Raw genomic sequence first — 143608 nt, forward strand, 5'->3', positions numbered from 1 at the left:
TTTGAAAAACCCTGGCCTAACACCTGTACCCTTACAAAGAAAAATATCCTTTAATAATGAAACTAACAGATACTTTCCCAGGAGTGAATTTTGATGAATGAAAGCTGTATGCTAAGGATAGCATAGCAGAGTATCTTAGTTCATTCTAGCTGCTGTAACAAAATGTCATAAATTGTGTGACTTATAAACAAGAGAAATTTATTTGTTATAATTCTGGAGGCTGAAAACTTCAAGAGTAAGACCCCAGAAGATTCAGTGTATTATGAGGGCACATTTTCTGGTTCATGGTTGGCAACTTTTCATTGTGTCCTTACACAGTGGAAGGAACTAGCTAGGTCTCTGTATTCTCTTTTTATAAGAGCATTAATGTAATTCATGAAGGCCCCACCCTCATGATGTAATCACTCACAGAATCTTCACATACTGATACCATCAATTCTTATCACATATTTTGTTTTTAGTTTTGTTTCTCTCATAGCTGTTCTTTTCTTTCTAGTTTTAGGTCAAGGAAAAATACATGAGAAAAAATAGTTTTAAATGAGACACATCATTTAAGATTACAGTAGGAAATAAATACTGATATGGTTTGGCTGTGTCCCCACCCGAATCTCATCTTGAATTCCCATGTGTTGTGGGAAGGACCAGATGGGAGGTGATTAAATCATGGAAGCTGTTCTTTTCCATGCTGTTCTCATGATAATGAATGAATCTCACAAAATCCAATGGTTTTAAAAGGGGGAGTTGCCCCATACAAGCTCTCTCTTTGCCTGCCACCATCCATGTAAGATGTAACTTACTCCACCTTGCCTTCTGCCATGATTGTGAGGCCTCCCCAGCCATGTGAAACTGTAAATCCATTAAACCTCTTTTTTTTCCCAGTCTCAGGTGTGTCTTTTTCAGCAGTGTGAAAACGGACTAATACAGATGCTGAGAAGCAGTGGGCTAATTGCAGGAGGTTCATGATGTTTGAATGAATGTTATTGACTGGTCACATAATGAGCAATACTTGGGTGGAAGCACAGACTATTCAACCACAGTTATAGAAGAGAAGACAGAGTAAAAACATGATGATGCAAGTCAGTGTGCAGAGTTGGAGGTGCAAAGATAACATCATTTCTTAGGATTGCTCAGATTTTCTTGGGAAAAGTAGAGATAAAATCAGCAAAGAGTTAAGATGAGGGAGAGTTAGTCTAGACCTTTGAGATGGGATGAAATGGGCAAATAGTTTTCTTGGAAGTAGAAGAATGAGTGGACACTGCCTTTACCTCTGTAACTGTGGTTACGTAGTTCATGCCCTTACTCAAGTCTTGCCCATCCTGTGACCAATGGATACCATCCACTCTGACATCAAGAATCAAACTAGACCATTGCTCCTCAGCATGTTCAATGTCTTCTTCTCTACTGGGTAATGGTTTTGCTAGACAATCCTGAGGACCACTTAAGATTTATGATCATAAATTTAAAATGAGAGCAATAATTGGATGTTTTTATCTAACCACATTCAGCTAGTTGGGGGCAAGTAGCTAGTGGATAGAAATTTGGATTTAAAGAGGTCAGTCTTTTGCTGAATGAGTACAATTGAAGGAGAGAAAAGCAAGGGAGTTAGATGCTCCTGTACTTCCAATTCTCGTAGCTAATCATCACCAATCCTTCCTGCTACCCTGGCAACCCACTGCTTGTATGCATGCACAGACACACACACACACACACACACATCAGATAAACATAGCATTTACATGTCATATGAATATTCATAAGTTTGCTGCATACTCAAGTATACTATGTACAAGCATCTTTAAGTTTTTAAACCATGTTAAGTTGAACTCACAAAGGAGACAATACAGCATATGTTGACAAATCAAAGTAGCTTTTGATCAGCTCATGGAAACCTTAGATACTAGGTAACATATGAATTCAAGCATCCAAACATGACGCCTTGTGAATAATTTCTGATGCAAAAATTATAACAAAACCCTGCTACTATTAAGAATTGAAACATTAGTCAACCCAATTTAATGTGAGGTTAAGAAATATATAAATAAGTATGTTTTGATGGAAGAATATAAACTATAAATTTTAGAAGCTGATACACCATGTGTGGTGTAAACACAATTTGAGCACTGCACATAGTTGCTAATGCTACAATATTATTCCCAAATTCTGATTAGTTTTTCACTTAGTTAAATCATTCATGATCATTATGTTTTACTTAATTTATTTGAGAAAAAAGAAAGATGTGATGTGAATATTTTAGCATTACTAGGAAAAACAAAGTAACAATTTAGTCTTTCAAGTGCCTGTTTATTGGTACTAACTTACACAAGTAGGAAAATCAAAGAATAACATCTGTTGAAACATCTCCCAATTTATATTTCCTCTTTGTGAAGTTGCTTCCCCACTCCATACACCCTGCCTGTGATCTGGATATCAAGAAAAAGAGAGAATACAACTAAGAAAGGACATATTGACTTAAGGCAACTGCTGGCACACAAGAAGAGAATAGAGAGGTACCCCTTGAGGTCCCAAGAAGAAAAGATGATGGTGAAAGAGGTCGACCCATGTTCTCATTTTTCCTTTCTGGAAAAACCCTAATGGGCATGGTGAATCTTGAGAACAGGAGACAGGGAGAGAGGATAGTGACACATTTTATCCAGGATACCCTGGGAAGGCTGTAAGTCTCTAGAGCAGGAGTCATCCAATGTCTATGAAGGGTCAGATAATAAGTTTAGGCTTTGTGGCCCAGGTGGTCTCTGTCACAACTACTCAAACTTTGTCCTCCTAGCACAAAAGCAGCCATAGATAACATATAAATGAATGTGTGGCTGCGTTCAAATACAATACTTTTTCACATCAGGTGGCAGGCAGATTTGGTCTCTAGGCTGTAGTTTGCATACCCATGTTCTAACAGAAGACTTGTATGTGGCCACGTTCAACATGACATGTCAGGAATCATACAGGGTTGGCAGCAGGAAATGGTTAGAGAGATAGCCTAAGGTTGCCCTCTCCTCTGGCTCCCTTCCAATTGTGGGGACCCTAAAGAGGTTTAAATAGTTTTCTTAAACCCTCCTAAAGAGATACAGTGGACCTTTGGAAGAATATAGGATTGGGATAAAGAGAATGCTCTGAGTACCTATTTTCTTATTGATGGCAAAAGGTGGTGTCCGTATATTTCAATAGTAGATGTCAGCACAATGCCCAAGCATCCATTGACCCAGCACAGCAATCACTAGTTCAAAGTATCTATATAACTAGTCACCCCAACAGCAGAGGTCAAAGAAAATCACTGGATTCCACAGAACTTGTATCCTGATACCACTATGGAGACATGTAAACCCCATATCATATTACCAGAAGGCATGTTGGCAAACAGCTGAGGATGACAGAAAAAACATTTGAGAAATTAAGTCATCCCAAAAAGAATTAAGTTTCCAAGTTAACTGGAATAAAAGGACTTAAATTGCTGGATTTGAAGAATTTGCTGTATTGCAAATGAACATAGTGAGGTGTGGATGGGAGGACATGGGGACTCTGTTCCATCCTACAATGTCAAGGCATTGAAAAGATCATATAAATTATAGAACGTAAAGAAACCTTTTTATTTGAATAGATAAGTATCAAAAATAAATATTTAACCCTACTACACATGATTTCACATAGAATATTTCTTGTTTCTAGAAAACTAATTTTGTGAAGAAAAGATGTTAGGTTCAGTGGCTATACTGACAATTGTGTACCCTTCCTATATATCAAGATAGAAAAAAAATCCCAATGCAATTTTCACCTTTAAGTCAAAGATTGTTACATGGCTTGAATTCTAATGGGAAGAGAAAAATCAAACAAATAGTATGGTCCCACAGAAAAAAAAAATTTTTTAATTATACTTTAAATTCTAGGGTACATGTGCACAATATGCAGATTTGTTACATAAGCATACATGTGCCATGTTGGTTTGCTGCACCCATCAACTCATCATTTACATTAGGTATTTCTCCTAATGCTACCCCTCCACCAGCCCCCCACCCCCCAGACAGCCCTGGTGTGTGATGTTCCCTGCCCTGTGTCCATATGTTCTCATTGTTCAACTCCCACCTATGAGTGAGAGCATGCAGTGTTTGGTTTTCTGTCCTTGTGATAGTTTGCTTAGAATGATGGTTTCCAGCTTCATCCACGTCCCTGCAAAGGACATGAACTTTCCTTTTTTATGGCTGCATAATATTTCATGGTGTATAAGTGCCACATTTTCTTAATCCAGTCTATCACTGATGGACATTTGGGTTGGTTCCAAGTCTTTGCTATTGTGAATAGTGCCACAATAAACATATGTGTGCATGTGTCTTTATCATAGAATGCTTTATAATCCTTTGGGTATATCCCAGTAATGGGATTGCTGGGCCAAATGGTATTTCTAGTTCTAGATCCTTGAGGAATTGCCACACTGTCTTCCACAATGGTTGAACTAATTTACACTCCCACCAACAGTGTAAAAGTGTTCCTATTTCTCCACATCCTCTCTAGCACCTGTTGTATCCTGACTTTTTAATGATCGCCATTCTAACTGGCGTGAGATGATATCTCACTGTGGTTTTGATTTGCATTTATCTGATGACCAGTGATGATGAGCATTTTTGTATGTCTGTTGGCTGCATAAATGTCTTCCTTTGAAATGTGTCTGTTCATATTCTTTGCCCCCTTTTTGATGGGGTTGTTTGTTTTCTTTTCTTGTAAATTTGTTAAGTTCTCCATAGATTCTGGATATTAGCCTTTTGTCGGATTGGTAGATTGCAAAAATTTTCTCCCATTCTGTAGGTTGCCTGTTCACTCTGATGATAGTTTCATTTGCTGTGCAGAAGCTCTTTAGTTTAAGTAGATCCCATTTGTCAATTTTGGCTTTTGTTGCCATTGTTTTTGGTGTTTTACTCAGAAGTCTTTGCCCATGCCTATGTCCTGAATGGTATTGCTTTGCTTTTCTTCTAGGGTTTTTATGGTGTTAGGTCTTACATTTAAGTCTTTAATCCATCTTGAGTTAATTTTTGTATACAGTGTAAGGAAGGGATCCAGTTTCATCTTTCTACATATGGCTAGCCAGTTTTCCCAACACTATTCATTAAAGAGGGAATCCTTTCTCCATTGCTTGTTTCTGTCAGGTTTGCAAAATATCAGATGGTTGTAGATACGTGGTGTTATTTCTGAAGCCTCTCTTCCGTTCCATTAGTCTATATATCTTTTTTGGTACCAGTATCATGGTGTTTTGGTTACTGTAGCCTTGTAGTATAGTTGGAAGTCAGCTAGCGTGATGCCTCCAGCTTTGTTCTTTTTGCTTAGGATGCTCTTGGCTATGCAGGTTTTTTGTTTTTTTGTTTTTTTGTTTTTTTGCTCCATATGAACTTTAAAGTAGTTTTTTCCAATTCTGTAGAGAAACTCAGTGGTAGCTTAATGGGGGTAGCATTGAATCTATAAATTACTTTGGGCAGTATGGCCATTTTCATGATAATCATTCTCTTATCCATGAGCATGGAATGTTCTTCCATTTGTTTATGTCCTCTTTTATTTCATTGAGCAGGGGTTTGTAGTTCTCCTTGAAGAGGTCCTTCACATCCCTTGTAAGTTGGATTCCTAGGTGTTTTATTCTCTTTGTAGTAATTGTGAATGGGAGTTCACTCATGATTTGCCTCTCTGTTTGTCTACTATTGGTGTATAGGAATGCTTGTGATTTTTGCACACTGATTTTGTATCCTGAGACTTTGCTGAAGTTTCTTATCTGCTTAAGGAGATTTTGGGCTGAGATGATAGGGTTTTCTAAATATACAATCATGTCATCTGCAAACAGAGACAATTTGACTTCCTGTCTTCCTACTTGAATATGCTTTATTTCTTTCTCCTGCTTGATTGCCCTTGCCAGAACTTCCAACACTATGTTGAATAGGAGTGGTGAGAGAGGGCATCTTTGTCTTGTGCTGGTTTTCAAAGGGAATGCTTCCAGTTTTTGCCCATTCAATATGATATTGGCTGTGAGTTTGTCATAAACAGCTCTTATTATTTTGACTCTTTATCCTATTTGCCAGTCTGTGTCTTTTAATTGGGGCATTTAGCCCATTTACATTTAAGTTTAATGTTGTTATGTGTGAATTTGATCCTGACATTATGATGCTAGCTGGTTATTTTGCCCATTAGTTGATGCAGTTTCTTCATAATGTCAATGATCTTTACATTTTGGTAAGTTTTTGCAGTGGCTAATACCGGTTGTTCCTTTCCATGTTTAGTGCTTCCTTCAGGAGCTCTTGTAAGGCAGGCCTGGTGGTGACAAAATCTCTCAGCATTTGCTTGTCTGTAAAGGATTTTATTTCTCCTTCACTTATGAAGCTTAGTTTGGCTGGATATGAGATTCTGGGTTGAAAATTCTTTAAGAATGTTGAATATTGGCCCCTACTCTCTTCTGGCTTGTAGGGTTTCTGCAGAGAGATCTGCTGTTAGTCTGATGGGCTTCCCTTTGTGGGTAACCCGACCTTTCTCTGTGGCTGCCCTTAACATTTTTTCCTTTATTTTAACCTTGGTGAATCTGAAAATTATGTGTCTTGGGGTTGCTCTTCTCGAGGAGTATCTTTGTGGTGTTCTCTGTATTTCCTGAATTTGAATGTTGGCCTGCCTTGCTAGGTTAGGGAAGTTCTCCTGGATGATATCCTGCAGAGTGTTTTCTAACTTGGTTCCATTGTCCGTGTCACTTTGCGGTACATCAATCAAATGTAGATTTGTTATTTTCACATAATCCCATATTTCTCAGAGCCTTTGTTCATTTCTTTTCACTCTTTTGTTCTCTAATCTGTCTTGTCACTTTATTTTATTAATTTGGATATCAATCATTGATATCCTTTCTTCCACTTGATCGAATTGGCTATTAAAGCTTGTGCATGTGTCTCGAAGTTCTTGTGCCATGGTTTTCAGCTCCATCAGGTGATTTAAGGTCTTCTCTACACTGTTTATTCTAGTTGGCCATTCATCTAACCTTTTTTCAAGGTTTTAGCTTCCTTTGATGGGTTAGAACATGCTCCTTTAGCTTGGAGAAGTTTGTTATTACCGACCTTCTGAAGCCTACTTTTGTCAACTTGTCAATCTCATTCTCCATCCAGTTTTGTTCCCTTGCTGGTGAGGAGCTGCAATCCTTTGGAGGAGAAGAGGTGCTCTGTTTTTTGGAATTTTCGGCTTTTCTGCTCTGGTTTCTCCCCATCTTTGTGGTTTTATCTACCTTTGGTCTTTGATGTTGGTGACTTACAGATGGGGTTTTGGTGTGGATATCTTTTTTGTTGATGTTGATGTCCTGCTTCAGCTCGCCCTCTGTGGGCTGCACCCACTGTTCAACCAGTACCAATGAGATGAACCAGGTACCTCAGTTGGAAATACAGAAATCACCCGTCTTCTGCATCGATCACGCTGGGAGCTGCAGACCAGAGCTGTTCCTATTCAGCCATCTTCGAAGCGACTAGAAAAATGTGCTAAAAATTCAAATACCTGGTTTCCTTCTGTTTGTTAGTTTTCCTTCTAACAGTCAGACCCCTCAGGTGCAGGTCTGTTGGAGTTTGTTGTAGGTCCACTCCAGACCCCGTCTGCCTGGGTATATCACCAGAGGAGTCTGCAGAACAGCAAATATTGCTGCCTGATCCTTCCTCTGGAAGCTTCATCCCAGAGGGGCACCCACCTGTTTGAGATGTCTGTCGGCCCCTACTTGGAGGTATTTCCTAGTCAGGCTACCCAGGGGTCAGTCATCCACCTGAGGAGGCAGTCTATCCATTTTCGGAGCTCGAACGCCATGCTGAGAGAACCACTGCTCTCTTCAGCGCTGTCAGACAGGGATGTTTAAGTCTGCAGAAGCTGTCTGCTGCCTTTTGTTCTACTATGCCCTGATCCCAGAGGTGGAATCTATAGAGGCAGTAGGCCTTGCTGAGCTGCCGTGGACTCCACTCAGTTCGTGCTTCCAGACCTCTTTGTTTACACTGTGAGCTACTCAAGCCTCAGCAATGGCAGACACCCCTCCCCCTGTCCAGCTGCAGTGTCACAGGTGGATCTCAGACTGCTGCGCTAGCAGTGAGCAAGGCTGCGTGGGTGTGGGACCTGCTGAGCCAGGCACGAGAGGGGATCCCTTGGTCTGCCAGTTGCTAATACAGTGGGAATAGTGCAGTATTTGGTCAGGAGTGTATCATTTCTCCAGATACAGTTTGTCATTCCTTCTCTTGGCTAGGAAAGGGAAATCCCCCGACCCCTTGCGCTTCCTGAGTGAGGCGACACCCTGTCCTGCTTCAGCTCGCCCTCTGTGGGCTGCACCCACTGTTCAACCAGGACCAGTGAGATGAACCAGGTACCTCAGTTGGAAATGCAGAAATCACCCGTCTTCTGCATTGATCACGCTGGTAGCTGCAGACCAGAGCTGTTCCTATTCAGCCATCTTGGAAGCGACTAGAAAAATGTTCTAAAAATTCAAACAGCTGGTTTTACTTGTAAGGTTAGAAATTTGCTTTACTTTACCTTAATATTAGTTTGTCTACTTCCAAATTTCAAATGATGAAATGCCAACTTGTGAATACTACTAATGACTAAACAGTTTTTAAGTATATGACTTTAATCCAAACAGTGATAAACAGAGAGAAATTTTGACTTGGTAACAGTAGCTTTTCCATCCTAGGTAGACTTGGTCTGCCTTTAGATTAAGAAACCCTGAAGACTATCCCATGTCATCTTTGTATCACAGTGGTGGTGGCTGGGAACAAAACACAGAGTTGATCCATGTTATTCTAAAGGCAACTTTCCTCTAGCTGTTTATTGTAGTCACATGCTAGTTTCTAAAATAGTATAACCAAAGACAGAAATTGAGCTCCATTTTCCCAGATGACTCTTCCAAAACATCAGTGACAGGTAAGTACAAGAGTCTGGCATTATGGCAGTAGTTTAGAATTAAAATTTTGGTTTTTTTTTTCATTAGTTCTAAAGCATTTCTATTAGGATACTTCTTTAAAGCCTCAGTCAATGAGGTGAAAAGCCTTTCCAGAAACCCCATGACTATTATTATGTTACTACAATAAAGCTTTTGCAAAGGCCCCTGCAATTTTTTTACATTAATAGACGCCTCATTCTTGAAAACAGAGATTCTCACTCAGAATATTGTGAAAAATGGAAAGAACAGATCCTCAAAGTTACATGTAACTAACAGTATGTGAAAAAGCAGGGTTGAATGTTCAAAACAAAGTGGTAAGTCAGATATTAAGAAGTAATACCATATTCAATTATAAAAATCTATATTTTTCCTGATAATTTCTCTCTAATTGAAGGGTAAGTAAGAGGTATACAAGCATCCAGGTTCTGATCTATGGATACTTTCAACATATTCATTAAATCTTACCACTGAATGAAGAATAACGACCGTATTTAAGAATTCCTTTTAATTAATGATATAGTTAATTAAAAATAAAAGAGCACTCTTGAGACCTCTATTTCCTAATATTTATTCCTTTTAACTATCTAATTCCACACAGTAAAATGTGTCTAATCATGAGGAAAAAAGATCAATCATCAAAACTTTCTTTTTAAGTTTTGAACTTGGAATTTTCAAGCAACATTTTTTGTGAGATAAATAAAAACAAGTCAATGTACTTATACTTGTTAGAGTTTATCCTTTTCTACTATCAAGGAGATAAGTAGATCTGTAATATTTCGCTTCTAAGAGAGTTTTTCAAGGAAGGAAAACAAAATATTCTTGAAGTTAAGACTTTTTTCTGATTTTTGAGAAACATTAGTTTAATGAAGAGAATATTTTAAGTGTGATTAGTGGGGACAGAAAGAACCAAAGTTTTTAGAGGATTATGACCCTTGATACTGGGAAATAGGCAATTGGGAAGTAAATCAAAAGAAAAGGAGAAAAATCTAATGCAGTCATTTTTTTTCTGAGACAGCAACCTTGCAGAGTTTCTCTAGGGATGTTTCACAATTTCCCAGCTCTTCATATTTGCCAGTGGCAATAAAAGCCGAAAGAATGGATTGAGAGGGTGAGGAAGGAGTCAATCGTAGATTAGAGGAAGGTGAAGAGATGTCTAGTAGAGAAAGTAGCATTCACATTTCTATGATGAATTCCCTGCAGGGGCAATGCTGGCCTAGATGTCTTTGATACCAATATAACCTAATTTCTAAGTTATTTTATGAAGAGTAGTAAAAGTTACAAAATATAATATATTAGAGTATGAAATATTCTAATATACCCTTGCCTACTTCATAGTGGGCACTTAATGAATCAATAAAGATTAGGTATGTTATGAACCTGTTTTGTGCCTGAAACCAGTTCAATTGTCAATTGGTGTATTTCATTTTGTTGTTTCTTTTCATTTAGTTACCAGAAAATCAAAAATATCTTTTTAAAAATCTGGATTATTTCTATTGTTTTCTACTTATTCAGGGTTTCCATTAATATACAGTAAATTTTATGATGTATGCTATTAATTATAAGTATTGAAACTCACTTCCTGGGCTATCTTTATTCTTTGCTCTCAGATTGACTGCAGGAGTAACATTGTCTGTAGATGTTTTGGGGTAGTTGTCTCTGAGATGGTCATGATCCTGTTGGTTAAAAATCTTTGAAAAAGGTTAATTAGGCAGGGTGAAAACATTAGTGCTAGGCATATTATTAGGAGATGGCCCAGTGAAAGTTAAATATTTTTTGTAAAATATATTTTGTAAAAGTTACAAAATATAAAATATAGTGATTGCAATTGATGTATTTCATTTTGTTGTTTCTTTTTATTTAGTTACCAGAAAAAGAAAGTCAAAAATTTTTTTTTAAATCTAGATTATTTCTATTGTTTTCTACTTATTCAGGGTTTCCATTAGTATACAGTAAATTTTATGATGTATGCTATTAATTATAAGTATTGTAGCTCAATTCCTGGACTATCTTTAGTTACAGTTGTTAAGAACAATTATTTACTAGACCCAAAATTGCTCAAAGACATCTTTTCTGTGTGTTGTGTGGAGGGAAGAGGGAGTGGAATCTTGATGTTATTGTACCTATACAGCCTTAAAGTATATTCTTTCATTCATTTTATAGTACTAAGTTTAGATAACAAATAGCAATTTAACCTTCTCCAATCTCTATTTCTTCATCTGTTAAAACCACCCGGAACAGTTATGCAGACTAAAGAAGTTAGTATATGTGAAGACACTTGAACCGGTTTCAGGCACAAAACAGGTTCCTAATATAGCTAATCTTTATTGATTCATTAAGTGCCCACTATGAAGTAGGCAAGGATATACTGGAATATTTCATACTTTAAATTTCTGAGGCACATTCATGACTAGGTCAGTAGCAGAACCCGAAGCATGACCCAGTAACCTTGTTACATACTAGTATTCTGTCCCTAACAATGGTTTGTGAGAAGTCCTTTATGTACTTCCTACCTAGGCTATCGGGAGCCTTTCTACCAGAAACTCATAACTATTACAGCACTGACTAGTCAGCAATACCAGCATCATCTGCAGCACATGAAGATTCTTGCTGGGCTAGAGGTCTGTATAAGGCACCCTGGCTCTAGTTCCACCATGTTTCTCTTCCCTGACCCATGGTGCTTCACTATCATTCCAGTCATGACTTTGCTTTTCCGCATAGGAAACAGGAGCCTCATAATAAATATGCCATAGAACAAAATGACTGAAAGATAATATCCTGCTATAGGAACTAGGGGGATCGGTAACCCATTTGCTAGATTTGTGTGACAATGAGTGTAATTTTTGTGATTTATTTAAGGCAAGAATGTCCACATCTTCTTTAAAAGATTAGGCAACACAATAAAATAAATGTATGTGTTATGCTAGCATCATAAGGACATCTTGACATTTCATTTTATGACAAGTGTTTTACAAGTTTCTCTCTAATGTTTTCAGAAATCAGTAGTTAAGTATATAAAATTATGATTCTATATCTCTGGAAAAAAATCACAGAAACCTTTCTTTAGGTGATTAACTTCAATATTTTCAAAGTTCACAGATCTTAAATGTTAGCTTAAATTTTAAGCCATCAACCTTCTGACACTTCCAGCTTGCCCTATACATGACACAAGCATACTCCCACAATCAGAGACTCAGGGACTTTCCTCATGGGATGAACTGAAGGGATATGGTTGGGCATTGACAGTATCTTGGTAGAGTAAGGAATGCTTGTAAGAGTTAAAGAAAGAGAAAAGAAACATGAAAAGAACCTTTAACAGTCAAAGACAAGTTTATTTTGGAGAATAAATCTGAGAGAGTCTTCTGGCTGATTTCGATCAGGAGCATTCTCTCTTACAGATTAAAGGTATTTAAGGGTTTAGAGGGTGGGAACTTACTGCAGGCTCGGAATGTTTCTGTGTGAAGGAGAGTTTGATTGTGGGGTTGGAATGTCTCTGGTCAGAGGGGAGGTTATCTCAGGATTGGCATGTTTCTGGTCAGAGGGAGGTTTATCTCAGGGTTGGAATGTTTCTGGCCATGCTGACATTAGCCATTAGGCTGTTTTGGGGCTGGATTTAGACGGTTTTTAATCGAGGGGGAACTTAAAGTGACGGTGTTTGCCCAAGATGGTGATGCTCCTGCTCTGTCAATCCACACCCTATAGTTATAAAAGGACAAGGGGCAGTGTGTTCTTTCTGGCTACTTCCTGCTGAGGTGGGGATGGAGAACTCTTTGGTCTCAGATTGACTGTAGGAGTAACATTGCCTGTAGATGTTTTTGGGTAGTTGTCTGTGAAATGATCATGATCCTGTCGGTTAAAAATCTTTGAAAAAGGTTAATTAGGCAGGGTGAAAACATTAGTGCTAGGCATATTATTAGGAGATGACCCAGGAATGGGATGACCCATGATATGATTTTGTTCCCAAACCAAGAATCTATTTGGTTGTTTTGGTATTCTTTTAGCATTTTAGCCCTTTCTTTAAGTTTTTCAGCAGCATTTCTTAGTTGGTCCAATTGGATGAGATAGAAGCAACATTCATGGCAATGTTCCTGCTCTGTCAGTGCTAATGAGTCAAAAACATTTAAGATTGTTTCAATCTGTGTGACTGAGAGGCAAGTAATGGAATAAGTAAAGTCAAAAAGAACAGCAGTGTTTGGACTCTAAATCTAGTCTTGGTAGCACTGGGCAAGTGAGGCTATTGGGACAATCAGAAACATGTGTCTGAAACCTGAGAACTGATGTGGGTAATACACAGCATGAACAAGGCTGAGGTTGGTAACAGTAGAAAAATTGACATCTAGGAGGCAAGAAGGAAAAAGACCCCCTAAAAAATAAGCATAAAGATTGAAAGAGAGCCAGATTTTAGTGGCATTGAACTAATAGCATTATGCTAATTTTGTAACATAGAATTTTTATCCAAGTTAATTTTCTTTGAATATTATTAGGTTGGGGCAAAGTAGTTGCGGCTTTTGCCATTGAAAGTAATAGCAAAAGCCACAATTACATTTGGACCGATAATAATTCAGAGATGTACCAAAGTTTATGGAATATTAAATTTTAGGATATTAAGTTGCACCTATTGCTGATTTAAGAATGGCAATAAGATGAAATATACAGATTAATATTTACTAAAATAGACACTGTTTCCTGAGATTCAGTTTTCTAATACTGCTCAATATTTTTCCACTTTCAGAAATATTATCCTCAGGACAGCCATAGAACAAATGTCAAAAACTTACAACTAGATTTTAACTCGATTTTATTTTAGTTAAACAAGGTTTTAGCCACTCGGAATTAACTAAATTCAAACCTGGTTTTAACACCACCTTAAAAGCATTATTTTAAATCACTTGAAATTAACTACAAAGAGAGAATTTTGTATAAATGCCTGCATAAAAAGGAAACAAGGCCTCAAACAACCTAAATGTTTACCTTAAGGCACTAGAAGAAAAAACTAAGCCCAAAGTTAGCAGAGGGAAAGAAATAATAAATGTTAGAGCACAAATTAATCAAATAGAGAATAAAAAAAGAATAATCAATAAAACTGAATATATTTTTTAAAAAGATAAATAAAATTGACATAACTTTAGTTAGACTAAGAAAGAGGACTCAAATTCATAGAATCAGATATAAACGAGGCAACATTACAACAGATGCCTAAGAAATATGAAGAATCATAAGAGATCATTATTAACAAACACATGCCAACAAATTAGATAAGCTGGAAGAAACAGGTAAATTCATAGAAACACACAACCTACCAAAGCTGAATCCAGAAGAAAAATAAAGCTTGAACAGACCAATAACAAAGAAGAAGACTGAATTAGTAATTAAAAATCTTCCAAAAAAGAAAAGCATAGGGCCAGATGGCTTCACAGCTATATTCTATCAAACATTCAAAGAAAAATTAGTACTAACCCTTCTTAAATTCTTTCAGAAAATAAAAAAAGGAACACTTCAAAACTTACTTTATGAGCTTATCCACTACAACCAAGTCGGCTTCATCCCTGGGATACAAAGCTGGTTCAACATATACAAATCAATAAATGTAATTCATCACATAAGCAGAACTAATGACAAAAACCACATGATTATCTGACTAAATGAAGAAAAGGCCTTTGATAAAACTCAACATCACATCATGTTAAAAATTCTCAATAAACTAGGTATTGATGGAGCATATCTCAAAATAATAAGAGCCATTTATGACCAACCCACTGCCAATATCATACTGCATGGGCAAAAGCTGGAAGCATTCCCTTTGAAAACTGGCATAAGACAAGGATGCCCTCTCTCACCATTCCTATTCAACATAGTATTGGAAGTTCTGGCCAGGGCAATCAGGCAAGAGAAAGAAATAAAGGGTATTCAAATAGGAAGAGAGAAAGTCAAATTGTCTCTGTTTGCATACAACATGATTCTATATTTAGAATATCACATCATCTCAGCCCAAAATCTCCTTAAGCTGATAAGCAACTTCAGCAAACTTTCAGGATACAAAATCAATGTGTAAAAATCGAAAGCATTCCTATACACCAACAATAGAAAAGCAGAGAGCCAAATCACAAATGAACTCCCGTTCACAATCGCTACAAAGAGGATAAAATACCTAGGAATACAGCTAGCAAGGGATGTGAAGGACCTCTTCAAGGAGAACTACAAACCACTGCTCAAGGAAATAAGACAGGATACAAACAAATGGAAATATGTTCCATGCTTGCGGATAGGAGGAATCAATATCGTGAAAATGGCCATACTGCCCAAAGCAATTTACAGATTCAATGCTCTTCCCATCAAACTACCACTGATATTCTTCACAGAATTAGAAATAACTACTTTAAAATACGGAACCCAAAAAGAGCCTGAATAGCCATGACAATCCTAAGCAAAAAGAACAAAGCTGGAGACATCATGCTACCCAACTTCAAACTATACTACATGGCTACAGTAACCAAAACAGCATGATACTGGTACCAAAACAGACAGATACACTAATAGAACAGAATAGAGATCTCAGAAATAAGACCATGCATCTACAACCATCTGATCTTTGACAAATCTGACCAAAACAACCAATGGGGAAAGGATTCCCTATTTAATAAATCATGCTGGGAAAACTGGCTAGCCATATGCAGAAAATTGAAACTGGACCCCTTCGTTATACTTTATACAAAAATTAACTCAAGATGGATTAAAGACTTAAATGTAAAACCCAAAACTATGCAAACCCTAGAAGAAAATCTAGGCAATACTATTAAGGATATAGGCACAGGAAAAGATTTCATGATAAAAACACCAAAAGCAACTGCAACAAAAGCAAAAATTGACAAATGGGACCTAACTAAAAAGCTTCTGCACAGCAAAAGAAACTATTATCAGGGTGAACAGAAAACCTACGAATTTGAGAACATTTTTGCAATCTATCCATCTGACAAAGGTCTAATATCCAAGATCTGCAAAAAAACTTAAATATACAAGAAAAAAACATCAAAAAGTGGGCAAAGGACACGAACAGACACTTCTCAAAAGAAGACATTCATGTGGCCAACAAATATATGAAAAAAAGCTCAACATCATTGATCATTAGAGAAATGCAAACCAAAACCATGGTTAGATACCATCTCACACCAGTCAGAATGGCGATTATTAAAAAGTCAAGAAACAACAGGTGCTGGTGAGATTGTGGAGAAATAGGAACACTTTTACACTGTTGGTGGAAATGTAAATTAGTTCATCCTTTGTGGAAGACAGTGTGGCAATTCCTCAAGGACCTAGAACCAGAAATACCACTCGAGCCAGCAATCCCATTACTGGGTATATACCCAAAGGAATATACATCATCCTATTATGAAGATACATGCACGTGTATGTTCACTGCAGCACTATACACAATGGCAAAGACATGGAATCAACCCAAATGCCCATCAATGATAAACTGGACAAAGAAAATGTGGTATATATACACCATGGAATACTATGCAGCCATAAAAAGGAAAAGGATTATGCCCTTTACATGGACGCAGATACAGCTGGAAGCTGTAATTCTCAGCAAACTAACTCAGGAAAAGAAAACCAAACACTGCATGTTCTCACTCATAAGTAGGAGCTGAACAATGAGAACACGTGAACACAGAGAAGAGAACAACACATACCGGGGCCTGTCCGGAGGGTGGGAGAAGGGAGAGCATCAGGATAAATAGCTAATGCATGTGGGGCTTAATAGCTAGGTGATGGGTTGATAGGTGCAGCAAACTGCCATGGCATACATTTACCTATGTAACAAACCTGCACATCCTGCACATGTATCCCAGAACTTAAAATAAAATAATTTTTTTAAAAAAACTTTTTTTGTGAAGCTAGCATCATCTTTATACCAAAACTAGAAAAAGACAACACAAGTAAATAAAGCTAAAGGCCAATATCCCTGATAAACATAGATGCAAAAGTTCTTAAAATACTAACAAGTCAAATTCAATGGCACATTAAAAGGATCATAACCATGACCAAGTGGTATCTATTCCTGGGATACAAGTATGGTTCAACACACACAAATCCATCAAGTGATACATTACACTAACAAAACAAAATGGGGAAAAATCACCTCAATAAATGAAGAAAAAGCATTTGAAAATTTCAATACTCATTCATGATTAAAACCCTTAACAAAATAAACACAGAAATAACTTACCTTAACACAACAAAGGCCATATATAAAAAGTACTGCTAGTATAATCAATGGGGAAAAACGGAAAGCTTCTGTCTCAGATTCGATACTAGACAAGTATGCCCACTCTCACCACTTCTGCTCAGCATAGTACTGGAAGTCCTAAGCAGAGCAATTAGACAGAAAAAAAAAGAAACAAAAGTTATCTAACTCAGAAAAGAAGAAATAAAATTAACTCAGAAATAAATCAGAAATTAACTCAGAAATAACTCAGAAATAACTCAGAAATAAAATTAACTCAGAAAAGAAGAAATAAAATTATCTTTGTTTGCAGTTGACATAATAATATATGCAGAAAACCTTAAAGACTAAACAGAAATTTTATTAGAACTAAGGAAAATTCAGTAAAGTTCCAGGATACAAAATCAGGATACAAAAATCAGTAGCATTTCTTTTTCTTTTTGAAACAGTCTCACTCTGTCACCCAAGCTGGAGTACAGTGGTTCAGTGGCACGATTATGGCTCACTGCAACCTCTGCCTCCTGGGTTCTAGCAATTCTCCTGCCTCAGCCCCCCCAAGTAGCTAGGATTACAAGCGTGTGCCAACATGCTCAAGTAATTTTTGTAATTTTGGTAGAGATGGGGTTTCACCATATTAGCCAGCCTGGTCTCGAACTCCTGGGCTCAAGTGATCCACCCACCTTGACCTCCCAAAGTGCTGAGATTACAGGTGTGAGCCACCATGCCCAGCCAATCAATAGCATTTCTATACAATAATAACAAACTACAGAAATTAAGAAAATAATTCATTATAGCAACACAAATAATAAAATAGGAATAAACTTAACAAAAGAGGTTAAATACTTATACAATGAAAATTATAAATTTCATTACTGAAGGATATTAAAGAAGACACAGATGAATAGAAAGGCATCCATTGTTCATGGATTAGAATTAGTATTGTCAAAATTTCCACACTACCGAAAGTGGTCTACAGATTCAATGCACTCCCCATCAATATCACAATGCCATTTTCTACAGAAATAGAAAAAAATATTAAATTCACAGGAAATCTATAGAGACTTGAATAATGAAAGCAGTCCTGAGTAAGGAAAACAAACCTGGAGGCATCACACTTTTTGACTTCAAAATATGTTACAAAGCTACAGTAAAGTAATCAAAACACCATGGTGATGGCATAAAAACAGACACATAGACCAACGGAAGAGAATAGAAAGCTGAGAAATAAATCCACTTAGTTACAGTCAATTGATCTTTGACAAGGATGCCAAGAACACACAAGGGGAAAAGAATAGTCTCTTCAATAAATAGTGTTTGGAAAATTAGACAGCCATATGCAAAATGAAATTAGACCTTTATCCCAGACAATATACAAAAATGTATTCAAAATGTATTAAAGGCTTAAAAGGAAGACTGGAAGCCATAAAACTATTAGAAGAAATTATGGGAGAAAAATTTCTCGACACTGGTTTGGGCAACGATTTTTAAAATATAACACCAAAAGTATGAACATCTAATGCAAAAATAGACAAATGGGATTGCATCAAACTAAAAAGCTTCTGCAGAGCAAAGGAAACAATTAACAAAACTAAAGGCAGCCTATGAATGGGAGAAAATATTTGCAAGTCTTACCTCTGATAAGAGTTTAATATCCAAAATATATAAAGAGGGCTGTGCACAGTGGCTCACGCTTGTAAATCCAGCACTTTAAGAGGCCTAGGCAGTTGGATCACTTGAGGCCAGGAGTCCGAGACCAGCCTGGCCAACATGATGAAATCCCGACTCTACTAAAAAGACAAAAATTAGCCAGGTGTGCTGGTACACACCTGTAATCCCAGCTACTCGGGAGGGTGAGGCACGAGAATTGCTTGAACCCAGGAAGCCGGGGTTGCAGTGAGACAAGATTGCACCACTGCACTCCAGCCTAGGTAATAAAGCAAGACTCTGTCTCAAAAATACAAACATATGTTTTATTAAAATATACATATATGTATACGTTTTTATTAAAATATACATATATACATATATGTATGTGTGTATGTGCGTGTGTGTGTGTATATATATATATGTAAATGGATCTCACAAAGCTCAGTAGCAAGAAAACAAACATCTAATCTTAAAATGGGCAAAGAACTGGAATAGACACTTCTCCAAAGACATACCACTGGCCAACAGATTTTTGAAAAGGGGCTAATCATCACCAATTATCAGGGAAATGCACATCAAATGGAAGTGAGATATCATCTCACACCTGTTAAAATGACTATTATCAAAAGGAAAAGAAAAGATGTGCTCCAGTGATGTGGAGAAAAGGGAACCCTTGTACACCGTTGATGGAAATGTAAACTGGTACAGTCATTATAAAAAAACAGTACAAAGGTTCCGCAAAAAATTTAAAAGTACAACTACCTTATAACCCAGGAATCCTACTTCTGGGTATAAATACAAGGAAAATGAAATCAACATCTTTAAGAGATATCTTCACTCCGTGTTCATTGCGGCATTATTCGCAATAACCAGGATATGCAATCAACCTAAGTGTCCATCCATGAATGAATGGATAAAGAAAGTGTGGTATATATACACAATGGAACCTTATACAGTCTTTAAAAGGAAAAAATCCTGACATTTGTTACAATATGGATGAATCCAGAAGCCATTGTGCTAGGTGAAATAAACCAGACAGTAAAAGACAAATATTGCATGATCTCACTTATATGTGGATTCTGAAACAACCAAACTCACAGAAATAGAAAGTAGAACGGTGATTTCCAGGGACTGGTAGTGGAAGGGAAAAATGAGGAAATGTGAATGATAGGTCTGAACTTTCAGTTATGCAAGTCTCAGTTATGCAAGTTCTGGAGACCTTACATATAGCAATGTGAATATTGTTAACAGTACTGTATTGTACACTTAAAATTTGCTAAGAGAGTAGACCTTAAATGTGTCATTACACACACACGCACACAAACTCACACACACAAATCAATGATTAGGAAATTTTTAAAATTAAACACAGCATATTTTGTGAAAAGCTAGTTTATAATCCTAGCTGTTGTATTCATTATTACATGCCCGTAATATAGTCATTTGGTCCAAACAACTTTTGCCTTTGTTTAATAAGAAAGTTGTTTCCATTTTTTCCTAATTCAGAAAGAACTTAAAATGGCGCTGCCACTGCAAAGTTAGCCATTGTTGGGATTGCAAATGTTGCTCTCCTAATCAATACCGTACTTCAGGTCCAGGTGCCTAGCAGTTTTGTGACTAGAGAAAATAAAAGGCAATAAAAGCATGCCAGAAATGTGCTAGCAGGAAGAAAGAGGAAAAAGACAATGAGGTCCTTTTTGAGAGATTCTTCAGGCTTATTATCTCTCATTGCAGTATCTTAGCAGCATAAAGAACTGGTTTTCTTTTTTTGTTTAACGTTAAAACTTCTAATATCCAGATATCAAATGAACTCCGTGATAATTTTAGTAGATTAGTTCTCATTTTTTCAGCCTTTTAGCTTAAGCCCGCTTATCAGTAATGGAAAAATGATGATTACTTTCTTCAGAGTGTTTTGTGGTAACTTATCCACAGATATTAGGTTAACAAAGCCATGTGGAGCACATAGTTCTTAAAGCCCATATTGAGCCAAAATTTATCTCACATTAAAAAATCACAGAACTTGCCTTTCTGACCAATTCCTGATTATTTTCATGCCACAAGCTGACAATATTTAGTTTTCTGTCAAATAAATTTAAGGTCGTGCTTCTGACCATAAAGTATTCTGTCTCCACATATTTTTATTACTTTGTTTAAAAATGTTTACTGCCATAGGAGTTTGTGTGTATGTACAAAAGCTAGAATTTATAATATTTAATCAATTACAAAGCAGATTTACTTTCAAAAACTTTTGCATAGATGCTAGAAATGACTAAATGCATGTCTATAAAAGACTGAAAAAAAACTTGGCAATGAGACAAAAGACTTTTTGCATTCCCTTGATTGCCTAAATTCTTCACTTTGGAGCTGATTATTCTGGCATCATGTAGAGTGTAGACAGAATATTAGTATTCTGTCTATTCTAAATTTCCAGACAAATCACAGTTCTCACAAATTGGCACTTGGACAATGTCTTCAAACTCCATGTTTCACTTTGAGATCCATCCATTTTTGGGCAATCTCATCTTACGTACACAGGAGAAGTAGAGTGAAAGAGGATATCCTACGAAAGGTGTCGCAAAGCTTCAGCAATCATAACTGAAGGAACATTCTAGATATTGCACTAAAAAATTCACTAAACCCTTGTAAGTCATTTTTCCCTTTAAAATAATCACTTCTGCTCTAAGAATCAAGAGGTTATTTAACTTTTAGTCTTTATCAAAAAATATTCAAAGTTTGAAATGTCAAATAGTTCTGAAAGCGTAACAAAAACAAGTTTTCACGTATCCCTACCTCTTCACCTCACCCATACACAATCACCATCCTACTTACCATAGGCAACCATTTTCATGTTTATTGCCTATTTCATGTTATTTATTTACTTCTCTATTACTAAATAATATATTTGTTGTCAGATCTTTGTTCATCAATTCTAGCTATCATCCTTTTGCTTCCCATTATAGTAAGTGAAAATATCAGGTGCCTTACGATCTAACTTGCCCTCCACTCATCTACCCACCATAATATAATTTTTGCCTAATCTCTATTTATTCATGTATTGTTTGTATTACCACATATTTCTTCACCAAATAAGTATATTACAATTATGTGTCTTTCCTGTCAACCCTTGTGTAGTGTTTGCCTGGCAATTTTTTTTACTTGCATGTTACTTATTTTTGAACCACGGGCAGTTTTTCCTGAAACAGGACCATTTTCCCATAATGAGCTAAAAGCGCTTCTTGGGAAAATGTAATTAAAATAAAATCTCGTCCCCGTCCAGAAAACTTCTTCACAAAGGTAAAAGAGAAATAAAGCAATTTTATTATCTAATAAGCATTAAAACCAGAATGTGATGTGCATCATAGCATAATCCACTAAAGAGATTGCAAGAGCAGAAAGGTTTATCGCACTGTTATACAGCCAAATAGATATAACTCACATGCATATTCTCTGAATAAACAATAACTAGTTCCCCAGTAAGAGGACCTATCAGCACCATCTGTCATACGTAGAATTAAGATTTGTAAATTTACTTAGTAACTGAATTGGCTTTATCCAAAGGAAAAATAAACTTCTCATATCTTTATAACAGGAGGTAGTTTGAGACCAAGGACCTGACTACCTTAGGTTCCTTCCCTTCTATACAACCTAGGAGATAGGGGCTTTATCTTCCTTGATGATTACATTTCAAAGAGATGGTTCCCAGGTTTTGAAGAAAAAGACATTCCTGGGTCATTAAGTGGGCAAAAGGCTCTTTTAGCTTTTGAAAAGATTTACATACATTTCAAAGATACAGAAATAAGTTACAATTACAGGTTTTCTAAAATAAATGCTCTAAGCAAAGGGAGGGGAGAGAGGTCTCTTACCTTATTTTCAACAGGGAGAATTAAACCTTTTATTTTTAATTTGCATTTGCCTTTACACATTCCATCGTGTAGTAGCAAACTCACAAAAGCCCTGTGGAATATTTAAAAATTTTTAGAAAAGCAAAGCAATACTTCATATCTGTTGAACTTTGTACAAACTGCTAGATTGAGGAATTCAGAGTCTTAACATTTAATTGTACTGTATTCCTTAGGTGACGTTGTATCTTTGCAAAGTTGGGTCTTCAACAATCGCTATGATAAAAAGAAATTACTTGTGAAAATCAATGTGAGATATAAAAGGAGGAAGTCGGTATCCAATCCAGTTTCGAGGTTTAAGTTGTGCAGTCTCCGGAAGGTACACACATTAGTAATTGTGATTATTTAAGAATGAAATAAAAATATATTAATTAATATACTTTATGAGTATTGTTTTCGTATAACTATCTAATTTTAGGAAATAAATATTTACTAATTTTTGGACCTATTTAGTTAATAAAAAAAAAATGTTAGCCATTTCTTAGGGTCTAGGTACTCCAGGAAAAAAAATTACGGAAACATTAAGTTTGCTGTGAACAGAGAAAATGTGGTAACCCCTGGACTAGTATCTAATCTATGCAAAACTGCTGTACTAATTTATAGGGTTACAGTAAACTCACCTCGGTGTGTACGCCTTTTCTTCATTTTTTTTTCTTTGAGACGTAGTCTCCTCTTTCACCCAGGCTGGAATGCAATGGCATGATCTCGGCTCACTGCAACCTCCGTTCCCGGGTTCAAGCAAGTCTCTTGCCTCAGCCTCCCGAGTAGCTGGGATTACAGGCACCCGCCATCATGCCCGGCTAATTTTTGTATTTTTGCAGAGACAGGGTTTCGCCACGTTGGCAGGGTTGCTCTTCAGCTCCCGACCTCGGCCTACCAAAGTGCTGGGATTACAGGCGTGAGCCGCCGCGCCCGGCCCTTTTCTTCACATTAATGGCAGAAAGATATTTGCTCTCTCCTATCCTCTGAGAGTTAAGGTTATATTCATTAGAACGGGAAAAATTTGAAGTCAATCTTTTTACCTAGGAGGAAAAAAACACAAATCCAAGATGGCGCCTAACTTATGCTTTGTTTACCCTCCCCACCCCCAGCAGGGGTCCGCTGCGCTATTGTCATAGGAATAACAAGGCTTATTATTCACATTTATATGTGCATGAGAGTGAATTTATGAAAAAATAACTTTCCACCAAAATAGAAACATCCGTCCAACAGAGCACCAGACCACCTGGGCCTATTAATTCACTGAAAATTGGGAAAATGCTCTCAAAACACATCCCTTCATAAACCAAATAGTTATTAATGTATAAGTACAGCAGTTTTGTGACTGGTGAGGAGGATATGACATTGGAAAAGTCCAATCTTCCGCTAGATAAGTATAGCCCATTGCATTTCCATTCTTGGTGATTTTATGTATACACATTGTGTATCTGCAATGTAGCTAATTATCCAACCCATAAAGGGAAATAGATAAGGAAAGAAACAAGGAAAAGAAAAAAGAAGTTGGCCAGGCGCGGTGGCTCACGCCTGTAATCCCAGCACTTTGGGAGGCCGAGGTGGGCGGATCACAAGGTCAGGAGATCGAGATCATCTGGCTAACACAGTGAAACCCCGTCTCTACTAAAAATACAAAAATTAGCCGGGCGTGGCAGCATGCGCCTATAGTCCCAGCTGCTGGGGAGGCTGAGGCAGGAGAATGGCGTGAACCCAGGAGGCGGAGCTTGCAGTGAGCCGAGATTGCGCCACTGCACTCCAGCCTGGGCGACAGAGCGAGACTCCGTCTCAAAAAAAAAAAAAAAAAAAGAAGTTAACCTGTATGCCATCAACTATTGTATGACTCTGTGTTCTTTTATAAATACTAGATTCATGAACCATTGCCAGAGAAGGTCATTCACTTTAACTGGAATAAAACACAATAGCAAAGTAATTTTCTTAATCTCCTGTATGAGTTTCCTTTCGTGCATCACATTTCCATCCCTCGTTTCTTTTGTCTCATTTCATGTCTTCCATTATAGTGGTTTTAATATGCTTACTCCCCAATCTCTTATTGGCCCACATTCAAACCATTTACTGTAGGTAATTAGCTTTAGTGTGTCTGAGCCTGTGTTATCTCAGCCTGCTCTGTTCACAGCAGTCTTTTATGAGTACCCTTCTTACTCAGAATTCGAAGCAGAAAAATAGGATCAATGTCTGTTGAGGACACTGTGGCTTAGTTTTGCAGTTTCTAGCAACTAATTGGTCTGTTATACTCATTTGATTAAAACCACAAATCCATTGACAGATATGCTGTTTAATGAAAAGATAATAGGCTAAGCCTGACTGAAATTTCAGAAGGGCTTCTATGTTAGTGAGTCCCAGAATCCAAAATCAAATACCTAGAAACCACAGGATAAGCTACACAACACGTGCTTAGAGAAACTTTAGACAAATTGAAACCAAGTGAAAGAATTTGCATCCCCCTTACTCTCTTAACAGCTTTCACATTTCCCTCAGTTTGACTAAACTTTAGACTTGCTTTTTCCTGATTCTAGGCACCTGACATCTCTTTTCCTAGAGCACTTACTCTGAAAAACTTGTAATTCATTCTTTCCCTGCCCCTGCGAGATGTAAATACTTTTAAAGGTCTCTTGCTGATTTTACAATTCAGAAATGTCTTTCTCAAATAGCTAGGGGCCATCCCGTGAAAATTCAATCATCAAGGAAGGTAGTACCCCTATTTCCCAGTTTTTGCAAGAGAATAGGAGCCTAACTTCAGTGGGCTCCTCGCTCTAAGTTGTAAAACTACCTCCTGTCTTGAATATAAAAAAAAATTAAAAAGTTTACTTTTTCTTGGATTAAAGCCAGCTGGCAAACACAGATGGCCTATGATCTTTCTCTTACTCCACCTCCTAAACACTCTACCTGCTTTTGTTTGAGCAGAGTTGAGTTCTGGTCTTCCTCTTCTATTGCAAATAACCTTGAATAAAGTCTTCCTTGTCTATTTAACTTTGCCTGATGCGGTTTTTGCTTTGACACCCCAAGGCTGGACAAAATTATAAAAATTTTTAAAACTACAAGTTTTACTTTATAGCTTTTTCTGGGACTGGTTCTGGGCTATCAGCCAGGTATTGTAAAGCTGGAAAATAAGAATTCAAAAAGAGCAAGCATTTCCATTTCCAGTTTACATCAGAAAGTGATTCATATTGAAGATTATTAAATTGTCATATATTCGTGAGAGAAATAATGCTTGAAAATAAAATTAAACCAAGAAATTAAATTAAATATTTTGTCACTCTTGATTTTTCTCTAATTATTTCTTGAGAATATATATATAGGTAATACAGGAAAATGTTTAGTCTATGTCTACATACGGCATTCCATTTATTCTGCTTTTACATAGTAAAATCCAATATCTATTCAATGAAGAAATTTTAAATAATGTTTATATATTATCCTTTCTTTGAAATTATAGTCACTACATGCAATATTTGATGCTAGTTTATAGTTCACTGTTGACATAGGGATTGCTGATGGGTTTAGAATGCAAAGGCAACAGGTAAGGTACTGCCATTACTCAAAAAGAAGAAAGCAAGCAAGGTAGAATGGTGGGAAGGGAAGTTAGATGTTGAGTTCAGTTGCTGACAAATTGAGTTTATGATGCTTATGATTTACCCCAAAAGAGATGTCTGCTATGAGCAAAGACATGAGAAGACAGATTAGGCTTGGAATAGGGCATTTGGTAAGCATGAGGGGAGGGGGAGAATATTCTACAGAAGAGAGAACTTGAAGTCTTCAGATGGAAAAAGATGAAAGAGAGAAGAGATTAATATATTCTAGAGAGCAGAGAGAATCTAACTGAGCAAGGTCACAAAGAAGATCATCAGGAAGATTCATAATAGAATGAAAGGACTAGGTTAGTAGATGACCCTGAAAAAGAAGGGGCCTCTTTGCCACTGAGATGAGATGAAATAATAGATATACGTTAATTTGTAAATGGGAGGTAAAGTGGTGTAAATGAAAGCTGAGAATGATCCTATTTAATAATCTGTCTTTTCTCTCTGAAGTAAGAAGTAATACCATCCATGGCAAATAATATTAGGATGCAAAGCACAATAGAAGCTTCTAGATGTCTGCTCCATTATGGAGACAGCTCTAACTAAACCAGTTTCGGCATAGGGCTGTGCAAGTCATTTGTGATCAGGCATTGCTTTGTAACATTATGTCAGTTCATCACTTTCTAAATCACTAACACAGCTGTCACTGTCCTGCATAAAAATCTCAGAGTTGGTGAGTCACTTTCATCACGTGTTGTGGTGACAATTTGAACACTCTCTATTGTATGCTTTTACTGCTTTATTGACTGTATGTAAGCACTGGCTGGCAGGGGTGGAGTATACTTCTGTATAACTGGTGTTAAGCTTGACTCTCTAAACACCTCCTCAATAAGATACCTTGTGAAAAATTGAATTGTTTTAATAAAATTGACTAATTCCACATCTGCAGACATATCTTCCTTACTGTGCTTCACTTTATCATGCTTTGCAAGTTTTGCAGTTTTTACAGATTGAAGGTTTGTGGCAAACCTGTGTTGAACAACTCTATCAGTGCCATTTTTCCAACAACATAGGTTCCCTTTGTGTCTCTGTGTCACATTTTGGTAATTCTCACAATATTTCAAAATTCTTCATTATTATCTGTTCTGGTGATCTGTCGTCAGTGCTCTTTGACATGACTGTTAAAATTTCTTCTGCAGTTTCCTCACCTCTCTTAGCTTTCAAAAAATTAAAGAGAGTTCGAGCCTTGCCCTGGGTTAGGCTTTGGCTTAAGGGAATGTTGTGGCTGGTTCCATCTTCTATCTAGAACACTCAAACTGTCTCTATATCATTAATAAGGCTGTTTTGCTTTCTTATCATTTGTGTGTTCACTGTAGTAGCACTTTTAATTTCTTTCAAAAGCTAATTCTTTTTGCATTGACAACTTGGCTGTTTGGTGCGGGAGGCTTAGCTTTCAGCCTATCTTCACTTTTTGACATGCCTTCTTCACTAAGCTCAAACATTTCTAGCTCTTGATTTAAAGTGAGAGATGTGTGACTCTTCTTTTCACTTGAACACATAGAGGCCATTGTAGGGTTATTAACTGGCCTATTTTCAATATTATTGTGTCTCAGGGAATAGAGAGACCCGAGGACAGGGAGATAGATGGGGGAACGCCCTGTCATGGAGCAGTCAGAACACACACAGTATTTGTTTATTGTTTGCCATCTTAGAGTTGTATGTTTCACATAAGGCAAAACAGCCTTATTAATGATATGGAGAAAGTTTGAGTGTGAAGGCTAAGAGAGGTGAGGAAACTGCAGAAGAAATGTTTGAAGGTCTTTGCCTAAACCAATGTCTAGAAGGTAACAGATATTGGTTATTGAGGTTTAAAGAAATAAGCCATCTTCTACATAGAAGTGCAATATGAAGCAGCAAATGCATAGAAGCTGCAGCAGGCTACTCAGAAGATCTAGCTTAGATCATTGATGAAGGTGCCTAAACTAAACAACAGATTTTCTTTTCTTTTTTTTAACATCTAATAATTCATTTTTTTTATTTCAATAGGTTTTTTGGAATCAAGTGGTGTTTGGTTACATGAATAAGTTCCTTAGTAGTGATTTTGGAGATTTGGGTACATCCATCACCTGAGCAAACTACACTGTACCCAATGTGTAGTCTTTCATCCCTCACCCCTCTCCCACCCTTTCCCCCAGGTCTGCAAAGTCCATTGTATCATTCTTATGCCTTTGCGTCCTTATAGCTTAGTTCCCACCTATGAGTAAGAACATATAGTGTTTGGTTTTTCCATTCCTGAGTTACTTCACTTAGAACAATTGTCTCCTATTCCATTCAGGTTGCTGCAAATGCCATTATTTTGTTCCTTGTTATGGCTAAGTAGTATTCCATGGTATGTATATACCACAATTTCCTTATCCACTCATTGATTGATGGCATTTGGGCTGGTTTCACAATTTTGCAACTGAGAACTGTGCTGCTATAAACATGCATGTACAACTATCTTTTTTGTACAATGACTTCTTTTCCTCTGGATAGATATCCAGTAATGGGATTGCTGGATCAAATAGTAGTTCTAATTTTGTTCTTTAATAAATATCTACACAGTTTTCCATAGTGGTTGTACTAGTTTACCTTCCCACCAGCAGTGTAAAAGTGATCCCTTTTCACAATATCTATGCCAACATCTATTTTTTTTTATTTTTTGATTATGGCAATTCTCACCAGAGTAAGGTGAGTGTTATTTGCATTTCCCTGATTATGAATGATGTTGAGCATTTTTTCATATGCTTATTGGCCATTTGTATATCTTCTTTTGAGAATTGTCTATTCATGTCCTTAGCCCACTTTTTAATGTATTGTTTGTTTTTCTTGCTGATTTGTTTGAGTTATTTGCAGCTTCTGGATATTATTCATTTGTCAAATGTATAGATGGCAAAAATTTTTCCCACTCTCTGGGTTGTCTGTTTCCTCTGCTGATTGTTTCTCTTGGTGTGCAGAAGCTTTTTAGTTTACTTAAATCCCATTTATTTATCTTTGTTATTGTTGCATTTGCTTTTGGGTTCTTGGCCATAAGGTCTTTGCCTAAGCCAATGTCTAGAAGGGTTTTTCCAATGTTATCTTCCAGAATTTTTATAGTTTCAGGTCTTAGATTTGAGTCCCTGATCCATTTGAGATGATTTTTTTAGAGAGATGAGTATCCAGTTTCAGTCTTCTACACGTGGCTTGCCAATTATCTCAACACCATTTGTTAGATAGGTTGTTCTTTCCCCACTTTGTGTTCCTGTTTGCTTTGTTGAAGATCAGTTGGCTGTAAGTATTTGGCTTTCTGGGTTCTCTGTTCTGTTTCATTGGTCTATGTGTCTATTTTTATATCAGTACCATGTTGTTTTGGTGACTATGGCCTTACAGTATAATTTGAAATCAGGTAATGGGATTCCTCCAGATTTGTTATTTTTGCTTAGTCTTGTTTTGGCTATGCAGGCTCTTTTTTGGTTCCATATGAATTTTAGGATTGTGTTTTCTAGTTATGTGAAGAATAATGGTGGTATTTTAATGGAAATTGCATTGGATTTGTAGATTGCTTTTGGCACTATGGTCATTTTCACAATATTGATTCTACCCATCCATGAGCATAGGATGTGTCTCCATTTGTTAGTGTCGTACAGGACTTCTTTCAGCAGTGTTTTGTAGTTTTCCTTGGAGAGGTCTTTCACCTCCTTTGTTAGGTACACTCCTAAGTATTTTGGAGGTTTTTTTTTTTTACAGCTATTGCAAAAGGGGTTGAGTTCTTAATTTGATTCTCAGCTTGATTGCTATTGATATATAGCTGAGCTACTGATTTGTGAATATTTATTTTGTATCCTGAAAATTTGCTGTATTAATTTATCAGTTCTAGGAGCTTTATGGAGTAGTCTTTAGGATTTTCTATGCATACAATTGTGTCATCAGCAAACAATAATAGTTTGACTTCCTCTTTACCAATTTTTATGCCCTTTATTTCTTTCTCTTGCCTGATTGCTCTGGCTAGGATTTTCAGTACTATATTGAATAGAAGTGGTGAGAGTGGGCATCCTCATCGTGTTCCAGTTCTCAGGGGGAATGCTTTCAACTTTCCCCTATTCAATATAATGTTGGCTGTGGGTTTGTCATAGCTGGCTTTTATTACATTAAGATAAACAACAGATTTTCAATGTAGACAAAACAGCCTTCTATTGAAAAAGATGTCATCTAATACTGTACTAGCTATAAAGAAGTCAATGCCTACCTTCAAAATTTCAAAGGGAAGCCTGACTCTCTTGTTAGAGGTAGCCAGCATCTTTAAATTGAAGCCAATGCTCATTTACCTTTCTGATTTTTCATAAAGAATTTCATAATTTCATGAATTTCATAATTCTTTAGGGTCCTAAAGAAGTATGCTACATCTACTCTGCTTGTGCTCTACAAATGGCACAACAAAGCCTGGATGACAACACATAAACAGAAAAAGCTCTTGGTTTACTGAATATTTTAAGTCCATTGTTGAGACCTACTGTTCAGATAGTTTCCTTTCAAAATGTTACTGCTCATTGACAATGCACCGAGTCACCCAAGGGCTCTAATGGAGTCACCCTCATGAATGATTTTGAGACGTTCAAGATTTCAGTGAAGGAAGTAACTATAGATGTGGTAGAAACAGCAAAAGAATTAGAATTAGAAATGGAGCCTGAAGATGTGACTGAATTTCTATAATCTCATGATTAAACTTGAAGGAATAGGAGCTGCTTCTTATGCACAAGCAAAGAAAGTGATTTCTTGAGATGGGTCTACTCCTGGTGAAGATGCTTTCAACATTGTTGAGATAACAAAGGATTTAGAATATTTCATAAATGTAGTTGGTAAAATAGCAGCAGCAGGGAGTCAGAGGATTGACTCTAATTTTGAAAGTAGTTCTACCATATGTCAAATGCTTATCAAACAGCATCACATGCTGCAGAGAACCCTTTCCTGAAACAGTCAATCATTGTAGCAAACTTGATTGTTGTCTTGTTTTATGAAACTGTCACAGCAACCCCCGCCTTCAGCAACCAACCACCACCTTAATTATTCAGCAGCCATCAACACTGAGGCAAGAACCTTGACTATCAAAAAGATTACAACTCCCTGAGGGCTCAGATGATTCTTAATATTATTTTAACAATAAACTATTTTTAATTAAGTTTACCCACTTTTAGAAATAATACTGCATATTTAGTAGACTACAGTGTAGTGTAAACATTAACTTTTATAGGCACTGGGAAACCAGAAACACTTGTGTGCCTTACTTTATCACAATATTTGCTTTGTTGCAGTGATCTGGAACCAGACCCACAGTATCTCTGAGGTATGCCTGTATTTACAGAAACCCATGGGCCTCTGAGAATAAATATTGACAGAGTACCTCTCTTTTTCTATCTCCCATTGCTCAATCATTTTTGGAGCTCACAATAGTTCTTTGCATTAAGTAAAGGGTCAATAAATGTTTCTGGAAGATGACTGTATTGTCTTTGACTTTTTGTTTAAATCTTGTATTGCTTTACTTTTAAACTTTTCATATATTTATGCTTTATTTCACCAGTTAGATTTTAAGTTTTTGAGGAGAGTAACTCTAGTTACAACATTCCATATTAAAGCCTGAATTGACTTAAAAAGAAAACTTTGGAAGAGGCATTTTGTAAGAAAATCACATTACATAATTCATCCCATGGCTAGCCAAAAATAGTTTGAGAATTATAAGCACAACTGAAATATTTTTAATCGAAATTATATAATAAGTATAAGAACATATCAATTTTTTCAGATTTGATTTTTAAATTTTATTTTGAAGCAGTCTTGCTGATATTCATGGGAGAAGATGCTAGTACTAATAGTAGAACATGTTAATATTTTTAGTATATACAGAATTCATGCTCATCAGTGAGAAGACAATCTTGTAAAAATTTTGAAGTTTTTTATTTTTTAGTACATTTTTCCAAATTCTTTTTATGGATGACAATATAAATAGCTATTCAGTATCTTAAAATAAACTATAGAATAGTACAAAAATTTGCTTTTGGTCAATATCTACAGTGAAACTTGTGAAATGAGAAACATGTGCTATTCTATTTCCAACCTAGAAAGGAAGTGAAAATAGTAAAAACTGCATCCACAAAGTAATTCTCATTCGTTACTAGTTTTTCTTTTAACTGGAAATCTTTTCCAATGATCTGCAATGAGAAAAGAATTCTTGCAAAATTAGCAGGAGTATGGGAACAAAGAAAATGAACAAATGTTAATGCAAATGCAATTTTTACTCCATCAAGAACAGAAAAAAAGTTTAGCAAACAAAGCACCTTATTGTCTTAGTATTATAAAAGCAACACCACCACCTTCTGGTAAAAATAGAAATTGCAATCCCAGAAAGACAAAGGACATTTGACACATCTTTTTCTTTTTTTCTTTTTTCTTTTTTTATTTGTTGATGGTCCAAAACTTAGTGAACATTTTCTTTTCTTGAGAATATCACATTTTTATGTCTAGGGCCTCAAATTTGTTCAATTGCTTTATTAAATATGATTTTTAGGATTAAAAGAGATACTGCATAATACCGATGACTAAAAGTTGTGGGTTGTGTTCCTTTTAATCTATAAAGTGAACTTCAGCATATACTAGTGAAAAGCGAAAGCCTGAACTTTGGAGCCACAGATACCTGGATTCAAATTCTATCTCTGATTCTACCTTTGTGGCCTTGACAAATTAATTTTCCTGGGTTTCAGTTGTTTCACTTGCAAAACAATAGTGGTGTCGTGAGCATAAAATGCGTGATACATCTAGTACATTTTGTCACACCGAGTAGATAAGCAATAACTGATAACTACTTTATTTTCATTAGAATTACCTGATTTCTGCTATACTTTTTTTGAAAGTGTTTTCATGGATAATGTTATTCAACATGGTTTTACTGCTTTTAATTAATTTTCAGACCTTCAAATCACCTGTCAAAGATACCTGGCAGCTGGGCGTGGTGGAGCATACCTGTAGTCCTAGCTATTGGTGAGGCAGAGGCAGGTGGATTGCTTGAGCCCAGGAGTTCTAGTCTGCAGTGGACGATGAGGGTGCCACTGCACTCCAGACTGGTGTCAAAGTGAGACCATTTCTCAACAAATAAATAAAGACACATGGTAATTATCAATACATTATTTACTTATATAAAAGGAAAGCCAATAATAGATTTATTTGATCTTACCAGGCCCCAAACAGGATGTATATAGGACAAGGAAAAGAGAGGGAAGAAGGAAAAAATTTGAACATATCTGATATTGTGATTTATGTTCCCTTTCCTTGGGTAAGCTTTGCTGACAACAGTCAGAGACCAGTCAAAATATTGTGTCATTGTGCAGCCAGATAGATCAGTTGTTTCCATATTACTAGCAAAGTATGTCCTAGGATGTCTTTTTTTATGTCTGAGTAGAGTGTCTTTAGCACCTGTACCTAGTTATGCCAAATCTGCCCCATTTTCCTTATCAGAATTTCTCATATTACTACCACCGTATGTTGCCTGTACTCTGCCAAACTACTTCTGGATCTATTCATGAAATATCCAGTAGTGTCATGTTCATACTATTACTGAAGTAGCTCACCAATGCAGAGAAAGAAGGAATTTACCAAGCGGTGTTCTCTAATTTGTTGTTGTGGTTACTTCTGAAAGGAAGAGCCATGGGCAAAATTTAAAAACAAAGAAATTTCTCTTTACTGTTTCCCAATTTTCGGACACCCTTTCGTCCCCAATTAACCTCATCCATCTCAAAGAGCACATGCTTCCATATTTTCAGATGAAGCCCGAGTAATGTCTTAACCTCAAAATTACCCCATTATTTTTCATGTCTCTTTTATTTTCAAAACTAAATGTTTATTCTCTGAAACTAAAGTTAGAAATAAGAAATCATCATTAAATCACTGACAACAAAAAGTGAGTCATGTCTGCCTCCTGCACTGCATCTTCTTCAATGCGATAGTTTATATTCAGCAGTTTGCAATCCTAACTTAACTTTAGAATCACCTGGGAAACTTTTAACAAATTAATTTCATTTGTCCTGGATGGAGCTTGAGCATTGTTAATTTTAAATATTCCACGAGTGACTTCAATTGTAGCCATTGTTGCCAATCCTCAACCCAAACCCTAGTTAATAAATTTCACGAGGTAAGGAATAAGTTTTTTCATAGGTTTGGAAGAGAGAATTGTACTAAAATTATGTTTATTTTCTCTGTATAAGAAAAGCAAGAATACAAAGATAGTAAAGTAACTGGAAGAGGTGGGGCTGATAGGATTCAATCTATAAAGGGCCTTATTTTTATCCCATTGCTATCTTCAGGTGTATTTTGTAGGATCTACCTTCCCCACTCCCTTGACAACAATCTAAAATTTCATAGCTATATGGCAATTTTAGGCATTAGAAAAGTCTCATTTCTCTTATAACCCCAAATTAGAACTCACTCATGAAAAAGGTACCAATAAGGGAAGAGAGGGTAGTTCTTCATTAGTCTGTTTTGTTTTCTGTGCTCTTAGCATCAGGAAAAGGATGAAAGAAATACAGGAAGAGGGACAAAATCCTTACCTGACCAAGGCCTACACCGTCTTCTCTTGGCAGACACTGGCTGACTTCCATGCGCTCCGTTATGGCATGGCTTCGAAGACTGCTTCATTTATGAGGTGCAATATTAGGTCCATGTTTACCTCTGACCTGATCAATTCCCAGAAAGATTGACGCTCTTACAGAACTATCCTCCTTTGTTCCTTAATTTAGTAGAAAGGACCTCACAGCAAAGAGCACCTGAGGCAGAGTTCCATCAAGTATAGTAATGCCTCATGGCATCTTATTGCGTGGGAAATTCTCATCCTCAGATGTTAGGAATGCAGCTATTCCTGTAAGACTCCCTCTCTTTGCAGTAGGGGCCCTAGGCTTAAGACAGTAACCCATTTCAAAGTTCCTTTACACTTCAACATATTGGGAATGAGATGCAGTCCATTCTGATTGGACTGCAATTCAACAAGCATCCAACTAGAAATATCTTATCAGCCTCCTCTCTTATACCTTCATCACTAGGGCTTTCTCGTTCAACTTGGTGGAACCCATCAACAGCTGTTTTGTTGTTGTTGTTGTTGTTGTTGTTTGTTTTTTCTTAAATAGCTTATTTTTTAAAATATCATTGTTTCTAATATTACGTTCTAAAATTTTCAAATCGGTGTTATTAGGGAAAAAATACATTATCACAAAATGCACCATTTTTAAGTACACAGTTCAATGATTTAAAAAAAGACACTAACATTGCCATCACTGTTGTGCCCTTCTCCAATAAAGCATTAGCCATATCGCCAGAGAGCGCTAGTTTTGTTTTTGTTTGTTTGTTTGTTTGTTTGTTTAATAAAGAATAGTTTTTGTTTGGAAAGCAACATCTGCCTGCTTACATGTGCTCACTACTGCTGGATTACCAGTATCTCTAACCTCTTCAACAAACAGAATCTATTCCATCTTTTCATGCGTTTATTTGCCATATGTGTATCTTTTTTGGAGAAATGTCAATTCGGATGCTTTGCCCGTGTATTCATTGGCCCATTTTCTTTTTATTGTTGAGTTGTAACAGTTCTTTATATATTCTGGATGCAAATGAGTCCCTTATCACATATATAATTTGAAAATATTTTCTCCTGCTTTTGGGTTACCTTTTTATTTTTTATGGTATTGTTTACAGCATAAAGTGTTTGATGTTAAGTCATATGTTTCAATTTTTTCATGTTGTCACTGTGTTTCTGGTGTCGTATCTGAGAAACCATTGTCTAACCCAAGATCATCAAGATTTACCTTTTTTTTCCTTCTAAATGTTTTAGAAGAAATATTCACAAACTTTAGCCCTTACATTTAAACTTATGGTCTATTTTGAATTTAGTTTTATATAGACGTGAGGTAGGGGTTTAACTTCGTTTTTTTGCATATGGATAAATTATCATTTAAATCAGTTAAGATAAATATGAGAAAATATGTTTATATAGTCTTTCATATTCACCCATGTACTTACCTTTTCTAGTGCTCTTTATTTGTTCATGTGAATTAGTTACAATCTAGTGTCATTTCTTTTCAGCCTTTTCAGTACGTCATTTCATTTCTTTCAGAACTTACTTGAGTGTTTCTTGTAAGGCAGGTTTGATAGGAGGAAATTCTTTCAGTCTTAGTTTATCTAGGAATGTCATTTCACCATCACTTTTGAAGCATATAGTTGCTAAATATATATTTTATATTCGTTTTTTTCTTTCAATACTTTGATTCTGTCATTCCCCCCTACCTTGTAGCCTCGATTATTTTTGGAAAAAAGTCAGACATTAGTTGCATTGTTTTCCTCCTGTCCATGTTGACCGGGTTTCCATTTGCTGTTTTCAAAATGTTCTCTTTCAATAGTTTCAATAAGATGTGTGTAGCTATGAATCTCTTTGTGTTCACCCTTCTTTGGACTTTGATAATGTTCTTGGCTATGTAATTTAAATTGTTCAGCAAATTGGGAAGTTTTTAGCCATTACCTCTTAAAATATTTTTTGTCCCTTTATTTCCTTCTATGATTCCTATTACCTTATATATTGGTATGTGTGATGGTTTCCCATGGTTGCCGAGGCTGTTATTTTTACTTATTCTTCTTATTTTCTAGTCCTCAGATAGAATAATTGGGAGATCTTCAAGGTTGCTGATTATTTCATCTGACATTTCTAATCTGATGTTGTTTCCCCAGTGAATTTCTCATTCATTACAGTTATCATACTTTTCAATTCCAAAATTCCCCTTTCTTTTCTATAACTACTCCTTATTAATATTCTCTTTGAGGTATTTTTATCATAATTTCATATAACTCTTTAAACGTGGTTTCTTCAGTTATTTGGGCATATTTGTAATAGTTGTATTGAAGTCATTGCATGCTAAGGCTAATATCTGCTCCCCTTCAACACAGGTTTCATTGACTATTTTTCCTGAGTATCGGTGATGATTTCCTGCTTTAGACGCTTTGCAATTTTTTGTTGAACTCCAGATACTGAAGAAAATATACTATAGCAATCTTTGAATTCATTTTCCCTGCTGGGTGTGTCCAGAGATCCCTTCTTGCTAGTCTGCTAGCACTGCATGTTTCAACCAGCATCTCAACCTCACACTAGCTGCAACACTGGCCACTGAGATTGCCAGTGACTGAGAAAATGCCTATGGGCCTCGAGTTTCACTGTATTCCACTCCAAATCAAGTCAGCCTCCTCTATCTGCAAAACTGCTGGTTTTCACAGTCTGACACCCTTATAGTACTACCACGATGATGAAGCTGGTGAAGGAACAAGAGCATCCCCAGGCTAAAATACATCAGAGACTCCTATCTTTTTTCTTTCTTTTTTTTTTTTTTCGCCTCAAGACAGGGTCTCACTCTGTCATCCAGGCTAGAGTGCAGTGGTGATCACAGCTCACTGCAGCCTGGACTACCCAGGCTCAAGTGATCCTTCTACCTCAGCCTCCCAAGTAGCTGGGACCACAGACGTGGGCGATATCCCCGGCTAATTTTTCATATTATTTGCAGAGACAAGGTCTCCCTATGTTGCCCAGGCTGGTCTCAGACTCTAAGGCTCAAGTGATCCTCCCGTCTCGGCCACCCAAACTAGTGGGATTACAGACATGAGCTGCCATACAAGGTCCGCTTTTCTTATACAAGATTTAGTAGGGTTTTTTTTGGTGAATAAATATTTCCCAGTCTGTCATATGCCTGTGTTTGATTCCCAGGGACCTGAAGTGATTGTTTTTGATAATTTTGTATAGTTTTGTTGTATTGCTGCATTTTTGGAGAGGATTTGATGAACCCCTCATTCCATCATTCCAGTAGATCAGGTTTTTACAGTGTATGTGCAGAAATACTGAAACTAATTTATGTGTTTATAAGGTGTATTAGACAGAATTCTAAAGATGCTTCTTCCCCAATATTCCACACCCTGGGCTACTCAAAGAAGCTCTTAACTGGATACTGTGGTCAAGAAACTTTGTAAATGTAATTAAGATGATGGATCTTAAAGTAGAGAGTTTATCCTGAATTGTCCAGGTCGGCCCAATCTAATTACTTGAGCTCTTAAAAGCAGGTAATTTTATCCAGCTAGGGTCATAAAGAAGCAGCAAAAGAGAGAGCAGGAAAGATGAGACAGAGGGGAAGTCACAGAGATTCAAATCTTGAGAAGGAGTCCACACGTCATTGCTGGTTTTGAAGATGGAGGAAGTGGGGGGAGGTGCATAAAACAGGAAATGTGGATGTTCTCTAGGGCCCAAGAACAACCTCCAGACATTGTTGTAAAAAAAACAGGGACCTTAGTCCTACATTGCTATGTGTATTAGTCTGTTTTCACACTGCTATAAAGCACTACCTGAGACTGAGTAATTTATGAAGAAAAAAGCTTTAATTGACACACAGTTCAACAGGCTTAACAGAAACCGTGACTAGGAAGTCTCAGAAAACTTACAGTCATGGCAGAAGGTGAAGGGAGCATGTTTTACCAGGGTGGAGCAGAAGGGTGGAAGGAAGTGCTAAACACTTTTAAACTACCAGATCTCATGATAACTCACTTATAAGACAGCACTAGGGGGATGATGCTAAACCGTTAGAAACTGCTTCCATGAGCCAGTCACCTCCCATCAAGCCCCTCCTTCAACATGTGGGGATTACAATTTGACATGAGATTTCAGTGGGGACGCAGCCAAACCATATCATCATGCAACTGAATTTGCCCAACAACCTGAATGAGCTTGGGAGTTAATTCATCCCCAGAGCCTCCAGAAATGAATACAGCCTTGGACAACAACTTGATTTCAACTTGTGAAACCTGGAACAGAGAACTACCTGAACCACACTATTCCTGGGCTTCTCAACTACAAAACTGAGAGATAAATGGATATTATTTTATGACACAAAATTTGTAGTAATCTTTCATGTCAGCAATAGAAACTAATTATCTAGTATTGGACAAATAATGTGTTGTGGATAACAAAAGCCAGTTTTCTCACTCTTTAAGAAAGTATTTACAAATGAGGAAAAGGAAGATTAACATGAACTCTATGGTGTTGGATTGCAATTGGAGGTATCCATATTCATACACACATAAATTAACATAGAAATAGATGTTATGTATGTTAACATGCACATCTTGGTTTTCAATTGTTTGATCCTTAAATAATGGAAAGTATAAGAAGAGCCTGGAGTATCTTGTGGTGCTAAAAAGTAAGGATGTCCTCAAATAATGATGTAAAGATTTCCAAAAAACACAGGAGCCAACATAATGTGGCTCCAATGTCTACATAAAAACCATTTGACAAAAAAAAAAACTAGTGGATAATAACCTAGTCAATTAATGTATATTTGTTCAAATAATAGAGTAACTTTAAATAAACAGAGAGAAAGGGACAGTTCTTTCTTAGATTACAATACCAATTAATACATGTTACAGAAGTGATGAATACAGAAAATCACTATTAGCAAAAACCATATTAAGCATGCAAGAATCAAAAATGGATGCTAAAATTAGTGGATGAAAGTTTGCTGAGAAACAGGATATTTGGATGGTCTCAAAGTATCCCTTCAAGAGCTAGTTATTAATAACACAGGAGAAAATAAAATTAGAGTGGTCATTGCTGGCAGATACATACCTTAACCAAGTGATCAAAGTTCTGTCATATTTAGACAACATGTACTCGCTAATATGTGCGCTGAGGAGAGTATATCATTTTTGCCAAAAAATATGTATAATGTTAATATAATCATGAGAAAACATCAGACTCATCCAAATTGATAGATATTCCACAAAATAATTGGCCAATCCTTTTCAAAATTGTCAAGGTAATATATGGTAGACAGCCCCCAATATCACCCCAATGATAGTCACAATATGCATGCCTCTTGGTACTACCTTTTGTCTTTTCTTCCCACTCTATACCAGGCATGGTAGGCAGATTTGTAAAGATGTCTTCTCCTCCCTGGCTTATTCAACCAAATATGAATCAAGGTGTTCTAGTTTACTGCAAAGTTCTTTTAAATCCTTTTAAGGACTTTGCAGCTGGAATTAAGATTACTAAGGTCATCTGTATGACCAGTAGACTGTGGTAGAAGAGATGGTATGTCACTTCTAAAATCAAATCATATAAGACACTGTGATTTCAGTTTTGGTTGCTCTCACTCTCTTTTGTGTCATTCACCCTGGGAGCAGTCAGCTGCCATGTCACAAGACCTGTGAAGAGGCTCACATGTTGAGGAATGAAGTTCTTTTTCAAACAAACATGTGAGCACACTTTCTTACAAGCACATTACTCAATCCCAGAGAACCCTTCAGATGATTACAGCCCCAGCCAATATCTTTATTGAGACCTCTTGAGAAACTTCAAACCAGAGCCACCCAGCACAGCTGCTCCTGAAATCCTGACACACAAAAATGGTAGGATAATAAATGTTTCCTGTTTTAAGCCACTGAAGTTTAGAGTTATTTGACACATAGACATAGAGAGGAAATATATCATGAAGAAAAAAGACTGGGTAACCATTCCAGATTGGAAAAGATTAAGAAGCAGTAATAAATAAATTTAACATGGGATCCTTGACTGGGTTCAGATCAGATAAAGACCACTGAAGCAGGAAATTACCCTGATCCCTTTGCAGGGGGGAACTGGAGTGTGGACACTGGAGCTAGCTGGTTGCTTTGGTGCCGGCAGGGGTAAACTCCACTCACTAGAACCTGTTATGCTCAGCCCCTTGTGGAAGAGAGCACATAAGTGAGTGGATGCAGGAGCCAGGGTGAGTGCTTTGGGGCACCAACAGGAAACACCGTGCAGGCCCCATGGAAGCATCTAATGGGGAGTACCCACGACCCCCGAAGCCCCAGGGGCATGCTTTACAGCGTTCTTTTAGCTTTGCTGTCTGCTGACGGCTTAAGTGTGAAACAGCTCAGTAGGCGCTCTGCCTTTTGGCGTGAGGCAGTTGCTCTCCACCAGTGAGGGCAGAGGGTCAGAGTGCTGGCCTTTAGCATTCGCACCCGTGGCACCTGAGTTGTTGTTCAACATCCAGGAAAAATCAGGTTGCATGAAAAAATTGAAGGGTGGTGAATGTGAAGGACTTTACTGCCTATGAAAGTGGCTCTCAGCCGCAAGGGGAGCTGGAAAAGGGATGGAGCAGGAAGGTGATCTTTTCCTGAGGTCCAGTGGCCTGGACTTCTTCTCTCCATCCCCAAACCAGTTTCCAATGTCCAGCTGCTTTTCATCTTCTCCTCACCTGCTCTGCTGGCAGAGCCTGGGATGGCACAGGATGGGGGACGGAGTGGGCCCTGGGATGGCACAGGATGGGGGGCGGAGTGGGCCATGGGTGGTTTTGGAAAAGGCAACATTTGAGCAGGAAAACAGGAATGCGTGTTCTCACTTTGGGCTGTAGTTCCAGGCTTGAGGGTGGGGCCTTTACCAGGACTCGCTCTCTTCTGCCCAGAATTTCCCAGCCTCCTGTCCTTGTCACCACTAGTGTTATGATTGGCAAAATTATAATAAAATCTGTAGATTAGTTAATAGTATCATGCCAATGCTAGTTTCTTTGTAATTGTTTCTAGTTTTAGGTAATTGTTCTATGGATTTTTAAAATATTAACACTAGAGAAAGCGTATAGAGGAATTTTATGTGTACTATTTTACAAAGTCTAAAAGCACTACAAAATAAAATTTTAAATGGAAAGTCAGAAGCATTAAATTTGAAAAGAAAAAATGATCAATTCTTGATAATTTTTATAAGCTAAATTAATTTTAGCTGAAGCACTAGAATGTTATAATCCAATTTACCCATTGAGTTTTTCAAAGTGGATTATCTTTCATCTATTTTTGATTACTCTTATGTGCTGTAAAAGTTAGTGTTTATTGGACTTTACTGAATAAAAAGCTGAAGGAGCCTGGGGGAAAAGAACATTACATTTCAAATTAACATCTAATATTATTTCCTTAAAATATTTAACTATTACAATAAACTGAGATAAATTAAATACATCCCACACTTTTTTATCAGATATTTTACAAATAAACCATCTGTAAAATGTATCCTACTTATATAAATCTTATATATTAATCTGTCATATATAGAAACTTGTGTAACAGAATTTCCCTAATATATATTTCATAATACATGTGGTTTGTATTGAATTAAAAACATCTGTTGAGATATGAGAAATCACTGGATTAAATTATTAATACATTCACCACGTTCAAAAGCATACTAATTTCCCTTTCCCATCCATAAAATATGCTTATGTTCACAGAGATAAGGCAAGTTTCAAACCTGTGTCATTTAATAAGCTGAAACATGACAATTTTGTATAAACATTCTGATTTAATAAATGGTATGAATATAGATTTTGCATACTTTACAATAAAGAAAATTTTGAAAGAAAATGGATCTAAAACTTTGTTTCCCTCCAATTTACATAGCAAAGTCAACTGCATACAGTTCTTTCCATGTGTAAGTTTTACATTTGTATTTTCTACAATTAAGTAAATCTAAATGTTAAATTTTAACACATATATCCAATTATGTACAAAATTACAATGTCAATTTATAAGTCAAGCTTACTTAACAATCATAAATTACAAAAAACACACTATGAATAATTTTGTTCTAGAAGTATCACATCAACTCATATGATCTAGGTGAACCCAAAAGTAAAAAATAATGATTATAAATTATGGTAGTGTCTGTAAAACCCTGTTATAAAGGAGGTATTCTTTTAAAATATGTACCTTATATATAAAAGCTCCTGACTCCTTTTAAGGACCAAAATTATTTTCAGTCTAACCATTTTCATTAAAGCGCTTATTTAAAAAGTATCACCTTATGAAACTGAGTATATAAAATACAATGCAGCCCTTGATAACTAAGAATCTTCATAAATGCCAATTATTTAGTGACCTGTTTATCAAACTATTTCTATGGATGGGGTGATTTTTTTTCTTCCTCTAAATTAAGTGGCCCTAGACTAATATATTTGTTTAGTTATTCTGTTTTCTTCCTTACTGCCATTTCACATCTCCATCAGTGAGTTCCTCAGGATTTGCCTTTATGTTACAACTATGAAAGTCTTCAATCCAATTCCCTGCTTCCACTCAAAGGACACAGAAAGCCTAAACTTTCCTTTTTTCTGGGCTCCAATAGGAAGCAGCATTTACAACGTGTCTGGCTTGGTGGGAGGAAGATTGTCAATTGAGGTATCATGTGTGTTCACCTGCCTCTCTTGCCCTATTTCTTTGGTTGCTATAAATTTCCTGCTTCTCAAATATCTGGATTTTTGGCTACCTATTTGGCTTCCGTCTTTGGTGTTTATATCTGTCTGGTTTTAGCAGGTCTCTCTGATTCCTGACCCACAGCTCCTCTCCTTCTCTAATATTCAAGTGTGCTGCTTCCCTAACTCCTCATTCCCTCTCCTTGAATTTCACTTTACAATTGCACTAGGTTCTATCATCGTTGGCCATAGATTACCACAAAACATAATTTCTTAAATTCTGCAAATTTCTAATGTTTCTAATCTTGGTTTCCTACAAGATCTAACACTAAGCTTGTGTTATGCTGATTACAGTGTATATAAAACAATGCTTGTGGAAAATTAACCTAGGAGAAAGCTTATAGGGGAAACCTGATGATGAATTTTATTAAATTAATAACCCTTATAAAAATTTCAAATGTAATACTATCTGGATTTGAACTTCAATACTTTTCTTAAGTAAAATTCTTAACCATGGTAGAAGTTATGTTGGTTGATGTTCACTCATCTATACCCTCCATATTCTCAGCAAAGTTGGCATAAATCTGACCTGAATAAATAGGGTTATAACATTATCAGGCTTGTAAAATACTTTATCAAATCAATGCATCAGTTAAAGCAGGGGTCCCCAGCCCTGGGCTGTGTGTGGCCTGTTAGGAATCGGGCCACACAGTTGGTGAGCTGAGAGGCAGGTGAGTGAGCATTTCTGCCTGAGCTCCACATCTTGTCAGATCAGTAGTAGCATTAGATTCTCATAGGAGTGCACACCCCATTGGGAACTGCACATGCAAGGGATCTAGGTTGCACTCTCCTTACGAGAATCTAACTAATGCCTGATGGTCTGAGGTGGAGCAGTTTCATCTCAAAACCATACCTTCTTCCCCCATGGAAAAATTGTCTTCCACAAAAATGGTCCCTGATGCAAAAAAGGTTGGGGACTGCTGAGTTAAAGGGTAGGGTTTAATATTTTAATTAAACAATAATAATAGATGACTACACTATGCAAGGCACTGTTTAAGGTACTATGAGTAATGTGTTAAGTGGTTGGCTTTTCAAATAAGAAAAATTAAAGGTATATAAGTATTGATCAATAGTTTCATGTTTAGTTGGCATTTTTCTTTACTGACTGGTACTTTCCTCTGAAATATATGTAATTGAATAATATTATCACAGAATCATAAATGTGTTAAAAATTGTAATATCAACAAATTACCTCCTGGAATTCTTGAGTTAAAGTGAAAATATGTGTATACAATGCTGATGTTTCTGTATTCACTATATACTAAGACACAAGGATGATAACATATTCTAATAGTTCAATAATTTGCTTGGAGAAAGGCCAGGCTAGTATACATAAATTTAAAACAAATTACATGTTAACCTGGTTTTAAATTCATAGGCTTTCAATAATAATTCCCGGAAATCATCACACAACTTTGATTAGTTTAAATTTTTATACCATAAATGTTCTAAGCTCAAAATATTGGCAATGAAAATTAAAATTAAACAAGTTGTAATGGGGATAGAAACATCATTTTTTTAAAATGTAAATTTTTCTAATTGTGGGCCTTTTTTCTTGTTATTGCTTGAGGATTTCATACCTAGACAATGGGAATGGGAAATAAGTGTGTATGTGTGCGCGCATGTGTGTGTGTGTGTGTTCGTGTGTGTGTGTGTGCTCGTGTGTGTGTGTGCTGTGTTTTGAGGCTTTACGTGGGCTTTGAAGGCACAGGTCTGTTTCTTGCATAAAACAAAAACTACATATGTAAAAAAATACATTTGATTATAAAAACATCAATTTTGTAAATATGATTGTCCATATTGGATAGATAATGCTGCCATGGCAATGTGTGTTCTTAAAAATCGAGGTAAATTTTCCAGGTGTAAAACAGTCCTCTCTTTTCCCATTTCACCCTTCTTTTACTATTTTGTTGAGATCCTGTTCTGCTAAAACATTAGTCACAACTGCATTCTCTTTATGAAATGACACATCTGTGGCTGATGGAGGTGGTTTATACAAAAAGATTGCAAATCCATTGAAGAACACGGTGATAACTTTACAAGTAACACCTAAGTGAAAAAAAAATTAATCATGTGTTTTTGTTTTTAATTATGATAAAAATTATCACTGAGAAAAATCTTCATGAATGGAACATTTTTAAAGAGAATAATTACATAACCATTATAGTTCTATGTTTAAAATTTTTGAAACATTAAGGGGAAAGAAAAAACATTTGTATACAATTCAAGTCACTAGTACTTATTTTCTTTCTAAGCTGTAATAGAGTACAATAATTAACTTATTCTTGGTTATGCTTGTGCATTCTTGTAAAATAAGTGTTGTATAGAACTAAATAGGAATTGGGCCACCATCTAGATTTGTTAACACAAGCCCATAATCCCAGTACTTTGGGAAGCTGAGAGAGGTGGATGTCTTGAGTCCAAGAGTTCGAGACCAGGCTGGGCACCATAGGAAACCCTGTCTCTACCAAAAAAAAGTGCAAAATATATTCAGATATGATGGATGGTACAGCCTGCAGTCCCAGCTACTTGGGATGCTGACGTGAGAGGATCGCTTGACCCCTAGAGGTGGAGGTTGCAGTGAGCTGAGATCACTGCACTCCAGCCTGGGTGACAGACAGAAACCCTGTCTCAAAAATAAATAAATAAATTTGTTAACACAATATCATATCTATAAAAAATTGCAAGCAACCAAAAGTCAATAATGAGGGAAAGTAGTTTGTAACATTCTTGAACCTGAATAAATTGAAGAACATTCCCTTCCAGGACAGAAAATAATTCTAAAAATTAAAAAGGTTTTGGAGTTCTTAAAGCCTCTGTGGGAGGATATGAGGATATCACACTCAATACTTAACCAAATCTACTCTTCTTATCAGCTAAAAATATGAAACATTAAGATTCACTTCACAAACTTTGATTTATTTCCAAGTAAATCTGATTTTAAGTTCAGTTATATGAAGAGAAACTAGTTCCAACCACAGTATAAGCATTTAATAATTGCCAGCCTAATAAATTCAACGTGGTCTCACAGTATAGTTCTTGCAGTAGCTGGTTTCTTTTTGTTGATTATTAATATTTTGTTTAAAAACATGTATTTGAAAAACAGGAATGCTCATTCATCTAGGCATTACTAGATTATAGAATGATTAGTTACATAGGTACAACTTACAACTTTTTTAATTTGTTTCATTCTGAAAATTTTAAGGTTTTATATATTTTGTGGGGGGATTCCCATTCATCATTGACTAGGAAAATGAATGATTTGTTCTATCTATATCTTTGACCAAAAAGTACAAACAGAATGAATTAAATAAATTTTAAACATAAAAACATTGTATGTAGGCATGATTGTGGTAAAAATATATAATTTAAAAAATTGAATAAAAAATGGTTTTTAACAACAGGTAAAGTAATGGGATGATTAATTTTGCCTATACTTGTCAATACTTACTCCCCAAGTGCTATAAGAATTTATAAATTATTTCTTCAGCAAATATTCTATTACTCTATCTCTATCAACTCAGAAAGCATACTCTGGATTTACATGCATGTAAGAGTAATAATAAGCCTATCTTGATCAACCTGTGTCAAAATAATCACAATGAAAATCACACATTATATTAGATACGTATGTATACATACATTCAGGATTTCTCTAAGCTATTTTAGTTTCTTAGGTTATTTAAATTTTAAATTTTTAAATTTCAACTTTTATTTTACTAGTGTAAACTAGATACATTGTTTTACTTCATCTTAATCTTGCCTTAAATTTCATTCATTGCTTAACCAAGACATTACAAACTGCAAAAGGCAAAAAGAATTAAACATCACAGCTAACCTTCTAAACTATAAAAATGTTCCTTACAATGTGCCTTGGAGACAAAGGATACTTCCCTGCCTGAGCCGTATGTGTTTGCAACACCTAGATACCTAGACGACAATCATTCCAGGGAGTTTCTCAGAATTCTCTTTTAGCTTTCGAGTATACTTTCCAAAAATGTTTGAGATAAGTTATTAAAAGAAAAGTATATACTGTATGATGTAATGAAAGCTAGAATTTTATTTTCTTGTATTTAGTACTGAGCCTTGCAAACTCCATCTGTTCAAAGCCTTTCATAACATGCTGTGATAAATGTTCTCTGCTTCAGGAAGACTACTGGATGGTTCAACAATATGGACTGAACATTTCAAAATACCTGTGACCCTAAGTAACCAACAATGAGATTTTTTTTTTTTACATCCTTAGTTTACTCTAAAATTATCAAGAAGTCACCACTTACTTATGGCTACTAGCATATGGGCCATCTTGATGTTATCATAAATCCAGCAAGCTCCTTTAATTCCACAATCATTTACATCCCAAAGAATACATGTGCTGTCTATTGTGAAACCAAATATAATTGGTCCAGGTATTGTTCCTAAAAGAATTATGGGTGAAATATACAACAGTAAAGATTACAGTTTAGAATTACAGATCTTTTCATACATGATCATACATATATTTTATAGAAATAAAAATAAGTATTCATCTGTCCACATGCAAATTAATTCATGTACAAGTCAAAGGAATATAAAGCACAGATACAATATTCTAAAATAATTATATGTAATTACTATGTATTTCTAATCAATTCAAAAAAGTATTTCAATAGAAATATCCAATATATAGGGCTAAAAGTTAATATTTTAATTCACCACTTTTCTAATATAATGAATAAACATGCCTTTGAAATTAGCTATTATACTTGTTAAAAATCAAAATAAATTATTCATGATGCACAAATAAATCTGCTGAACTATAGTATATGTTGTATCTATGTGGGTATGCATGTGTATATAAACTAACATGGGCCTCTGTATGTATTAGTGTATGTATATACAAATATATAGTCTTATAATACCATATCTAGGAATATCACTATCTTATATACCCGCCACCATTTCCAAGAGGCCATGAGGTACTCAACTTCCATATAGTTAAGAAACTTCCAGTTATTTGAGGTTGTAATTTTTAGACAAAGATTTCAGCTACATCCAGTCTGTTCTTTCATGACCTGTGGCATGATACAAGTCAGAGTACTAGACTCAGAGTTAGGAATCATTTTCCTAGTTTCATTTCTATCACTAGTTGTGTAACTATGGGCAAAACCCTGCACTTCTCAGGGACTTAATTTACTCATCTGAAAAAACTGGCAAGTTGGACGAGGTGATCTCTAATGCCCCAACTTTTTGTTTTTGCTTTAATAAATAATCTTAATATTATGTTTACTATGTCTGTCTTTCTTGTAATTTGTCCTGTATCTGGAACTTTATAAAATTCTCTGGTACAAATTCTTTCTTCCAATAATTCTTAACTAGTCACAATATCCATACCACAGTTGCTGTTGAAACATTTTAACATCATTTTTAATTGCTAGTGTAACACAATAGTGTCACAAATAGAGACAAACGCAGAGAGAAAAGAAATTATGTGTTGATGATCATATTTTATATTTGAAATAGACATGATACACCTTTTAAGATTTTATTAGCAACAGAGTTGGAACAGGTAACCAGTCAGGTAGGTTAAAAGTATGCAATATGTAAATAATCCTATATCTGAAACATTGGAAAATGGCTTCCTTCAACAAGAATGATGTAGTCTTCCACTATAATTTTTTTTGCCACAGGCCATAAATTAAAAAATAAATAACACTAATGAACCAAAATAGCCAACAGTTAGCAATGAATAAAGAAAAATGGCATACCTAATAATCGAAGGACCATAAATTGTATTCCCAAGGCTAGGGACCGTTGTCTGTGATTAACACACCTGGAAATATTAAATATATATGAGACCAAAAAAGGTGGTATAGTATATTCACTCTTTGAGCAAGTTCACATTTATAAGAGTTTAGCATTCCTATATTAAAGTAAATGTTGTAAACACAAAATAATGCATTTGTAAGAGCTTATAAATGGTTTAATCTTCCTAGGATTATAAAAGAAGAAAAATGTTATCTGACCTAAAATATTGCAAATAACACCAAAGAGTCACTAGTCTTTATTAATTTTAATAAATGTAAAGAGAAAGGGTATTCATTAACAAGACATATTTTCCATAAAAGTCATCAATAAATTATGTATAGAAGGAGTGTACCTCAATATAATAGAGCCCAAATATAACAAATCCACAGCTAACATCATACTCAATGGTGAATACCTGAAAGCCTTTCCTCTAAGATGAAGAACAGGACAAGGATGCCCACTCTCATGAATTCTATTTGGCATAATACTAAAAGTCCTATCCAGAGTAAGTAGGCAAGAAAAATAAAAGGTATCCAAATTGGAAAGTAAAAGGTAAGATTATCTCTCTGAAGATGACATGGTCATATATGTAGAAAACACTAAAGATCCTGCCAAAAAAGCACTACAACTAGCAGATGAATTTAGTAAAGTTTTAGCATACAAAATCATAATACAAAAATCAGCTGCACTTCTATACACCAACAATGAACAAAAGAAATCAAGTAAACAACAAAATTTACAATAGCATTGAAAAAAAAATACTTAGGAATAAAGTTAACCAAAGAGGTAAAATACTTGTACACTGAAAGCTACAAAACACTGATGAAAGAAATTGAAGAAGCCACAAAGAAATGGAAAGATATCCCTTGTTTATGAATTGGAGGAATAAATATTTTAAAATATTTATCCTACATCAAGTGATCTACAGAATTCAGTGTAATTTCCATCAAAATTCCAAGAGCATCTGTCACAGAAATTGAAAAAACAATCCTAAAATTCATATGGAATGACAAAAAATCCAGAATAGCTAAAATAGCCAGAGGGTGGAACAAGATGATAGACTGAAAAGCTCCAAGTTAATAATTATCTACACAGAAAAAAAAACACAACACTTTAACAAGAATCAAAAGTCAGGTGAGCACTTATAATACCTGGTTTGAACTTTATATTCCTGAAAGAGGCACTGAAGAGATTAAAAAAAAAACAGTCCTGAATCTCAGACACCACACCTCCCCAACCCAGGCAGTGGCAGTGTAATACAGAGAGAATCTCTGGGGGTGGGGACGGAGAATATAGCAATTGTGAGGCAATAAAATCACTGCTGTCCTGTTAGAGCAGAAACGAAAACCAGACCAACTTACCTGACACCTGCCCACAGAGGGAGTATTTAAACCAGCCCTGGCCAGAGTTTAATCTCCTATGCAGCAGTCCAAACTTGAGTGCTTACAAAACAACTCACCACGAAGGGCTACAGCACTGTGTCTCCAAGTTAACTTCAAAGGCAGTCTAGGCCATAGGGACCACAACTCTTGGGCAAGTCTTAGTGCTGAATTAGGCTCAAAGACAGTGGACTGGAGGCACACGTGACACACTGAGACAACAGCTGGGACAGACAATGGAGTCCTGGTATTACTCCTCCACTAATCCCAGGCTGCACAGCTCCAGGTTCCAAAAGAACCCCTTCCTGCCACTTGAGGAGAAGAGAGGGAAGAGTGGGGAGGATTTTATCTTGCATCTAGGATACCAACTCAGCTACAGGAGGACAGAGCACCAGTCAGAGTTGTAAGGCCCTCCCATTTCAGGCCTTAGGTCCCAGACAACATTTCTAGACACACTTTGGGCCAGAAGGGAGCTCGCTGCCTTGAAGGAAATACACCAGTCCTGACAGCGTTCATATCCTTTTAAGTGAAGAGCCCTTGGGCCTAAATAACAAGCACCAATACCCAGGTACTACATTGAGGGCGTTGGGTGAGAACTCTGAGACTTGCTGGCTTCCGATAAGACTCAGCACATTACCAGCTTGGTGGCTACAGGGCAAAACTCGTTCTGCTTCAGAAAAGCAGAGGGAAAAGTAAAGGGGACTTTGTCTTACACTTTAGGTACCATCACTGCCACAGAGGGGTAGAGCACCAAGCAGGTTATTGGAGTCCCCAATTCCAGAACTTGACTCTTTGACATTTCCGGACCTGTCCTGGGCCAGCAGGGAGCTCTCTGCCCTGAAGGGTGAGTCCCAGGCCAGGCAGCATTCACAACAAGCTGACTTAAAGAGGCAGTGGGCCGTAAAGGAACATTGGTGGTAGTCTGGCAGTACTCCTCGTGGCCTGGGTTGGAGGTGCCTATGGGGTGAAGCTTCTCTGCCTTTGAAACGGGAAAGAAGAGTGGAAAGGACTACACTGTGTGGTTTCCATGCCAGCTTAGCCGCAATACAATAGACCAGGTAGACTTCTAAGGTTTTTGACTCTAGTCCCTGACTTCTGGGTGGCACTTCTAGACCCACCAGTGCCTGTAGGACCTCCCCACCCAAGGGAAGGACACAAGCATGGCTGGCTTTCCCACTTGCTGATTGTAGGGCCCCAAGTCCTTAAGCAAACAGAACTAGTAACCAGGGAGTAGTTACAAAAGGCCTTGGAAAAGACCCGAAACTGTGCTGGCTTCAGGTATGACCCAGTGCAATCACAGTGGTGGTGGCCACAGAGGTGTTTGCATCACTCCACCTTCAGCTTTAGGTGGCTCAGAACAAAGAGAGAGAGACTGCAAAAACCACAGCATTACTGGCCTTCAGGTGCGCCTTAAAGCAGATACAACTAAAATTAGAATACCCAAGTCCTTTCAAATATGTGGAAAGCCATCCCAAGAAGGATGGCTACAAATAAACCCAGACAATGAAGACTATAATAAATACTTAACTCTTAAATACCCAGATGCTGAAGAACATCTACTAGTATCAACACCATCTAGGAAAACATGAACTCACCAAACGAGCTCATGGCACCAGAGACCAATCTGAGAAACAGAAATATGTGATGTTTCAGACAGAGAATTTAAAATAGCTGTGCTGAGGAAACTCAGATAAATTCAAAAAACACAGAGAAGGAATTCAGAATTCTATCAGATATATTTTACAAAAAGACTGAAATAATATTGGCCAGGCATGGTGGTTCACACCTGCAATTCCCAGCACTTCGAGAGGCTGAGGCAGATGTATCACTTGAGGTCGGGAGTTTGAGACTCAGCCTGGCCAACATAGTGAAACCCTGTCTCTACTAAAAATACAAAAATTAGCTGGGCATGGTGGTGCATGTCTGTCATCCCAGCTACTCGGGAGGCTGAGGCAGGAGAATCACTTGAACTTGGGAGGCAGAGGTTGCAGTGAGCCAAGATCACGGCCACTGCTCTCCAGCCTGGGCAACAGAGCGAGACTCCATCTCAAAACAAAAAAAGAATCAAGTGGAAATTCTGGAGCTGAAAAATGCAATTGGCGTATTGAATAATGCATCAGAGTCCTTTAGTAGCAGAACTGATAAAACAGAATAAAGAATTAGTGAGACTGAAAACAAGCTTTTTGAAAATATACAGTCATAGGAGACAAAAGAAAAAAGAATAAAAAACAATGAAGCATGCCTACAGCATCTAGAAAATAGCCTCAAAACGGAAAATCTAAGAGTTATTGGTCATAAAGAATAGGTAGAGAAAAAGATGGGTAAGAAAGTCTATTCAAAAAGATAATAACAGAGAACTTCCCAAACCTAGAGAAAGATATCAATATCCAAGTACGTGAAGGTTATAGAAGACTAAGCAGATTTAACCCAAAGAAGACTACCTCAAGGCATTTAATAATCAAACTCTCAAACATCAAGGATAAAGAAAAGATCATAAAAGTAGCAAGAGAAAAGAAACAAATAACATACAGTGGAGCCTCAATACATCTGGCAGCAGACTTTTCAGTGGAAACCTCACAGGCCAGGAGAGAGTGGCAAGACATATTTAAAGTGCTGAAGGAACAAAACTCTTACCTTAGAATAGTATATCTGGTTAAAATATCCTTCAAACATGAAGGAGAAGTAAAGACTTTCCCAAACAAAAGCTGAGGGATTTCCTCAATGCCAGGCCTGTCCTATAAGAAATGCTAAAGGGTGTACTTCAATCAGAAAAAGAACATTAATGAGCAGTGAGTAATCACCTGAAGGTACAAAACTCACTGGTAATGATAAGTACAAAGAAAAACACAGACTATTCTAACACTGGAACTGTGGTGTGTAAACTACCCTTATCCTACATAGAAAGGTTAAATGATGAACCAATAAAAATTAGTAACTATAACAACTTTTCAAGACATAGTACAATAAGATATACATAGAAACAACAAAAGGATAAAAAGCCAGGGGACAAAGTTAAGGTGTAGAGTTTTTATTAGTTTTCTTTTTACTTGTTTGTTTTATCAATAACACTGAATCTAAAAGGACTAAACTCTCTAATCAGAAAACACAGCCTGGTTGAATGGATGATAAAACAAGATCCATTGACCTGTTGCCAACAAGCAAGACACTTCACCTATAAAGACACACATAGACTGAAAATAAAGAAATGGAAAAACACATTCCATGCCAATGGAAATTGAAAGAGAATAGGAGTCATTATACCTAGAAAAAATAGATTTCAAGACAAAAGCTATAAGAAGAGACAAAGAAAGTCACTATATAATGATAAAGGGGTGAATTCAGCAAGAGGATATAACAATTTTAAATATATATGTAGCCAACACTGAATCACCCAGATATACAAAGCAAATATTAGTAGAGCTAAAGAGAGAGACAGGCCCTGATACAATAATAGCTGGAGACTTCAACACCCCATGCTTTGCATTGGACAGATCTTCCAGATAGAATATCAAGAAAGAAACATCAGACTTAATCTGTACTATAAACCAAATGGATCTAATAGATATTTACAGAACACTGCATCCAATAGCTGCAGAATACACACTCTTTTCGTCAGCACATGGATCATTCTCAATGACTGACCATATGTTAGGTTACAAAACGAGTCTTAAAACATTCAAAGTAACTGAAATAATATCAGTCATCTTCCCTGACCACAATGGACTAAAACAAGAAATTAATAAGAGGAATTTTGGAAACTATACAAATATATAGAAATTAAACAATATACTCCTGAGTGACTAGTGGGTCAATAAAGAAATTAAGACTATTGAAAAATTTATTGAAACAAATGATAATGAAAACAACATGCCAAAATCTATGGGATATAGCAAAAGAAGTACTAATAGGGAAGTTTATAGCTATACATCAAAAAAAAAGGAAAAATTTCAAATAAATAATCTAATGATACATCTTAGAGAATTAGAAAAACAAGAAGAAACCAAACCTAAAATTAGTAGAATAAAGGAAATAATGATCTGAGGAGAAATAAATGAAACTGAAATGAAGAAAACAATACCAATGATCAATGAAAAATTAAACAAAGTTGACAAACCTTTAGCCTGACTAAGAAAAAAAGGAGAAGATGCAAAGTAATAAAATCAGAAATAAAAAAAGACACATTACAAGTGATACTGTAGAAATTCAAAGGATCATGGAGTGGCTACTATGAGCAACAATATGCCAATAATTGGAAAATCTAGAAGAAATGGACAAATTCCTAGATACATACAACCTACCAAGATGGAATCAAGAAAAATCCAAAGCCTGAACAGACCAATAGCAAGTAGCAAGATTGAAGCTGTAAGGAAATGTCTCCCAGTAAAGAAAAGCCCAGGACCTAATGGCTTCAGTGCAGAAAAGCCAAAGCTACTCTAAGCAAAAAGAACAAAACTGCACATGTACCCCTGAGCTTAAAATAAAAATTAAATAAACAGTAAAAAAACAAAATGTAGTGAGTAAATATTAACGAACAAAAAAAGAAAAAAGCTATAATTCTTTAGGAAAGATATACAAAGACTGATGACTCTATGGAAGGACAGGTATGAAATGTACAGGTATGAAATGTGTTTGTGCAGTGGGATACAAGGAGGAAGAGCAACTGGAAACATAAAACACAGGTGAACAACACAGGTAATAGCCAGTTTCTTACTAATTAGCACTGCTTAAGGAAGATTTAATGTCACAGTGCCTAATGCATAAGGTAGAATGCATGCCATTCTGATTCTGGCATATTGGAATGCATTTTATTTCTATGATACTCAAAACTGAACGTTTCTCCAGCTCACACCTGAAGCTTCATGAAAGAAGCAGAGAAAACACCAAGCACAAGCCAGGCAGGCAATGTGAAGACACTTTCACCTGCATATCATTTAAATCTCCTACATCTGGGGTTCTACAGAGGAGCTTATCCAATGCCACAGAACTAATGATCTTGTAAGGGCTGATTGGTATTGAACCAATGGTCAACATGAACCCCAAATGAACCCCGAGTCCATTTGTTTTCCATCAACATGTTGCCTTAGGGAATGAAAATTTCTCAACGTGCTACATACCTTAGGATAGACACAGTTATAGGAGTACCGGCCATAAAGGTAAAAATAATTACAATAAAGAAAATGCAAAGGAATATGGGCAGTTTCGCACAATGAGTTTCACATTTTCCAGCTTTAGCTTCAAAACCAAAAGTTTCTGCAGTGGATGTTATTTCTGTTTTCCTTTCAATACAGGAACAGTTGTAATATACCTAAAAATATTAGACATAAAAACAATGAAAGTGATCATTTAGAAAATAAATTATTGTAAATTAGGTATTCTCTAGACATGGCAAACACTCTCATACTGTCTTAATGCATATACAACAAATTATGCTGAGAGAATATTTAACCCTTAAGAAATTAAGCAAGTGGAAACAAACCATATTTATGATGTGGGATTATCTGTATTTGACTTTTGTGGCCATTACTTCAGTTTGTAACCTGCTACAGTAATTATTGACTTACAAAACAATTTAATGGGAATATAAGTTACATGACCTTGCACATTCTACACTTCTTTCAACAGTAATTATTTCTTAAAGTCATTTTACATCTCAACTCCATCCTTCCATAACCTTTATCCTTACTATAAATCTTTTTTAGACATTAAGGCCTCAACGAATCAGAGCAGAGCCAGAGAAATCAAAGAGAAGCAGTGCTTTCATTGTTCCAAAGGCCAGAAACTTTTTTTTTTTTTTTTTTTTTTTTTTTGGTGCTAAAGCCATTCTAAGACCACTGGTACCAATTCAGGAAAACCAAATATGCAGATGACACCTCCAAAATTGACTATTACATATTCAGCAATCAGATATATCAAATAATGAGGTAATTCAGCGTTTAAAAATTTTAAGGAGAGAAACTGATAACAGTATTTTCTATCCTAATGAAACTTTACCACTCTCATTTGCCTGCAATATAGCAGTTAGTCAAGGTCAGATTTTGTAGTTTGGGTCACTGGTGTGAAATATAAGATTAAAACTGTATTGCTGTGAACAAATGTATATGGGTGCTTATTAAAAGTATTATAAATGTATATTGCCTATCTGAAATATTTCATAAGAAAATATTGTGGATCAATTGATTATTTCATGGACTGATTGGACATAAAAAAGTCAGGACAAATAGAAAATTTGCAAGTCAAAATCATTTGCTCTTCCTAAAAAATTCTAGAAGACAACTTGCTGTGTAAGATAGTAATTATCTTAGCATTTAGTGAAAAATATAAATATTAAATTAACCATATCGAAATAACAAAAACTATTTTAAGTATGCTCTGGGTATTAGATTTTCTGTGTTGTTCCCTTGTGCAGGATGGTATTTGTGTCTATATATATTTACTTATGTGACTAAAACCCTTCCTAATAACTCCTTGTCATAATCTGCTTCTAATCAAAGTTAGTCAATAGCATTTATTGGTCATATATACAGAAAAAAATTCAAATATTCAAACTTGTCATATAACTCTTACACATCTTATTCATTGTTTTCTTTTATACCACAGTATATATTTCCCTTAGATCCTTTTAAAGTTATCACATTATCTACCAATGCATAATATACTGTGTACTACTCATAATCTGAATATTATTTATTTCCAAGGCTCTTAAGTTTAGCTAAGATGAAATATTTAGTTTCTAAAATATAGTACAGTAAAATTGTACTGAGTTCTTTTAAACTATTTAACTGTACAAAAAAGAAATAACATTTAGGCACACTGATTAGTATTGAGATCCAGAATTAAATATGAATTTGTATTTAAAAATAAATTGATTTGAATATTTTAAATGTATTCATGGTACATCAAATAAAACAAATACTAAGTTTCTATTATATAAACTGTACCTAGTGAAAATAGGAAAACTCTCTTGCCTTCAAAGATCTTAAATAGTTAAGGAAAAATAAAATTGACCCTTGAACAACACAGGTTTGAACTGCACTGCTCCACTTACATGCGGATTTTTTTTTTCAGCTAAACATGGATCAAAAATACAGTATTCGCAGGATGCAAAACCCATATATACTGAGGTGCTGACTTAAAGCGAGTTCTTCAAGGCCATCGGCGGGACTTAAGTATGGCATATTTGGGTATATGCAGGGGTCCTGGAACCCATCCCCCATGTATTGTGAGGGATGACTATAAAACAATTTGAAAAGGTAAAAGATATTTCATAACTGCAACAAAGTGATGTTACTAAAATGTTTGTAACTTCCAAATTGATTTTTCAACAATAACTGCAAGAGGCATGAAGGAAAAAGAATCTATTTCAGCTGGAGACATCATGGGCTGCTTAACGGAGGCAGTGGAGCAGGAAGGCAAGAATAGGCATTGCATAACCCCATTAGAGAAGTCAAGATAATCCACAAACATATTGCCTCATTAAGGGAAAAGTAGGAGACATAAGCTACCTTTGGCTTCCTGTGTGCAACTCGGTTTGAACAGCCTGCAAAGCAGGGAGAAAAATATTGGACTCCATCTCCACAGACAGGATAATAATATGATCGCGAACAGTTACAATTGGCATTACAAGGGGCTATCAAGTTTCCCAATTCTCCAGTCCTGTAAATAAGAAATGAAAGAAGGGTAAATGATCTGTCATAACTTTTAACTAACAATTTCGAAGCACTGTTATATCTTACCATTAGGTCATTTATTCACTCACTCAACACATAATTACTAAACAAATAAAACGTCTTCCTTTGCACATAAAGTTTAACTTCTTGTCGGAGAGAGGCAATAAAAACAATAGTCATATAGTATAGTATCTGTCAGTAATTTAAAATAAAAGGCAGAATAAGTGAAGAAGACAAGAGTTTCCCATCTGGCACCAGGTAATTCTCTTGTGGGGTTGGTTCTATGGACTGTAGAATGTTTAGCAGCTTCTCTGACTTCCACCAGATACCAGTAGCACTCTCCTTCATTACAGCAACCAAAATATCTCCATACAGTGCCAAATATGTCCAGGATGCAGACAATATTTTAAACTTGGAAGGATGAACAAAATCATGCTGTTGAACATAATCATCTCATCAATGGGAAAACTGAGGTCCAGGGAGATTAAGTTACTTTTCTTTCCTTACCAAATATAATTTTCCCAGTCCCCAGGCTCAGTGTCATTTCAAGCTGCCTCTTAGAGAAAACATCTTCCCTAATATAAAGGGTTACACTAATCAAAAATGCATCCCTTATACCTCATTTATTTATTCATTCAACTGCTAGACCCTATGCTGGGTAACGGGAATACAAAGCCGAATAAGACAGTCTCTGCCCTCAAGGATTTCACAGTTTAGAAGTAGAGAGGGACTTAGATAATTATTCAGTAATATGCTAAGTGTGGTTACAGATATCAGCAAAGTGCCTTTTAGAAGCACCAAGGAAGGACACCTAACACAAGTCAAAGTTTAGAGAAAAGGGGCTGGAGGAGCTACTGCCTGAGATGCGATTTAAAAAATGAGTAAGAGGCTGGTACGGTGGCTCACACCTGTAATCCCAGCACTTTGGGATGCCAAAGCGGGTGGATCACTTGAGGTCAGGAATTCGAGACCAGCCTGGCCAACATGATGAAACTCATCTCTACTAAAAATACAAAAATTAGCTGGGCATGGTGGCAGGCACCTGTAGTCCCAGTTCTCGGGAGGCTGAGGCAGGAGAATCTCTTGAACCCATGAGGCAGACGTTTCAGTGAGCCAAGATTGCGCCATTGCACTCCAGCCTGGGCAACAGAGTGAGACTCCATAAAAAAAAAAATCGTAAAAAATATATAAAGAATGAGTACAAGTAAGCCAGTCAAATGGGGAAGGGGAAACGTACTTCAGAGAAAGCTGGTACAAAGGCATAGAGTAGAGAAACAGCATCCTCTGTGGAGAAATATGAATGATGTCTGAGGCACAGAGTGATGGGAAATGTAGCTGGAGAGGAGTAAAGGACCAGTTTAATTGAGAGCCACAAGGGCCTGACAAAAGGTAATCGTTAAGGTATTTTTAGACTGGAAAGTGACACTGTCAAAAGTTCGTTTTAAAGAAGTAATTCTAGGAGTTGTACAGAGTATGAATTTGAAGAAAGGGGACCAGTTACAATACCCTAGACAGTAGGTGATGACAATATAAAGGAGAGCTAAGATAGAACATATGATGATAGGAAGCAGATTAAAGAAAACTTTTGGATGTAGAATCAGTAAGATTTGGTGATGGATTGGTTGAAGATGACTCTTCCTGTTAATAATGGAAGAGGCTACTCAAGAGGCTTAGGCAGAAAAATCACTTGAGCCCAGGAGTTTGAGGCTGCAGTGAGTTATGATTGTGCCACCGCACTCTAGCCTGGGCAACAGAGTGAGATCCCATTTCCAAAAAAAAAAAAGAATGGAAGAGTCAAAGGTGACTCCTAATATCTAACCTGGTGTTTAGGTACAGGAGAACAATGATGAGTATGGTATTGTACGTAATAAGATTAAGAGTATCTCCGATTTGGTGGAGAAGAAATCTTGAATGGAGCTAGATTTCTTAATAACCATTTGGACATAGATGTAGCTGAAACCATGAACATTTATAAGATCAGTCATATAGTGTATGGAATGAGAAGAGTACTGAAGTCTTGGGAGTCCACTTATTTAATAAAGACACAATGAACACCAATTATGTGCTAGACTACTCAAGGTGGTAGAATTATATTTAAAAGAAAGAAGGAGCTAGAGTTAGAACTAGAAATGACAGATTGAGGGAGAGAGAGAAATGGATAGAACGAACGGAATGAGGGAGTGAAGGAGAAAAGGAGAAAGAGGGAGGGAGAGGGAAGAAGGAAGGGAGAAAAGCGAGAAGGAAGGGAAACGGGGAAAGAAGGAAGGGAAGAAGGGAGGAAGGGAAGGGAAAGAGATAAGGAAAGAGAAAGAAGGAAAAGGAAGGGAAGAAGGGAGGGAGGAAGAGAGGCAAACCTCTGCCACCATGAAGCTAACTTCCTTGCATCAGGGGTCAAACACAGTAAATGAGTGATTTCTGTAAGTATTAGAAGATAATCGACACTGTGTTGGAAAATGATGACATACAAAGTAGGCGGAGAATAAGAAAGTCATGAAGAAAACAAATTAAAGAGAAAAAAACGACTAAATCAGTAGGGAGTCTGAAGGAAAGAGTGATCAAGATAGTAATCTGCCACTCTGCCTGCAGTCTCATCTTATTCAAATCTATTCCACAGATGCTGCCAGATTTATCTTTATCAAGTATGATGATATATCAACGGTTGATCACATTCACAAAAGCCATCACCAGAGTGTCTGCTCACAGAGCTCATAACATAGATGCAGAAATAAGACAACCAGAGAAAAACCATCCCTGCAACTCTAGAAATAGCCTTTACACAGCAATTTTTAAAGTTCCCAATATATAATTCTCATGTTATTGATAAATAATTACTGAGATCATACAAAGTATAAGATAGCATGATGCAAATTATAGTAGAAACAAAGAAATATAGCTTATATTCCTTAATATCAAGGGGTGGTCACATTAGTCTACATATTTTACAAAGGTTTACTTCTTGAGGTAACTAGAAAACTATTAGTAGAAAAACAGCAGATGCTTGTGAAGTTTATTAAATTTTCTTAGTGTATACATATTTAAAAATATTAAAATATCCTATTTTGAAATGTTTAATAGATTTAAAATATAATAAAATAAATGTGCATATATAAACATCTTTATGTTTGCCACAAGTAGAATTCAAACATTAATTTCTTAAATACAAAGTATTATTCTATAATTATGCCTCTATAACAGGCTAAAATTTCCCTAAAACTATTGCAAAATATTGATATGCCTCTTTAAGATGCTATTTCATATAATCAATAAAATTCTAGCTAAAGGTCAGATACAGAAAAAAATACTGTGTGTATACACTATGGTATTTCTATATTCTATGAGGTTTTAAGTATTAAGTAAAACATGAATCATTATTACCACCACTGATCACCAAAATAAGACTCAAAGTTCCTATAGATTGTCAAGGCAACAAAAGAGCAGTGGGGAACAGTGGGAAAATAAACAGTATTCATGCAATCGAATTTAGTATTGTGCCCAATTAAAGATTTAATAATAAATTACTTTAAAATATTATTGAAAAATATCCTGACCATTATCTCAAGCAAATTAACACAGGCACAGAAAACCAAATACCACATGCTCTCACTTAAAAGTGGGAGCTAATCACTGAGTTATGGAATAAAGATGGCAACAATAGACACTGCAGATACAAGAGGGAGAAGAGAAGAAGGGGGGCAAGTGTTGAAAAACTATTAGCCAGGCACAGTGGCTCGCACCTGTAATCCCAGCACTTTGGGAGGCCGAGGCGGGTGGATCACCTGAGGTCAGGAGTTCAAGATCAGCCTGGTCAACATGGTGAAACCCTGTCTCTACTAAAAATACAAAATTTAGCTGGGTGTGATGGCACGCCTATAATCCCAGCTACTCGGGAGGCTGAGGCAGGAGAATCGCTTGAACCCAGGAGGCAGAGGTTGCAGTGAGCTGAGATCGTGCCACTACACTCCAGCCTGGGCGACCAAAGGAGACTCTCTCTCAAAAAAAAAAAAGAAAAGAAAAACTATTCAGTACTATGCTTGGTACCTGGGTAACAGAATCAATCGTACCCCAAACCTCAGCATCATAGAATATACCCAGGTAACAAATCTGCACATGTACCCCCTGAATCTAAAAGTTGAAATTATTTATATGTATATATCCCCTGATCTTACATTTTTTGGAAATGCTGTTATATTAAACAGGGACTTTCAAAGAACATATCAATGAACCTAATTCATTAATTCATGGATGCAAAATCTCTTTTTACCCATCTGTGCTTACCATGGCAAAAGCCAAAGATTCTTTGCACCCTTCTACTAGAAACCCTACATCCTCAGAACCTCTTCTGTCTCTCACTCCCTGAAAAGGTATTTCTTGAGCTTCTTAGTCTGTTCTTTCCATAGACAGGCTTACCTAGCTTTACTTTACTTTGTTTTATTGTACTTTGCAAATCTTGTGTTTTTTACAAACTGAAGGTTAGTGGCAACCTAGTGATAGTGATAGTATTCAGTAAGTCTATCAAGTGCCATTTTTCCCAGAGTACATGATCAGTTTAGGTCTATTTCATATTTTGGTAACCTTGCAAAATTTCAAACTTTTTCATTACCATTTCTGTTATGGTGATCAGTGATTTTTGATGTACTATAATAATTGTTTCAGGACACCATGAACCATGCCCCTTTAAGAAGCAAAATTTAATCAATGAATGATGTGTGTGTTCTGACTGCTCATTATTGTCTTATTTTAAGAAGCTGCCACAACTACCCCAACCTTTGGCAACCACCACCCTGGTCAGTCAGCAGCCATCAACACTGAGGCAAGACTCTCTACCAGCAAAAAAATTACAACTTGCTGAAGGCTCAGATGATTGTCAGCATGTTTCAGCAATAAATAATTTTTAAATTAAGGTATATACATTGTACATTGCTTTTCTAGAAATAAGGTTATTGTATATGTAATAGACTACAGTATAGGGTAAATATAACCTTTATATGCACTGGAAAACCAAAATATCCACTTGAGTTGCTTACTGCAATATATGCTTTATTTTGGTGGTCTGGAAGCAAACCCACAATATCCTCAACATATGCCTGTACCTTTTCTTTTATACGTGTTTCTTAGATGAGACTAGTTTGACTGACCTGTTTGTAATATACACATTTTAATACTCAGTGTATAGAAGCTAAAACTAAGAATTTGGGGCCATGAGAAAAAAATGATCTGAAAATGTCACACCTACTTTGTGACATTAAATTCTGTCCCTATTTCTATTTATATCTATATACACACACATACATAAATATGAGTAAAAACATATACCTTTAGTGATATTTATGTGTATTCACTTTCAGTTTTTCTCATCACTAAGAAACATGTATGTGTATTAAACACTATATCCCAGATCTTAATATATCTTAATGGCCAACCCCTACGTGAACCTCAGAATTACCCCATCACACATGCCTTCCTTTCTGATTACACACCTGGACAGCACACCTGGTAGTAACTATTATTTAAGGTAGACAATATTAAATGGATTCACATGTACTTTGTTACTCAAGGTGATAAACTATGTGTTAAACTATCCAGAACTTCCTTTTTTTTCTAAAAGGAATATACAAAAAATGTTTACTGGGATAAGTTTGGGTGAAGTTTATAGGGGTGAAAGTCAGGTCTACACAACTTTACCTACCTTTCAACATTCCAAAATATATTTCCACTATTTCTAGACACATAATCTAAGTTCCATTCAACCTGGTCTCTGAAACTAGCTTTCACATTTTATAGCATTTATAACCTTGGTTTAGCATATTCCCTCTCCCTTTCTCTCTTCTCAAATCTTTATTTCTCAAAACTCTTTGTATCCTTGAAGGATTTTTAAACCCCATTTCACTATTATGCTATGAAGCCCTTCTGGATTCTAATCAAATAAAATTGAAAAGCTCACCTTCTTTTCAATTCCATAGCAATTTTTTTTATCTCCCATTACCTAATGGACTCTTTGTTCACTGTTTTCTTTTGCAATCTCTCCTTTAGAACAGGTATTTTGCCAAGAAGATCTGCCAGAGGACGCATTCAACAAATGTTGAACAAATGTAATGGAGCTTGGCCGGGCGCGGTGGCTCACACCTGTAATCCCAGCACTTTGGGTGGCCGAGCCAGGCAGATCACTTGAGGTCAGAAGTTTGAGACCAACCTGGCCAACAGGGCGAAACCCCATGTCTACTGAAAATACAAAAATTAGCTGGTCATGGTGGCATGCGCCTGTAGTCCCAGCTACTCCAGAGGCTGAGACAAGAATCATTTGAATTCAGGAGGCAGATGTTGCCGTGAGCCAAGATTGTGCCACTGCACTCCAGCCTGGGTGACAGAGCAAGACTCTCTGTCTAAAAAAAACAAAAAAAGAAAAAAATGTGATGGAGCTTAACTAAACACTGCTTTAGAACACTCAGCATTAATGTAAAAGAATCACAGATATATTAGCAGCAACTACAAATCATGATGATTGTCATTGGCAAACTTTTCTGAACAAAGTAGATTATATTTATATCATCTATATGTCATATTATACAAAATTATGGAGTCCTTGACCTAACGTACCACCTTCCTTGACAGCCTCAAACACATGTAATGAAACAATTAAAGCAGCACTGTGAGGTATAAAATGCACTGCTGTGCAACACCCTCCTGCCTGACCACCTACTTATGGCTTAAAATTTCAAAGCAAAACAAAAAAGGAAAACAAAGAAATATAAATGGTCAAATCAGTTATAGCTAGAAACATGTCTACAGGTGAGAACAAGTTATTTATTTATTTACAATAAACATAAACTTCTAAGTAGATACAATAATGATAAGTATAGCAAGGACTAGCTTTATTCTAATTTCTCTTCTTGTCTGTTTGCAACCAACCTAATAAGATAATTTTTATCATAATTATGGAGTTATTTCCATTTCTAAAAATTTAAATCAATAAAAGCATATAATGTGAAATTCTCCCTAGGATGTGAATCGCTTAGAGGCAAAAATCCTACAGTATTAATCTTTGTATCACTGAGGAAGTATAGTGCCCAGTATATGAAAGTTGCTCCTTAAATGTTCTTTGTATAAATATCCCCAACTTTTAAGAAGACATCAATTATCTAAACTAAAAACAAAACCACATGTTCTTACATAGAAAAAAAGGTCTTCCAAATTTTTAAAAAGCCAATTTCTCACCATTTAAGAAAACATATGCTTGGAAATGCTTAGTCTATTATTCTGGTATTAATATCAAAAAGCACTGAAATGTATTTACCCATTATATGATTCAGATACACCAGCAAACGGCTCATTTTCACATTTGGCATAAATAAATACAAAACTCAGTGTAAGTGCAACTCCAGATGTGAACAGTGCAAACTTCATTGTGTTTTTACATGTCATTTTGAATTTTGAAACAAGGAAGCCACCTAAAATTTGACCGAGAGCAGCTCCAGGAATTAAAACAGCCCCTAATAAGAAAAAAGAATGTAGATTGTGAGAAACCATACACATATACTCACTCATACTGACAACTGGAAAACATCAAAAACAAGTGTCAATATGGTTTTAACTTATATTTATTCACCTGATATAGAAATACATGTACAAATGACTTAAAGGTCCATCAAGTAGGGAATTAGTCAAATTAACGTATTGAACATTAAGATTAATACATACTCTCTTTAGGAATTTTAGCCTTTGTCTTTCTCTAGTTCATACAAAAGATTGCCTAATGTCAGAAAATCAGAAATGTTTACCAAAATTAAGTTTAAATGTCTTTTTTTTTTTTTTTTAAAGACAAGATCTCATTCTGTCACCCAGGCTGGAGTACAATGGCGCAATCTCGGCTCGCTGCAGTCTCCACCTCCCAGGTTCAAGTGATTCTCCCACCTCAGCCTCTGAAGGACCTGGGACTACAGGTGCGTGCCACTGTGCTCGGCTAATTTTTATGTGTTTTGGTACAGACAGGGTTTCACCATGTTGGCTGGGCTGGTTTTAGTTTAAATTTCAAGGAGGGCTACCTCAAATTATACACTATCCTCATAAAAATTTAATATAGTAAAGTAAAATTTTTAGGTTAAGATAAAGAAAATGTTTTACCTCCAAGAGTAGCTGCGAAGCTGGATGTCAATCCGAATTGATTTTCTATAAATTTAGGTAAAAATGTAGCAAATCCAGTAGTAATTAAGGCTTCTGAAGAAGTTGATAGAACTAAACACATAAAGACAGCATTCTTCATCAAATTCTAAAGAAAAAAATACAGTTCCTCAAATGAATAGCTATGATTGTATTGCAAAGTACAGAATTAGAAGGTTAGCATGATGAATTAACAAAATTTTACAATCATCTGTAAAATTTCAGCATTTCCTCCAAAACAAAAATATAACTATGGATAATTAATAGAATTACACATACATGATGAGAAAATTTATATGTGGAAAACCTAGAAAATTGATAGATAATTCCTCAACATGGTGGTTATGCATTTATTGCATTCCAAGGGCTACGGAAAGAAGGTAAAAGCCTTCTTGGAAAAGTTCCCTTCCCCAGTGTTACTGTAAATCTCCACACCATAAATCTACCACCTATTTGATATTTTATTGTGTTCTGAATTCCTATGTACAGTAAAGAAAGAGTTTGAGACTATGAGCACAGATGAGAATGGTCTCTAAGTATCAAATTCATAGTATGGTTCCATGATTACACTCAGCAATTAAGAACTTTAGAAACACAGTTAAGCAACTTTAAATAGGTGTCTATATGGCTAGACCTCTCATAATCTTATTTATTGACAGAGGGGAGTATGGAGGTTAATTGTGTTAATACATTTAACCACAAAATGAAAACCAAATTATAGTTCTCAAATATTAAATGCCAAAAAATTTTTCATAAAACCAAGCAAAACACAAACACACACACACACCACACACACACAGAGTCACAAAGGAGCAAGATGGGAGCTTTAGAAGTCAGAGCCACATAGACTGACAAAAGGAGGAAAAAGTACCTAAAAACATGCAATAATTTAAAATAATTAATAATAATAAAAATAGCAATATTTTTAAAAATTGTCTTCAGATTGAAAATAATCAAATCTTGAGAAGAATTAATGAAAAAAGACATATACTTCAGCAAAACTGAGTAAATTTCCTGTAATCAAAGATAAATGAAAAAACTTACCAACATAAAGATGAAAAGAATAACTCAGAATCACACTAACATAAAACTTCTCAAATACAACACAATTAAGTAGAAAAGAGCAAACAATATCCACAGACTACTGGGATTAAAGAGGAATGATCCAAAAGTATTCACCTAGTAAAATATATTATTCAGACATTCAAGGATATCTAGGTGGTATCCTATCTAAGGAAAACCAACAAGAAAATGTTGAATTCATGGAGATTGAAATCAGAATAGAGAGATATCTCTAAGCAGGAGGACACAAGGACAAAAAAAAGTAATGGTCAGTAATGACTCTATATGGTAATGTAAATTAAAATTTATAAGATAAACTAAACAGGAATAATGAAATAGAACAGAATTACTGTAAGAGAAAATAACAGTAGTTGCAATTAAAGCATGAACAATATCAGCAAAACACAAGAATGTGCATGTATGGTGTGGAGAGTTGAAAGATGGGCTGAGTGGAGAAGTAAAAACATTTTAAGGCTTTTATTTGACAAGAAACCAAAAACAATGAAAAGCAAACAATTTCACATCTTGAAAAGGTAAAATTATAAAGTCCTTTATGAATAAAACTTTTATAACACTAAATAGAAAGAATACTTTTCTGTTGAGTACAACTTAATGGACCATAACACTTTTGTTCTTTAGCCTCGAATTCAAAGGAAGTTACCACTAACCACCTCTTTCACAAAAGAAAAATATTGTTTCAGAATTCTCAAATATATTTACAATTCAGTGATAATTGACTAATCAATTTCATAAGGAAAATGTCATGGAATAATGGGCTATTAGTGTTAACAAGGAACCACTGAATATGATATTGCCAATAAGACAACTCATGCTCTTTCAACCATTCTACCCTGCAATAGTTTTCATTTACTCAAAAGACAATAAAACTGAATCCAAAGAGTTGTTTATAAGAGCTCAAATTGTAGTAAACAAGCAAACAAAATGGTACTACGAAAAGATGGCGTGTGTGTGTGCATGTGTGGGTATGTGTTGGTGTGTGTGGGTTTATGTGGGTGTTTATATGTATGTATACATGTGTGGTTGTATTTGTACATATATATGTGTGTATATATAATATATAAACACATCTACACATATGTACATGTGAGGTGTGTGTGTGTATATGTGTGTGTGTATGAGACTGAGAGAGAGAGACAGAGAAGAATTTTATTTTACCTTTAGAGCAGCTGGAAAATCTTTAATACTTTTTCCAAATTTCACATCTGCATTACTATTACTCTGATGAGCCTGGGAAGTTTTTCCAGCTTGAATTTCTGCTGTACCTAAAAAAAAAAATATACATATACATATTTTATATATATATAATATATATAATATATATAATGTGTATATATAAACACATTATATATTATATATAATGTATATATAATGTATATATGTATTATATATATTATATATATAATATATATATAAAATATATATTATATATATATTATATATATATAAAATATATTTTATATATATATTATATATATTGTATATATATATAATATACATATAATATATATAATATACATATATAATATTTTATACATATAATATATATATATTTTATATATATTTTATATATATATTTTATATATATAATATATATATTTTATATATATAATATATATTATATATATAATATATATATAAAATATATTATATATAATATATATAATATATATTTTATATATATACAATATATATATTTTATATATATACAATATATATATTTTATATATATACAATATATATATTTTATATATATACAATATATATATATTTTATATATATACAATATATATATATTTTATATATATACAATATATATATATTTTATATATATACAATATATATATATTTTATATATATACAATATATATATATTTTATATATATAAAATATATATATATTTTATATATATATAATATATAGTAAGTAAACATGCTCTATCATTTTATTCTTCATGTAAAAAAAGTGCTTACTTTTTAACTGACACATACTTCCACTAGTATATAAATTCTATAAGAGGCTAGTTCTTCTGTTAATAAAATTGTTCAAATATGTAAATATCTATGTCTGTAATCAGGATGCCCCAAGAACCAGTATTCATTATTACTAGCTAAGGAAGTTCCAACCAGTCTAAACATTAAAATGAGACAATTTTGCTCCAATCACACATCTATGCTTTTCATTTAAAATCTCTTAACATTTTTTTCTTCCTTTCAAATGGTTCTCTTTTTGATCTTTTATATTAAAGTACTTTTGTGGCTTTTTTCCTCTGCTCTCTTAATCCTAACATGCTTGACAAATGAAATATTTGCCATCTTATTACCATGTCCCTTTGATTTTTAATAATGGTACTGCCAACAAATTTGAGAAAACAGTCAACATATGGAACTATAAATGAATGGCTCAGGGTAGAAAGAAATTAATGCGTCTACCTACTCACAGTCTGTCAGATTTTCTCTTGCCCATTTCCAAAAGTTAATAATCTATCCTGCTGCAAATAACAATGTAAACAACTAAATACCTTCAACCTAAAGAAAAATACTTCTACAGATATGTATTTTAACTACATGATTATACAGAAGCAAGAGCTCATAGAGAAAAATGAATATTCTTTCTTATTAACCTTTTCTTTTTATATAGAATGTTTAGTATTCAAGTCAGATGTGGTGGCTCATGCCTGTAATCACAGCACTTTGAGAGGCTGAGGCAGACAGATCACCTGAGGTCAGGAGTTCGAGACCAGCCTGGCCGACATGGCAAAACCCCATCTCTAATAAAAATACAAAATTAGCCGAGAGTGGTGGCACATGCCTGTAGTCCCAGCTACTCAGGAGGCTAAGTCAGGAGAATTGCTTGAACTCGGGAGGCAGAGGTTGCAGTGAGCGGAGATCGTGCCACTGCACTCCAGTCTGGGCAACAGAGGGAGACTCTGTCTCAAAAAACATAAAAGAAAGAAAGAAAATAATGTTTAATATTCACATACAGTAAAAAAAAAAAAAAAGTACGCTACAGAATGACTTCAGTGATAACTGAAAAAAAAAGTACTTGCACTTTTAACTACAAATAATTAACATGAATGATTTAAGACAGATTGAAATTAATGACTAACTGAATACAAACTAACAGTTTAAAAGATGTTGTACCTTGCATACACATAAAGCAGAATTGCAGATAAAACATAAGAAACAAATTTATTAAGTACTAAAGAGGTAAATATTCATAGTTTTATTATTAATTGGAAATTGAAAAAAACATGAATATTAAGATTGTTACCCAATATTTTCTAGAATGAAGAATATTCAAAAGTTTACATAGGCAGACAGTTGAGATTCTATAAAAGAAACAGGGTGAATCTATAGTTCTTATTAATCATATAGAAAATAACAACTGGCCTACAATTAAAATAAACCTCTCTGGTTTTAAAGAAAGCATGTTTACCTGGTAAATGTTTTGGAAAGCAAGAAAAAGGTATTATTAAAGACCAAGCAAAGATCCATGATAGAAGAAACCCAATCCACCAAGCTCCCAACCATCGCGGATCATCCTCAGTGACATCAGTGCTATATGATAGAAAAACAAGAGGTAAAAGTCAACTCTACCTTATTAATTAAAACTCAGTTAGGATAATCATATACTTTATACTTCAAGTGCATATAGTAGATTATGATTATAATATCCAACAGTTTAATGGTGCCATTGCAAAGAATCAGAAAACAGGTAGCAGACATAATTGAGAGTTATAAGAATAATGGTTTACAAAATGTTTAAAAATGGCAAATATGACACAAAAGTTTAAAATATCTAATAGTAAATATGACAAATATTTGAAAAGATATGTAGAATTTCTCAACATTCTTTTAACTTTGGCTGAATTTTCTTCTCTACTGTATTAAATTAAATATATATCACAGCAAATCACTGATCTGTGTTAAAAGTCCAGAGTGTGCTTCAATTAGAGCATTTCTTTAATGTAAAATTATTCTTAAAGCGACTATTTATTTGTCTATTTATTTCTTTGAAACAGGGTCTCAGTCTGTCACCCAGGCTGGAGTGGAATTGCATGATCATAGTTCACTGCAGCCTTGAACCCCTCGGTTCAAGTGATTCTCCCATTTTAGCCTCCCAAGTAGCTGGGACTTCAGGCACAAGCCACTCCTGGCCTCAAGTGATCCTTACACTTTGATATCCCAAAGTGCTAGGATTACAGGTATGAGCCACTGTGCGGAGCCAGGAGTCTCATATTTTAATACACTTTGGCCCTTTCCGAAAATACACTACTCCTACAACTCCTGTAATTTTCCACTGAAATTAAAATGTCCTTTCTTAAATCTCTGGGTCACTAATTCAAGAGTTCTTCTGCATGCCTTTTTATAGGCTGTGAAAGATTAACCTAGGACTAACAGTTTAGAGAACAAATCACATACCTATGACCACATTTTTGTATTCACTGCTCATGGTCATGTAGAGGATTGTGCAGTTATTATTCCCAGTGGCAAAATGAAAAAAAATATGACCTCAGTAAAGGCACAAATTTCTCCAATCAGGAAATGGAGAAGGTAACTAACTCACTGTTGAATTTTGGAGTCAAAGAGATCTACTTTAATTCATGTCTTAGCCACTTACCAACCTGTGCGTATCAACTACTTTGCAGAATACTTGAGAGGATTAAATAAGATAGCACATAAAATAAGTTAACACTCAAAACATATGGTGTCTGGTATGTAGTATAGGACAAATAAATATTATTTATTACTATCTTTCATTGTCATCATTGTTAAAATGGCATAATTGTGATCTCTGACATCATCAGAGTTACTATGGAACATTTTCTGAGAATCATAGACTCTTGAGACTCTTCAGACTATCTAGCCCCAACTAAATCTATGGAAAATACTGCTAATTTTTATTGAATTCTTATTTTTGAACAATGCATGGGGTCCTACATACTTATTTTTAAAAATTTCACCAGATGACTTTATTAAATATTGTTATTTATGAAAATATGTTATTATAATAAAAGATGTTATAGCACTGACCCAAAAGGTAATGCAGCCAAATAAGATATTATATAAGAATTCTTTGTATTCAATTTTGTTTCCTGAATAATTCCTCATGCTATACTGAGGGAAGTACTGTGAAAATGTTCTGTCTATGATGCTGGCATAATTAAAATAAAATGACTTTAAATAAAAGAAAAATAGATACTGCCTTGCCTTTCTCCCATAGCAACATCAATGTATATGGTTAGCAGTTGTCCTCCCAATACATAGCCAATAGCAGGGCCTAAGATTGACATAGCATAACCAGTTCCTAGAAGAAGAACAGAGACATTGAATACAGTCATATGTACAACTTCACTTTGCATATCTAACAGTGAAAACAAATGTTTTACTACAGAAAAATCTAAACAATTAAACATATCAAAATCACGCATATTTTCTCTAAAACAATACCATTTGAATTGATAGTCAAGTCAAAAATCCTAAAACACATAACTCAATGTAAAAGCTATTTGTAGTAATACTTAGAACAAAACCAAAAATTATAAATCCATGGAAAGTGTTGTTAACTGGCAGTAGAGGTAGTATATCTACCATTTATCCTTTACTGATAGTGATCATAGTTACACTTTACAACATCATGAAGAAAACAATGCGAGCAATGTGAAACAAGAAGCCTTTTCTACTCTGCACAACTCAGACAGAATTTTGTATTTTGCACTACAGCAGCTGACTTCAAATCTGGATGTGCTGATCAGTCTGTTTCTTAAAAGTAAGCCATTAGATTTCTTGCTCTTAGGGTAGGGACTCTCCCTATTTTTACTTGCAGTAGAATTAAATTGAGCTTATTTCTGTCTGTGAGATATTTAAAATGTTGCCATATATAACTCTGAATTTTCATAAAACAAAAGTTATTTGACCACTCATGTCTTTTTATTGTTGTTGTTGTTGTTGCTGTTTATTTAAGCTCCCAAGTATTTTGGGGAGTCAGTTGAATATAGTTTCACTTTTTTTCCCTTTTTTTAGTTGACACATAACCATTGTACAGATTTAGAGCGTACACGGTTATGTGTCAATACATCTGTACAATGTGTAATGATCAAATCATAGTAATTAGCACACCCATCACCTCATACATTTATGACTTGTTTATGTTGGGAACATTCAACATCCCCTCTTCTAGCTTTTTGAACATACACAATGAGTAATGGTTAACTATATTCAATCTACAGTGCTATATAGAACACCAGAATTTATTTCTCCTAACTGTAGTTTTCTATCCATTAACAAATCTCTCCATATCCTCCCCTTCCCATATCTTCCCCAGCCTTTAATAACCGTAATTCTATTCTCGAATTCTATGAGCTGATATTTTTTCTTTTCAGCTCCCACATACCAGTAAGAACATGCAATATTTATCTTCTGTGCCTGACTTATTTCATTTAACAGGATGTCCTCTAGGCTCACCCATGTTACTATGAATGACAGGATTCTTTTTTTTTATGGCTGAATAGTATCCTGTTGTATATGCATTTCGCATTTTCTTTATTCATCTGTTGACGAATATTTAGCTTGATTCCATCTCTTAGCTATTGTGGGAAGCGCTACAATAACATGGGGACACATGGTGGTCATCTGTATATCTTATCTTGAAAAATGGCTATATAGATTCTTTGCTTATTTTATAATTAGATTATTTGGACTTTTTGCTGTTGAGTTGTTAAAGTTCTTTATATATTCTGGAAATTAGTCCTTTGTTGGATGAACAGTCTGCAAATAATTCCTCCTGTTTTGTAGGTTGTCTCTACAATCTGATGATTGTTTCGTGTGCTGTGCAGCAACTTTTTAGCTTGATATAGCCCCATTTGTCTAATTTTGTTTTCGTTGCCTATGCTTTTGCAGTCTTAGCCATATAATCTTTGCCTGGACCAATGTACTAAAGTGTTTCCCCTATGTTTTCCTCTGGTAATTTTATAGTTTTGAGTCTTACATTTAAGTCTCTAATCCATTTTGAGTTGATTTTTGTATATGGTGTGAGATAGGGGTCTAGTTGTATTCTTCTGCATATCAATATCCAGTTATTACAGCACCATTTGTTAAAGAGTCCCCAGTGTATATCCTTGGTATCTTTAGCAAAAATCAGTTGGCCATAAATACATAGATTTATTTCTGAGTTCTCTATTCTGTTCCATTGGTCAATGTGTCTGTTTTGATACCAACACCATCCGTTTTTGATTACTAAAGCTTTGTTGTATAATTTGAAATCAGATAGTGTGATGCTTTCGGTTTTGTTCTTTGTGCTCAGGATTGTTTTGGCTATTTGGCATCTTTTCTAGTTCCATATGAATTTTAGGACTGTTTTTCCATGTCTGTGAAAAGTGACATTGGAATTTTGATAGGGATTGCATTGAATCTGTACATTGCTTTGGGTAGTATAGACAGTCATTTCAACAATATTCACTCTTTGAATCCATGAGCATGGGATGCCTTTCCATTTTTTTTCTGTTTTCAGTTTCTGTCATCAGTGTTTTGTAGTTTTCCTTTAAAGATTCTCGCCTCCTGGGTTAAATTTGTTCCTATGTATTTCTTTGTAACCATTATAAATGATATTACTTTCTTGATATATTTTTCAACTAGTTCATCATTGGTGTAAAGAAATACTGCTGATTTTTTAAATGTGACTTTGTACCCTGAAACTTCACTGAATTTATTTAATAGTTCTAAGAGTTTTTTGGTGGAGTCTTTAGATATTTTTATGTAAGACTATGTCACCTGTAGAGAGAGACAATTTGGCTTCCTCTTCTCCAATTTTGATGTCCCTTATTTCTTTCTCTTGCCTAAGTGCTCTGAATAGGACTTCCAGTACCATGTTGAATAAGAGTGATGAAAGTGGGCCTTCAGCCAGGCCTGGTGTCTCACACCTGTAATCCTAGCACTTTGGGAGGCTGAGGCGGGTGGATTATCTGAGGTCAGGAGTTCAAGACCAGTATGGCCAACGTGGTGAAACCCTGTCTCTACTAAAAATACAAAAATTAGCCAGGTGTGGTGGCAGGTGCCTGTAATCCCAGCTACTTGGGAGGCTGAGGCAGGAGAATCATTTAAACCCAGGAGGCAGAGGTTGCAATGAGCAGAGATCGCACCACTGCACTCCAGCCTGGGCGACAAGAGTGAGACTCCATCTCAAAAAAAAAAAAAAGAAAAGAAAAGAAAAGAAAAAAAACAGAAAGTGGGCTTTCTTGTGCTTCAGTTCTTAGAGGAAAGGCTTTCAGCTTTTTCTCATTCAGTATAACGTTAGCCGTGGGTTTGCCGTATACGGCCTTTACTGTGTTGATGTACGTTCCTTTTATACCTAATTTCTTAGAAGTTTTTATCATGAAGGGATATTGAGTTTCATCAAATACATTTCTACATCTACAGAGATGATCATGTGATATTTGTCCTTCATTCTGTTTATGTGATGTATCATATTTATTGATTTCCATATGACAAACTAATTCTTGCATCACTGAGATCAATTCCACTTGAACATGGTGTATTATTTTTTGATGTGCCATTGAATTCGGCTAGCTATACTTTTGTTGAGGAATTTGTATCTATGTTCATTAGGGATATTGGCTTGTAGCTCCTCTTTACATTCTGTTTTTCTCTGGTTTTGGCATCAGGGTAATACTGGTCTCAGAATAAGTTAGGAAGAATTCTCTCCTCTTCAACTATCTGGAATAGTTTGAAAAGAACTGGTGCTAAATTCTTCTTTACAAGTTTTATAGACTTCAGCAGTGAAGCCATCCAGCCCTGGGCTTTTGTTTCATAGGAGACTTTTTATTATTGATTCAATCTCATTACATGTTATTTGTCTGACCAAGTTTTCTATTTCTTCCTGGTTCAATCTTGGTAGGTTGTATGTGCCTAGGAATTTATCCATTTTCTCCAGGTTTTTCAATTTGTTGGATGTATTTGTTAGTAAGACTAACAATCCTTTGTTCTTCTGTGGTATCAGCTGTGATGCCTTCTATTTTGTTTCTGATTTCACTTATTTAGGTCTTCTCTCTTTTTTTAAGTCTAGCAAATGGCTTTATCTTTTCCAAAAAAACAATTTTCATTTCATTGATCTTCTGTAGTTTTTTTTTTTAACTCTTGTTTAGTTCTGTTATAGTCTTTATTATTTCTTTCCTTCTACTAATTTTGGGTTTGTTTGTTCTTGCTTTTCCATTTCCTTGAGGTACATCATTAGGTGGTTTATTTGAAATCTATTTTTATGATGTAGGTGTTTATTGGTATAAAATTCCCTGTTAGCATTGCTTTTGCTGTACCTCATAAGATTTGGTTTATTGTATTTCTATTTTCATGTAATTCCTTCTTAATTTCTTCATTGGCATATTGGTTGCTCAGGAGCATGATGATTAATTTTCATCTATTTGTACAGTTCTGAAAGTTCCTCATTATTGATTTCTAGTTTTATTTCACTGTAGTCAGAGAATATACCTGATATATTATTAATATTTAAAAGTTTTTTGAGACTTACTTTGTGGCTTCATATAGTCTACCCTGGAGAATGTTCCATGTGCTGAAAAGAAGAACATGTATCCTATAGCTGCTGGATAAAATGTTCCATATATACCTGTTAGGTCAATTTGGTCTATACTGAAGTTTAAGTGCAATATTATTCACTGATTTTCTGCCTAGATGATCTTCCCAGTGCTGGAAGTGGGGCATTAAAGTTCCCAACTGTTATTATATTGGGGTCCATTTCTTTAACTCTAATAATATTTGATTTATATATGTGCATGCTCGGGTGTTGGGTGCATATTCGATTATAATTGCTATATCTTCTTAGTGAATTTATTTTTGTATTCTTGGTGAATTTATAATTATAAAATGATATTCTTTGTCTCTTTCTTGTATTTTTTGACTTAGACTATTTTGTCTAATTTAAATATAGCTACTGCCACATGCTTTTGGTTTACAATTACAAGTAAATATCTTTTTTATCCCTGCACTTTCAGTCTAAGTGTGTCTTTACAGTTGAAATGAGTTTCTTCTAGGCAGCATATGGTTAGATATACTTTCTTAATCCATTCAGCCTATCTATATTTTTAATTAGGGTATTTAAACTATTTACATTCAAGGTTGTTATCATTGATAATTGTTTTCTGATTGTTTTATATATCCTTTGTTCATTTCTTCCTCTCTCGTTCATCTTAGTAGTTTGGCAGTTTTCTGTAGTGATAACATTTGATTCCTTTCTTTTTCTTAAGTATCTTCTCTGCCATTGAGTTTTATGCTTTCACTTGTGTTCAGGGTGGTAATTATTGTCCTTTTGCTTCCAGATGTAGGACTCCTTTAAGCATTTTTTGTAGGGCTGGTCTAGTGATGATGCACTCCCTCAGTTTTTGCTTGCCTGGGAAATACTTTATTTCACCTTTATTTCTGAAGAATAGCTTTGCTGGATATAGTATTCTTGACAGACAGCTGTGTCCCTCCCACCCCCAGACCCCTGCCTTTGAGCATTCTTAAATATATCATCCAATTCTCTCCTGACCTGTAAGGTTTCTGCTGAGAAATCTTTCTAATGGGAATTCCTCCATATGTGACTTGATGCTCTTCTTTTGTTATTTTTAGAATTATCTTTGTCTTTGATTTTTGCCAGTTTGAATATAATACACCTTGAAGAGGACCCTTTTGGGTTGAATCTATTTGGGAATCACTGAGCTTCCTGTATCTGGATGTCTAATTTCTCACCCACAATTTGAGATGTTTTCAGCATTATTTCATTATATGGATTTTCTATACCTTTTCCCATTTCTTCTCCTTCTGAAATTCCTAAAATTCAAATATTTGTATACTTAATAGTGCCCATATGTCACATAAGCTTTCTTTATTTTTTTTTCATTTTGTTTGCTGTGTTGTTTGACTGGGTTACTTCAAAAGACCGCTCTTCGCGGTCAGAAATTCTTTCTGTTTGATCTAGTCGATTGTTAAAGCTCTTAACTGTAATTTTTCATTCAACTACACTTGTAATTTCATTCATTTAATTCATCAGTTGCATGATTTCTATTTGGTTATTTTTAATGACATCTATCTCTCTTGAATTTCTCATTCAGATCATGAATTGATTCCCTGATTTCCTTGTGTTGTTTATCTGAGTTCCCTTGATATCGTACTGAGTTTCTTTAAGACCATTAGCTCAAATTCCTTTTTAGGCATTTCACAGATTTTTATTTTATTTTGGTTCTGTTACTGTATAATTATTGTATTTCTTTCAAAGTGCCATGTTTCCTTGCTTTTTCATGTTTTTGCTTTTGCTTGTTACTATATTGATACCTGCACAGCTGGAGTAACAGTCACTTTTCCAATTTTACTGAGTAGTTTTCACAGGATAAGACATGTTCCTATAGATATATCTATGGTGTTGGTTGGGTAGGTACCCTTTGGGTTTGATTCTGGGTGGGCGCAGCAGTGTACTCTCCATTTGAATACTCTGGCTGTAATCAAAGCCAATGGTATCTGTGAGATCCTCAGTGGCTTAGGCTACACTGAACATACTGTCTTCCAAATGCTGTGGTAATGAATCTCCTATGTTAGATTAACAGACTGATAAAGAGAAAACTCATATGCAAATAAAGTATTCAATAATTAGATGTAGGGCTGTGCATTGTCTAGTTAGCTTTACCTTGCAGGAACATAAGAGAAGGAATTTAAGAGAAACTTATGCTACCAGGAATTAGATCACAAAGGAGAAACAATGGTTTCTTTTGTGGACTGTAAGTCAATATAGGATGTCATAAATCACACAGAATGGCAGAGCTCAATCTCTACACCTTGTAGAGATTTGCCTCTATGTTACTTGTGAAAGTTACCCTAAGATTCAAGCAATCTAAAGAGAATGCTGCTTAAATGGCTATTCCTGTCCTGCAAAGCTGGCATGCCTAGAGCAAGAAATACAGCAGAGGATCAACAAAAATCATTATAATTTATATTTACTGACATTATACGGCAGGAAATAAAACAAAAGTAATACTGCATTTATTTATTGGGAAAACCTATGGCATTACAACTAACTTTTTAGTAAGCCTATGTTATACTTTACTTCTAAAGTGAACAAATAATAAGATAAAGTGATACTGAGACAGTTTAGAGAGTAAACTTACCTATATAGAGAGAAGACTTGTGTGTGGGCACAGAATCATCAAGAAAGGCTGTTCCCAGAGTATAAAGAGGAGTTCCTCCTGCCCCCAGCAATAGTTGTCCCAAGATGAAGACATACAAGTAGTTAGAAAGTGAAGAAGTTGAAGATGTACAACTGGTGCTATTCCTTGTTGTTACACAAGTGTCTTTGTGGAAAAAAAAAATTTGTGAATTTATAGAAATTCAGCTAATAATTTAAATTTCTATCATATAAATTACACTTGCCTAATATAATATAACCTTATTTATTTCTTCCAATCATTTTACTTTGATTTAAACTATTTAAAAATACATCAAAAGAAAAATACACTTTCTTACCCCAGCCTGCCCTCACTTTATGAAGGTAACCCCTATTCACCTCTGTCACTTAGATGGGGGTAACCACTGTCAACAGTTCTTTTCAGTTTTTCAGACATTTACTCACACATTTACGTGTTGTATACCCCATTTAATTTTTTTACACAATTACAGTCATAATAAAACATACTGTCTTTATATTCAACAATGTCCAGTTTTCACTTATTATGTCCCGGACGTCTCTGATATTAGCACTTAAAGCTATATTTAAATTTATTTATTGTCACTGTCATAATATTCTACAGCATAAATGTCCTGTAATTTTATTGCCTAGTCCAGCACATGTATTTAATAATAAATATTATTAATATTATATTGTATTATACATAGGTTTAGATCATTTTCTTATTTCCATCAGAATGTTATGATGTACATATTTTTTTAAGTTTACCCTGGCACATTTTGGGCAAGCCTATCTATAGGACAGGTTACAAAGAGTGAAACTGCTAGGTCAAAGTGAATAAATATTTATATTTTGATACTGCCAAACCACTTTATCAAAAAGTCATACAAATATGCAATCCCACCAACAATTCATTAACACTTCACATAATAAAACTTAAATGACTACCAATCTCATTGGTTAAAAAAATATATATAATTTTTTAATTTCATTTTTAAAATCAGTGACATTAAGCATTTTTCCATACATTTATTGTCACTTGCATTTTTTTCTGTGAACTAATTTTTCAATTAGTTCAATTTTCCTAGGTTCTGAGTTTGGTACATGACTGTTCCTTATTCCATAATTACACAAACAATAGTTTTATCTTACCATTTTTACTACTTTATTTAGATATAAGATAGGTGGATAAACATATACACACAGAATGGATCACATGGCTGTGTCTATGTAATATGGGTGTATATGTTGCAAAAAAGGCCTCAGAAGAAAAGTAGGTCAGAGGTCATCTTCTGCAACTCGGGTAAATACATTAAGCCAATTAGCTCAGCCCAGGTGATTGCAATAAGCCAATTAGATCAGCTCTGGTGAATATAATCAGTCAATTAGCTAACTTGAGAAAGCAGAGGCATCCAGGCAGGCCCCAAGTAGAAAATGTGAACAATACAGGCATACATTGAGAAAGGAAGCAGGGCTGTGAAGTGCTAAGTTAATTCATATGTAATATCTTTTAGTGGGAGAAGACAGAGATCCAGCATTCAATTGCATTAACCAAAAAGCACATCTTTTACTAACTTGACTATCTGGGGTTTATTTATGGCGGCTTGATCTTGTGTCACTAATCTGTGCAATCCCACTCCAGCACAAATCTCTTGTTATTACTTCAGCTTTCTAAGGTTTAAAGGCAGCAATATGTCAACCCAGCTATAACCCATTTTACAGTGCTTCATGAAAAGCTCTATTTAATTGATCCATTTTCATAATACAGATGGTCCTGTATTATGAAATCTAATACAAACATCCCACAAAAAGCTGACAAGGAATAATTCACCTCATTCAAAGTTGAATAATAATCAAAAAAGAAAAACAAATGGCTAGTAAGGGAGAACAGTCTCCAGAAAAATACTGTCATTAATGTAGATTTTAAAATTACTATATTGCCATACTTAAAAAAGGAATGGAAACAATTGCCTCTTAAAATCCAGAGCTCAAAACAGGGATTTAATAAGCTCATAGAAAAGTGTTGAGGCAGGGCGTGATGGCTTACACCTGTAATTCCAGTACTTTGGAAGGACAAGGTGGGTGGATCACTTGAGGTCAGGAGTTTGAGACTAGCATTGCCAACATAGTAAAACCCCGTCTCTACTGAAAATACAAAAATTAGCCAAGTGTGGTGGCACACCCCTGTAATCCCAGCTACTCGGGAGGCTGAGGGCAGGAGAACTGCTGGAACCCGGGAGGAGGAAGTTGCAGTGAGCCACTGCACTCCAGCCTGGGCAGAAAAGCAAGACTTCATCTCCAAAAAAAAAAAAAAAAAAAGAAAGAAAGAAATGCAGTGAAATAGAGAAAGAAAAGAAAAAAACACAAACATGGGCTAAAATAACTCAGTATCATGTTTTGTTCTATAAAACATAAAAGAACAAAACTATCAGAAATGGAGGTCACCCTGGAATGGTCAAAAAAGAATAGAGACTGTGAGAATTATGACAGAGAGAATAGACTTGAGAAATATGAACAAAATTAAATAAAGGAAAAATAAGACACCAAGATTTAAAAGGTTACAGAGAAAATTACAGATACAGAATTCAGACAAAGGCAATCAAACATACATATAATCAACCAAAATAGAAAAATAAATATGTTTAAAGGTAAAATTAAGGAAAATTTTCTATAATTAAAATTGATTTATGATTTAAAAAGATATGGAGAATCCCAGGAAAATCTGATGCAGGACTTTCAACACCAAAATATTCCCTTGTAAAGTCTGTGAATTTTAAAGATGAAAAGACTTTTTTGAACAGCTAGACAAGAAGATAAAGTCACTTATGCAGAAGGAAATAAAAAACATAAGCTTACATTCAGACTTCCCTAAAGCAACTTTAATCCCATAGAGGCAGTAAAGGGATGCCAAAAAAGTAACCAGTGCAAGATAATGTGACCCTCATATTTTATGCTTAGCCAAATTGTCATTCAAATATAAAGACAAAGAAAAATATTTAAACCTATATTATTTAAACCTATTAAATCTCATAAAATGAACTTGCCCTGAAAAACACTACTAAAGGGTACATTTTAGCCTATAGAGAAATACTTCATTCAGAGATGCCATGTGTACCTTAAGATAATCAGAAGCAAATTGTACTTTTATAATACAGTTTATAAAATAGCTAGATTTACCTATTCAATGAATTTTGTGAGATTATTAGTTGAGGAAACCATTTGAACCTAGAATTTCAACTTCTAATGAAAAATCAAACAATTTCTGACCAAATACAGTTAGCCCTCCATATCCACAGGTTCCATATCTGTGGATTCAACCAACCACAGATCAAAAATATTCAGGGAAGAAAAATAACAATACATCAATAAAAGAAATATAAATAAAAATATACTATAATTATTTACATAGCATTTACACTACATTAGCTGTTATTTGTAATCTAGAGATGATTTAAAGTTTATAGGAGGATGTAGGTAGATTGTATACAAATAACACACCATTTTATAGAAGGGACTTGAGCATGCAGATTTTGTTATCCATGGGGGTCCTGGAACCAATCCCCCGTGGATACTGTAATTTCAACATTAATTAAAAGGCATGTGATTTGACGATACACCACAAGTGGAAGCTCCTATGTTGTTTATAAATTTAGAGGAACATTGTCAATAAAATTAAGGATTAGAACTGTACCTAATGAACAAAGAAGTGGCCAGTCTTACCCACTAATATTGGCAGGTCTGTGACAAAAAGACAAAAGGAAATCCACATACCATATGTCAAAACATTCAGAAGATAAATACCAAGCTCAGCCAAATGCTGAACCCCAATCAAAGACCCACAGCCTGCTGCTCTCCAAGCATTTGCCCTAAGGACCTAGAGGCTAAAGGTACCTCTTTTCCCCTGGGCCTATCCTGCTGCCAGGGGTAGGGCAGAACGGACTCTGCTGTGATGTGATTCCACTTCCCCAGCCACACATTTGATAAGATTCCCAGGAGATGTGTATCTATGCACCCTGGAGAGGGGAGTAAAGAAGCTTAGTTTTGAGGGAACCCAGTCTCCCCAGTTACCTGCATCAGGTGCTTTGACATGGCTAACTTTAAACAAACACAGTCTCTGTTTCTCCTTTCCCAGGGGGTAGCTGTACTTTTCTTCCCTCAGCCTCACTCCTCATCTCCTAACCTCCTAACCACTGCCCTGAGGAAGGAGAAAGAGCTGCTGCTTTTGTTTATAGTTGACCACCCCGAGTCTAAACAGCATCTTCTGGCCTGGGGAATTTAGCTCAATCCTACATTCCTCTCCTGTCATCTCTGGTACCACATCTCTGGTTACCACGGCATTTACAGAAAGATGTCATAAGAAAAAAAAGGCAGCATAATTTTATTAAAATTAAGATTAGGGCACTGACCACAAAAATATTTTCATGGAGCAAATGAGAAATGTGAACACACAGTTCATCACGAGATGAGGCAATGATTTATATAAATAAATGAAGTAAAAGAAAAGAAATGATGAAGGAAAGAAAGAGGAGATCAAATCCTGACAGAAAAAAGTAAAAGGGAAAAACTAAAACCCCATAGAAAAGAAGATACAACGGAAAGGGGCACATGGGTAAACTGACTGAGAAAACATAGCTATGGGCATATAGAGTACAAATGAGGAAAGTGAGCAAAATTCATGATAAAAAAGAAGAAATGTTAACATAAGGAGGCCAAATAAGATCATATATACACATAGTTGAAGTAGTTGATGTACCTAAGAAAGAAAACTAAAATCATAGAACAAAATACTTAAATATATAATTTAAAGAAATATCACTATACTGTAAAAGTATGTATGTAAATCTCTATAGGTCAACCTGCATAATTGGAGGCCGGGAAACTATGACATGAATGGTCATCACCAGGACATAGTTTAGAGTAGACTTTGAAGAGAGACTCCAAGTCACAAATACACTTGGACTATTGAGAATCTTCTTTGTAGAGAACACCAGCAGTATACTGTATATCACATGTCACAAGCACTTCTAAATAATTTCAGAATGCACAGGCAAACAAAGGCTTTGTGTGCTTCGTAAATCTTCTTGGTTCTCGCATAACAAGTGGAATAATCACTTATTTATATGTAACATGATAAAGAATATTAACTCTAAAAATCATCTATCGTATATTCAAGTTAGTTTTTTTCTTCATTAATGTCTAACATCTCCCAGAACTAGCGCTCTATAAATCACTTTTGAAAAAGACTGGTTAGAAGTATAACAAAAGTGTCAAAAGAAACAAAACAGTCCTAGGTCATTAAAAATATTTAAATTTAGCCCTTATACAAACAGACTTAAATCCTAGAAGGTTACAGTGGCACACAGCCACTCCAAACCACACCAGTGGGGAGGACACCAGGAAAATGCACACTTGGGACCTCTTTCTTCCCAACATGCAAACTCCTGTTAGCTAACCCAACTACAATCCAGGGTAGAGAAAAGTGCCAGATTGACATAGTCTGTTGGATTTTTCTACTAAAGCACAAAGCAAAAGTCATAAATAGTCAATATTGGCCCTGGAAGGACACAGAATATCCAACACAGCTCCCCCTCCTTCTTTAGCATCCACTTTTACCTTCGTCTGAATTTAAAAATCTGTATGTCTCCCACATAAGAAACCCACAAAAAGCTTTCTGCAAAATATCATCATGAGATAACATGCATTCAGTTATTCTCCCACCTGAAAGCAATACTGAAGTGTTAGCCCCAGCGGTGGTCTGCATCAAAGGTGGCAGACGAAAACAAGAGCAGGGCGACAATTAACCAGCTCCATAGTTCTCTTTCTATAGTTGGTCAGAGAGCCTGACTGACAAGCATAGCTTCCTTCTATCATGCAGTTCTTGTTCCCTTTACCATTGCCTATACCTTAACTAGTCAGGTATTTTACCGTCTTTTACAAGTCTCCAGCTGTTCTTTCCCTATTGAGTTACTGAAGTTTTCTTTTAACAAGTACTATTGGGTATAGGAGTGTTAAAAGGCACCTAAGTGAATCTTGCAGTCCAAAAATATACTGTTCCTTGCAACTGGAAAGGAACAACTCAATTTTCCCTTGGTAACTAGGATCCATTAGCTCTGTCAATTTAGTGAACTCTCCCTGTTGAATATTTACTATGAAGAGATCAAAAAGGATTAGCGAACAGTTATTGTTAAGCTTTGGATTTAAGGGAATAATGACGGTGTGCCTTGATGGAAACTTAAATCCCTTGGGTACTAGAATTCAACAAGGCAGGGTGTAAGAATTCCATTAAGTGGATTATTAGCTATAGTAGTGAGAGGCACCAATCCATTGCCACTCCTTAGTTCCCTAGACAGTACCCAACGAACATAGTGGTGAGTTTCCTGGGTTTTATTTTTGCTTAATCTATACCAGATTTGCAGCTGAATAAGTTAGCAACCCACAAATGCCAAAGGCTGCATACAAAACAAAAAAAAAAAGAGGCACAAGGAAATTATCATCATTCTAGCCAAAAGATCAAGAAAGAAGCAGCTTGGCAAGGCAGAAAAATCATACAGTAACCATGCTACTCTAGTCAAATACCACAGAGAAAAACTGCAATCTCACCCACACTCACCCCTGCAATATATGGTGTAACAAGGTGCCCCATCCCCCTTCCAGGGTGGTGTCAGAGAAGGATGAGAAGGGATCCGGGACTTCTACCTCCATCAAGAGGTAATGATCCTCACCCCTCGTGCCAGTGAAATCTACACTGGTAGCCTGGGTTTCCAGCTCTATGTAGCAACAGAAGCACCCCCACTCCCTCTCTGCTAGTACAAGAGGAAGCCTAGTGAAGAGTCAGAACTTACACTGTAGTCTAGTTGGAATTAGGCCATACTTCTTCTCTGTGGTGTCAGTAGAAGAGTAGCAAGTCACTCCTACCATTCCCAGAGAGAATGATATCAGTGGAGTTCTAGTGGAGACCCAGGACTGCCACCACCACCCAACAGTAACAAGGAGCCTGTCTTCCTACTAGGTGTCAATTGAGGCCAAGAGGTGAACTTAGACTTCGATGCCACTCGGCAAATAAGGCATCACCCACCCCCACCTCAAAGCCATCAGAGCAGCGTCAAGTAGTTAAGACAGAAGATTTAAATAAGAACCAGAGTCTAATAATATAATACAAAGACTATACTTATATACATGTAATGCAATATCTAGAAAAAAACACTCAAAAAGCTATACAAAGAAATATACTCAAAACACGATAGATAAATCCAAATGGAATTCTAAAAATGTTCAAGCAACTCACATTCAGGAAAGCAAGAAGCAGATAATAGAGAAACAAAAAACAAACAACAAACACAAAACAAAATATTAAAAGTACAGGTTTAAACTTTAACATAGTAGTATTTACATTACATGTAAATGGTCTGAATATTACAATTAAAGGATATTGACATAGTGAATAAAAAAAACAACCCAACTATGCCATCTACAAGAAATTCACTTCAAATGCAGTAAGTGGGCAGGCTGAAATTTAAAGATTGGGGGAAAAAACATATCATCCAAGCATTAATCAAAATAATGTAGGAGTAGCCATATTAATATCAGTTGAAACTGACTTTAGAGCAAAAAAATTTACTTGACACAGAGAGACATTACATAATGAAAAAATAGTCAATTTACCAAGAAGAGTAACATGTTTTCACCATCATAGAGCTGTAAAACATGAAGCAGAAATTTATAGAATGAAAGGAGGAACAGACAAACCCACAATTACAATAAAAGATTTCAAAACCCCTCTCCGAGCAACTGATAGAACAGAAAATTAGCAAGGATATAAACTAACTTATCAACCACATCTACCAACAGGATCTAACCAACATTTTTTAAGCACTCTGCCAAACAATAGCAAAATACATTTTCTTTTCAAATGCCCACAGAACATATGCCAAGGCAGATCACATCCTGCGCCATAGAGTAAACCTTAATAAATTTTTAAAAATTCAAATCCTACATAGTATGTTTTCTGACTACAATGGAATCTAATGAAACATCATTAACAAAATGATAACAAAAATATCTCCAAATATTGGAAACTAAACAACATGCTCTCACACTTTCAAATAATCTATGGGTCAAAAAGGAAGTCTCTAAGGAAATAAAAAAATTCACTGAATTAAGTAAAAATGAAAACACAATATATAACAATAGTGAAATACAACTCAAGCAGTACTGAAAGAAAATTTTATAGCACTAAAATGCATACATTAGAAAAAATAAAAATAAAATCAATAAGCTTCCATGTCAGCCACCTAGAGAAAAATAATAATAAAATAAATTTAAAATAAGTAGAAGAAAATAAAGAGCAGAAATCATTAAATTGGAAAATAGAAAACTATAGAGAAAAATCAATGAAACTAAAAGTTCATTTTCTGAAAAGATGAATTTAATTGGCTACATCTAGCAAGACTGACAAAGAATAAGAAAAAGTAGACAAATACTATCAATACCAGGAATCAAGCAAAGGATTTCACAACAGATCCAGCAGACAAAGAAAATATAATAAATAAATACTAGGAACAGTTAGCTTTATATACATAAATTTGACAACTTAGACAAAATGGGTCAATTCCATAAAAAGCATAAATTATATCTACTCACCCAAAATGAAGTATAAGGTTGGTGCAGAAGTAACTGCAGTTTTTGCCATTAAAAGTAATGACAAAAATCACAATTACTCTTGCACCAACCTAATAGATTTGAATTACTATTAAAGATAACTATTAGAGTATTAACTTTTTTAATTAAGAAACTCCCCAAACAGAAATCTATAGGCTCAAATAGTTTCACTTGCAGAATTCTAACAAACATATAAAGAAAAATTAAAATCAATTTCAGAAAATAGTAGAGGAGGAACATTTCTCAATTTATTGTATGAAGTTTATAATCCCCTAAAATCCACAAAAACTACAAAGCCAAATAGAGACAGTACATAAAAGAAAATAAAAACTAATATCCCTTATGAATATAGACACAAAAATGCTTAACAAGATAGTACCAAACAGAATTCACAAATATATCCAAAGAATTGTACACCATTGCCAGCTGAGGTTTATTCTGGGATGCAAGGCTGGCATCAAAAAAATCAAAAAATGTTAACTACTGTATCAACAGATTGAAGAAGAAAAAAATTGCATGATCATGATCACATGATCAGAAATCACATGAACAATTGATGCAGAACAAGTGTTTGGCAACATTCAACAGTGATTCCTGATAAAAATTCTCAGAAAAAGAGGAATAGAGTAGAACTTTCCCAACTTGATAAAGAGTATTTATAAAAACATGCAGCAGTAGTGAAAGACTGAAAGCTTTTTTGCCTAATATAGGGAAGAAGGTAAGAACAATCACTCTCACCATTTTTACTCAAAATAGTACTGGAAGTTCTAACCAGTGCAATAAGGCAAAAAAAAAAAAAAAAAAAAAAAAAAAGAAAGAAAATTAGTGCCATACAGAAGGTACAGGAAGTAATAAAACTGTTCCTATGTGCAGAAAACATGACTGTCTACATAGAAAACACCAAGGAATCCACAAAATAATATCAAGAACCAATTAATTCAGTAACATTGCAGAATACACAATAAAACATACAAAAATCTACCGTATTTCCATATACTGGCAATGAACATATGGAAACTGAAATTTAAAATACGGTACTATTTACAATCATTCAAAAAAAAGCAAAAAGAAATACTTAGATGTTAATCTAACAAAATATATATACATAACTTGCATGATAAAAATATAAAATACTGATGAAAAAAATTAAAGAAAATCTAAATAAATGGAGTATAAATACATATATATTCATGGATTGGAAGATCCAACATAGTAACTATATCAGTTTAATCCCAATTAATATCCCAATTAATATACAGGTTGTATTAGTTCATTTTCACACTGCTATAAAGATACTACCTGAAACTGGGTAATTTATAAAGAAAAAAATTTAGGCCTCAGGAAACTTACAATCACGGCTGAAGGGGAAGCAGGTACATCTTATATGGTCGCAGGCGAGAGAGCATGTGAAGGAAGAACTGTCAAACACTTATAAAACCATCAGCTGTCATGAGAACTCACTCACTATCAGGAGAACAGCATGGGGGAAACCACCCCCATGATCAAATAACCTCCCACCAGGTCCCTCCCTTGACATGTGGGGATTATGGGGATTAGAATTTGAGATGAGATTTGAGTGGGGACACAAAACCAAACCATATCAAGGTTTAATACAATTCCTCTCAAAATCCTATTAAGATATTTTGTAGATATAGACAAGATTATTCTAAAATTTATATAGAAATAAAAAGGAATGAGGCAAACCAATATAGAAAAATAACAATGAAGTGAGAGCAATGTCTACAGTATTTCAAGACTTATATAAGTATAATAGTCAAGAATGTGATATTGGTGAAGAGATACATATATCAATGGAGCAGAGTAGAGATCCCAGAAATATAGCTATACAAATATGCCCAACTGATTTTTGAAAAGCTACAAAAGTAATTCAATGGTTGAAGGACAGACTTTTCAAATGGAGCTAGAGCAAATGGACACTTATAAACAAAAATCAAACTTTAAACCTCACATCTTTTATACAAATTAACTCAAAATATATCACAGACTTAAATATAAAATAGAAAACTATAAAACTTTTTTTAAAAATAGAAGAAAATCTTAGGGATCAGAGCTAGGCAAAGGGTTTTTAGTCTTCACAATAAAATCATAATCTATAAAAGGAAAAAACTGATAAATTCGACTTCATTTAAATTGAAAATTTTCACTCTCTGAAAGACCCTGTTAAGAGGATGAAAAGACATGCTACAGACTGGATGAAAATATTTGCAAACTAGCTTGTGACAAGACCTAGTACTCGGAAAACATAAATGTCTCTCAAAACTCAACAGTAAAGAAACAAATATCCAAGGACATGAAAAGACATTTCACCAAAGATGATATGCAGATAGCAAATTCACACAAGCAAAGATGCTCAATGTTATCAGCCATTAAAGAAATACAAATTAAAACACAACGAGATTTCACTGTACACCTAGTAGAATGGCTACACCAAATGCTGGCAAGGATTCAAATAAACTGAGTCACTCATACATTGCTGATGGGAATATAAAGTGATACAGTGAATCTGGAAAACAGTTTGGCAGTTTCTCAAAAAACTAAACATCGAATTTTCATATGACCCAGCAGTTTTACTCCTGGGCATCTATTCCAGAAAAATGAAAACTATGTTCACACAAAAATCTGCACACTAATGTTTGTAGCTTTATTTGTAATAACCAAAATCTGGGAACAAACCAGATGTTCTTTAATAGGCAAATGGTTAAACAAACTATGGTACATCCATACCATGGATTACTAATCAGCAGTAGAAAGAACAGAACAACTGATATGTACAACAACATGATGAGTATTCAGAAAATTACTCAGACTAAAAAAAGTCAATTCCAAAATATTATATACTGTATAATTATTGAAATATAGTAAAACCTTTAAACATAGAAATGTTCATCATGAGCTAATTTATAATAAAAAACTTTTTATATGTAAAAATTCAGTTCTATGAGAATGTTTAAAATGTAAAACAGAATGCTATGCAAGAAAATGCTCACAGGTTGCAACATATTTTATTAACTGTATTAAAAATAGGCACAGAAAAACAGCAAGACAATTCCGAAGCTGTTTTCCTTGAGAAAAGAAAAACAGTGAATTGAGTTTTTTCCTCTTTCCACTTCTTAGTATTACCCAAATTGTCTGCATGACCCATAGAACCTCTCTAACCAGAAAAATTAAATGTATTAATAAAAAATATAACAAAGGAGGGTTGGTTAAATAAGTCATTTATAAAATGAAATAATAGAAAAGCAAAAAGATTCTGCAGCTCCATCTTTACTAATATAAAATGTGTCCAACACATCTTCCAAGTAAAAAGAAGTCAACATTCATAGATTAAAAATCTTGTTTCCTTCAAACAAGGATTTTGAATGTGTTTGTGCGAATGTGATGTAAAGATGTGTGAATGTTAATAAAATTATGTGAGTGTGAATGTGTGCATGAATGTGTGTTAATGACTGTGTAGTGTAGTTTATGTGTGACAATATATGTATGAATGCGTATATACATTTTTAAAAGACTGAACAGTGTTAACGGTGAATAACCAAGGTGTGTTACCATGAAAACTCTTTCTTTCTTTCTTTATTCCATTTTTGTTTGTGTGTTCCTATTTTCTGAACATTTTACAAAGTACATATCATGTTCAAAGTCAAAAAATTCAAGATATTTGCAAATGGCAACTTGGCTATTTAAAAGGCAATATTTTAATGTGTTATTCTAAGTGGACCCAATTAAGCTGAGCTACACCAAATGAATTATTTTCTTATCTCATAACAATATGATCTTAGAAATATATCTAATTAAAACCCTTTCTAATGTACTAGTTCAAAAGTGTTTGGTCAGACTTTGGGGATATGTCAACACCAAGTGACATCCACAAAAAAAAAAAAGACTTTATTATTGATTGCTACTAGTTAATGAGCACTCACCACACACCAGGCACTGCCTTATCACCACATATGTATACTCTTCTATGTGGTATTGATTATTATCAACATAATTTATAGTCAAAGAAACTTATCTCCAGGATCACTATAGTTCTATCACAGTGTGTGAGCAAAAACTTAAACTCACTTATTTCTGACTCTCATATCTCTGCTAAAGTGCTGAATACTTTCATTAAATAGGATGAACTAATAGCATTAAAATGAAACAGAAAAAATATATTAAAACACACATTGGCAAATTTGTGCGTTTTTAAGAACAGTGACTAAGAAAATAGTTTCCTCATTTATTTCCTGCCACAAACCACCAACCTTTCTAAGGAAGCTACAAAAAAAAAAAAAAAAAAAAAAGACATTGCTTAATCATTACCTTCCACACAATATATCTGGTTAGACACAACTACGCCTATGGCCACTTCAATGCCCTATCAGAGCATTTCATTTTATATATTAAGATTTTTAAAAGTCCATGAAAAGAGAATTGCTAACATTTTAACATTAAGAGCCTAATGCCTTGTCCTTCCACAGAAGACAGTAAGAGTAGGTAATGGCAGATAAAGGCAATTTGGGATTCTCTGTCCACATTTTCCATAAACTTGGGCTAAAAAAATGGAACATTAAAAGAGAATTTTCTTAGAAGCACTGAAGTGAAATCAACATCTTAGCAAGTCATTAAGACAAAAACCAAAAGTAGAATATCAAAGCATTCTGCAACTATTTCTGAATATGCTTCTCATTTTAGCTTCCTTTTCACACTGCAAATTTTTCAGATCTCAAATCTTACTCAAAAAGATTACAGAAAATAATTTTTGCCTCTAACAACATAATTTGTCCTAATTCGGTCGCCAGAAAAAAAAATGATGAAGAAGAGAGAGAAAGAGAAAATTCTCTTTAAATGTTACACTATTTTTTTTAGCCCAAGTTTATGGAAAATGTGGACAGAGAATCCCAAATTGCCTTTATCTGCCATTACCTACTCTTACTGTCTTCTGTGGAAGGACAAGGCATTAGGCTCTTAATATACCTCATCAAAGGACTCCATTCATTAATATATGTGACAACTCAACAAATAGTTCTTAAGGACCTAGTCTGTATCACATGCTGTTCTAGGTGCTGATCATAATAAAGTTTCTAAACTCAACAAGGGCTTTCAAATTCACATAGTTAAACCTAAAGCAGATAGAGCAGATTTTACCAAAGTGTGTTCACTGCCTCACTTACCTAGAGGAAGACAAAGTAAGGGGCGAAAGCAGGATGAAGGGGACAAGTATAACAACGGAGCCTCTTCATCAACTCTATATATCACACCCCTAACTAAAGATTCACAGAATGCATTTGCTTTATAGTGCTGCAATAAAGACAACTGCTTAGCGTTCTTCCTTTTTTTTTCCAAACTCATTCAACCATTGAACACATTTTTAACATATTCCTAATACCTCTAGAAACTGTTCTCTGCAGATAGTACTTTCAGAAATGTTTGGACATGTTTTTCTCTTGCTAAAGGCCATGGATTTTTTAAACCTCTACCTACCAGCAAACTATAGCTTGTAATGAGAATGAGTTTGTGCTAAAATTTCATTGACACATTTTTTTTCCTACTTATTTTTCTCTGTAAGTTTCCTCTATTTCAGAAGTTTGGTCATTTGCATTTCAACAAAACTGGCTGCATTAGAGCACCTAGCATTTCATGATGATTGTGAAACTCCTATTTTAAAGGAAGACATAAAGCAATAATCTGGAAAGGAAAAGAAACCTTTCTACATCCACAGTTAGAAGCTTTACAAAGTAATCAGACACTAAAATGGACATGTATGTCCTAAATTAGACTAAGATAACCTGGGTAATTTTTTAAAAATATTGATTGAGTCCTACTCCAAACTTACTGAATCAGGATCTCCAAGAGGCAGTATTAAACAGGAATAGCAACCATCCAGGATAATTCATATATATACATATACACACACACACACACACACACATATATACACACATATATATACACACACACACATATATATATATATTTTTTTTGTTTGTTAATTTGTTTTTGAGACGAAGTCTCACACTGTTGCCCAGGCTGGAGTGCAGTGTCCCAATCTCAGCTCACTGCAACCTCCACCTCCTGGGTTCAAGTGATTCTCCTGCCTCAGCCTCCCAAGTATCTGGGATTACAGGTGCCTGCCACCATGCCCAGCTAATTTTTGTGTTTTTAGTAGGGACAGGGTTTCACCATGTTGGCCAGGCTGGTCTCAAACTCCTGGCCTCAAGTAATCCACCCACCTCAGCCTCCCAAAGTGCTGGGATTACAGGTGTGAGCCATTGAGCCTGGCTCAGGGTAATTCATATTATCTAGGAAGTATGAGAAAGACTGAAAAGCCTCTGATATAAAAAATTGTGATAGTTTTATCTAGAGCATTAACTATTGCTAAAAGGTAGCTCTAGGCCTTTTACTGTATGTATTAAATTTAAAATTGAATCATTTGTTTTATTACACCATTATAACTTCTAATCTAAAAAAATCACCTCTTCTCATTACTCCTTTATTCATTTCAGTTACAAAGAAGTAAAATTTAAGAAAAATAAGTGACTTCCATAAAGTAAAAAATAATATCAAAAAAGGAAAAACACTCAGAGGCCAAGCAAAATTAAAGCTTCCTGTATTGAATTTGTGCTTGAAAACCTCTAAAATTCTTTGCCCTAGGTCTTCTCAAATCTAGGCAAGCATTCCATTAAAGAAAAAAGTATTCTAAGAAAAAAAGATAAAATAGTAACCAGAAGTAAAGTCCACTTTGAGTCCTACTGTAATCATTTTCCTAGCACAGCTTTTGTAAGTAGTTACCAAGCATAACCAAAGTCCTTTGATGAAGCATTCTCTCTGAAATGCCAATTAAAAAAAAATTAGAAATTTAGTGCTACAGCTAATGTGAATTTTTATCATTTAAGGTTTCTTTGAGGGAAAGGGGATGGAAAAGAGAAACAAAGATATAGTGCAACGTAGGAAAAATTATCTAATTATTGGTCAATAAATAAAAAGAGCTTTACTAGGCTAAGTAACTACTTTTCTACAATTCCTCAGTATTTAATAATGCCTCTCTCCCAAAGTCTCAAAGAAACATAAAGATTATTTTGCATGGTAACATTAAAATAACACTCATCTAAAAGAAATTAAGATTGCTTAGATGAAAAAAAGTTACGTGGTAAAGATTTACTTATCGCATTTTAAATATTTTAAAGTCACACTGCAATATGTTGTGTCATATTAATATTATGTTGAAGTAAGTCAAAATGAATGTCAAATATGACTTATTTAAAAGTGTTTTGACACTATTCTATGTTTGGGTTAACTTGTACAAAAAATTAGCCCTTAATAGCATGTATTTGTTCCTCTTAATTTTAATACTACCTCTTTTTTTAGTCCAATAACAACCACAACTTCCCTTTGATCATCTCCATTCAAAGTTAATCACCTCTAATGCTTATGTCTTTCTAAAAGCTTCCCTTAAAAAAACACTTTCTCTCCAACCTACTTAAATTTATTGTTTACAACACAATAGAAAGTCCAAGCTGTTTCAAAATATATCTTCTTAACTTTTGTTCTTAACATTCTTTTGTGTTATTCTCACACCTGTAGAAATCACACATGCTTATCATATTTTATGTTTTTTTCTACTTACTAGCTAGGTTACTTTAGTCTCCTCTTACAGAGATTATCCCATCCAAAGTGAGCCCTGATTCTGATTTCCCTTAAGACCAACAGAAAAAGCACAGAAGGGTATGTTAATTTCCTCACTGTCCATTTTAAATTAAATTACATGTATAATTTCAATTAATAAAATCATTTATTAATATTATGCTCTATGTTATGTTAAGTTACTTAAGAAGATTACACATCCCCTTGCCTCTAATTAATTTACATGAAGCTTTCAACTAATCTGTTTTCCTTTTGCAGTTTCCTTTTCCTAAGTTTTCTTCTCTACTCTCCCTAAAGTTTGACAAATAATTCAGATTTTTCGTTACAGATTCCCATACTTGCAAAAGTAGATTAATACAGACCACTGTACCTGACTACTAGAAATTGGGGAAGAAATGCTTGAAATTCATAAAAAATATTAAAATCATTCAATATAGTTAATAACTTAGTATGAGTAATAAGCATATACTTTTGAAAAACAATAAACAAACCATAAAAATTAGGATTAGTTTTAGTTGTTGTTAACCATCTGTGAAATCAATTCACCTCTTGCCTTAAGGCTTACACTATAAAAAGAAGAGGTTTTTTCACTTCTTTTTTTTTTTTTTTTTTTTTGAGATGGAGTCTCTGCTCTGTCACCCAGGCTGGAGTGCAATGGTACGGTTTCAGCTCACTGCAACCTCGGCCTCCCTGCTTCAAGCATTTCTCCTGCCTCAGGCTCCCAAGTAGCTGGGACTACAGGCATATGCCACCACACATGGCTAATTTTTTTTTTTTTTTTTGTATTTTTAGTAGAGATGGGGTTTCACTGTGTTGGCCAGGCTGGTTTCAAACTCCTGACCTTGTGATCCGCCCACCTTGGCCTCCAAAAGTGCCAAGATTACAGGCATGAGTCATTGCGCCCGGCTGGGTTTTATCATTTCTAACATCCCTTCCGTTTCTAAATGTCTGAATTCCTTCAAATGTGTAATGCAATTTCAATCCTGAATTTTGTGTCTGTCATATTATAAACACCTACACATACCACAATGACACTTCTGTTAAGAAAAATCACAGGGGAAAAAAATGCAAAAATTCAACACAACAGTGATGCATTTTCATTCACCAACAATGGGAGAGTAACTAATATATCCCTTCCTGAAAGTCAGTGTGACATTATCTATCAAAAACTAGAATGAGGAAGGCCTTCAAATCCAGTATTTGCACTTCTAGGAATCAAACAAAGTGAATGGCTTGCACATTTATATAAACACGTATTTTGGGGATATACACTGCAACACTGGATATATAATATGCAGTTCATACTAAAAAACTCCAAACCCGAATTCTTAATTTCATTCTAATTCTGTTCTAACTAGTCTTCCACCTTCTAGTAAAAACGGCCCTAGCTGATCAAGCCAAATACCAAGGACTCCTTCACTCCTCCTTCACAATATATCCAACAGAGTCCTATTTCTTTTTCCTATAAAACACACTGAGAATCATTCATCTTCTGGATCTCTGCTGCTACCACCCCAGTCTCAGCCACATTTATCTCCCACCTGGACTACAATAAAAATTTCCAGAGTGATTGGCTCCCATTTACTCTTGTCTCTTAAACTCCAGTAAGATCATGCACTTCCCTGTATAAAACTCTTCCACAACTTTGCATTGCATTTCAAGCACAATCTAAATGCCTCCCTAGTGTCTACCTGCCTCTCCAAAACAGCCTCCCTTGCTTTGACAATGCTGACCAAAATGGACAATTCCTAAAACCCACCAAGCCCTCCTCTGCTCCAAAGCCCTTAACCATATTTTTCTCCAGCCTGGAAATTATCTTTCAAGGTTAGCTCTTCACTATCCAGATATTATCACTGTAGCCTTTCCTGGTAAACATACTTAACCTTTAACACAGTATTACTTCATTCTATTTGTCTCTTTACCCACTCACCTCAATTTTCAATTATCTTGTTCATTTGTTTATTAATTGCATATTTCTTCCCACTAGTACGTAAAATCCAGATGGCATGGAACTGTTTTACTGGTGTTATCTCAACACCATGTGTAGTCCATATCAATAAACATATATTGTATGAATGGCAGAATAACAGGAGGGCAAGCTGAGTTTTTGCTTTCATCTGCCACATTTAAGCTATTATTTAAATTATGAGTCAATTTACAGTAAAAATCTTAGATCAGCCAATTCCTCTATCTAACCTATTTCAATAATCTACTAAAATAATGAAAAATGTTAATTAGATCAATGAGAACTTGGTGAAAACCTGCACAGTACACTACTAAAAGTTTATGATCTGGCTTCAGCAATCTTAGCTTCACCTCTGGTCACACACAAACACCTTAATTTGTGGCAATTTTCCTTTAGGAAAATAAGTGCTTCACAATGGCTATAACTCCAGGTATAAATGGCAAGAGAGGAAGCTGAGAAGATCATGGAAGACAGATCAGGCTTTGTACTGGAAGAAGTATTTACGTTTCAGTTTAGAGAGTCATAGATTTTTGAGCAAGGTTTGTTTACTTAAGAACAAGAAAGGCATCTGAGCAACTGAAAGGTTGAGGGCCCAGAAACAGCACAAAGATTACCACCTAAATGCTATGACCAAATAACTATCATAGAATCAGTATTATGTTTTCTTGTGTGGCAGATTAAAATTTAGATATTCCCTTACGATTTAGATTTGAATAGTGTTATACTAAAGCCTACGCTGCAATATGTGGCTTGTTCCTAAAACTACTCCCAGTGAAATTATGTCAAGTTGCCTTGTGCAGTCTTGTCCAGTCTCAGATAATGTGCTAGAATCTATGTAAGTGCTCTTTCTGCTGATAACTTATTCTCCTTATCTTATTCATTCCAAACTCTACCACATTTTAAAAATACTCTCCATTCATCCGCTTACATATTCTATTTTTACTTCTAAAATGAAGCCTACTTACCTAATAAGTGAACTTCTAAAACCATGCTGTGTAATATATAATTTGTTATTGAGAATATTTTCCTGTTTGTTATCATTCTAGAATTGGAAAATTGATCTTGGGAAAGATTAATACTTTAATATTGTCTTAGTCCATTCGCATTGCTAAAAAGGAACACCTGAGGTATTTATATAGAAAAGAAATTGATTTGGCTCACAGTTCTACTGTATAAGAACATACTGCCAGCACCTGCTTCTAGTGAGGGCCTCTAGCTGCTTCCACTCAGGGCAGAAGGCAAAGGGCAGCTAGCCAGAGATCACAGAGATCACATGGGGAGAGAGGAAGCAAGAGAGCTACAGGGGAGGGGCCAGAATCTTTTTTTGTTTGTAGAAAGTCTCACTATATTGCCCAGGCTGGTCTCTAACTCCTGAGCTCAAGGGATTCTTCTGCCTCAGCCTTCCAAAATGCTGTGATTTTAGGCGTGAGCCTCCACGCCTAGCTCAAACTCTCTTTAACAAACAGTTTTGTTGGGAACAAACAGAACTCACTGACCCCATTCCCAGGGCATTAATGTATTCATGAATGATCCATCTCCATGACCCAAACACCTCCCTCCAATATGAGGTTCAGCAGGACAAACATCCACACTATAGCAAATACTAATTTTCAATATTAACAAACAAAGCTAACAATCTTAACTTTTTAAAAATAATTCCTATAGCATAACAGGCTCTAATTATCCTTTGTCTTTTATTTGCAGGGGTTAAGTAAGTGAATAAAGCCTCTGAATTTATAACCATCTGATTTTATTTCTAATTATTTCAATATTTGCTATTAGAAGTCCCAGGAAGGACATTAAAATGTTAAGGTCTACTTTCATTTGTCCACCGTTCTGGCTCTACTGTATTTGTTTTTTTATTAAAAATGTCATTGGGAAAAAATATGTATACAATTAAATTTCCTTTCTGAGCCTTTGAATAATATATTTCTCCAACTAACGAGAGCAACTGTAGGTTGCTCTGAAGTTCTGTATTTCTTATCTAGGTCCAAAAGTAGAGCTAGTTTCATTTCTTAGGAAAAGTTCCACTTTTCTAAATGTCACCTCTCTTTGTCTCAAACCAGGAATCAACATGTCCAGGGTGCAGAGCTGTAAACACAGCAAATAAAAGTACAAAGGGAAAAACTAAAGATCTCAGAACTCCAATGAGGTCACAACCTGCAAAGGAAAACAAGTCATCTCTTTTTGAGGAGGACTGTGTATAATATGGGGAATAAGAATCAGAGGCTTAAAAACTTGGAGAACCACTGAAACGATGAATAATGTACAGTCTCTCTAATCTCCTATCTCATACAGTTCACACAATGAACAAACCAGTGAGGTGTGGAAGAGATGTTAACCCTTACCATACTGTATAAGTGAATTGCAATATAAAGTTAATGACCTAGTTTTATCCACTTCTTCAGATTAAAACAAACATAAACACAATAGAAACTTACCTTCAAAAAGAGACCCCAATTTATATTCTCCACTGAAAAACTGTGGCAACGAGAATACAAGTGCTCCCAGTCCAATCATAAAGGCTGCAAATGCAAGCCATCTCGGCTTATGTCCTCTTTCACCAAAGAATGATACAAATAAAGACAACAAACAGAATGAAATATCGTAGCTTGATGAAATCAGGCCAGTCAGGGAACTCTTCATTTCATAACGCTTCTCAACAGTGGAAATGCTAATATTTACTAGGCCATTAACTACAATACCTAAAAAACAGAAAAGTTGATGTACATCATTAAAATTTTACCATACGATTAAGATTATTAACACAATGAAGTAGAGTTTGATTATTCGTTTCTTTTTTTTTTTAAATGTACCAGTTTTCAAAGCCTCAAAGTTTCAAAGTTAGGCAACCTAAACATATTTCCTTGAAAATCAGTTTGCTTTTTATTTTTGTTTATTTATTTTTTATTTTTATTTTTTTGAGATTGAGTTTCACTTTCATTGCCCAGGCTGGACTGCAATGGCGCGATCTCGGCTCACCGCCACCTCCACCTTCAGGGTTCAAGTGATTCTCCTGCCTCAGGCTCTGGAGTAGATGGGATTACAGGCACGCACCACCACACCTGGCTAATTTTTTGTATCTTGTTAGTAGAGACGGGGTTTCACCATGTTGGCCAGGCTGGCCTTGAAATCCTGACCTCAGGTGATCCACCCGCCTCGGACTTCCAAAGTGCTGGGATTACAGGTGTGAGCCAACGTGCCTGGCCCAGTTTGCTTTTTAAATTGTACACTTGTGAATTTTCAGGTGTCCAACAAGACTGATGCTTGCTACGTACTAAATTATAGTTAACTAGCCTTAATTCATTTTTCTTTAAATGATGAAGTCAAACTGGTAAAGTCCCATGAAGCCAGTTTGATAGAGTTTCCAAGTATTAATATATCATACTACCATGGACCTCACTCAGAAGACTACAAAAGGCACAAGAGACCCCATAGGCCACTACAGTTAGGCTCAATTGCTTCCCAAATTATTCAATCCTTAAACATATTTATCTACGACAAGAGATAACTTTGACTATTACTTTGTCTCTTCCCTCCTCTCCCCAACTCCAAAAAAAGAGATAACCTTGATTTAGTCTTAGGAAGAAGAAACTGAGCTCTCAAACCCCTATATTTTTCTAACATTCTTACAGATATTAAAGTTACCATGTAAAGGATTCTAGAGCAAAAGTAAACATAAGTCTTTCAACCACTTGCATTCTAAATTGTATGCAAAGTAAAAGAAAAAAACATACATTTATTATAACTATAGTGAAGGAATAGAAGGTAAACAAGGTAAGACTGAAAATCTGAAAGTTTTGACTTACTTAAAAATGTCCTGTCCAGATATAGATTAAATTTACAGGAGTTTTAAACATAACTATAAATTGAAAATTTTAAAAATCTGATTGAATTAACTAGAGATTCCTTTTACTTAGGTATGATAAATTGTTTTCATTCATTAACAGTCCAGATATAGATTAAACTTACAGGAGTTTAAACATTACTATAAATTGAAAATAAAAAACATCTGATTGAATTAACTAGGTATCCTTTTTACTTAGGTATGATAAATTGTTTTCATTCAATACCAGAATGACTATATACATACAAGTCATGATCTCCACAAATCTCTTTAAATTTTGATTAAGACCATAGCTGAAAATATATTTCAAAAAAAATAAATTCTACAAATTTAATAAGTTTCAAAACTCATGACATATTTTTTACTTTTATACCAGTTTCATAAGACTATAAGCCAATTTACAATTCTTAGGATTTCAAAATAAAGTACCTAAAGTATCTTAGGATGACATTTTTATACATTATCTAATAATACAAAATTTTCCGCATCCAATAAAATCAACTTCCCTATCACTTGCCATACTGATTAAAAATTAGTTAATAGAAAGTATTGTCTTTATGGTAAAACTTCTCTTAGAAAAAAAAATTTGTAAACTCCTCAGGAAGGATAGCACATTAATCCAATGACTCTTAAAGTGAATTCTATGCTATACAAGTTCCAAGAACACTACTTAAAAAAACAAAAACAAAAAAATCAGGAAACGCTCCTTACTACATCTCTCTGTTGTAAACGAATGACAATAGGAAGCACATTAGAAAATTAAGTACTTAGAGAATCCCTGTTTGTCTTTGAGAAATGCTGGGTTAAATAAACCCATTCGACAAATTTTGTTTTTCTTTCCAATTAAATGTATATTTAAATATACCATGGAAAGGATCTTAAGGATCATGTTTGAGAAACATGGCAATAAAGTTTTCAGGCATTCAAACTTAAACTGAAACGTAAACTAATAATTTATTGGGTCACACTTTTTATTATTATACTTTTTTTTGAGACCTTGCCTCGCTCTGTCACCAGGCTGGAGTGCAGTGGCGCCATCTCGGCTCACTGCAACCTCCACCTCCCGGGTTCGAGCCATTCTCGTGCCTCAGCCTCCCGAATAGCTGGGACTACAGGCGTGTGCCACCGCACCCGGCTAATTTTTGCGGTGTTTTGTTTTGTTTTGAGACAGAGTTTCGCTCTGTTGCCTAGGCTGGAGTGCAATGACACGATCTCGGTCCACTTCAAACTCCGCCTCCTGGGTTCAAGTGTTTTTCCCACCTCAGCCCTCCAAGTAGCTGGGATTGCAGGCATGCGCCACAATGCCCAACTAGTTTTTGTATTTTTGGTAGAGACGGGGTTTCACCGTGTTGGCCAGGCTGGTCTCGAACTCCTGACTTCAGTTGATCTGCCTGCCTCAGCCTCCCAAAGTGCTGCAATTACAGACGTGAGCCACGGCGCCCGGCCATAATTTTTTGTATTTTTAGTAGAGACGGGGTTTCACCATGTTGGCCAGGCTGGTATCCAAGTTCTGACCTCAAGTGACCCGCCCGCCTCGGCCTCCCAAAGTGCTGGGATTACAGGCGTGAGCCAGGATGCCCAGCCTATTGGGTCACTTTTATCTCAGATTAAGCTTCTTAAATTGGGGACCTCTGGGTAGATGCTGCTCCAGACTAAACCTGAAAAATTTTCTAGGAGTGACAATTATATTTGATAACAATTTTAGGCAATATTTTATATTAAATATAAAATGTTATATTCTGGAATAATATAGAAATTTCAGAGGAATTTTAAGATAATACACAAGATAAGACATTTTTTACTTGTGTCCAACTTTTTTATCTTCGCATTCCTTTGACACTGAGATGCTTCACAATTACCAATTTTGTAAAACTATGATCAAGACATTAATGGAGGGGAACTTTGGTAGGGACAAGAAAAGTGGACAGGGAAATAATTCTTCAACACAAATCTACCTTCAGTAGAAGAGCTGCAGCGGACTTGCAATCAATAAATGGTTACTTAGCATCTAATGCGCAAAGCAAGGGGCCCTGGGTTCCTTGAAGAGGAAGAATAAGAACAAAAAGTATACTTAGGCTTTGACTTAGTTTTCTATTAACTTAAAAAATGAGCTGTTTCCAACCCTCTAAAATCTGTATTTCTAAGGTTTATTTCTTCCAATTAATCCTTGACTGATTATACAGAAAATATTCTCGGACTATGACTCAAGTGACCAAAAAATATCTACATGCCAGTTCAGCTAAGCTTCGGCATGTCCTTCTTGACTCCTCTCCACCTCTTCTCCACCCTTCCTCAAAGTCAACTCAGGTTAACTTCCTATTTTCCTTCAACCTCTGTATTGAACACACCAGAAGCAGCTTTAACCTTCCCTGTGCCTTCTTTCAAGGGAGCTGTTCTCCCTCCAGGATATCACTCCTCCAAACTGAGCTTAGATTGCAAACCCCTGAGGGTATAAATCTGAACTGAATCTGTAACTCCCAAGAGAACCTAAAAGAGATCCTAGAACAAAACAGATGCTAGATAACTAATGTAACACAATGAAGATTAAGGCTCAACAACGTCGGGAGCCTTTGCTAATTTACTCACTGGGCTCCTCTGGTGCCCACATACTCTCAAACTAAATACACTCACAGAACATGAATGTCTGTATCTAATTTATACGATAGATTTTACATAGCTTTCTTCCTTGTAAGGCATCCCACTCCCACCTGCAAACGTATTACTCCTTCCCCTGAGGCAATGAAACAAATGTAAAAGTAAAATACCTTTAAAGAGGGCCTAGGTAAATTTTTGTCTTTATAATGTAAAATAAACTCCCCAGGGTATACCTTTCCCAAAGGAAGGTTCTTGTAACCTTCCCTGCAAGTCTTGAATCCGCTAAACTGAGGTAAAACACAAAAGAGAAAAAGGCTTGTATTGCAAGTTTGAACTGTAGTGATAAAGGAGAAGCTGAACTTTGGAAGGCTGGCTGGGGCCGGTAGGTTGACCTTGGTGAGAGCGCAAGCAAGTTCCAAACCCGGGGCCACCTTGCAGGGCGCGTCCACGGTCCCACGGACCCCGCGCACCTGCCCTCTCCCCCGGCTGGCTCGCCGTGCCCAACTCGCTCTCCACTGGCCCGAGCCTCGAGCGGGCGCTGGACTTTACCTTGTGTGACGGCCAAGAGGCAGTAGTGAAGCAGAAAGCCTCCAGGTGTGTTGCAGCGCTGGAGACATTGAGGATGGAAGTTCCTCCAGCCGTAAGGCCCCTCCTCAAACTCGGACAGCGACAGTGACCGGAGCTTCTCTTCGGAGACATTGGGAGAGGCTGAAGGCAGAGATGGCTCTGGTGACTTCTGGGGCTCCTGGGGCTTCTGAAGCTCCTGTGGCTGAGAATTCTCTCTCTGGGGGTCAGAGGACAAGGCAGAGACTTCGATATGGGAGGGTGACGCAGACAAGCGGCGCAGGATGTCTGGGCTGGAGGGGACGAAAGCCAAGTTCTCAATACCTTTGGCGCTCTTCATGTCTGGATGGGTTCTCCCGACTCTGGTGCTTCAGAGCAGCAGAGCCAGGTCCCTCTCTGGCTCCTCCCACAGGCAGGTGACAGCGCCCCCGTGCGGGAAGCTTCCCGCCTCCTGGCCCTCCAGCCTCCAGCGCACTCTCCGCCACCGCCTGAACCTTCCTACTCCAGCTCGCAGCTGTCTGGAGCGCAGAGCGCTGAGCGGGGGCGTTAGCGCCCCAGCCTGTGGCTTTGGCGCTCAGCTGTGCCTCACCCGTCGCCTCAGGGACCAACCGGAAGGCGCGGCGTGGGCGTGCCACCCGGCGGCAGCCGAGTAGAGGGGGCGAGAGTTCTCACCCCACAGCCTTCGACCGGAGTCCGCCTCCGCCCGAGCCCCTGCGGTTCCGACCTGAGCCTTCAGCCCGCAGCGCGCCTCCCTTGAGCCCAAGCACTGGGAACACACAGAAACTGTGGGAGTCTCTGGCCATAAGCTCCCCTTGGGTGCTGACATGAAACCTGTAAACAGTTGCATCAGGAGATTGTTCAAGAAACTATCTTGCGTTTTTCTTCCTTTGCTGCTTACCAAACCAGGCTAGGCTTGGACTCCAAGAATCAAGACGTCAGAGGTATACTTTGGTTCATGAGCATCTTGATAAGACTTTTGCCTGTCATCCTGTTACTGGTAGAAGGTGTCCAGGTTCTTGGCATCTTGAAGAAAGAATTGAAGAAAACGCACAAAGCAAGGAAGGAATGAAGGGGTTTATTGAAAATGAAAGTACACTCCACAGTGTGGGAACGGGCGAGCATAGGGGCTCAAGGGCCCGGTTACAGAATTTTGGGGAGTTTAAATACCCCCTAGAGGATTCCATTGGTTACTTTGGGTATGCCCTATGTAAAGGGAGAAGATGAAGTAAAGTTACAAAGTCGTTTATGGCCTACGCCCTATGGAGAGGATATTTCCTGTTACAGCTGAAGTGTGAATAGGCCTTATGTTTCCTGCCTCCAGACCCTATTTTCCTGCCTCAATCCTCCTTAGAAAAAGAAATCCACCCCACCCCACCCCCATCACCACCAGGATGAACATCACAGCATAACCACCGCTTTGCTTTTCCTTCTCCGAAACTGAAGGACCAGTAATTGTCTCTCTGCTGTATATTGCATATGTAAGATATACAGTGATGACAATCATGTAAATAATTTCTACCGGGCCAGGCGCGGTGGCTCACGCCTGTAATCCTAGCACTTTGGGAGGCTGAGGCGGGTGGATCACCTGAGGTCAGGAGTTCAAGATTAGCCTGGCCAACATGGTGAAACACTGTCTCTACTAAAAATACAAAAATTAGCCAGGTGTGGTGGTGCAGGCCTGTAATCCCAGCTACTTGGGAGGCTGAGGCAGGAGAATCACTTGAACTCGGGAGGTGGAGGGTACAGTGAACCGAGATTGTGCCACTTCACTCCAGTCTGGGCGAAAGAGTGAAACTCTGTCTCTTAATAATAATAATAATAATAATAATAATACATTTCTACCTGTGGAATAAACAAGAAAAACACTTCGAAGAGCTTAACACCATTGTGTCATGGTAGGTACAATTTAGTCATTCATTCTTTCACTTAACACAGACACAAACAATTCTTGTGTCCTAGGTGCCAAACATTGTTCTAAGTTCTAGGGGTACACAAGTGAACAAAGACTGGCAAATACCCCTACTCTTATGGTGCTTATGTTTTAATAGGAAACAGACAGTAATGATAGTACATGGCACATAATATGATAAATACTATTTTGTGAAACTTTTGTTTCAATTATATATGCTGTGTCTACTGGGTTGAGAGACAGATATAAAATATGTATCTTACTTTGGACAGAGGTACATTCTGTTACCTGTTTCCTCACAATCGAGAAAACTCTAGACTGGCCAGCCGGGCATGGAGGTGCAGGCCTGTAATCCCAGCACTTTGGGAGGCCAAGGTGGGTGCCTTGAGTCCAGGAGTTTGAGACCAGCCTGGGCAACACGACAAAACCCTGTCTCTACCAAAAATGCAAAACTTAGCCTGGCATGGTGGTGCACGCCTGTAGTTCCAGATACTTGGGAGGCTGAGGTGGGAGGGTCGCTTACAACCTGGGAGGGTGAGGTTGCAATGAGTACTCCAGCTGTGCCATAGAGCCAGACCTTGTCTCAAAAAAATAAGAATTAAAAATAAAAATAAATTCTAGATTGGCCTAAAACATGGGGAAAGATAAGAAGTAGGAGCTAACATTTAAAATGTCTGCTATATGCCCCATTATTAAAATCTTTACAAAAGCAGCTGCACTGTTATATATAGTTTACATATTGAGGAAACCATATCCCATAAAGAATTAGTAACTGTCCCAAAGTCACATAGCTAATAAGTGAACTGCCACTTAAGGATCTGAACTCGGCTCTCTTAGCCAGAAGTCTTCCCTAAACTTTGCATTTTCTGTCTTTTAATAACTACAGTGTATCTCCATCAGGTTAAATTATTGCATAGCAATTTTAAGAGATCAAAATTCAAAATTCTGTGATATTTGTGAGGCTTAGAAGATTAATGCTGCTCTGAAAACCTAGATTTGGAGGTATTCAAATTAAGCATGGTATGTAATCTTCCTGGGCTTGCTTTCTACAAAAATGGACTCAAAGTAGGTAACTATTTTGATCACCATTTTATCTATAGAATACGAAGTAATTTACACAACCAGAAAATTTTGTTTTGATGAGATGTGATTACATACAATCATGGCTTAAGACTATTTTGCAGCTGTGACTTAATAAATCCATGCTATACTATCAAAATCAGAGTAGCGTAATCATCGTGCACTTAAATTCATACTAAGGAGAAATCTCCACTCTCACAGTGTTAGAGAGAGAATTTTGGTTAAAGATTAGCAAAATTACTATTGCTTCATCTTAAATACATCTTGCTCTTACTGAAAGTTTCAATGTCCTGTTCCCTTACATTCTTTATGCTGCAGTGATGGAAGGGGCTCACGTTTGCAACAAAAAACAAAAAAACAAAAATAGAAAAGAAAACTTGTTAGTTTTCATCCCTGATAATTCTATGGAAAAACGTCCATTTTAAAATTAATTGTTTGGTCAATCTAGGTTAAATCTGCCTCTAATGAACACAGTCAAAATATACCATCTTAAATTTCAGAAGGTAATTGATAGTTTACTCTTCTTATAGTACATTTTATTTGCTGTGTTTTTAAAGGGTGGAGAATGGGAGAAAGAGAATGTCCAAAATTTATGGTAAGCCTCCCACACTGTAAACAGAAGCAGTCCCTGCCTCTGGATATCATTCTCTGGGATGTGCAGTAGGTCTTTCCTTTCAGGAATTGGATGAAACAAGGTGAAGTGGCTTAATGACAGAAGTTATCAAGATTGTCCTACTAACTCCCCTTGCTCTGATTCCATGCTTAAGAGCGATCTTATGATTTGGGCCTTCCATGTGGATATGTATACTGGATGAAAATGTATTGATATGCCTATCTTGAGTACTTTATCATTTTCCCCTCTGTGTTGTTAATGCTTTATTAGTTCCCTTCTGGTTTTAGACTAAATGTGAACCCTTTAGCAGTATAACAATATGAGCTCATAGAATATTAAAATTAGAGGGATCTTGACAGTGGCTGATTACAAACATGGTCAAATGTGAATATCGTTGAGGTTAATTACAAATCCTAGTATTAACGGTTTATTAATATCACAGCATCTTATATTAACTGAATAAAAGCAACCAGACAATCTAAGTGACCATCTTAGTATTATTGATTTATCTTTTCAGTTTTAAATGTTTCACAAAACATATAGTTAAAAATAATAAGTTAAATCTAAGAAAAAAATTAACACTGAACTGTATTGTTTTTAATACTGTTTTAAATTGTAATTACACATAAATATATAATCATATTGAGAAGAAATGCAACCGTACTTTTTCTTTTCATCTTATTCATCATAAATCATTAAGAAATACATACATAAGCCAGGCACGGTGGCCCACGCCTGTAATCCCAGCATTTTGGGAGGCCAAGGCAGGAGGATTGCCTGAGCTCAGGAGTTCGAGACCAGCCGGGGCAACACAGTGAAAACCCATATCTACTAAAATACAAGAAATTAGTGGTGGCATGTGCCTGTAGTCCCAGCTACTCAGGAGGCTGAAGTAGCAGAATTGCTAGAACCTGGGAGAGGGAGGTTGCAGTGAGCCAAGATCACGCCACTGCACCACTGCACTCCAGCCTGGGTGACACAACAAGACTTGATCGCTAAAAAAAAAAAAGAAAGAAAGAAAAAGAAATACATACATAAACATGGCTGATAATAATTATTTGAAACAAAAACATGTCAACATTTAAAACAGTAATCCTATAAGAAAGCAAACAAAGTAGATAGTAAAACACTAGTGTAAAAATTACAGAAGGCCCAGAAGACTCTCCGAGTTGAGGAGACAGAGCTGAAAGTCCAACAACACTAAGACAACTGGAATTTGCAAAGCAGAGTACCAAAAAGGAGAAAGCTGTATAGAGGGATGTGCAGTGTCCCCTCCTGTATTCAGCAGATATGGATAGCGTGTGGGTGTGAAGAAACTGTTCTAGTCCAAGGAAAGAATCATCTTAAGGGATTAGAGGAATAGTGGCTAGTGCTTGCTCACACAGGGCCTTAGGAAGGTGGAATAAAGAAGTTTTCAGACATTGAAAAAAAAACTGAAATAACCAAAAGCACCTACAACCAAGAAATGTTAAAAAGAAGTCCTTCAGACAGAAGGAAAATGATACCAGGTAGAAATATTTTTCTATATGAAGGAATGAAGAGCACCAGAAATGAGGAGATGGAGCTTAAGATGCATAGATAAATATGTGAGATTTTTTTTCTTATTATTTCCATCTCTTTAAAAGATAATTCACTGTTTAAAAATAATAATAAACTATTACAGGGTTTATAAGATATGTAAAGGTAAAATGTGTGACAACGATAGTGCAAAGGCCAGGAAAAGAGAAATAGAAGTATGCTATTGTAAATGTCTTTTACAGAAAGTCATATATGTGTCTCAGAAGTGAAGTTATGTAATATCAAAGGTAGAATATGATAATGATTGATACTATAAGCCTTAGAGCAACCTCTAAAATGGCTACAATAAAAAACAGTCAGAAAAGGAGATAAAGTGGAGTCATGGAAAATATTCAGGTAATCCAAAAGAAGGCAGCGAAAGAGGACAAAGGAAACAAAAACTGTATTGGAAAAAAAAGAAAATCAGCAAGACAATAAGTTGGGCCTAACCATATTAATAATCACACTAAATGTAAACAGTGTAAACATTTTATTTAAACAGAAAGGATTGCCAGATCTGATATAACGTGCAAGAACCAGTTAAATACTACCAATAAGAAACACATTTTAGGCCAGGCACAGTGGCTCACACTTGCAATTCCAGCACTTTGGGAGGCCGAGGCGGGTGGATTGCTTGAGGTCAGGAGTTTGAGACCAGCCTGGCCAACATGGTGAAACCTTGTCTCTACTAAAAATACAAAAATTAGCCAGGGTGGTGGCACATGCCCGTAATCCCAGGTGCTCAGGAGTCTGAGGCAGGAAAATTGCATGAACCCCGGAGGCTGAGGTTGCAATGAGCCAAAATGGCACCACTGCACTCCAGCTGGATGACAGAGCAAGACTCCATTACAAAACAACAACAACAACAACAACAACACATTTTACATATAAAGGCTAATAGACTAAAAGTAAAAGAAAGTGGGAAATCATGCTTACACTAAAAATGGCCTAGAAATTTGATAGTTAGATGAAATGGACAAATTTCTTATTAGAAAAATCACAAAGATCTCTCGAGGTAATATAGAATCTAAACAAGACTTTATCTACTAAAGAAATTGAACTTTCCGTTTAAAACCTTCCCATAAAGAAAAAGTGGTGAATTCTACCAAGCATATAAGAACTAATACCAATTCTAAACAAATTCTTTCAGAAAATCAGAAGTGATTCCAACTCATTCTATGGTGCCAGAATTACTCATCATTTATCTGGACTTCATCATAGAATCCACCCCAAATTACCTTTTATCCTTGTGATTATGATAAATAAATGTGTGTTAATTGACGGTAACTATTTGTATAGTTGAGACAGATAATTCTTTTTGATTGAATGACTATAACAAAACAATGACTGAATAACACATTAGTGTCAACATAGAGAAAGAACTTTAATAAATGCTGAGAACATGTATTAGGATAAGCTATCAAGAATGTGAGGGCCATCTGGCTGCAACATCTTTCACCCCATTGATCATCAGGGTTGATTCGGCTGATGTGGCTGGCTAGGGGGGTGTCCCCTTCCCCCCTCACCGCTCCATGTGCGTTGCTCTGGAAGCTGTGTCCTGGGTCTAAGAGGACAACCATCTCTAGCAGAAGAGGGCGGGTCTTCCCTCAAGAATATACGAGTAGCTGTGCTTCCCTGCTAGGACCTCCAAACAAGCTCTCAAGAACAGGCTATCAAACAATCCCATGTGGTAAAAACAATAAATAATGGCTCTCCTGGAACGTTTTCCTTCAAATTATGAATTCATGGATCCATCTTCCTCCCGTTTTCTGATTCTCTCATTTCAGAGTTATTTTCTCCCTGCAAGTAAATCGGGGACAGGGTGAAGATCTTCATGCTAGATGTTTCTGCCCAGCACTGAAATATATCATATGGTATTTTTGCCCATATGCCACTGACCAAAACTTAGTCCCTTGCCCTACCAAGATATTAGAGGGGTTGGTTATGTAGTTGTCCTGTATGCCAGGAGGAAAATAAAATAACTTGGTCAACACATAGCAATGTATCTCCCATAAATATTATAAATACTTTGTATAACAGCATCAGGACCAAACAAGCTAAAACCATGATTCACATCTAACAAGATGATATAGGTTAAAAAATTTTTTACGAATCAACTTAAATCAAAACTGTAAGATAAGAGAGATTTATCTAAACATCAGCAAATTAAAACGTAGGTCAAAAATAAATAAATGTGAAGGACATTAATTAAAGTATTGAATCCAGGTTAATATTTTTCTCTCTATCTGTGCCATTCAGACTATCCCAAAATATTATATTGAATTATAAATGTTGCACTAAAAGAACCATTGACTAATGGGAGCAAGTCCAATAATAACGTAGTAAAAATGAAAAAAACTTGAAATTTGTCATATGAAAATTAGTTGAAATAACTTGAAATTTTATCCTAAAGAAAATATGTAGTGGTTAACATGATAGTTGTCGTAAAATATTTGAGTAGGGGCATCATTTAATACAGTTATCAGACTTATTTTTTATGAATCTTAAGATTAGTACAAGTGCCTTGTATATAGAAGGAAAATATGGGCTCAATATAAAGAAAATTACTTTATAAATAGAGCAATTGTTCTCAAAATGTGATCCAGGAACCCCCAAGGCAACTAAGACCTTCAAGGGGTCTGCAAGTTCATAACTATATTAAAAATAATACTAGGATGTTATTTGCCTTTTAGACTCTCATTTTCTTACATAAGTCACTGTAGTATCTGCAATAAAAAAATGTTTAAGAAACAACAAAACAATCATTTTCTTACAAGTGTGCAGTGGAGTTTTCCAGAGGCTACCTGACATGTTGTGTCACAAAAAAGAAAACATAAGAACCCTTTATTAAGACAGAAATTAAAAAGATTTTTAAAGAGGTAAACCATTCCATTCTTCTCACTATAATTTTTGAAAATATAATTTTTTAATTTAAAAAGTGTTCATATATAATGGGTTTATTACTGGTAATTAATTAATTTAGTATTAAAACAACTCATTTAATTTCTAATATAATAAGTATCAATGGCTATACTCCATTAAATCAAAGTTCTTTGGGATCTTCAATAAGTTTTGGTTTTGTTTTGTTTTGTTTTTTCTTTACAAAACATGAGCTAGGAAAGACTCAGTAAGTTCTAAGAGTAAAAAGGGGTATGGAGACCAAAAAGTCTAAGATCCAGCGAAGTAGAGCTATACAAAATAGGATTGACTGCCTTAATACATAATGAGTTGTCTATCACTAGAGTAGCTAGCTGCTCAGTTATTAGAGGTATTGTGTGAGGCATGCAAACCACAGGAATTGGGTTGGAAAGCCACTGAAGCCTACTCCAAAACTAAAATTTAATGACGCTTAAACTCTGTAATCATTGATTAATTTTATAAAATACTGATAAGAACATAAAGTTATTTAAAATTTTTGTCAAAAATCTACTGTGTCAGAGCCATAATTAGAATTCTCTTGTCTTTCCACTACACCACTTTTATTCCTTCCCCAAATCTTATTCCTTTAGTTATCAACCTTACATCTACCTCTAGGCCTTGGCCAGGCAAACAAATAGACTGTGTTCTGTCCTAACTGGAACCATTCATGAGCTCAGCATCTAAGATGTTTGTTGGTTTCCATTACCTTCCTTTCTCAGCACTCCTTGACTGAATCAAACATAGACCTCTCAGTCTTCTGATGTGCTGTTTGTTTACCTTGACTCTTGCTCTCTATGTATGTCCAAGGCATTCAAAGTATATATTAGCAAAGAAAGACAAAGATTCAGTCCTGGGATGTGGGTGGGAAGTAAGAAAACAAGAATGAAGCAAATGAAAACAATACCTAATTTTGAGATTATCTATGGCAGCGGTCCCCAAGTCCCCAACCTTTTTGGCACCAGGGACCAGTTTTGTGGAAGACAATTTTTCCATGAACGTGGGCGGGGATGGGGGTGCAGATGATGGTTTGAGGATGAAACTGTTCCACCTCAGATCATCAGGCATTAGATTCTCATAAGGAGCACACAATCTCACATGCAGTTCACAACAGGGTTCAGGGTTCCCGCTGTTATGAGAATCTAATGCCCCACTGATCTGACAGGAGGTGGAGCTCAGGCAGTAATGCTAGGTCTCCCACCACTACCACCTCCTGTGCAGTCCTGTTCCTAATAGGCCATGGCCCAGTAGTAGTCCCTGGCCTGGAGTTGGGGACCCCGAACTATTGGATGAGATGTCATAAAACACTAAGGCACATACAATTGGACACCAACAAATACTTTCCCAAATAACAGGCCTTAATATAAAAGGTATACTAAATGGATGTCCTGTAAGACTTCCTAAAGAAATCAGTGAGTATAGAATTTTATGAGCACAAAAAATGTTGTAAGCATGGACATTAATTAGTTGCTGTGATGTATTTGTCATAATATTCAAGCATGATTGTTGTGTCAATGTTTTGGAATCAATTACATATTGTTTTAAGATTTTCATGGTTTTCATGGTTCAGAAGTTTATACCTGTATTTCTTTGCGAAAAAAAAAATCAAGGCTATAGCTGAAATTCTGAAGTGAAATTAAGGCAGCAAAATAAAACTGCCTACTGGATACTTGGGATGATAGCAGCCAGGAGAGGCTGATCTGGAAGTTGGTTTCCTACTGCCAGTAGGTGCCCTGGAGAAAATTTCAATAATCTCCAAACATTTTTGCAATTAGTATCTGGATATTTAGAAAGAAAAGGACCCATTTATTCTGATCCCTGCTTCTTATGTAGTAGATACAGAAATGTTGTGGGGTTTTTTGAGTCCTAAAACAGTAAAGACCAGAATACCAGTTTGGATATTTTTAAGAGAACGGATTGAACAAAGAGAATAGCACAAACTTGACATTGTCATATAATTTGAACCTCACATAAAAATGTCAAGATTTTTAAAATATGGCTGTTTTGATAGAAGGCAAAACACAAATACTTAAAAAACCTTAATAAATAAAATTTTCTTTTAAGCTCAGGTCTACTTGCACAAGGAACGTAAAATATACCACTCAAATAGCAATTTCACTGATTTTCAACTTAAAATAAATAAAATTAAACCATAAAGAAAGAAGGAGAGAGGAAAGAAATTTCATGTCTTTGTACCCAGCTATTCAATAATACACACTTATTTAGCAGTTATACACTTATCAATACTCACCAATACACTTAGGTGTTGGAAATGTTCTGTGTCATAATTGTGGTTACATGACTATACAGTAAATCCTCACTTAGGGTTGTCCATGGGCCCTTGGAAACCGTGACTGTAAGCCAAACGAGGTATAAGGAAACCAGTTTTGCCTTAGGCTAGTTGATATAAACAAGTGATAAGTTCCTGCCCCTGTTTCTGATTACAGAAACATCAACAAACTTCTAAATAAAGACCACAATATTTCTAATGTTAAATACTGAAAAAAAAGTGAGTTATACATATGTATAAGAAAGATTAATAAAAACAAAAGATAATTATTTATAGCTTATTCCAGTTCAGGGTAGTGAGTGGGCAAAGCCTGTCCTGGCAGCACAGGGGCAAAGCAGGAAGCAGCCCTGGACAGGATCCCATACCCCCGCAGAATGCGCTTGCAGGTTCATTCACACTCACTCAGACAGGCACCACTGACACACTGCAGTTCCCCTAACCAGCATGGCTTTCTGATGTGGAAGAAAACTGAGGTATCCAGAGAAAACTCACACAGACATGGAGAGAAAGTGCAAACTCCACACAGGGGCTCCAGCAGGGAGTTATTTTTTTCTTTTTTTCTCATCAATGTCATAACAAAATGATGGTGAACAAAGTGACATTATTCAAAGATCTGCTTTATTCTTGCAAATTTCATCAAATTATACCCATAAAATTGGTGAGCTTTGTGTGTAAATTACACCTAAATAAAACAGATTTTTAAAAATCTGTTTGAATTTAGTAAAAAGGCAAACTAGGCACCATATATTTCAAAAGGTCTTAATGCATTATCTCAATATCTACAATATTGATGCCTTGCCATTTGCTGGCTTTGTGACATCGGGCAAATTATTCCACTTCTCTTAATTTCCTTTTCTGTAAAATGGAGAAAATAGCAGCTGTGGTATAGGACCGTGGTGTGACAATTAAGTGAGTTAATTCATTAATATGCCTGGCAGAATGCCTGGCACATAAGAAGGACTCCGTTCAGTTATTCATACACTCTTAAATTCATGATCTACTACATGGAAATTGTTTTACCAAGGCCTTGGTATACAGTGGAGGATAAAATAGATACGTCCTTGCACTTATGGAGCTCTATATCCTAGCTTGGGGGAAAACTATTCATAGTAAAAATGAAAGTACCTGAAGATAACTGTATTTGCTAGGCAAGCAATCAAAATACGTGCACATGGTAGAGAGAGACCAGATGGTTTCTTTAGTTGGAGTGGTAAGGAAAGGTCTGTCTAGGAACTAACATTGAAACTGAGATCTGAATGCGGAAAATTTAAAGATAGGCTGCACAAACCTGAAGGGATTTGTTAGCCAAGGCAAACTGTGTTTTTGTCCATTAGGGTCACAGGAACATTTGGAAGCTTTTAAGCAGATAAATGACTATTTAATTCATGCTTTAAAATACTAACATGGCTCTTGCGTGGCACTGGATTTGGGAAGCCCAAGAACCTATCAGGAAATTGTATTAGGTTCAGCTGTGAGTTACAGAAAAGAAACAAAATCATATTATTTTGAAACACAATATAAGTTTATTTTCTTTTCAAGAGGTCCAGATGTAACCAGTTCATGGTGGTATGGTAGTCCAAGGAGTCAGAGATTCATGCTCCTTCTACTCTATTGTTCTACCATACGGGGTTTCCACTTGCCAAATTAATTTTTGGCGCAAAATGACTCCTGAAGCTCCTGCTATTAAATTACATCTGAATTTCATCCAATAGGAAGAAGGAAAAGAATGAAAAAGGACACTACCTGGAAGTTGCACATGCCACATTTGTTTACATCGCTTAAGCCAGAAATCAGTCACACCTGGCTAAAGGAAAGCCTGTAAGGTAGTGTTTATTATAAGCAGCCATGTGGCTCAGTAATAATCTAGATTTGAATTACAAAGGAAGAAAGGATAAATTATATTTGGAAGATGGTGGTAAATAACAATAACTTAGACTAAAAGAGGAGGATTCACAGTGGTGGTGAAAGAAAGATTGCTGGGTGGGCCTCTTCTTTCTAATGGAACTATGCTGTAGTGTGCAGATTTCTCCTTTGGGATTGTATAGTGTTATACAGCAGATTGCTCCCACCCCCCCACACTTTTCCTTTTTTTTTTTTTTTTTTTGAGACAGGGTCTCATTCTGTGCCCAGGCTGGAGTGTAGTGGCATAATCTCTGCCCACTGTGGCCTCATCCACCCCAGGCTCAGGTGATCCTCCCACCTCAGCCTCCCGAGTAGCTGAGACTACAAGTCTGCACCACCATGCCCAGCTAATTTTTAATTATTTTTTTGTAGAAATGCGGTTTCACCATGTTGCCCAGGCAAATCTGGAATTCCTGGGCTCAAGTGATCTGCCTGTCTCAGTCTTTCAAAGTGTTGGGACAGCCGTAAGCCACCGTGCTGGGACAGCCTTTTCTTTAAATAGTGGTTTTGACAATGATCGCTTTCATGAAAAATAAATTTTTAGAGAGGATAGCAAGGTCAGTTTCCTCCCTGCCACAACAAGGACTGGGATTCATTTCTCTACCCAAGGATGCAGTTCCTATTGCTAGCCCTTCTAACAGCTAAATGCTCTAGCAGGTTTCTACCACTACGTGCCTCTATTACCCTTCAGGCTTCCTAGTGGAGAGGCCCTCCTGCTGACCCTAGCTCCAAGGCCTTCCACCTTCTTTTAATGGACTCATGTAACCAAGGTACATAGAGGCATTCAAGAAGTCTGGGAAATACCTGAAGTCACATAAAAAACTTAGTATTTATGTGAATTTCTTCAAAACAGGTTTGTACCTATCATCAAAACTTTTAAGTTTTGAAATCCAGAATGAGATACAGAAAATTTTGATTATATCTCTACCCCCCAAAAGTTAATATTTACTGGTTTAGAACCAGTTTTGAGATATAATCAAACTTTTCTGTATCTCATTCTGGATTTCTGAGATTTCTCAAGAGGAAGATACTTCAAAACCCCAAAGGCTTTTTGCTAAATGTTCTCATCCAAAACATCATTTTGAAGAAGGAAAGAAAGAACAAAGAAGGGAAAAGTTGCCTCCAGGTGAAAGAACTCCTTCGGATACTTGCCTTTTTCTATCAGGTCCTTAAGGTTTTACAGTATGCCCCAACCAAAATAGTGTGAAACCAGGGGTACAGATGTGCAAATGATTTGGGCCCATGAACTAAAACTCCTAGAAAAGGACACTCAGTATTTAGCTTTTAAATACATGAATAAAGGTCAGGCCTAAAGAGCCATAAATTCAGTCTCATAAAAATCAAGAAAATTTAACTAATATTTATTAGGCACTTTATTTTAAAATCACATCTTCTTTACATTTCCCATTTCAATAAGAAAAGAGCTTCAGCTGAACAGTCACTTTGGTGAAGTCTTCCCTCAGTAGCCTCATCTCAGTAAATGGCCTCACTAAAGCCAGAATGCTGATTAAAAAAAAAAAAAAAACCCTTGACTATTCATGTTTCCTCATATCTCATATGTGATGGTTAATTTTATGAGGCTCCATGTCCTAATTTGACTGGGCCAAGGAGTGCCAAAATATTTGGAAAAACATATTCTAGTGTGTCTGTGAAACTGTTTCTGGATAAGATTAACATTTGAATCAGTAGACTGAGTAAAGCGGATTGTCATTCCCAATGTGGGTGGGCCTCGTCCAATCAGATGAAGGCCTGAATAGAACAAAAAGACTGTCCTATCTTCAAGCAACAGAGAATTCTCCAGTAGACTGCCTTTGGACTTGAACTGGACATCAGCTCTCCTGGGTCTCCAGCCTGCTGAACCCACCCTGCAGATGTGGGACGTGCCAGTCTCCATAATGTGTGAGCCAGTTCCCGTTAATAAACTTCTTTCTACACACATGCACACACACACACACACAGAGAGAAAGAGAGAGAGAGAAAGAAAGAGAGAGAGAGAAAGAAAGAAAGAGAGAGAGAGAGATCCTATTGGTTTTGTTTGTCTAGAGAACCCTAATATATTAATCCATCAACAAGCACTTTTTATACTAGCTCCAAGATATGTCCTGTATCCATATACTTTGCTCCCTCTTTACTGCCATTAAACTCTTTAAGTTACCTGTCTTCTGTTTAAACTACTCTAGGCTCCTTAAATTCTACAGGTTTTTTTTGTTTTTTTTGTGTTTTGTTTTTTGTTTTTGCACATAGAACCATAGTGAGTCTTGTAAAACATGAGAAACATTTAAATATCAATATAAAAATTCTAACAATGGGTTATAATTCAATAAAAAATAAAATATGTGAATATATACCAATATAAATAAGTAAATAAACAATAAATGAAGGAAAAGGGAAAGCCCTTCTGCACAATAAAATGCCAATTAATAATACAGAAAAAAAATGGACTTAGAAGATGCTAAAACTAGGGGGTGAAAGATTGATGAACAGGATATTACATAATCTCAAAATATCCCTCCACCAATTATATACTAATTATAAAAAAAAGTGGAAGAATACTATAGTGATTATCTTAATCAAGTTATCAAAACTAATATCACAGTATTGGAACAAACTGATATTGATGAGTCTTAATATGCACTGAGAAGGATACCATGCCTCTTTGTGGCATTCTTGACAAAAATGCATAGCCTGAATCAAATAATAAGAAATTATCAAACTCAAATTAAGAGGCATTCTACAAAATAACAGTCCTGTATTCTTCAAAATTGTTTAGGTCAAGGAAAGGCAAAGAAAGACTGAAAAACTGTTCAGATTGAAGGCAGCTAAAGAAACATCACAGCTAAATCCAAAACCAGAATTCTATTATGAATGCTGAACCAGGAAAAACAGATATAAAATATATTAGTGGGAAAATTGACAAAATTTGAATATAGACAGTGGATTAAGTAATAGAATTATAATATTAAATTTTCTGATTTTGATAATTATATTGTGATAATGTAAGAGAATGTTTATATTATTAGGAAACACATACTGAAGTTTTTTAAGTAAAGAGATGTGATATCTCAAATTTACTTTTAATATATTGATAAAGAATAGGAAACTGTAAATGTGACAAAATATAAATAATTGGAAAGACCAAGTAAATGATATGTGAAATTTCCTTGTACTATTCTTGTAACTTTTCTGTAATTTTTCAATTAGACCAAAATTTGAAAATATAAAATTTGAAAAAAATAGGACCTTTCATAAAACCATCCAGTTCTTTCCATCATACACAGAATAAAATAAAATGCCATTCCCATGGCCCACAAAGCCCTATATATTTAGCCCTTGCCTACCTCTCCAACCTTATCTCATACTACTTTACCCTTTTCTCAATATACTTTATTATAAGGATGTTCTGTTCCTTCCTTCAACATGACAAACTCTTTGCTATCTTTAGCCTTTGAATTTGCTATTCTCTCAGGATCTTGTAAAACTGATGTTTTCTCAAATCCAACCTCAGGATAAATGTTATCTCACAGAGGCTTTCTCTGACTTGATTGAAATGGTCATACCCATACACACACACACACACATGCACACACACACACACACACACACACACACACACACATATTCTCTGTCATCTTGTCCTGCTTACTTTTCTTGTATCTTTTAAAATAATTTAGATTTTTTTTACTTATTTATTATTATCTCTTTCCTAAACCAGAATAGCTTTATACTTCCAGTTCTAGCACAGTTAGGGTGCGATAAACGTGTGTTAAATAAAATGAATCAGTGTGAAAGTGATCCACAAAATAGGTGTCATTGTACGAATCATTATGATAGCTACCGTTTATTTCAACAGTAACATGGTAAGTCCTTTATCTTAGCATGTTATTGTGTCCCAACCTTCACCCCACACCTTCCATGATGTGGCAAACAGCTTCTAAAATGGCTGTCAATGAAACATGCCTCCTGGCATTCATGCCCTGTGTCATCCTCTCCCCTTGTGTGTGATGACTGGACCTAGTAACTTATTTGTAACAAACAGAATATGTCAAAAGTGGTGAGATGACAAAAAAAAATAGTAACTTTATTGAAGTGAAAATGGGTAGATATGACCTTGACCATCATCAAAGTCAACAGCACTAGTAATACATACTGACATCATGTACTCCATGATATGATACAAAGGGCAAACCACTTCTGTGTTATCCTTCCTGTAATGCAAAATTTCAGCCTAACTCTGAAAAAATATAAAGCAAACCTAAATTGAGAGGCATTTTACAAAGTAACTACCAGTCCTTCTCAAAATTATCAAGATTTTGAAACACAAAAAAACCTTAGGAATGGTCATAGATCAAAAAGACTAGGAAGACATGACAACTAAATGCAATGTGATGTTGGGGATTAGATCCTTGGAACAGAAAAAATGTTTCCACTGGTAGAGAAAATGGTGAAACCTGAGTAAAGTTGTAATTTAGTTTTATTAAAAAAAGTTACAGGAAGTCAATTTCCTTTTTTTTTTTTTTTTTTTTTTTTTTTGAGACAAGGTCTCACTCTGTCATCCAGGCTGGAGTCAGTTGTGTGATCTTGGCTCTCCTGGGCTCAAGCGATCTTCCTACCTTGATATTCCAAAGTGCTAGGATTACAGGCATGAGCCACTGCTCCTGGCCTCTGGCTCTTCTTGCTTACTGCTCTGATGAAGCAACTTCCACATGAGCTGTCCTGTGGAGAGGCCCACATGGCAAAGAACCAAAGGATTCAGTGACTGAGGAACTGAATCCTTCCAACAACCTTATTAGTGGGCGAGGAAGAAGATTCTTCCCTACTTAAACATTAAGATGACTACATTTATAGCTGACACATTGATTCCATTCCTGGGACACCCTGAGCCACAGAACTCAGATAGACTGCATCCAGATTCCTAATCCACAGAATCTGGGATGATAAATGTTGTTTTAAGTCACTAAATTTTGGGTTAACTTGTTACACATTAATACTTGTTGTTTTAAGCTACTAAGTTTTAGATTAATTTGTTATACAGTAATAGATAACTAACACACATGGTTCTGTATAATTATTATCTCTATTTTTACAATGAGGCAAGTGGTTTAAAGAAGTTAGATAACTAGTCGAAAGTTACATAATTAAGTGACAAACTGGAATTTAAACCTGGGCTCTCAGAGACCGTTTATGGTCTGAGTCACTGCATTATAATGCACTCACAAGGCCCTGTACAATAGTAGCTATATTTTTACTAATGAAATTGTTCTAAGCCAGGATAAACTTTTACAAAGCATCTGAAGCTATTGCCAAATAAATTTAAGAAAAAAATGCAGCTGGGCACAATGGCTCACACCTGTAATCCCAACCCTTTGGAAGACCAACAAGGAAGGATCGCTTGAAGCCAAGAGTTTGAGACCAGCCTGGGCAACTAATCAAGACCCCACTCTACATAAGTAAAAATAAAAATAAATTAGCCAGGTGCAGTGGCTCACGCCTGTGGTCCCAGCTACTCAAAAGGCTGAGGCAGGAGGATTGTTTGCATCCAGGAGTTTGAGGCTGCAGTGAGCTACGATCACGCCATTGCGCTTCAGCCTAGGTGACAGGGACCCCATCTTTAAAAAAGAATAAAAATAAAATAATAAAGAAAAAATACTTCTTAACATCTGTGTCAAAGTAATACTATGTTTTGGGGAGTGGTTATTCACCATAATCCAAATAATAATATTAAGTAATCTTATTTAACTAGTAAATTCTTTCAGCTACTTTAAGGTACTTTTGAAAATAGCATTTAGTGGGCCTAATAATGATAGACAAAATCATTCTATAAGAGTCGGTAGTGATTTAGAGGAATTTCAGGGCTGATCAAGGCAAATGATATGACATGAGCTTTATTTAGGCAACATTTTGACAGGAATGCATGTGGGCAAAGTCCCCCACAGCATGATACCATCCAAAGGCTATATAGCACTTGCGAGGGTAAGGGATGAGGGCAAGGGAACTCAGAGGGGAGAGGGGATCATAGAGAGGTATTGTGTGTAGGTAATGTTACGCAGCACTCCAGCAGTGAGTCTGGGTCAGAGAGCTACAAAAGGCAGAAGTAGCTTGGGATATTTTATAGCTACAGGGTTGATCTTATCTATGGCTAGCAGATGTTGGGCACAGTTTCCTGTGATATACAAAGCAGGCAGGCTCTAATTGGCTAAACATTTATTTGGGCTATGTTGAAAACAACTGGATATGTAAAAATTTGAGTTTGCCACTGGTAGGCTTTTGAGCTCACAGATTGTAGACTGCTGTGAAGAAATAAACCAGCTAAGGGTCATCTTTTACTCATTCATGTAACAGATTCACACTAAAGTTCATCTACAATTGACTTGGTCAAATGACAACAACTTACCTTTAAAAGCTAGCCTGATATACAAGAATAACTTTTAGTTCTCTGGCAGGTAACTCTGAATTGTCAAATAAGTATTTGTTTAGGCATGAGAGGCTCAAAACAGAAAATTATTGGCCTATTGCCAGGCATTGTTATAGACTGCCCTGGGAACTTCCAAGAGGAGGTGGGATTACCTCTAGACAAAAATAAACAACCTTTTTAATACATATAGTTGCATCATGTATACATATGTAACAAACCTGCACGTTGTGCACATGTACCCGAGAACTTAAAGTATAATAAAAAAATGCATACAGTTGCATCTTCTATTTTTTAAAAAACTCTTTTATTATAAATCAGATACACATTTTTAACTTCAGGTACGAACCAGAAAACACAATTTAGAATTACTAATCTGTGTGCTATAAATGCAGATGAAATATAGCAGTTTAAAGGGAATGATCGCCATGAAGTATTCTAAATTTTTTAAGCCCTGTCTCCAAGCCAGAACTCTAGAAATGAGAGAAATCAGCTCCTGAGTAAAATATCTTTACTAAGCTATAATTTAGCATCCGTATTTTTTAGGACATGCTATATTATGTCACATTACGGTAACACATTACTCCTCAAATTGTAGTGCCTTAACATAATAACGAAAAAAAACCTATTTCTAGCTCCAGTGCATGTTCAATAAGGGTTTAAGGGTGTTTGGTATGCTATATATTTTCACTTAGAAGCTCAGTTGAGTAAGGATCTATCTGAGCTGTACTATCTGAGACATTACAGATGTAGTATCTGATGTACATTACAGATGTAGTATCTGAGACATTACAGATGTAGTAGCAGAAAAAGTGAATCTGAAGAGTGACCCATTTCACTTCTGCTCACATTTCATTGGCCAGAATTAGTAATACCTTACTTCAAAAGGACTGGAAAATGTTACGTGGAGGATGCGAATAGAGTATTTGATGAATACTATCTCTGTGACAGTGCCATTTCCCTAAATTTTGTAAAACAAATATGACAATTGTATTGGTTTCTTATTGCTGCTTTAGCAAATGACCACAAACTAGTGACTTTAAAAAAATAAATAAATAAATTTATTATCTTACAGTTCTGAAGGTCAGAAATCCAAATGTGGCTCACTGTACTAAAATCAACGTGTCACCATTACTTGGCTCCTAGACCTCTTCTATCTTCAAAGGCAGAAATGTTTTTTGCCATTTAACATAACATATTCATTGGTTCTGGGAATTAAGGCACAGACACATTTGGGGGGCCATTTTTTTTTTGCCAACTACAATATTGTATGAAAAACATTTGTACAGCTTCTGCATACCTGCTATTGAGGATAATGCTTATTATGTTTTGCAATTACTTTCCTATAAAATTCACATTTAAAAAACTGTAAGAACTGATAAGCTTCCTTTCATCAGTTCATGGGAAAGAAGTAACACAATCTGTTTTCCTTTTGTCTTAGAGACAAGGAAGAAGAAAAACAAATTCAATAATGCAATAGGCAATTCAGTATCAGCTTCTGGAACAAGTAAATCCTGTTTCCCTAGGTCATCCAATTTCTTTCTCCATTTAAAAAAAAAAAGTTCCCTGCTATTTCCAATGCTGTTAGAAACAAAAGGTATTGTAAAATACATTCATAAAAAAATAGAATATTAATATTGGCACTATGGAATCAGACAAAATCATAGAATACTGGATGCAAAGTGAAAGGAAAAATAAATATTGAACATTATTCTGCAGAATAAACTTGATCTTATATTTTATTTACAACAGAGAGAAAGGCACATATGTAGTTGAAGGAGAGAATATTCAGAGGAATAAAATAGTGTTCCCTCCCTCAAGGAGCATAATATTTATTTCAGGTGACAAAAACATATAATAAAGACATAACTAGCTACATCTAGCAGGAAATAAGCAGAAAAGTGACTTATAAATAAATGCTATAAGAGTTGAGTAGCTGGCAAATATTTTCTCCCATTTGTGGGTTGTCTCTTCACTTGTGTTGATTGTATCTTTTGCTGTGCAAAAGCTTTTTAACTTGATGTGATCCCATTTGTACATGTTTGCTTTGGTTGCCTGTGCTGGTGGGGTATTGCTCGAGAAATCTTTGCCCATACCAGTGTCTTGGAGATTTTTCACAATGCTTTCCTATAGTAGTTTCATAGTGTGAGGTCTTAGATTTAAGTCTTTAATCCATCTTGATTTGATTTTTGTGTATGGTGAAAGGTACGGATCTAGTTTTATTCTTCTGCATATGGATATCCAGTATTCCCAGTACCGTTTATTGAACAGACTGTCTTTTCCCCAGCTTATGTTCTTGTCACCTTTGTTAAAAATGAGTTTGCTGCAGATGTATGAATTTGTTTCTGGGTTCTCTAGCCTGTTCCATCAGTCTATGTGTCTGTTTTTATTCCAGTACGATGCTGTTTTGGTTACTACAGCTCTGTAGTGTAATTTGATGTCAGGTAATGTGATTCCTCCAGTTTTGTTCTTTTTTCAAGTTTGTCAATTTTGTTTAACTGTTAAAAAAAAAACTTTTTGTTTCATTCACCTGTTGCATTTTTAAATTTCAATTTCACTTATTTCTGCTCCGATCTTTATTATTTCTTTTCTTCTACTAAATTTGGATTTGGTTTGCTCTTGTTTTTCTAGTTCTTTAAGATGCATCATTGGATTGTTCATTTGAAGGTTTTTCACCTTTTTGATGTAGGCACTTATAGCTATAAACTTCCCACTTACGCTGTATCCCATAGGTTTGAGTATGTAGTGTTTCTATTATTATTTGTTTCAAGAAATTTTTCAATTTTCTTCTTAATTTCTTCAGTGACCCCACTGGTCATTCAGAAGCATATTGATTAATTTCCATTTATTTGTATAGTTTCCAAAATTCCTCTTAGTATTAATTTTCAGTTTTATTTTATTGTGGTCAGGGAAGACGCTTGATATTATTTCAATTTTTCTGAATGTTTTAAAACTTGTTTTGTAACCTAACATATGATCTATACTTGAGAAAGATCCATATACTGAATAAAAGAATGTGTATTCAGCAGCTCTTGGATGAAATGTTGTGTAAATATCTGTTAGATCCATATGGTCTATAGTGCAGATTAAGTCTGACATTTCTTTCTTGATATTCTGTTTGGAGGATCTGTCCAATGCTGAATGTAGGGTGTTGAAGTTTCCAGCTATTATGGTATCAGGGTCTATCTCTCTCCACAGCTCTAATAATACTTGCTTTATATGTCTGGGTGCTCCAGTGTTTGGTACATATATATTTAAAATTGTTGTATCTTCTTTCTGAATTGATCACTTTATTGTTATATAGTGACCTTCTTTGTCTCTTCTTAGAGCTTTTGTCTTGAAATCTGTTTTGTCTAGGTATAATGACTCCTACTCTTTTTCAGTTTCCATTGGCATGGGATATGTCTTACCATCCTTTTATTTTCAGTCTATGTGTTTCTTTATAGAAGAAGTGTGTTTCTTGTAGACAATAGATCAACGAGTCTTGTTTTTTTATACAATCAGCCAGGGTATGTTTTTTGACTGGAGAATTTAGTCCATTTAGATTCAATGTTATTATTGATAAGTAAGGACTTACTCCTGCCATTTTGTTATTTGTTTTCCAGTTGTTCTATGGTTTTACCCTTCTTCTTTCTTTCCTTCCTGTCTTCCTCTAGATAAGGTGATTTTTCTCTGGTGGTATGATTTAGTTTCTTGCTTTTGTTTGTTGTATATCCACTGTATTTTTATTTTTTATATATCCACTGTGTTTTTTGGTTTAAAGTTACCATGAGGCTTGCAAATATTATTTTATAACCCATTATTTTAACCTGATAACAACTTACACAATTTGTATCAAAAAACAAGCAAAAGGAAAACTAATGAAAAATCTTTGCTTACCTTCATCCCTCCACTTTTTAACTTTTTGTTGTTTCCATTTATTTCTTACTGTACTGTTTTTAAAAAGCTGTTGTAGTTATTATTTTTGATTTATTCATCATTTAGTCTTTCTACTTAGAATAAGAGTGGCTGATGCATCACAATTACAGTGTTATAATAGTCTTTGTTTTTCTGTGTACTTTCTATTACCAGTGAGTTTTGTACCTTCAGGTGATTACTTACTGCGCATTAATGTCCTTTGCTTTTCCACTGAAATACTTACTCCCTTTAGCATTGCTTGTAGGACAGGCCTGGCATTGATGAAACCCCTTAGCTTTGGTTTGTCTGGAAAAGTCTTTATTTCTTTCTCATGTATAAAGGATGTTTTAATCAGATATGCTATTCCTTTAGTACTTTAAATATGCCATGCCATTCTGTAAGGTTTCCACTTAAAAAGTCTGCAGCCAGACTTTGGAGCTCCATTGTATGTTATTTGTTTCTACTTTTAGGATTTTTTTTTTTTTTTTTTTGAGTTTGTAGGTGTGTTATTTTGGGTTTGCTGAGCCCCCAAGGAAACTTTTTTCTTTCGCCACGGAAGATGTTGAGTTTGTATTCTTGCCATTGTGAAATGACTTGTGAAATGACTTTGTGCAAGGGGTTTTTTTCCTTCTTCTCTTTTTTTGGAGACAAAGTCTTGCTCTGCCACCCAAGCTGGAGTGCAGTGATGCGATCTTAGCTCACTGCAGCCTCAGCCTCCCGGGTTTAAGCAATCCTCTTGCCTCAGTCTCCTGAGTAGCTGGGGTTACAGGTGCCTGCCACCACACCCAGCTAATTTTTGTGTTTTTAGTAGAGATAGGGTTTCACCATGTTGGCCAGGCTGGTCTCGAACTCCTGACCTCAGGTGATCTCCCCCCTCAGCCTCCCAAAGTGCTAGGATTACCGGCATGAGCCACCATGCCTGGCCTAGGATCCTTTTTTTATCATTGACCTTTGGGAGTTTCTTTCTCAAGGTTTGGGAAGTTTTCAGTAATTATCCCTTTGAGGGAAACTTCTACCCCTATCTCTCTTTCTACTACCTTTTTAAGGCCAATAACTCTTAGATTTGCCCCTTTGAGGCTATTTTGTAGATCCGGTAGGTGGGCTTCATTGTTTTTTTTTTTTACTCTTTTGTCTTTTCTAACTGTATATTTTCCAGTAGCCTGTTTTCAAGCTCAATATTTCTTTCTTCTCATTGATTGATTCTGCTATTAAAGGACTCTGATACATTAATTGGTATGCCAATTGCATTTTTCAGCTAGAGAATTTCTGCTTCGTTCTTTTTAATTATTTCAATCTTTTTGTTAAATACATCTGATAGAATTCTGAATTTCTTCTCTGGTTTCTTGAATTTCTTTGAGTTTGCTCAACAGAGCTATTTTGAATTCTCTGTCTGAAAATTTGCACATCTCTGTTTCTCTAGAATTGGTTCATTTTTTCAGTTCATGTTTTCCTGGATGGTGTTGATGCTAGTAGATGTTCTTCAGTGTCTGGACATTGAAGTGTTAGAGATTCTAGTCTTCACTGTCTGGTCTTTTTTGCATCCGTCTTTCTTGGGAAGGCTTTCAAGATATTTGGAAAGTCTTGGGTGTTGTGATCTAAACTGTATCTACTTTAGAGGGCACTCCAACCCCAGTAACACTGTGGTTCTTGTTAACTCGTAAGGATACTGGCTTGATGGTCTTTACTAGATCTGGGAGAATTTTCTGGATTACCAGGAAGAGCCTCTTGTTCTCTTCTCTTACTTTCTCCCAAACATAACAGAGTCTCTGTCTCTGTTCTGAGCAACCTAAAGCTCAGAGTGTGGCAGAGTGACACAAGGACCCTTGTGGCTACCACTGCTAAGACTGAACTGGGTCAGACCTGCAGCCAGCACAGCACTGAGTCTCATTCAAGGTCTGTTGTAACCACTCCCTGGCTACTGCCTATTTTTGTTCAAGGGTCTGGGGTACTGCAATCACCAGATGGCAAAGTCAGCCAGGCCTGCATTCTACCCTTCAGGGCAGTGAGGTCCCTCAGGCCCTGGGTGAGTTCAGAAGTGCCATCCAGGATTCAGGGACTAGAGTCAAATTGTGTTTCAGCTGAGCTGGCCCTGAAACTGCAGGACACAGTCTTTACCATTCTTCCCTCCTTTTTCCAAAGGCAGAGGAGCCTCACTCTGTAGACACCACTATCCCAGGCCATGAGGAATATTGACAGACTACCACTAATGTTCCCTTAAGGCCCAAGGTCTCTTAAGTCAGCTTGTCATGAATGCTGCCTGGCCTGGGACTCAAGCTGCAGGGTAGTTGACTCCCATCTGACCCAGGGTAGTTCCAGAAATGCTGTCCAAGAGTCAAGTTTTGGAACTGGGGACCCCAAAAGCCTACTTGGTGATTTGCCACCTGTGGCAGTGCTGGTACCTAAGGTGCAAGATAAAGTCCCCTTTACTTTTCCCTTTGCTTTTCTGAAGCAGAGTGAGTTTTGCCCTGTAGCTACCACAGCTAGTAATGTGCTGAGTCTTTTCTGAAGCCAGCAAATCTCACAGTCTCAACCAAGGCCCTCAGTGTAGTACCTGGGTATTGGTGCTGGTTATTCAGGCCCAAGGGGTCTTCAGTTAACAGGGGATGAATGCTGTCAGGACTGGATTCTTTCCTTCAAGATAGTGGGCTCCTTACTGGCCCAGTGTGTCTAGAAATGTTGCCTAGGTCCTTGGGCCTGGAATGGGAAGGCCTCACACGTCTGACTGGTGCTCTATCCTCCTGTAGCTGAGTTGTTATCCTAGACGCAAGACAAAATCCTCCCCACTCTTCCCTCTCCTCTCCTCAAGTGGCAAGAATGAGTCTCTTTGGAACCTGGAGCTGTGCAGCCTGGGATTGGTGGAGGGGTGATGCCAGCACTTCCTTGTCTGCCCCAGCTGGTGTCTCAGTATGTCCTGTGCCCACTCAGTCCACTGTCTTTAGGCTTAGTTCAGCCCTAGGACGGGCCTAACAGTTGCAGTTCTTATGGCCTAGACTGCCTTTAAAGTTTACTTTGAGACACAGAATGCTGTAGGCCTTGCAGGCAATCAAGTTTGGACAGGTGGGATTGATGATTCCCCTCTGGCTAATGCTGGTTTAAATGACCCTTCCCTGGGTGGGTGTCAGATGAGTTTGGTCTGGTTTCTTGTGTTCTCCCTCCCCCAGCACCGAGATGCTCTCTGCATAATGTGGCCACTGCCCGAGGTTGGGGAGGGGTGGTGTCCAGGATTCAGGATTGTTTTTTCTATCTGTTCAGTGACTCTTTTGGTGAATGTGAAGTTAAAACAAGGTACTATGAGTGCTGACCTGATTTTTGGTTCTTATCAACACGTTTTCTTCTGTGTAGATAGTTAACTTGGTGTACTTGCAGGAGGAACAATTGGTGGAGTTTTCTATTTCCTCATCTTGATATTCCTCCCCTGATAATTCAATTTTCAAGAGCATTTTGGAAATAGTTTATAACATTGAAGAGATGCATATCTTATTACACAGCAACTCTTATATGAATATATGTATGCATGTAGTATGTATGTATTTGTGCATGGATATATGACTGGATGTGTTTTCTCTCAAAGCATTCACTCATGAATTTCGAAAGAGTTGTAGGAGAAAATTCATAACAGAATTGTTTGTTACAGCAAGATATTTTTAAAAATGGCCAGGTGTGGTGGCTCATGCTTGTAATCCCAGCACGTTTGGAGGCCGAGGCGGGTGGATCACAAGGTCAGGAGATCGAGACCATCCTGGCTAACACGGTGAAACCCCGTCTCTACTAAAAATACAAAAAATTAGCCGGGCGTGGTGGCAGGTGCCTGTAGTCCTAGCTACTCGGGAGGCTGAGGCAGGAGAATGGCGTGAACCCGGGAGGCGGAGCTTGCAGTGAGCCGAGATGGCGCCACCGCACTCCAGCCTGGGGGACAGAGCGAGACTCCATTTCAAAAAAAAAAAAAAATAGAATTTAAATGTGCATCAACAGAAAATACATAAGTAATTTTAAATTTATAAAGTGGAAATACAATAATCAAAATTAATAAACTAGAGCTACACATATCAAAATGGATGTATGTCAAAGAAATGTTTACTGACAAATTCCAAAACATGATTCATCTGATATCACTTATGTAATATTTAAGAACGTGCAATATTTCATCTGTTACCTAAAGATACAAACATATGTGGTAAAAGTTTAAAGTAACAGACAATATACTCAACAAATTCAGAACAGTGAGTATCTCTGAGCTAAGAGGAATGGGTATCAGTAAAATGTAATTTCTTTAAGTGGTGAACAAATGGTTACTTATTTTATATATAAAGATTAATATTTTTAAAAAATTTTATATGTCTCAAATTCTGAGAAATAAAACAATTTGTTTATTGTCCTGACTATATAGGGATGCTCTAAGATGTCAACTTGATTGAAATCTAGATGTTAATATCAGTAGTTCCTTATCTTTTTAAATATAAAAACTAATATCATCAACTTTGTTGACAACTTTCATTGGGAAAATTTATCATTATTAAGAACCTGCTGTTAATTCAACATTTTTAAATATTTTTATTTTACTAATTAAAATAGTATCCACATGAGTTTTTTATGCTTCAATATTAGGGGATCTAAATTTAAAAGTCAAATGAAAATGCTTAGTGAGTACATGGATTTCTCAAACCTCAGGGAACATCTGTGCCTCACATCTCAGTTCATCAGGGGTCTCCCAGCTGCCAAGTTGTCGACCACTCATCTATATCATGCTTCATTAGCCTAGATAGCTAACAAAGGATATGAATCTATACTTAATCGGCAACATAGGCAGAACAGGAATATTTCTGAAGGTATGTCTTCAAAATCACTGTGCATCAATATTTACTTGAAACTTGTTTGAAAGAATTGTGTATCTGGCATGCTTGCCAGATATGGATTCATTTATTCCTTTAAAGACTTTAAAATGCATTAGGCCAGACCATCAGAAACTGTGGACCCGAAGACATTGCTTTCACATGATACAGAATTGGTTTTATCGAACTACTCTCTAGAGGTACGTTATCAGTACACATTGGGGAATGAAACTCCTATTTATTATAAGACTGTTGCTGCTGAAGTGCTTCTTTAAATTGCATGGTTTCTAGCTTGGTGACCTTGATGTGTGCATCATTACTTATTTGTACAAATGAAAGAAATGAGAGTATTTATATAATATGATTGATGTTAAAATTAATTGTGCTAATTCATATGAAATGCATAAAACAATTTTTAACAGTCAGCAAGCACTCAGTATTATTATTAATATTCTTTTCTTTATAATAAATGGGAATTTCTTTTCTCAAGTCTAAGTATCAGAAATAGTTGTGCATTTTCACATGTAGTATTTGTTCTATAATCACCTGATTAGCTATAATACTTTTGCACTAGCTTCTATCTAGAAAGGATATATGATGTCAAAGATAAAATCATTTGAATTTCTTCCTTTTATTACTTCTTGTTGAAGTTTGGAATTTTGATAACAAATTATTTTCTAGTAAGATGATGTTATAAATTGAGTAAATAAACAAATATTTTTTCCTACTACTCCAAGGGCTACTCTATTACAAGTAAACACTTCCTTTTGAACTTGCCAATTTTTTTTTTTTTGAGATGGAGTCTCACTCTGTTGCCCAGGCTGGAGTGCAGTAGCACAATCACAGCTCACTGTAGCCTCGACCTTCCAGGCTCAAGTGATCCTCCCATCTCAGCCTCCCAAGCAGCTGGGACTACAGGCAGGAGCCACGATTCCCAGTTAATTTTTGTAGTTTTTTTGTACAGTCTGGGTTTTGCCATATTGCCCTTGAATCCTGGATTCAAACATCTGCCTTGGCCTCACAAAGTGCTAGGATTGATCCTTAATTCTTTGGTAACTAAGCATTTTGAAATTAAGTGTTCCTTCTCTCTGCACCACACAATTTCTTCCAAGCAAAAATTTTTTCTTCTGTCCCTGAAACTTACAAACTTTTTAAATGCCTGTCATGTGACCAATATGCCTATTTCTAACCAACTTTTAGAAAACAAAATTTCTATAATTGTGGCAGATAATTGTTTGTTGGTTATCTACCATGTATTCCCTTTTCTTTTAAAAGTAACCCCAGTGTTTTTGTTGTTGTTGTTGTTGTTGTTTTACAATGATGACACGTGCACTTCAAAATTACATTTCTAGTTTAATTGTCACTAGGGAACTTCAAGTGACAGTTTAGGACAATGAGTTTAAGTATGTAAACAAAGCCACTGGATGGGACTTTTAACATGTGACTTTTTTCATGCTTGTCTTTGCTCTTCTCCTTTCTCCCTTTCTTTATGTCTATAATAAGGAGAAAAAGCCTGGAGCATCCATGACTATGACAAGGGAAGTCAAATGTTGAGGATGGCAGAGGAGAAAGACAGAAAAAAACTGGGTCCTTATTTTTTTGAGCCTCTGAACCAACTCCAAACTGTCTACTCAAGACTTTCTGCTTTGTGAGAAAAGTCAGCCCCTAATTGGTGCCATTTTGTCATCATCACCATTCTCTGTCTGACCTTTTCATTTTAGGATCATATACATCCTATGTTCTCTTTAATAAAATTTCATTTACAGAAAGCGGGCTCCTGGCTTTGCTCCCAGCTGGACCAGATGTTTTCAGTTAGTTCATAGAAACACCAATATGTAATTAGTAGTTGTCCTAAAGAAAATAGCCACTGTTCCCAAATTCTTGTTTGAGACTTATACCCCAAAGACATTCATATGCCTAAACAGGTGTTAAATGTTTTAGGAATCCTCTACTACACTATTGCCTTGGTTTTCTCATGGGCTCTTTTCCAATAAGAAATTAGTTTTAATTTCTAAACTAGGATTTAAAAAATATATCTCTCTCTTTACTCACACTTCCGAAACAAAAAGCAATGATTCTTCTCATAGTCACTGCTCCAATGTACATTTTCTGTGCTTTATACTAGGAGAGACACACTTTTCATGTGTATAAAAGAGGTATTTATATGTTTATGGGGGCAGGGAGGAAGGTAATTTTTTAGATCTGTTGTACACTATCTGGGATCTTCATAGACAGTAATGGAGATACCAAAGCTATGTACAATATGCCAGAAAGACTAATAAAAACAGCATATTTGGCCCCAACGAAACTATGTAAGATTTTCTTTAATAAATGCAGTCTAGTTTTTGAACAAAAAATCTTTCCAAATTACAGACCACACGAGAAAAAAGAAAATAAAATCAACATTATTGGTTAGTTAGCACTTGAATATTCTAGGAAGAAGACTATTGAAAGCTCTGCTCATGTAAGCAGTTACTAAACTCAGTCTGTCTCATCAAAGATACTGCTAGTTCATAAATTACATTTCTAGATGGTCTTGAGATGGATTTTTATTACAATGTAGGAAAACATTATATATTTCTTCTAAGAGTGAAAATCTTGTTTAAATTCTAATAAGTTGCTTCCTAAGCATGCATGTTTTGAATTTGCACTCGTTTTTTATTTCAAGAGTGTTTTTTTTTTTTTTTTTTTTGAGACGGACTCTTGCCGTCTCCCAGGCTGGAGTGCAGTGGGGCGATCTCGGCTCACTGCAAGCTCCGCCTCCCAGGTTCACACCATTCTCCTGCCTCAGCCTCCCGAGTAGCTGGGACTACAGGAATCCGCCACCACGCCTGGCTAACGTTTTGTATTTTTAGTAGAGACGGGGTTTCACCGTGTTAGCCAGGATGGTCTCGATCTCCTGACCTCGTGATCCACCCGCCTTGACCTCTCAAAGTGTTGGGATTACAGGCGTGAGCCACCGCGCCCAGCCTAATTTTGTATTTTTAGTAGAGACGGGGTTTCATCATGTTGGCCAGGCTGGTCTCGAACTCCTGACCTCGTGATCCACCTGCCTCGGCCTCCCTAAGTGCTGGGATTACAGGTGTGAGCCACTGCGCCCAGACTGTTGTCTCATTTATTTATGAATGCTGAATTGTTTAGCCACTGAGAAAGTATATTAGTTTTCTTACTTTCATGTTTAACCTTATGATAAATTGCATCAGTGGAATTAACAGTGGCTGTTCCTTTTAATCTGAAAGAGCTTAAACACAAAAATTATCTAGTGCAGTGATTCTGTGGCAATGGACGAAATCTTTTCTCTTTACTACAGCGAATTTATCTCCCTGTGTTTTGGACTCCAACTTATCCCCTCTGTCTTCTGAGAAATCTAGCTCTATTAGTTATATTTTTCCTCATAAACAACAACCTCCTATTTGCTCCCTGACACCAACCTCTGAACATGCTCAAGCTCATCACAACAGTAATAGCAACAGCCCTCATATCTACCACCCTTTACAGACATCAGTACTCCAGCCAGTTAGTCTTATATTTTCTTTGACAGCCATATTTATAGAAGTTGTTTACACTTGATATCTCCAATTGCTCTTCTCAAATGCATTCCTTGATCCACTGATCCACTGCCATTTGGCTTCTGCAACTACAATTCCTCGAAAATTGCTTTTATCCTGTTTTTACAACAACCATTTTGTTCGTAAATCTAGTAGATCACTTACTTCCCCCTGATGCTCAGCAACATGTGACAATTTTGACTGCTCTCACTTTCTTCATATACTGTTTTGCCTTGGCTTTTAGTGTATCCATTTTAATCCTTCCTTCCTTCCTTTTTCTTTCTTTCTCTTTCTTTCTTTCTTTCTTTCTTTCTTTCTTTCTTTCTTTCTTTCTTTCTTTCTTTCTTTCTCTTTCTTTCTTTCTTTTCTTTCTTTTCTTTCTCTTTCTTTCTCTCTCTCTCTCTCTGTCTTTCTTTCTTCCTTCACGTTCTTACTTTTTCCCTCTGACCATTTGTTATACGCTATGCTCCTCAAAATCACTTTATACTAGGCCCTTTTCTCTTCTTAGGCAAATGTATCTTTTTCCATGTCTCAAATTATCATTTTTATACATATGATCCCTAATTACTGCTCCATTGAGTTCTCTCTTGAACTTCATATATGCCTTTTTTTTTTTTTTTTGAGATGGAGTCTTGCTCTGTTGCCCAGGCTGGAGTGCAGTGGCATGATCTCGGCTCACTGCAAGCTCCACCTCCCAGGTTCACGCCATTCTCCTGCCTCAGCCTGCCGAGTAGCCGGGACTATAGGTGCCCACCACCACGCCTGGCTAATTTTTTGTAATTTTAGTGGAGACGGGGTTTCACTGTGTTATCCAGGATCGTCTGAATCTCCTGATCTCGTGATCCGCTTGCCTAGGCCTCCTAAAGTGCTAGGATTACAGGCGTGAGCCACCACGCCCTCATATATGTATTTTTAACTGCCAAATGCCACTTGGCTGCTCATTGCTACCACAAACTTAGTATGTGCAAAACTGAACTCATCTTCTTTAAATCTTCTGTTCCTCCTGTGTTCCCCATATTTAATACTTGGTAACATTCTCTATGAAAACATACAATCCAGCTACCAAAGTATCAGACTTAATTCCTCTCTTTTTCTCTTTTTCTATCCTCTTCCCTCTTATCTTCTCTTTCTCTCTCTCATATCATCCATATTCTACCCCTAATCCCACTGTTGCTAGTATAGTCCTGGGCACTACAATACTAACTCCTGCAAATTTCTTTTTCCTAAAAAAGAATCCTATCTTATTTCTGTCTCTCGAAAACTGCCAGGTGACCTAAAGGAAGCTGACTCTATCTTTACCTCTAGAGATAAGATCTAATTAAATCATCCAGTTATAGCAATCATGTCCCCCTTGGCAATTATTAATTTAGAAGCACAAGTTTAAGTCAATCTGGTTATTATATCCATAATTATTATTGTTATGGAGTGGGCAGGTAACCAAAATTTGTCCAACCAGACTGAGGCAAAAACAAATTTCATTTTCAGAGTTAGGAAGAAAATTATTTATCTCCCACTGTAAGCAACGCAGCACGTTGCTTCTGTTGCAAATAGATGTTTTATTATTCTCTTAATCTCCTTTATAATTTTTATTATATAGATCATATTTACATACATTTGTACTAGAATGCCTATAAATGATATTTAGAGTTTTATTAGATGTTACATATGTTTATATATATGATCTGCAATTTGACATTTTTTCTCAAAATTTTTTTTAAAGATTTATTCATTTTAATAGCTACACTTCAATATCATTCATTTTCATATTGGTATTGTTTCCATTGCAAAAAATAGAAACAATGTATTTATGTATTATTTATTATTATGTGTATTTTTTCCCTTACTTGCCAATACAAACCAAATTCTTTTATAAACATTTCTGAACATGTCTCTTCTTGGACTTACGTGAGAATTTTCCAAGACATAAATTCCCATGAATGGAATTGCTGGATTATGAGAAAGACTCTTTCAACTTAGAAGATAAAACTGAATGGCTGTTCAAAATGCCTGCTTCATTTTACACTTCCACTAGAAGTCTAAGAGAAGTCTTGTTCTGCCAAATTCTAAATGATAAATTTTGTCATGCCATTTTACTTTTTGTCGTTTTAATGAATATGAAATCATATCTTTGTGGTATATTTAGATTTGCGTATCTTCATAATTGCTAATTAGCTTGAACATCTTTTCATATTATTCTTAGACAATTATGTTTCCTTTCCTATAAAATGCCCCCCCTTTTTTTCTTTTGGGGTTTGTCTTTTGCTTAGTAAACTTAAAAGTTTTATTATTTTATTTATATTAATATATTTGGTATTGCCCTAGACTCAGGGAAGGAGTACCATTGTCTCCATATTCGTGCTTTATAAGGCCCAACTTACTCTAGCTATACTCCAGCTTCACCCTTTACCACTGGATGAGGAGCCCATTAGGCCAGGAGGCTACACCAACACCTCCAGGAACTCGGAGTTTTCTGATCAAGCAGCTCCAAGCCTGCTTCTTTAACCCACACTGGCCTTTTCCTCTTCCCTAGATTCATCGGCTGGAGGTTATGCCACATCTCTAGTGTGCACACTCTTAATCCCACGGGGCGGCCAAGGAACAACCTAGAGAAGGTGGGGGCTACACAAGAGACAGTTGACATGAGGACTGACGTGCCCATAACTACACACAGTGCAGAAAACACTTAAGCCAACATTTTACTTTAAAAAAGTAGAAAATTCCAGCAATGGGGAAAGGATTCCCTATTTAATAAATGGTGCTGGGAAAACTGGCTAGCCATATGTAGAAAGCTGAAACTGGACCCCTTCCTTACACCTTATACAAAAATTAATTCAAGATGGATTAAAAACTTAAACGTTAGACCTAAAACCATAAAAACCCTAGAAGAAAACATAGGCATTACCATTCAGGACATAGGCATGGGCAAGGACTTCATGTCTAAAACACCAAAAGCAATGGCAACCAAAGCCAAAATTGACAAATGGGATCTAATTAAACTAAAGAGCTTCTGCACAGCAAAAGAAACTACCATCAGAGTGAACAGGGAACCTACAAAATGGGAGAAAATTTTCGCAACCTACTCATCTGACAAAGGGCTAATATCCAGAATCTACAATGAACTCCAACAAATTTACAAGAAAAAAACAAACAACCCCATCAAAAAGTGGGCGAATGACATGAACAGACACTTCTCAAAAGAAGACATTTATACAGCCAACAGACACATGAAAAAATGCTCATCATCACTGGCCATCAGAGAAATGCAAATCAAAACCACAATGAGATACCATCTCACACCACTTAGAATGGCAATCGTTAAAAAGTCAGCAAACAACAGGTGCTGGAGAGGATGTGGAGAAATAGGAACACTTTTACACTGTTGGTGGGACTGTAAACTAGTTCAACCCTTGTGGAAGTCAGTGTGGTGATTCCTCAGGGATCTAGAACTAGAAATACCATTTGACCCAGCCATCCCATTACTGGGTATACACCCAAAGGACTATAAATCATGCTGCTATAAAGACACATGCACATGTATGTTTATTGCGGCACTATTCACAATAGCAAAGACTTGGAACCAACCCAAATGTCCAACAATGATAGACTGGATTAAGAAAATGTGGCACATATACACCATGGAATACTATGCAGCCATAAAAAATGATGAGTTCATGTCCTTTGTAGGGACATGGATGAAATTGGAAATCATCATTCTCAGTAAACTATCACAAGAACAAAAAACCAAACAACACATATTCTCACTCATAGGTGGGAATTGAACAATGAGAACACATGGACACAGGAAGGGGAACATCACACTCTGGGGACTGTTGTGGGGTGGGGGGACGAGGGAGGGATTACTTTAGGAGATATACCTAATGCTAAATGACGAGTTAATGGGTGCAGCATACCAGCATGGCACATGTATACATATGTAACTAACCTGCACATTGTGCACATGTACCCCAAAACTGAAAGTATATTAATAATAAAATAAAATTTTTAAAAAGTAGAAAATTTGGAATACATAAAGAACAACATCAAGGTAGTAAAAATTATTAAAAATATATCAATAATTATGTTGAAAGTATTTGGGTTAAATTTGTACAATACAGACATTAATTACATGGTATAGACAAATGTATTTAGAATATTAAGATGGAAAATATTGAAATTAAAATATGGAAAAAGTTATAGCAGGCAAATATTTAAAAAAGCTCTATTAGTTATAAAATATTGCAAGACAAAAGATAATTAAAAGCAAAGAATACTATATGTGATGTAAAAATGTAAGGTTTTATAATTTTTTCCTCCACTATTATTATTGTTGTATTACTGCTACTAATGACAGCACTGCAATTACTGTAACTATTACTACTACTCTTCAATCAGCCAGGTTTTCTGAGATCGAGCCAGGTTTTCCTTTGTTTATAATTTGTTCTTGCCTCTTATACTGTCCTGGAATTATTTTCCTATTCCAGAAGTACATTTTCAGAAGTTAAGTGACAGTCATTTTTAAGTAAAATCTCTCAATTTTTGTTTGTCTGAAACAGTATTTTTTTGTCCTCATACCCGAAAGGTATTTTTTGCTTAGTATGTAATTTCAGGTTGACAGTTTTTTTTTTCGAAGCCAAATAGTTTTGAAGACAGTTATTTTTTAACCATAAATTTGAAGATAACATTCCACCATTTTTTGGCTTTCACTTTGAAAAGCCTATTGTAATCAAATTTTTCATTCATTTGTATCTAATCTGTCTTTCTATCTCTCATACTTAAAAAACATTTTTATTTTTATATTATGCAATTCTATTTTAAGGTATGTAGGCATAAATTTGAATTTTGGGATTCATGTCTTTTATGATTAAATGAAAAATTTCAATCATTAACTGTCTTAATATTTTATTTCATTCTTTATATTATTTAATTCTGAAACTAAAATTTTTCCTATGTTTGTTCTTTTACTTCAAGGTTCCATATTTTTTTACTCTGTTTAATATTTGTCCCTTTTTTTCTTTTCTATGATTCTTGGGTAATTTCTTTCAATCTCTTCTCCTATTCATCGATTCTCTCATTAACTGTGTCTTGGCAGTTCTTTAACCCATGCACTGAATTTTTTATTTTAATTATACTATTTTTCCTTTCTACTGCAAATTTGTTTTTAGTTACTTTCAAATCTTCCTAGATATTTTGATACCTTTATTCTTTACTCATTTATTTAGTTATCTTTTTGTTTCTTTAAAATTTTACATAGTTCTAATATTTAATGATGTTAGATGTTAGAAGGAGGTATTATACAATTCTGCCGTTAATTGTTTCTGCTGACTCTCACTTATGATGGCTTATCTCATCATGTGTTTTGTAATTTTTTTATTGTACATGAATGTTTATTTGGTTCAAATCTGTGGGGATCTAAGAAGCCTGGATTGAAGGCCCATGAGGATTTGTTTTGCTTATGACTGGCAGCTTAGTTTGATATCTGCAAATACTTTAAATTAATGGGTTGGCTTAGAATTTCTGGAACATATAGGTAATGTAAATTCTGATCACAATTCCACATGATAGAAGGACTATGAGGACCACATCTAAAGGGGATATTTTATTCTTCACAAGAATGTGAGGCCAAAAAGGCAAGTTACTGTGCCCTCTCCCTTTGCTAGAAGACAGGATTAAAAAATGCTGACCAGCTTTTCACTGATGTTATTGCCCTTCAGTGATTCTGGCTTTACAGAGATAAGGAAATTTCCATTCTATCTACAAATATTATGCTAGTCCAAAGCCTTGTCATGGATTCCTTTATATTATTGTAAGCCCATTTATACACTTAATGGAATATTTGTTGTATTTAAACCAAAATATCGAGATGCTTTTTCATATTTTTCAGATTATTTAGCCTAGAAGTTTTATTTGAAGTCACCCCTTCTTCTCACTCTAACTCAAAAATAAAGAATATCTTTTAAAAGCATATTATATACAATTGCTTACAGAGTTCAGAGTTTGGCAAACAGTTCAATTTTATTACCACTTTAAGTAATTTTCCTGTGGCTTTGTTCTACACATTCCCCTAGAAACACAGCCTGGGATAAGGAATTGAGTGCAAGCGGTTTATTTTGGAAGATGTACTAAAGGAGGAATGGAAAGTGAAATAGGGAATGGAACAAAGCCCATAGATAGTGTGCTAATGAATAGATTATTACTAAAGGTACATGGGGCCTAATTCTTCTGAAAACCTATGGGAGACCATGTGAAGCATGCCTCAAAGTTTTCTCATCTGAATGACAAAGAATATTTTGTGTTTATTCTCCAATTCCCCAAAACTAAAGTATGCTCATGGAGTCACATCAAATAACGAATTTTCTGATATTTTTGGCCTACCTTCATTCACAGGTTGAAAGAAACCTCTCAGATGGAGAATCATAGGAGCTTGTGCTAGGATGCTTTCAACATGCAGTAGAACAGTGAACGTCGAGAATATATTGGTAACACATAGACATGTGATAAAGTTTACCCCTTGCACAGCTCAGATTCCCTTGTGCTCTATGTTAAGGTTATTTAAGTTAAATTCCAATATTTTATTTATTGTGTTGCTTCCCTGTATGAGAAGATGAACAATTAATTGGGGGCTATGCCACCAAAAATAAGGAATTGAGTAAAAGGCTATTAAGTAGGCTTGGGCAAAAACTTGGACAGTACATTGCAGTTGATTTTGTTCAATTTCATCTCTTAGCATAGTAGCAGCAACTCATCCCTCACTTCCAACCCTAGGTCAGGCACCTGTGCATGTGTTCCTGGAAAAACGTGCACACAGTTACCAGGAACCATGGTGAGAAAAAAAACCACCAATTCCTATCAATATGTGGGACCTGTGCTCTTACCCCTCATTACTGCTTCTAATCACAGAGGTGTACACAAAGAGGCAGGTAACCGTGGTTGTTACACCTCCTGCCATATTGTTTCAAGCTCCTCTTTTTCTAGCTGAAGTGTCTTTTATAAAATTTAAATGTTTGGAACTCTTTTTACTCTTCAGTTTTCTCTTCTTACTCCCTTTTGGTAGCAAGGCATTAGAGAGTAAAACATTCAAAAGCAACTGCATAAACAGAGAAAATTAGAAAGTGGCTGCATATGTCCAGGGAATGATGCAGGCTCAGAAAAGACCTGAGGAGGCCTTAAGTTTATACCTCAGGAAGGTTCTTTGCACAGACAGCCTAAAACAATTTTTATAACAATAAATAAAAATGACAATCAATAAAAATAAAGCTTAGGGTAAGGTGCAGAACCTGATCTCCAGGGTTACCACATTATTAAATTGTCCAGTTTTCAACTAAAAAATTACAAATCATACAAAAGAATAGGACATCAAGACCCATTCTAAGGAAAAAAGTAGATTGGTAGAAATTTTCCCTGAAAAAAAACATGTGATGGCAGAGCTACTAAAAAAAAAAAAACTTTAAAGCAAATCTCATAGAGATGCTTAAAGAGAAAAAAAAAAAGATGTAAAGAAAGCAAAACAAAAAAAGGCAATATGTGAAAAAAATGAAAATATCAATAAAAAGATAGAAAACCTATAAGAAACCAAAAAGAAATTCTAGA

General features: G+C 35.9%; 1 protein-coding gene across 2 annotated transcripts; it reads right to left on the reverse strand.

Annotated features, from left to right (window-relative positions):
* Positions 1-42489: 42489 nt before the first annotated feature.
* Positions 42490-105731, reverse strand: SLCO4C1 (solute carrier organic anion transporter family member 4C1). 2 transcript variants are annotated; one of them, XM_055387048.2, is made up of 14 exons: positions 105396-105670; positions 105057-105317; positions 100507-100770; positions 79781-79963; positions 72846-72942; positions 71071-71192; positions 68791-68897; positions 66517-66661; positions 65690-65885; positions 58234-58384; positions 55846-56036; positions 49313-49377; positions 47846-47983; positions 42490-45614 (listed from the first exon to the last, which is right to left on the reverse strand). In XM_055387048.2, the coding sequence occupies exons 1-14, from the start codon at positions 105409-105411 to the stop codon at positions 45454-45456; spliced, it is 2097 nt and encodes a 698-aa protein (XP_055243023.1). In that variant the 5' UTR covers positions 105412-105670; the 3' UTR covers positions 42490-45453. The 2 variants fall into 2 exon arrangements, with proteins under 2 accessions (XP_055243023.1, XP_004042364.1); XM_004042316.5 differs by having other exon boundaries at positions 105057-105731.
* Positions 105732-143608: the final 37877 nt, after the last annotated feature.

This window comes from Gorilla gorilla, chromosome 4 (genome assembly GCF_029281585.2).
Source record: "Gorilla gorilla gorilla isolate KB3781 chromosome 4, NHGRI_mGorGor1-v2.1_pri, whole genome shotgun sequence".
Taxonomy (NCBI): domain Eukaryota; kingdom Metazoa; phylum Chordata; class Mammalia; order Primates; family Hominidae; genus Gorilla; species Gorilla gorilla.

Excerpts from the sequence above, each read along its gene's own strand:
- SLCO4C1 (XM_004042316.5), bottom strand. The coding sequence starts at position 105,411 with ATGAAGAGCGCCAAAGGTATTGAGAACTTGGCTTTCGTCCCCTCCAGC. Across the intron at positions 58,385-65,689 it reads GTATCTGAATCATATAATGG|GACTGGAGAATTGGGAAACT; the intron begins GTAAATACATTT and ends TCTTATTTACAG. Across the intron at positions 49,378-55,845 it reads ATAACTGTGTCTATCCTAAG|GTGTGTTAATCACAGACAAC; the intron begins GTATGTAGCACG and ends TAATATTTCCAG.